This window comes from Carya illinoinensis, chromosome 5 (assembly GCF_018687715.1).
Source record: "Carya illinoinensis cultivar Pawnee chromosome 5, C.illinoinensisPawnee_v1, whole genome shotgun sequence".
Classification (NCBI taxonomy): Eukaryota; Viridiplantae; Streptophyta; class Magnoliopsida; order Fagales; family Juglandaceae; genus Carya; species Carya illinoinensis.
Window position 1 is genome coordinate 38,547,532 of NC_056756.1, and position 144,179 is coordinate 38,691,710.

General features: G+C 34.8%; 3 protein-coding genes across 10 annotated transcripts; 1 reads left to right on the forward strand and 2 right to left on the reverse strand.

Moving 5' to 3' along the window:
* Nucleotides 1-22,189: 22,189 nt before the first annotated feature.
* LOC122311308 lies at nucleotides 22,190-71,471 on the reverse strand. Of its 7 annotated transcripts, none has more exons than XM_043125824.1 (14): nucleotides 70,943-71,469; nucleotides 69,040-70,242; nucleotides 68,605-68,929; nucleotides 67,487-67,742; nucleotides 67,178-67,394; nucleotides 66,655-67,028; nucleotides 65,990-66,535; nucleotides 64,621-65,033; nucleotides 63,836-63,945; nucleotides 62,141-62,482; nucleotides 61,388-61,625; nucleotides 23,235-25,903; nucleotides 22,990-23,138; nucleotides 22,190-22,826 (listed from the first exon to the last, which is right to left on the reverse strand). In XM_043125824.1, exons 1-14 carry the CDS (start codon nucleotides 71,390-71,392, stop codon nucleotides 22,517-22,519), a joined length of 7,602 nt encoding a protein of 2,533 aa, XP_042981758.1. In that variant the 5' UTR covers nucleotides 71,393-71,469; the 3' UTR covers nucleotides 22,190-22,516. The 7 variants fall into 7 exon arrangements, with proteins under 7 accessions (XP_042981758.1, XP_042981759.1, XP_042981753.1 ...); XM_043125825.1 differs by lacking the exons at nucleotides 61,388-61,625; nucleotides 62,141-62,482; nucleotides 63,836-63,945; ... (6 more) ...; nucleotides 69,040-70,242; nucleotides 70,943-71,469 and adding exons at nucleotides 26,572-26,809; nucleotides 27,332-27,673; nucleotides 29,665-29,761; ... (6 more) ...; nucleotides 37,443-38,069; nucleotides 40,766-41,103; XM_043125819.1 differs by lacking the exons at nucleotides 61,388-61,625; nucleotides 62,141-62,482; nucleotides 63,836-63,945; ... (6 more) ...; nucleotides 69,040-70,242; nucleotides 70,943-71,469 and adding exons at nucleotides 26,572-26,809; nucleotides 27,332-27,673; nucleotides 28,573-29,761; ... (6 more) ...; nucleotides 37,443-38,069; nucleotides 40,766-41,103.
* An 8,270-nt stretch (nucleotides 71,472-79,741) lies between these two features.
* On the forward strand, nucleotides 79,742-80,455 carry LOC122310328. Its single transcript, XM_043124224.1, has one exon. The coding sequence runs from the start codon at nucleotides 79,742-79,744 to the stop codon at nucleotides 80,453-80,455; it is 714 nt and encodes a 237-aa protein (XP_042980158.1).
* A 16,514-nt stretch (nucleotides 80,456-96,969) lies between these two features.
* Nucleotides 96,970-107,215, reverse strand: LOC122311310. Of its 2 annotated transcripts, XM_043125830.1 has the most exons (9): nucleotides 106,845-107,215; nucleotides 106,330-106,703; nucleotides 105,665-106,210; nucleotides 103,593-104,781; nucleotides 101,999-102,340; nucleotides 101,246-101,483; nucleotides 97,855-100,583; nucleotides 97,610-97,758; nucleotides 96,970-97,452 (listed from the first exon to the last, which is right to left on the reverse strand). In XM_043125830.1, the coding sequence occupies exons 1-9, from the start codon at nucleotides 107,007-107,009 to the stop codon at nucleotides 97,143-97,145; spliced, it is 6,042 nt and encodes a 2,013-aa protein (XP_042981764.1). In that variant the 5' UTR covers nucleotides 107,010-107,215; the 3' UTR covers nucleotides 96,970-97,142. The 2 variants fall into 2 exon arrangements, with proteins under 2 accessions (XP_042981764.1, XP_042981765.1); XM_043125831.1 differs by lacking the exon at nucleotides 101,999-102,340.
* Nucleotides 107,216-144,179: the final 36,964 nt, after the last annotated feature.

Below are 144,179 nucleotides of genomic sequence, written 5' to 3' on the forward strand. Positions count from 1 at the left end.
TTTTAAAAAATATGCAAAAAAATACAGTATCATTAAAACACATTTCCCTAACCACTAAGTTATAAAAAATAAAAATAAATAAAAAAAAAGAAAAGAGAAAAAAAGAGAGAGGTGTCAAGAGTACCCATGTCATGACCCAACTCTCAGTAGATATATCATTTTTTCCTTCTACTTTTGCTTTGCAAAATTAATGTTGTCTACAATCTCTTCTATTATTACTCTTCAATCATTTTCAAACGTAGCGTTTTTAATTATTAGAAATTAATCATTTATTATTATATTAAAAGAGTTTGAAAATATAATAGAAAAAATGATAAATAGAATTTCTTTTAAATAATTGATCCTACCATTATAATATTGTGGAACCTGCTAAAATATTATATTTTATTTTAAATTTGATCATTCTATATATGTATATTGGTATAATTTAAAATCATGTGTAAATATAAATGGTGATAGCCAAATCTTGAATAAAAAATAAATGAGAAGTGTTGGATCCATAGGAAGATTTGACAAAAATAAACTCACAAACTGACGTGACTTAATATAATACACCAAAACTATTTTTTAGTGAAAAAGTTTTGATCTAATATATCACATCAAACCATATTAATTTATGAATTTACTTTTTCTGAAATTCTTTTGTAGATGAAGGGTTTTTCAAAATAGTACTGTTTTTTAATTAATATATAATGATATTACTAAGATTTCTATAATTATATATCCTAAATATTTCCCACAAGAATAATGCTATAGTATTTCAAGTTTTACACATATTTTGAAGTTGGGACAATAATTTTAAGAGATTCAAGCCTAAAATATTAAGAGCTTTAAAAAAAAGTTCAAATGTCTCTTCAAAGTTTGAACCATCCATCCCTGAAAATATTATTGAAAATATGTTTTATATATCTTATATAATTAAAATAAAAATCTTAGGTTTTTTCAAAAAGAATAAACTATTTAATATATACATTATCACTTCGAAAATGATATATTCCAAGTACAAGAATTGCTCATATCATAACTGTGCTTTTTTTCTTTTTTAAAGGGAAAAATTTAGTTGAAAGCACAACTGCCCACTAATATAATTTAATATGATTGGTTAAAAAGTAGATTTTATTAAAAATAGTATTAATTTAAATTTTAAATATAAAAAAAATTAATATTGATACATAAATTAATACGCGACTTTGTTTATACACGCGCAACAAAACTCTTTAAAGTCATGTTTCGTGGCTCTCCTTATTATACCATTATTTCAAATAACTGTATGTTTTTTACTTGATTCAAACCATTTTATTATTATTTAAAAAATATGATATACTCTAAGTATCCAATTGAGGTCTTAAGCTTACGTTTGATGCTTCTAGGGTAGGGGTTCTCACATTGTTTGAGGGACTTTAAGCCTAATTATCTCGTATAAAAATTCTACTTAGCAACTTTACACCATATACCCGTCGAGGAAAGAAAATAAAAAATTGGCCCGATTCAATAGTAATTTTCTTAAACAATTAAGATGGTAAATAATTACTATTACTCAATAAGCTGCTTGAAATCAATTCGGTTAAATTTAAGCTTGGCTCGATTCGTTTATTAATGAGTTGTTTGTGAACATTAAATTATAATCAATTATTAAAAAATTTGACTCATAAAAACTCATATAAATTCAAATAACTTCGTATTTTATTATCTTTGTAATATTATTTTAATATTCATAATGAGAATATTTAAGATATTTAAAGAGATTAAATGAAATTATGTTCATAATATTTAATATGTTACATGAATCCTTATGGATATAATCATTGATACATCATACATGTATACTTTTTTTTATAAGTCAATACATCAACGTGTATACTTTATAATGATATTAGCAAAAACTCAGTTTGTTTGTCAAAATTTGTAGACAAAGTTATAACATAAAATATAAACTATCTATTATATCTAAATAAAGCAGCTCGCAAAAATGTTCAACTCCTCGAACTCCACTTGTTTATTACAATGAAGATATTTATTTTATCTCATCTCAATATAATTTTCCTATAAATAAGAACTAATTATGTTTTGTATTCAATCACAATTGAAAATGGTAAAGATGCATCTCTCAATTGACCAACACATCACGTGCAATTTCCGCAAAGATAGGATATCTATATGAATTCTTCTTACATCAAGGCAAAATCTCGAACTCGTATGTCTTTTGTTCAATCCCATTCAACAAATACTTATCGAGCTTTGAACCAAACATCATACTATTTTTCTCCTTAAAGTATTTGTAACACTCTAGAGTTAGGAATGACATAATTTCTAGAAAATTGAAGGGTGCCGAAGTGTTACTACTGGCCTTGACTTTACAATTTTCTTTTCCACGAAGCGCCAAATACAAAATATAACAAATAAAATCATTATTTTATTAAAAATACTGAAAATGTAAAAGAGACTACGAGGAAACATTTATTAAAATTTCTTGCACTTGTACCATAAAAATCATTACTGAAAACAGTGTCTATGATCTAAGCATCTGTCACATCTCCCTAGGCTAAGTCTCATCCTACAGCTCCATCTTCATAAATATTCTTACCTTAGGTGGTTTAAAAAAATAAAACAAACTAAAAATGAGTTGAAAGAAGCTCATCATAATGTAAACATAATAAGCGTCAGGTTTTTTTATAAAATATTTCATACTGAGAATTTAAAATTATGGATGTTTATGTATATGATTATGACGTGCATGACTTTTCTTATCATAACTGATCTTGACTTATTTGAATTATTTGACTGATTTGAATTATTTGACTCATCTGAATTATTTGACTGGTCTGAATTATCTAATTGGCCAATACATTTAACCATATGTAAGGTTGTCTACTGGTCCCATATCCTATGACCACAAGGGAAACCATTGATTTAATCTTATAGTAATATACTATGATATACCATACTTGAGTCTGTGACTTGCACGTCAATTCTTATTGATTTGATTTGATCACGTCAATTTCTAATTAAACACATACTTTGTAATTAAAACTTGAAATAATAAAATAACCTATATTTACTAAAATTCTAGAATTCTTATAACCCTAAAATAATCTAACCGTTCGTAGGCCTGAATTCTCCCATACTACTTCAGTGCAAACCCATGGCCCATGTAAAATTGCATAGCCCATGATACAATATAACATACCAGCAACCCATAATTGAGAAAGATAGAGACAAAGATAAAGAACTAATATGAGAGAGTGGGAGAGAAAATGTGAGAGGTGGTCGACAGTACAACATGAATGAATGTGGGAGGTACTTTCGAACTATTTGTAGCGGTGCAAGGATTGTGGGAGCGTATGGTTTCCATTTAGCGTTGGGTGAAGGTAGTTGGGGATGACTACTTTGATGCTTGGTATAGGGTGGCAATGGTGTGGAGGGGCTTGCGGTTTCTATAGCGATGGGTCTTAGACTAGTTTTTCTCCAACCGAGGCTGGCGTGTGGTGAACCAGGCGAGGTACTGTAGCTTGGACAACGAAGGTTGATAGTTTGCTGCTATAAGAAGTGCAATGAGCTAGGTGTGCGCTTTGATGGAGACAACATCAACATTGGGCTTAACAGGAGGTTGGTCAACGACAACCCTAGGGATTGAAAATTTCTACCTGCATAAGAGGGGATTGTGCATGATTGTGTATGCTGTGGGTGAGGTCCCTTGGAGGTTGTGACGTACTAATGGTAAACAGAGGACTAAGGCTGCGTTTGGATGCAAAGCTGAGTTCTCTATGAATACTAGTAGTGAGTTAAGATGGTTGAGTGAGTTTTGTGTGATCCACTTAAGATGAGTTTAAAGTGTGTTTGGATGTTAAGATGAGTTTAGATATATTTATGGGAAGTTGTAAAATTATTGGGACCCACTACTCTTTACATCACATTTTTGTCCCCCCATGCGCCAAACCTGTAGAGGAGACTTTTGAAAAAAAAAAACGTTTTGTCCCTTACTACTGGGTACAAACCGATTTTTTCGAGAGAGAGAGGGAGGGAGGGAGGGAGGGAGAGAGAGAGAGAGAGAGAGAGAAGTTAACGACAAAAAAAAAAAAAAAAAAAACTACAGAGGAGATAAGCTTTTGTCAACTAGCCTAGTCACGTCCATCTGCAGGAAATGAACCCACCAAATTCATGTATAATGCAGCTCACTTGAGGTGTTTGGATGGTTGAACGAGTTCAAAAGTGGACTACATTAAGTGCAATTAAGGATCTAAACGGGGCCTAAAACTAAGACTCGAAGAAGAAGATGCACGTGTAGTGCATGAGGTTAAATATATATAAGATAGTCGAGTTTAAGAATTTTAATTTGAAAATGATGGTAGAATTGTAACCTGAGCGTGTTTGAAATTTAACAGGTTCATGGACTTGGAGTTCATAAATAAATCGAGCCTTGGTTCTCAGAGGTTTGGGTCCATTTACATAATTATTAACTGAGATTTAACCTAATTATTAAACCCAATAAAATTTCATAATCTACCATAATAATTTTTGAGTCATTTTTGGGTCTGTGGCCTATTCAGAATTATCTAAAAATTAAAATTAGGCTTTCCAATATGGCCCATCAAACATAATTTGAGTCCAATAAAGTTATCCATATATTAATCTTAAAAATTTGGATTGGGTCATTATAGTATTAGTCTAGAACTGAGTCAAATTCTTCAAAGTCCAGTTTGTCAGCAATAATATTTGACAAAGTACCATTGGAACTTGTTTGGGCCACAATGTTCTATTACTTAACCCATGAAACTTTATTCCTCAATCAAACGATTCAATATAAACCTCACTTTGTCCTCAATTATATCTCCACACTCAATCCCTTTGCAAATTTTCAACTAAAATTTCATGGACTTAATCTTGTCTCTTGGGTCAAGGACAAAATCTACAAAAATAAGCATGCTTATCCTATCAGTGCTCTCCCAATATTTCTCAAACTTAACATTCATATTAGATTTCATACTCATCAACTTAGTATCATCACTCTTACAGATTTTGTTAAAAGTTTGCTCAATCATACAAAGTTGCCAAAATAAAATAATATATTTGTGGTCACGTACAATGTTAGCCTCTTTGCACAATTTTTAAACATAGCAAGTCTCACAGGTGAAGATTTCACTGACCTTATTGCATTTCTAATACTGGTGAAATTCCCAACGTACCCCTGTAAAATCACGAAATTGTCTACCAATTTCCTTGAACAAATAAGTTAGATCTCAATTATCAAGATTATGAAATGAATTAAATACTTTAAAATAAATAATCAAACTTGCAAAACACAACAATTGGTTACGAAAGGAAACCCTTTAAATAACTCTTTAAAGGTAAAACCCTACGGGGCAGCCAAACCCAAGAAAGTCAATATTATTATTTGAAGAACGATTACAAGCAATAATCAATTACAAAATCTTTGCAATTCGACTCTCTTAGTTGCCTAGACAAATGACCCGTTTATCTTCTACCGCAGTTGCAGCCAGAACCTTTGGCGATCTTCAAATGTTGACTTCCCTTCTGGAACTCCAGAGCCTGAAATCCAATCGATGTTGCTTTATCCTCAAAGCACGATCACACTCAAGAAGATATGAAAAATCCCATGAAAATTCTCAAGTAAATTTTCTCTCATGAATGCTCAGAATATCCTCTCTAAAATTCGTGGCTCAAAGTTCTTGAAAAGATACAAAACCAAACCCCTTTAAATAGAAAGTCTGGAAAGAGTTCTAGTCACAGTAGGACTCTGCTGACAGTTAGCAACAGACGCAAAAATGTGTCCCGACGGACTGTTAACATTTCGTGATAACTTCTTCTGTTATAGACTAAACTCTGTTCAGATTTCTTCTGGATAAGTGCAAAACAATTAGAACTTGATTTTGACATCAGGGACTTATCTAAACAACTCCTAAAACTTCTAGATAGACTCAATATTGTTTAGATACAAATCAATAATTATTTTTACATTCATCCAACAATAATAATTAATATGATAAGATAAGCCTTATCATTTACTCATCTAATCCTAGCCAATTTTTGCCTTTACAATATCTCCCTTTGGCGGATTGATGACGAAACCAGTTTGATGATTGTCAATTCCCTGAAAATATGTCAATTATCAAATCACACAAAATATAGAAGATTATAAAGAGTTATGATTTAATAAAAACAGAGTTGTCAGTTATCCTTATCAAAACATATGCCAAATTGTATCTGCATTACAACCACACACAAAAAACTAAACTGGAAAACAGAAAAGTAACAAGATAAAGTTTTTTTTTTTTTTTTAGTTGTGTCACTGTACTCCCCCTTTGATGCTGCTGCTCCCCCTCAAACTTTTCCCCCCCTTTTTGTCAACAATCAGCCATGGAGATCTATATTTCATCGTCAAAATCAGCTACACTTGCCATAATGTGTTGCACATCCAAAGAAAGTTGAACCAGGCGATCATTTGCCTGCACACAATCAGAGCGTACTGCAGCCAATTGTTGCTCCAACTTGGACTGACTGGCCTCCCACTTAGCTGTGAAGCCATCAATCTTCTGAGATAGCAAAGAGATTTGCTCAAGAACTTGAGAGGTGGGGATGGAAGGTTCAGGTGGAGAAGATGCTGACTCAGTAGTGAGGGGGCGCTTCTTAGTGATGACAACTTTTGATTTAACCACAGTTAAGGCTGAAATAGGCCCTGGCAGCTTAATGGTAGGTTCATTTGCTCGAAGTGGAACTTTCGCAAGCATGGCCAATTTAGTGATTAGACTTCCAAATGGGAGATTTAATTCTTTTTCCACATGTGAATGATGAATAATATCAATGACATGCCGTTGAAAATCAATAGACACACTAGTAGCAAGAGCATACATAAAATAAGCTCTCTCTAGAGAAACTTCTGTGTGACGACTAATAGGCCAGAGATTGGTCAATACTATTTTGGCCAGGAGCTGATACTAAGGGAGCATATTGTGAAGAGGCAGTCTGTGCATTTTGGCAGTCCATTTGGGGCCAGTGGGACCAACAAACAGATTGCGCATCGCAGTCTTGGTTGGAGCGTCCATGCCCTTATATGGGTATAGAGGGGATTCCACCTCAGGAAGAGTAAATAGATTTCGGAGAATAGCAAGAGATACCTCAATTTGAATCCCTCGAACAATAGAGATGATGCTATGATCACCTAAATTGAAGTGAGCGATATTGGAATAAAATTCCCGGACAACCTCGACGCAAGGTGTAGGAAGGGCATGAGTGAGCTTCTCCCATCCTCTTTCAATGAATATACGGCGGATAATTTGGAAGTCATCCGTAGGGAAGTCATTTATGCTTACCTCCCGTTTACCCAAGACGGGTCTCTTGGAGAAGGTATTCCTATAGGCATTCTCGGCTTCAATGGACGTGAAGCGATCAGGAGGTGCTTTTGTGGGCATAGGCACAAATGGAGATGGAGATGGAGGAGGGGCTGAAGTGTCTCCTAACTGCATTGGTTCAAGTAAAGGGACATCCTCACTTGAGGAGTGCTCGGATGGTACAGGAGGTATGCCAAAAAGGTTTTAAAAACAGACCCCCCCCCTCCCCGGCCGCCGCGCACTTGCTGGACCAAAGAGTCCCATTAGAACTTCTATTCTTAGAAATAAAAGGACCCGATACATATATTCAACACACTGAGAATTTTATTTTTATTTATTTATTTATTTATTTTAATTAAAAAAAAAAGAACAAAAAAAAAAAGAGATCCGAAAAAAAAAACTCTATTTTTTTTTATGAAATGTTTTTTTTTAATATAAAAACAGTGAAAATAAAAACAAGATAACATGCCTATAAACACCCTAGTTTAATCAAGTCAGAATTTACAAAAAAAATTCAATAATCCTTAGCACACTCATGTTTGCAACAGTCCATTTTTAGATGTTCACTCCTCATAGAATCAGTAATGTCAAAGTTCATGTGAGTGTGTGAGTGGGTATACTTATACCATAGCATGTTATGAACTTCCTTTTTTTTTTTTTTTTTTTTTTTTTTTTTTTTTTTTTTTATAAATAAATGAGACCTTTGTTCAATGAAGGATTATATTTTATATATATATATATACATACATATATATTTGTTTTTTATAGATGCTCTCAAGAGTTTGTTTCTTGACCTTAAAAGTCAAACTTTATGTTAGGGCCTAGATACATGAGCATCTCCTCCAAACACTAGTTTGTACACCCCCTTTGTTCATGTTGGTTGCTCATCTTTTTCCATAATGATTAGAGCAACGATTTTTTCTGTAAGAACTCAAGGTGGTAGATCCGTGTAGGGTGTTTGTCTTTTTCTGCAATGAATAGACACCGACTTTTTCTATATGGATCACTCTTTGTGTTTGGCAAGAAGAGAGCTCTTTAAAGATGTACTAGGTTCAACTAGTATTAGTCAATTCAAGGTATGAACTCCCTCTTTGATGAGCATCTTAAAAAAAATATTAATTATAGGATGCTTACATATAGGTTCCTCACAGTGCATTATAAATTAACTTTGCCAAATTGACGTATAGGGTTAGTATACTTAAAGAGAACTGCACAAAGAAGAGCAGTACATAAGATCAGAAAATTTTTAAGGCAATTCCATACATGCTTAAACTGTAATGTATCAAACATGTACCTGAAAGAAAACACACAACCCAATTTTTTTTTAATATATATATATATATATTAAAAAAACTGAAACATTCATGCTTTAAAGGGAAAATAAAAACTGGAAGAAAATATCCTAAAACTAGTATGATAGAAAACCTCTCACTTGGGATCACATATACCAATGGCTTTTCTTAAAAACTCAAACCTAAGTCCATCTAAAGGTTTAGTAAACAAGTCAGCCAGTTGATGTTCAATAGACACATGTTCCAAGGATATTATTTTAGACTCAACCAAGTCTCTTATAAAATGATGTCTAATATCAATGTGCTTGGTTCGAGAATGCTGAACAGGATTTTTGGAAATACTTATGGCACTTGAATTATCACAATATATTGTCATAGTATCTTGAGAAAAACCATAATCATTAAGCATTTTTTTCATCCACAATAGCTGAGTGCAACAACTCCCTGCAGCTATGTATTCAGCTTCAGCAGTAGATAAGGAAATAGAATTTTGCTTTTTACTCATCCAAGCTACAAGATTTCCACCTATATAAAAACACCCACCCGTAGTACTCTTCCTATCATCAGCATTCCCAGCCCAATCAGCATCCGAATAGCCAACAAGTGTAAGATTAGTGTCTTTTGAGTACCATATCCCATAATCAATAGTTGTATTAAGGTATTTTATGATTCTTTTTACTGCAGTAAGATGGGATTCTTTAGGATTAGATTGAAATCTAGCACATACACCAACACTGAAAGCTATGTCAGGTCTACTTGCTGTAATATATAATAGACTTTCTATCATGCTTCTATAAAGAGTGGGATCAATATTTTTACCTATGGAGTCATTGCTGATTTTCACTGAAGTGCTCATGGGAGTGCGAGCATTGCTTTTTCCTTCCATTCCAAATTTTTTCACAAGATCTCTTGCATATTTAGATTGTGAAATAAATATTCATTCTTTACATTGTTTTACTTGAATACCCAAGAAAAAATTTAACTCACCAATCATACTCATCTCAAATTTAGATTTCATTTCATTTGCAAAGTTATAAGCAAGAGATTCAAGTGTTGCTCCAAAAACAATACCATCAACATATATTTGAGCAATTAAGAGTTGTTTACCTGATCTTTTTATGAATAAAGTCCTATCAGCCTGTCCTCTAACAAAGTCATGATCAAGTAAGTAGGCTGTTAACCTTTCATACCAAGCTCGAGGTGCTTGTTTTAGTCCATACAGCTCCTTCTTCAACCTGTAAACATATTCAAGGTAGAGATGATTAACAAATCCTTTTGGTTGTTCAACATATACATCTTCTTGTAACACTCCATTTAAGAAGGCACTCTTGACATCCATTTGATATAATTTGAAGTCTAGATGACAAGCAAGTGCCAATAGAATGCGGACAGATTCTAGCCGGGCCACAGGAGCAAATGTTTCATCAAAATCAATCCCTTCTACTTGTGTATAACCTTGTGCAACCAGCCTTGCTTTATTTCTCACAATAGTACCATGCTCATCGGATTTGTTCTTAAAGATCCACTTCGTCCCAATGATATTATAATTTTCTGGTCTAGGAACCAACTCCCATACATCATTTCTAGTGAATTGATGGAGTTCTTCATGCATGGCGTTGACCCAACTTTCATCATTTAGTGCTTCCTCGACTTTCTTGGGTTCAACCTATGAAAAATAACACACAAAAGAAACATGATTTAGTACTCTTCTTCTAAGCCTCATACCTTCATCTAGCTCACCGAGAATGTTTTCTTTAGGATGATTTTGAGTGATTCTTGAAGAAGGTTCTTTGATTTGTGGATTTTGTGATGTCTCCTCTATATGATCTTCCTCATTTTGCACTTGTGAGTCTTCTCCACTGGTCTACCCTAGTTCCTTCATATTTTCAAGCTCCTTCATGGTAGTTTCAACTTAAATGTCTTCCACAACTACGTTAATTGATTCTATAACAGATTGTGTACGTAAGTTGTAAACTCTATAAGCCTTACTATTGGAGGAATAGCCAAGAAACAATCCCTCATAACTTTTGCTTTCAAATTTATGATTGTTTTCTTTGTCTCTCAGAATATAACATTTGCTACTGAAAATTCTGAAATACTTTACCGTAGGCCTTTTATTTTTCTACAAACCGTAAGGTGTTTGATTGGTGCCTGGTCTTAGAACCACTCGATTCAAGATATGATTTGCTGTATTCACAGCTTCTCCCCAAAAATATAAAGCCATCTTCTTGTTGCTTAACATTGTTCGTGCCATTTCTTGAATTGCTCTATTTTTCCTTTCCACTACTCCATTTTGTTGTGGAGTGATAGGTGCAGAAAATTCTTGATGTATTCCCTGTTCATCACAAAAAGAAGTAAAATTAGTATTCTCAAATTCTCGACCATGATCACTGCGTATTCTAGAGATAGAAACTTCCTTCTTTATTTGTAGTTTCTTGAATAACTTTTTGGCAAGATCAAAAGCTTCAGATTTTTCTCTTAAGAGCATTATCCATGTGAATCTTGAAAAGTCATCTACAATCACCATGAGATACTACTTTCCTCCAAGACTCTCAGTTTGTGTTGAACCCATCAAATCCATATGCAATAGCTCAAGAGGTTGAGAGGTAAGAATATGAGAAATCTTCTTGTGTTGAGCTCTAGTTTGCTTTCCTTCTTGGCATGCTCCACATACTATTTTCTTCACCTTTATTACCTTGGGCAGTCCATCAATAATTTTTCTTTTTGAAATTTTTGCTAAATTTTTAAAATTAATATGCCCAAGGCGTTGATGCCATAATTTAGCTTCATCAAGTGTGACTCTATGACATTTCTCCGATAGTTTTGGAGAAATTCCATAACAATTGTCTGAGTTTCTAGTACCTTTTAAGACCCATTCTCCACCTTTATTATATAGGTTGCATTCATCTTTTGAAAACTGCACAGAAAAATTATTGTCACAAAACTGACTAATGCTGAGTAAATTAGCTTTCAAACCATTAACAAATAAAACATCATGCAACACAGGTAGTCCTGGTATTTCAATACTCTCTTTCCCTTCCATGACAGCCTTGCTCCCATCTCCAAAGGTCATGGTGCCTCCATGAGATGTTTCAACTTTCTTAAATAAGTTTTTGTCTCCAGACATGTGCCTCGAACAGCCGCTGTCCAGGTACCACAGACAATCTTTCATTGATCTAAGTGCTGTGTGAGCAACAAGACATACTGCATCTTCCTTTCTCACCCATTTTGTCTTGAGTTTTGACTTATGTTTTTGTTTATTTTGAAGGCAAATATCTGCTAGTTCCCCAAGCTTAAGATTTATGAAACTGATTTGTTGACTCATGTCATCAACTTGAGTCTGCAGGCTCTTCCCTTTTCTTTTTCCTTCAAATTTTTGCACTTGATTCATGTTAAAACAATGTGGTCTTATATGACCTACTACTCCACACTTATGACATGTAGGGACAAATTTACCATGCAGAGTTTTTGAATAAACTGGCTTAAGTTCAGCATGATTTTGAAAACTCTTACCTTGACTTCCTTTAACAAAAACAATACCTTTGGAGGTTGTGGCAGCGGATGATGAGACCAATTTTTCTTTCCCTTTAGAAGTCGTGTACCCTAGGCCAGTTCTGTCACTACTCATTTTTTGAAAACTCAACATTTCTTCTAATTTTTGTGTTGCTGTTTTTTCTTCAACCTTTTCCAATTATTTTTCTATTGCAATATTTTGATTTTTTAATCTGGCTATTTCACTCTCAAAAACTTTTAAAGCTTCAGATATATTGTTTTTCTCACTCTCCATATCAGTGAACTTCTTATACAATTTCTTGTTGAGTTTCTTTAATTTGATCACTTCTTCACACACATCATTGTAAGCCTCCTGTAAACTCAGTTCTTGATCAGCATCAACAATTGATACATTTGAATCACTGTAATCACAACTATTTTCAGATTTTGTCAGTGTAATTTCAGGAAAATCATTCACAATAGTAGAGAAAGCCATAAAAGATTTTTCATCATCAGAATATGAGTTGGAACTTTCAGAATCTGAAATATCGCTAAGTGTGACATTCAATGCTTTCCCTTTGTTTTTCTTGAAGTTTGGACACTCAATTCTTATATGACCATACCCAGAACATTCATGACACTGAACTTTATCCTTTTTCTCAGTTTTTTCTTTCTTCCAATTTTCATATTCATTTTTCTTAGCAAAAATATTTTTTCCTCGTTTTTGTTTACCATTCTCTTTATTAAACATGAACTTTCTGAATTTTCTAGCAAGTAAAGCAATCTCTTCATCATTTAGACTTTCTTCATCAGAAACATTTTTATAATTTTCTTCTATAGTCTTTAAAGCAATGGACTTACCTTTTCTTGTTTGAGGAAGTGAAGATTCATATGTTTGCAAAGAACCTACCAGTTCTTCTACCTTTATTGCATTCAGATCTTTACTTTCTTCAATTGCAGTAACTTTGGGTCGAAATCTTTCAGGTAAAGACCTTAGAATCTTCCTTACAACTCTTGAATCTTCTACCTTTTCTCTAAGATTAAACCTGGAATTCACAATATCATTCAGTTTAGGATAAAAGTTATTAAAACTTTCTTCTTCCAGCATTTTAATCTCTTCAAATTTAGAAGTTAACATTTGTAATTTTGAGTTCTTCACAATTTTTATTCCTTCATGTGTAACCTCCAGGATATCCCATGCCTCCTTAGCAATTTCATACATGGAGATTCTCTTAAATTCTTCTAGAGATACAGTCATGAATATAGCATTCAGCCCTTGCTATTCCAATTACAGTTGGTGATTTCTTCTTTCGTCCAATCATCAATATTTGTTTCTGGTCTGATCCATCCTCGTACAACCGAGTTCCACACTCGCTCATCCAATGATTTGAAAAAGGCTCGCATGCGTACTTTCCAATATGCATAATTTTCACCATTGAAGTGCGGTGGGGCAGTCAATGATGACATATTGCAGGGGCACGGATCACACTCGAAAGAGTGAACCACGCTCTGATGCCAATTGAAATTCCCAACGTATCCCTGTAAAACCACGAAATTGTCTACCAATTTCCTTGAACAAATAAGTTAGATCTCAATTATCAAGATTATAAAAGAATTAAATACTTTAAAATAAATAATCAAACTTGCAAGACACAACAATTGGTTACGAAGGGAAACCCTTTAAAGAACTCTTTAAAGGTAAAACCCTACGGGGCAGCCAAACCCAGGAAAGTCAATCTTATTATTTGAAGAACGATTACAAGCAATAATCAATTACAAAACCTTTGCAATTCGACTCTCTTACTTGCCTAGACAAACGACCCGTTTGTCTTCTACCGCAGTAGCAGCCAGAACCTCTGGCGATCTTCAAATGTTGACTTCCCTTCTGGAACTCCAGAGGCTAAAATCCAATCGATGTTGCTTTATCCTCAAAGCACGATCACACTCAAGAAGATATGAAAAATCCCATGAAAATTCTCAAGTGAATTTTCTCTCATGAATGCTCAGAATATCCTCTCTAAAATTCGTGGCTCAAAGTCCTTGAAAAGATACAAAACCGAATCCCTTTAAATAGAAAGTCTGGAAAGAGTTCTAGTCACAGTAGGACTTTGCTGACGGTTAGCAACAGACGCGAAAACGCGTCCCGACGAATTGCTAACATTTCGTGATAACTTCTTCTGTGATAGACTAAACTCTGCTCAGATTTCTTCTGGATAAGTGCAAAACAATCAGAACTCGATTTTGACATCAGGGACTTATCTAAACAACTCTTAAAACTTCTAGATAGACTCAGTATTGTTTAGATACAAATCAATAATTATTTTTACATTCATCCAACAATAATAAATAATATGATAAGATAAGCCTTATCATTTACTCATATAATCCTAGCCAATTTTTGCCTTTACAACTGGTTATTGCATCATATATATCTTTTAAACCATCACGTAGAATGAGGTTTAAAACATGTGCAACACACTGCATGTGCATAAACTTGCTCCTATAATGGTGAACTTCTTATCCTTTATGCCCTTCTCACATGATCAATAGTGACATCATTATAAGAGGCATTCTCCATAGTGATGGGAAAAAGTCGGTCAATCTCCTAATTAATCATATTGGACTGTAACATCCAAACAATTATCTCACCATTGTGATTAGGAATATGACAAAACCTAAGGATTTTTTTGTTCAACAATTTTGACCAATGAAGTGACATGTACCACACACATATAATACATATTTTTACACTTATATCCATATATTAGCGGTAAAATAAACTCTTTGACCTCTCAACCAAGCCTTCAAATTTTTCTTATCTTTATTATATTAATTTGTACAATCTTTTTCCAATGTGGTATGTGATGGCAAGGTGTATCTAGGCTCTAGATTAACCGTAAGTTCAACAATTATGCCTCATGTTCCACAATCCTAAATGAGAACTTACCCTTGAGCATAATCATTTTGAGCCTCTAAAAGGGGTGTTGGAACAATATGCTAATGTGTTCAATGAACCAAGAGCCTTCCTCCCTATAGGACATATGATCACTCCATTAACTTACTGTTAGAGCCAAACTATTTTCTGTAAGGCCCTACAGGTACCATTTTTCAGAAGCATGAGATTAAAAAGATTGTCAAGGAGCTCATGAATTCAAGGGTAATTCAGCTCTGCCAAAGCCTCTATTCCTCTCCAATATTATTGGTTCAAAAGGTAGATGAAAGGTGGATGATGTGTGTGGATTACATGGCTCTCAACCAAGTCATTATAAAGAATAAAGTTTCCATACCAATAGTTGAATAACCGCTAGATGAGTTGAGTGGATCAAAGTTATTTGATAAGTTGGATCTTAGTTTTGGTTCCCACTAGATCAAGGTTAGGCTTGATGATGTGCACAAGATGACCTTTCATACCCAAGAAGGCCATGATGGAATTTTAGTCATGCCCTAGGTTGACTAATGCCCCCATCCACATTTTAGAATTTGATGAATGAGGTTTTCAAGCCTTATTTGAGGTCTTTTTTTTTTTTTTTTTTTTTTTCTAATGATATACTAGTGTACAATAAGAGTGAGGAAGATCACCTTGAGCACTTAGAACTCACTCTAAGCCATTTGAGGAAGTATCAATTATTTGCTAAATGGTCCAAATCTCAATTTGGTCAATCTCAATTTGGTCGTCAGGAAATTGGTTATTCAAGCTTGTTAATTTTTGGACAAGAGGTTCGTGCCTATCCATAAAAAGCTATGATAGAGTGGCCTGAACCTAGGACCCTAAAAGTCCTAAGGGGATTCCTACTGGTTACTATAGAAACTTTATCAAAAACTATGGATATATGGCTACTAACTTCATTGCTCGATTAAGAAAGAATAGTTTCTAGTTGAATGATCAATGAAGCAGTTGAGAAAACCGTTCTAAAATTAAAGGAAACACTCACCCATCCACTAATATTGGCCCTCCCTTATTTTTCTAAACTATTTATTATTAAATGTGATGTATCAGGAAAAGGGATGGGAGTTGTCTTAATGCAGCAAGGTAGACCAATTCCTTCTTTAGTCAGGCACTTAAAGGCATGGCTCTTTTGTTATGAATTTATGAAAAAGAATTGTATGCATTGGTGATTGCAATTCATAAGTGGAGACTTACTTTTTGGGTCGATCATTTGTGGTTAAGATTAACCACCATAGCTTAAAGTACCGCATCGACCAGAAAATTGGGACTCCTATGCAGTAGAAGTGGTTGAGCGAGTTACTAGGCTATGATTTTATTGTTGAGTATAGAATGGGGCAAGAAAATAGAGTGGCAGATGCTTTATCATGTAAGTAAGAAGAATTTTCTTTGGCTTTACTATGAGTGCGTTCTATAGAATTGTTATAAAAAATAAAGCAAGGGTATGTCAAGGACCCAAGGCTACAAGGTTTAATGTCTAAATGCCTTCAGGGTCAGTTACCACCGTATTATTCCCTGCGAGAGGGACTACTGTTTTATAAGGGGAGGCTCTACATTGCAAGTTGTCTAGAATCCAAGGCTAAGCTCTTACAATTTTTATGTGGAAGCTCATGGGGGGTCATTCTAGATTTGATAAGATCATCCATAGAGTGAGGAAGAATTTTTATTGGCCTGAAATTAAATTAGATGTTAAGACCTTTATTAGAAATTGTGAGGTGTGCCAAGTTCAAAAACATATTACTCATTTCCAAGTGGACTATTACAGCCCCTCCAAATCCCCTCTCAACCATGGACCCACATTACCCTGGATTTTATAGAGCGTTGCTTAACTTTAATGGATTTAGTACCTTATGGGTAGTGGTGGATTGCTTAACAAAGTACAATCATTTCATTCCATGGGGCCACTCCTACTCAGCCAAGTCAGTGGCTCAGTTAGTTTTAAAACATGTATTTAAGCTACATGGATTACCACAACCCATGGTATTAGATACGGATAGCACTTTCACTAGTCTATTATAGAAGGAATTGTATAAAGGTCAAGGGGTTCAACTAGCCTTCAGTACCACGTAACACCCCCAGACTTATGGGCAGTCAAAGGCCGTGAACAAGTGCCTGGAATCTTATCTAAGGTGCTTTGTAGGGGATAGGCCTAAGGACTAGGTTAATTGGGTGTCCCTTGCGGAGTGATGGTGCAACATCACTTAGCATGCCTCGACAAAGCTTACTCCTTTTTAGGCTTTGTATGGGTACTCCTCACCTAAGATACTTTCCTACATGCTGGGCACTACCAATGTAGAGGAAGTTGAGACAAAACTGTAGTCTAGAGATCTCATTCTCCAACTCTTCTACCATAATTTGCATAGAGCTCAAGAGATGATGACTAAGTGTGCTAATTTGAGGGGAAAAAAATAAGAATTTCCACTGAGTAACTGGGTATACCTCAGACTCCAACCATATCACCAAAACCTCTATAGCACTGTGCCAGAATAAGAAACTAGCACCGTAGTTCTATGGTCCTTTTAAGATCGACAACTAAGTTGGAGAAGTGGCATACAAGTTGAGGTTACCAACCAAAGCTCAGATCCATCCCGTATTGCATATCTCCCAACTTAAGAAACTTTTGGGAGGAAACATCATGGCAACAATGGTGCCACCTCTGGTTAAGCCCCAAGGAGTTCTACAACCATAACTGAAGGAGATTTTGGACCAGTGAGTTTGCCCCCTCCATAATCATCTGATTGTCGAGTTGTTGGTTAGCTGCTAGGGACAAGATAGAGAGGATGTCACTTGGAAAAAATATTATAGGTTGAAGGCTTCCTTCCCACACCTTTTGGGCAAAGTTTTTTTAAAAGAATGGGACATTGTTATACACCAGAGCCACTTGTCGGTGGAGGCAACCATGGTGCCGACAGGGATGAGAGGTCTAAGAGGTCTAACAAAAAAGAAGAGAATGATTGATCGTGGGTTAGCTAAAAGGGTTTCTGAGTTTTACTTTTGGGCCTAAAGGCTATCATGTGTTTGGTTGTCTTTTGTTTAATTCCAAAGTTTATTACCTAAAGCCATTGTCTGGCACTTTAGTCCAATGTATGAGTTTGGCCCACAGTTACAAGAGCTTGTAAAGCTTATTAGAAGTATGTTTGTTATTTTAATTAGATACATAGAATGGTAGCTCTCTCTATGCTCTCAATAGAGTTTATTATAAGGGAAGAACATATAAATTTCACGTGTAGGAGAATCTCCTCTTTGTGCAGAATACAATACAATTCTCTCAATTTCTCTCTACATTCTTTTGGAGGTTACTCACCCTCAAAGTGAGCTAAAAAATTACTTCATTGGATCTAGCATCATGAACAAAGTTTTATTCTATTTATTTTTTATGTTTCCCAATTTCGTAGGGTCAAATAAAAAAGAGTATTCATTTATTGCTACGAAATATTATTGCTACAAATTGTAGACAAGGTTAGCTAATTAATTGATCTTGTTACACTTTGAACGGATCTTTCAGCAACTTGCAGTTGATATGTTCATCAAGATCAAAACATCATGACTGGATTATTTTCGATTGAAGCAATATGAAATAAGTATTAAGCGCAAACATTGTTACTAGACCTCATCCACATAGGTGGCTTGGTATTCTTGTTTTCAAATTTCAATTGGCTCCATTATTTTGAACTTGAGGGAGGATGTTAGTACATTATTCACCTGCCTTAGTAAGGTTAGCATATTACTTATTATTCTATGAAAATTATGGTAATATTCTATAAATATTATAGGTCAGAGTAGTTTATATTTATGTATTGATAGGGACGAGGCCAAATGAGGGGCAAGGGGGGCCATGGCCCCCTAAGGCTTTGACCTAAATATATATATATATATATATATATAATCTTGTCTAATTGGTATATCTCTTTTAAATTTTGTGATACTTTTGTTTTTATTCTTGTCTACAATTTTAAACATATCTTCATGCTTATTGCTCTACGTAAACTTGTCACCCCTCCACCCAATTATTTTCCTGCGAAGCCTTTTTGAAATCATTCATCCAGCTCTCTATCATTTGTCTACCCCTAATTTTCTCATCTTGTGAAAGAATTTCATCAAAATTTCCTACCACACACCAAGGTTAATTGTCAGAAGTTTTAGAAAGGGCATCAATACTCACATCTATTTTCTTTTATTGGTATTAGGAAGTCCATAAAAACCCGTAAGAGCCCACTTAGTGTTATTGTCATTCTCAGTGGTCAAAGTATTGATGTGTCTATAAGAAAATTTCAAAATCTCAACTTCAATTTCCAATTTCCATAACATTTCCAATCCCCCTCTTCTATGCCTCGGTTCAACCACAAATAGCCAGCAAAACCTAACCTATTTCTTAAACTTCTAAACTTTTTAGACATTAGCTTTGTCTCAATGAGAAAAACTAACTTGAGCTACTTTTACTTCATGAAAAGCAAAGGTCGATCATGAGCTGTCCAAGGGTTCTCAAACCCCTAACAATTCTAGTTTAAGGTGATCATGATAATTGGCGGGGTTGACTAGCAACCTCCACCATTACTAGACCCCTGCAAAGCATCTTTTCTTCCCATTTTCAAAAATCCCTCCAGAGAGGACTCAAAATCACTATCAGTTCATTAAACTTAATAGAACAAAATTAAGCATTTGGGAAGCATTCTCTAGCTCCCTTCTTCCAGCTCTCTATTGCCAAAGCCTTTCTTTCATCGTTGTTACCTGCTTGCCCACTTCCATCATGAATTGAGATTTCTATCTTACTCAAATTTCACAAGAGATAGGGCCTTTCAATAATACTAGGCCTAGGTCCAATTTTGTCACACGCATCATCTTGGACCATTACTCCACTACTATATTTTGTGGGCTGCCCCTCTCCACTTGATACCATTGTATCTCTTACTTCATTCAGTTGAGATTCTATTCTTAGGTCTTCCACCGATATCTTCTTCGTGATTCTAGTGGGAGAAAATAATACACTTTCGAAATCAACCACCACCCCAAACTGAACCTCAACAATCATTTCTTCCTTCTTAGCCTCCACATGCCCTTGATTCTTGCCCCTATTATGCTCTTTCCTAAATTCGTTTTTCTCGTCTGCACTGTCTTATAATAAAGACATCTTATCTAGCCTCTCTGACTAAGAATTCTGCTCGTTTCCTCTTGAAGATTTTTGCTCTGAGTCTCTTTCTAATACAAGCTCCTCTTATGTAAACTAAAGTATACTTGGAGCCATAATCCGAATTGGTTTTCAAAAGCATTGTTCTACTTCCTTTGATTTCCAATACTGCTACACCCCTACCTTCCACGGACCATCCAACTATACTTGAAACACATTTAGAGAAGTTTATGATATTTAAAAGGTACCCAAATTGTCTGTCCTTGCAATTTAACAGTTTTACCTCATGTTATGAATTTCCGCAAGTCAATTTCAATCTTAACAAGTAAATGATTACCCCATCCTCCTTGACATCCACTTCTTGTACTGATCCAATTGTCTCCCCAATTTGTTTACTAGTTTCTAGATTCATGCAAGCCAATGGGAGATTGTGCATTTGGATCCAAAATGTTTCAAAATCGAAATTTATTAGATGTCGTATAGTAAACCCATCAAACGGTTGTAGGATGAACAAATAATTATTGAACAGCCACGGCTTCCCTTCCAACAATATATGCTTATCGACTTTACTTTAAAAAATAATGACAAATAGGTTTGGGCATATTTTCTAGAATGAGAAAGACTTCCCAACTTTTTAAATTTTTGCCATTGTTGAGTGGACGATCTCCTTTCCAATAGGACATTTTGAGTAGAGCTTACCCACCAAACATCAATCTCTCTTTCTTGTCACATCTTCCAAGTTTCCCAAATCAAGGTCAATCGATGAAGTCTACTCATCAATTAACAATAATTGATCCCATACCTTAGCTAAATCCTCCATCATTTACTACCTCCAATCAACACTCTAACTAGGGGAATTTGTCCACTCTTACTGAAGCAATAAGCCGTCACTAAAAGGCTGGACCTCTTCCTTTCCTAAGCTAGACGGCAGTGAGGAGAATTGGTAATTACTAATTACGTTAAATATATATAATTTCATCTTCTATAAGTTTTTTACACACCTCTTGCACAGTTCTCCATTAATATTTTCATCAATCCTAGTCAATAAAAAACATGTGGCTCAATTTTTATATTAGTTTGTGTTTAGTTTTGCTGAATTTTGGGTTTGTGTAAGGTTGGATAGAATGCTTGTTGGTTGTCAATAGGGGTGATGCAGCCCATCCCCCAGATTCACCTACTAATATAGCGAATGAAGTTCCCCAAAATTATGTTGTACTCTCTATGGATGAGATAATGGTTATTTCTTTGCTTTACATTTTATATAGTGGATGTAACTAGTATTATTTTGTGAAAAGTGTTCTAGTATGTTAAAAACATAATACAAATAATTAAATCTAACTTTTCTCATCAGTTTAAGCTTCTAGGACAAGTAGTGATTTTACATGATATCAAAGCAGATGTCCTCACTTTGAACCTCAAAAAACAATGTCTAATCATTTTGTTAAATAGAGAAAAGAAAAATATTGGGAGTAGAATAACTGTTAGATAGCCTTTGTTTTTTTTTTCTTTTTTAAAGAAAAATAATTGAAAATATGTAATTTTAAACTTCTTTTGTGATTTTTTATAATAGTGTTGACGTGCTATAATAGATGTTCAAAGTTCCATTCTCGTATTTATTTGGGTCTTCTTTATATTATTGATTAATTTTAACTACTTCTCACATGTCAAGACATAATTCTTACTTGGCAAAAATAAAAATTCAATAATCCACAATTCTTGAAAAAATCATTATTAATAAATGTTTTGTTTTTGTTTCTTTGGAAGAACAGGTTGCAAGTATTTTAGTTCAACAATAAAATACACGACATCCCGAATTGCAGATTTTGGGTTCTTGCCATAAAATGGTTGTCTGCCTTCCAAAAAGCAGGACTGTAAACACTTGTGTGTTTGTGTGTGTATAAAGAAAAGACATACCAAAATATATATATATATATATATATATATATATATATATATATATATTGAACACAAATATTTTAGTATATAGTTGTCAATTAAAGTATTCCTCTCGAGGAGAAACTGTGAGTGGCTAGATTGCCTTTTCTTTATATCTTGGGAGGAGAAAATGTTACTTGTTAGTGATCTGACCTACAACATCACACACATCACAAATCATCTCTTAGAAGGTAAAGGACATTTGAGTAGAATGATTTCTATCTAGTTAACACCAAAACTAATAAGCAGTTAATTCCAGCCCTGAGTCTTACTTTACATTGAGATATGTATTAGGTGGCTCCTTCAATGACGTATAGCACATTAGAATTAATGTTTCTAAAAGCATAGTGTCATCACACCTTCCCAACTCATGTACAACTATTTATTTCTTCCGGCTTCCTTTACCCCTATTCTTCTTCTTAGACTTCTTGTTGCCCTTGTTTTGTGTTTCCTTTCTGCTTTGGTTGTAAGCTCCATACACCGCAACAACTTTTAAAGCATTTGACTTACCCTTATCAACATTGCTGCCTTCCTTAGCCTCACCATCACTATCCATCTCATTGTACCAATCCACTGATGTATTGTCAGTTTCTAATGTCCATCTCAGGAATGGTTCGACATGTTGTCTTCTTGACTGTAATCTCTTGGAAAGTTCGCCAATCATTGACATATTGTTCCCAGGTTGCAGTTCCCTAATAAGGTAATGTAGAAGGAAGGGGGAGGAGGGGGGGGAGGAAACACAAGTCAGCAAAGCATGGCATATCTAATTGAAGATTTCACCATAAGATCCAAGAAAAGGACCCATTTGAACAAAGCATAAGAAGGCAGGGAATGTCTAATTCAATATATGCTTACCTCGCATCCAATGCAATAGAAAGTAGATTCAGTTCCTCGAGCATGCCAGCTACTTCATTCAATAATTTTCCATGTTTGTGGTAAATATTCATCTGATGGCATTCACTCATAATAATACTTAAAAGGTGAATACATTCCCCCATGTTTACCTAATTTTTTCACAAGGAAAAAGAAAATTCAATATGGTGCTCATCGGCATATGCTTTCTACAAAAGTTTAAATACAATGTAAAATAAGTGTATCACCTTAATTGCTTGGTCATTTTCCAACATGCACCTTGGATCTCCACCAACCTCTAATGGCTTCAAAGCTTCGAAGAATCTATCCCAAAAGTAACTATAATTAATTGGTAGTTCAATTCCAATTATGTTATTCAAATCACCCTGACCTGCCAAGTTTGAAGGCGCAAGCTTATAACCCCCATGATCATAACTATTTGACGAAGAAACTTCACCACAAGCATTAGTTGCACCCACTTCAATAGCTCCAATTTGACCTCGAGAGGCTTCGATTGTCTGAAGACGCAGAACTCTCAACATTTCATCCCAAGATTGCTTTGCCGTCATATCAACAAAAATTGCATCTGGACATAAAAATTGCCAAAAATTCTTTCCCAAACTCACAATTACAAGAGAATTGTTGACCTTCTTAAATGCTTCAGCAAGCACATTTACATTCATATGTAAATGTTTTTGTCTTCTCCTAAGGACATCATAAAATTCGGATGGAAGTTGCTCAGTGATATAGCTCTTACCAAGCAATTCAAAAAGTGAATCCAAAAATCTCCCAGTGTTCAAATAAACCAAACATATTATAGCAACCAATCTCAACACCAGCAGCGAATAGTAATCCTGCACATATATAATATTAGACCTTCTGATCCATTCAAGTGTCTCCTTCTTATTAAAAAGAAGCTGCTGAACAAAATCGATAATTGACTCATAGATTCCTCCAAGAGAAGGTTGCACTTCAGAAACAAAAGTAGAATTTGGGTTGTTATCTACCTCTTTGTAGATAAACCATTCAACAAAAGAAGACTTCGAAGTGATGAAGTAACCATGGAAGGAGGATGCCAAGATCAATAGGCGCTCAACAAGATACAAGAAACAACCAGGAGATATGTAGTCATTTTCTTTCATCCAGTTGGCGTTATGGGTATCCTTCAAAACTTCAAAAAGCTTGAATAGAAGGGAACACTCTCTTAGAGATTTAAAGATATTGTCAGGCACCGTAGCGTGTGGAAATGAAATATCAACATTCCCACAAAGACTCTGAATGAATGTTTTCCAGGGTGAGTTCCCATCTATTCCATCAAACAATTTTAAAATCTTCTCATACAAATCATTGTTTAGCTTACCCAATCCAAAAATTATCATCACGACTCTTCCAATTTTCCCATAAGTTAGCTTACCCCTCGAGCTGATGTTTTCCAATATCGCTTGCTGTAGTAAATTCCTAGAAACTTCACTCCCTCTCAGAGAAAACATGTTCTCTGCCACTGATTTTTGCCAATCTAGAGGAAATACATAGCCAAAGAAGGATTCAGCAGAAAATTTGACAAATCTCTTTAATGTCTTATCATCTCGGTACCCGCAGTCCAAAAGAGACTTTGCAACCTCATATATATGAGTAAGTGATCTACTTTGGCAGAACATGGAGAGGTTATTCTGTAATGAGAGATTATATAGAGCTTCAAGATGCTTCAAAACTTGCAGACCAACAGAAAGTATTTCTAAAGACCAGTAACTTCCAACAGTCGAAGCTAAATGGCGAACATTAATAGAAACCAACTTTCCATTCTGATGAAGGAATTGATTATCCAAATCTCTTACCCAATCAGCACCAGGGTTGAGCAAAAGATATATTGCGTTAAGTTCACGGAACTGTCTCCACACTCCCATGTAATTCAAACAAAAATCTCCATATTGTTTATATTCATTAAAATCTTGGGTTTCAAGACTTCTGAGATACTTGAAAATGTTTACAACATGATCTTTCCAAAAATTCCAAAAGTAAACAAGTGTTTCTACAAAAATTTGATTTCTGGAGATCATCTTATTTGAATGCTTTATTCGATCAAAAACAAAATAATCCTCCCACATATACTTTGATGAGTTTGTCTGAAGATGAGCATCTATAATTTTTCGAGCAGATATTATTTCGCCACAAGCACTCTTATGTCTCTGAGAAGAATTCAAAGATTTTTTCATGACGGACATACTAGTCTTCTCATTTGATAAAACATCAGCCTCTGTACAAACACAAGCATAGAAGTTGTTGGACTCGTTCTTAGCAAACGACTTGGCTTTTGCCAAAAGCTCTTGCTTCTCTGTAAACTGCTTTAAAGGCCAGCCTTTACTTCCAACTGTCCACAATGAGCTGGACAACACAAAGAGGAGAATTAGCATGGATGCTTCTTTGAAATTACCGGCCTTCCCAAGGAGATCAGAAGCCTTTAGTATCTCCCCTCTTAACTTCGCAATGTTTGCAGCCTCTAAGAAGTTGCCCAATTCTTCTTCCAACAACAAAAGCTCATCAAAACAATCCAGACGATTCAAAAACTCGCGCATCAATTCTATGGAATGAAAACCTTTAACAAACCTCATCATAGATTTGTGATCTTTACGCTCATAATAATGATGAGCACAACCCTCTAGAAACTCTAGTTCAAGTTTTTCTATTTCTTTTCCTATTCTAACCACGCCAAAGTCCATAGTTGCTTCTTGTTTCCAATAGCAAATGTACTCCAAACCCTTGTCAAATAATTTTCCCTTGGAACAAACTTTTAAACATTCTGGGAAAAAATAGCCCCTAGCATAAACATCAGCTGCAAGTTCATAACATCCTGCAAGAGAAAAGCATTCCCCAGCCTTTTCTAGCTTTGACTCCCCACATTTTTCTAAATACAGCCTACCTGCAATAGTTGGATTTATGCCAAGTCAAAAACAAAAAGTCTCATTAAAACCAAACCACTCTCAAGTTTTTTTTTTTTTTTTTTGTGCTTAAGTTAATGTTTTAGCTTTCTTCGTGTATAGAAATTTATGGCAAAAAATTCAGAGATTAAATAAAAGGTCGCATGACAGTGTTTATGATACAAGTACTTATATCAATAATTCCATGAAGAACACAGTTATAATGGTAAAGATGAAAAAGTAAACAATAAAAAGGAATACTTGTGGAGCACATTTCGGCCTTTTATATTCTCATCCCTCAAATCTTTTAAAATGGTCACTACCCAATGTTGATTCCACCAAAGTGGGGTGGTCCTAAGAGTAGTTTGGATATGGTTCTACTTTCAGTGTTTTTTCTACAAAGGGCTGGCCCCTCTCCAAACTCAAATGTGCCTTGAAACTTGACAGTTTGAGACTTTACCATTCCACTAGACAATGACATCGCTCAGAATTATTTCTATAATTTCAAAAGCTTCCAATACCATAAAAGGTTCGAATTCAACTGTAAGATGGATTGAGGTTTTAAGATGCATTATCCATTGCAAAAAAATTTAACACCAAAACTAGAACCCAAACACCACAAGCACATGGTAGGTTATAGTTGATGACTTTCCTAGAATCTAATGCATACCTGCTCTTTCATACTCCCCCAACTCACAAAAACAACAGGCAGCAGAATCACCCTTGCCTATTGCTTCAAATATATCAGCAGCTTCCCTAAGTAGACCATTTGTTGCTTTAGGATTCAAATGCCGCATTCGGTCAGCTGTGGCTCTAAGGCCAACAGCCTTAGATCTTCTTTCCCAATAAGTATCTCCGGCTCTTCCAAAGCACATTGTTGCTATTTCATAGTTACAATCCTGATATAACTGTATAGATAAAAGAATTAGATATCCATAGAGGGGTAATTGTGTTTGCAAAAATGAAAAAAAAAAAAAACAAGATTTCAACAAATCCATCATGCCCTCATTCACAAGTACTAAAATTGCAAGATAAAAGTAATAATTTCCATAGCAGAATTCAATAACAATGACTGTATCATCTTTATCATTGCCAAGCTATTAATTTGGGTAAAAATTGAAGCCTATGATACCACCACAGATGAATATTCTGATCATTCCTTCACCACGATATTCTCCATGCAATAACCTAAGGTTTTGTAGTCTCAATCGGAGCAAAAGAACTTTTAATAATAGAGGGCCAAAAACAATGACCTAATATAAAGTACTGGTAGGAGTAATAGAGTTAGTTTGGGAAAAAATTTGTCTATAAAACTAAAAAAAATAAGAAAGCCTCATAGTTCCTTCACCATGATTTTTTCTATGAAATAACCTCAGGTATTTGAGTCACAATAGGAGCAAAATATATTTATAAAGAGTGGGAGTGACAACCTTCATGCCCCTTGACCTCCACTCGTCCGATCTACTAGCAACTTGCATTGCCTGAGCAAGTAAGTAGTTCAGTTGTTTGACTTGGACAAGACGCTTTTTCTTCCAATAGTCAAACATAGGTTTGCAGAACTCCTCTGTATTCTCACAAATCCACAATCTCTGCCTTGTTCGTGTGACAGCTACATAAAGTTGCTTTAGTTCTGAGCACAAGACATTGTGTTTAGTGGAAAAGGTGCTTGGCGAAGTTGAGTCCAGTAAATCATATTCCTTCATGTATTCATATATTATCCTCCATTTATTTTGCAAAGGTGATGAGCCAAAAAAGTTGTACAACAATACATCCTGCACAAGGACAACATAAGAATCACCCAAAACCAAGAAAATATGGCTCAATAAATTACTATTTAAGAAAATGGACTATAGCTAAATCATGTGATGCGACAATTTTTATTATGTAGACATAATACGCAGAAATATGAATTTTAAGATTTTGCACAAGACCTACAATAAAAATCCTATTAGACATAAAAGCTTGAAGCTTTGAGTTTTGCAAGAAAAAGATGTATATGTACTTGGCAGTTTGGTACTAATATCAGGCAATATGATAACAACATCGTGGGAACAACAATTTAACTTCAATAAGGATGTGGTGGAAATCCCTATTTTACATCCTCAAATGAAAAACCGACATGTCAACTTTCTACTAAATGATAAAAAAACACACATTCACACTAGATTGCACATATTAAAAATTAAAACAATTAAGAAATATTGAAAAAAAAAAACACACACACACATCCAACTGGGGGTGGCTGCCACACTTGAGCTATAGTCAGATTGATGGTGATTACTCTGTCTATCTCTTGGGGTGGCGGCTGCTACCTTGAGTATGACCGGGGCTGGTCTTAAAATTACTTAGGGTTTGAGATTTGGGGGCTTATGCTTTATATTTTAGTGTTTTACTTTATAATCGTGTGTGATGCATCCTTTTTAAAAATTTGTGCTTTCTCTATTGAGGCATCTTATAATTGGAGGGTGTAAAACTCACTTTTACACCACATCCTAACAAAAAGATGCCATCTAGGAACAATCCTATTGACATGGCGTGATGATGAACTTGAACATATTAATAAGGTTATTTCAAAGCAATGACTTTATTCATTGAGAATTCAACAATAAACTAGGCTAATCAACTCAATGTAAGCCAATAAATCAAATAAATAAACATGCACAATAACCACCTGAAACTCAAGGCCCTTACACTCCACAATAGTTAGAACAAGAGCTTGCTTCCCAACATATTTGGCAACTTCCTTCCGAGCAGAATCATCCCGCACCAATATTACCTGCTCTGCACCAAAGCCAACAATACTTGCTCCACTTTTTCTAAAAATAGTGATGATTGCATTTTCATTGCTCCCTGATTCAAGTAAAATGGGAGCTTCTCCATACACAAGACTATTCTCAGGCTCCAAAACATCAATTGATTGAGGAAAGAAACGATATAGAAGTTCAATAACACTGTGTGATAGTTTGAGAACCCCATCATGAGTACGGAAGTTTTGGCTCAAATGGAAAATTTTTGACATTATTCCTTTTTCTTCTCTTTTATTATGTCCATGGCTTTTTGATTCTAGAAGAAACTTCTTGTAGAATATAGATCGTATATCCTGGAACCTAAAATCAATTCCCTTTGCAATAGTTTGAGCCGTATCACCAGAGAAAACAAAACCTTCTTCAACATTTTTGCAGATATATTGGAATAACGCAATTTGGCTCAATGTAAGATCTTGAACCTCATCTATGTATACAAAATCAATTTTATCACCAGTGTAGCTTCCAATTCTCAAACGACGATGTAGATCTATCACAAGATCAGCCAGATCAAACTCACCCCTTTTCATCTTCATCTTTTCATAATTTTGAAAAAGCTCATATATTATTTCTCTCTCTTGCCTACTTAAACTGGAAACACGGCTATTTGATAGTAAAAGATAGTCGTCACGACTAAGCTTACCATCACCTTCCTCTACAGCTTGTGGGCCACCTTTTATATGAGAAATAATCTCTGTGAAAACTATGGAAAAGTCAAGCTTTGTAATTAGCTTGGCATTGAAATGAGGCCAGTATGATAAACTAAACCTCTCATAATTAACTTCCTTCAACTTTATAAAGGTCTCTAAGGCAACTGATCTACCACCAACTCGACCAGGATCAAGTTTTCTCACTTCATGGAATCTTTCAAAGTAGGAATTGCCCACAGTTCCATCAAGCATCATCAAAAATTTATGAAATGTTATCACAAGAGGATAGGACATGGTAGGAACACTAACAAAAGAATCTGGGATGTCCTTGAATTGAACTGCATCGTCAAAATCATCAATATCATTTGAACTGGTACCTTTAGAGTAATCACCATCGCGGACAGAGCTACCAAAAAAAAAAAACAAAGTCATAAAAGGCTCATGGTAAAATCCTTGAACAACTTTATTGCCAAAAACAAATAGTGCTTATTTACAGGATGTTTTAATACTTCTCACTATTTCTTAAAATCTAATTATCAAGATTGTGCCACTACATCGATTACTTCCCTTTTATTTATCAATTAAAAAAGTGTGAAGTGCAATATGTGGTAGCTTGAGGGTGTAATGAGTTGGTTTTCATAGTTTGGGGTGCAAAATGCAAAACCCACGATTGTTCGAGGCTGCTAAGATGTTAGACAAGATAATATATCCCCCCTTGATTTGTACTAACAAAATAAAAAACTTTCGAAACTTGTGTGCTAACCTAAGCCTAATCCCCAATTCCCACATATTCTAAAGCTAAAAATTATATGGAGAAACAATACAACATAGATTAAAAAAAAAAAAAAAGGAATAATAAGATGTTGTATAGTTACATCCAATATATATAATATTTTTTTATCAGTAAATTACATCCATTATACAAAGTTGTAGTAAATCAAGGAGTAAACAACTTAAGAAGTACATGAAATGTGGTACGAAAGTTTAGCTTGAATTTAACTTATGAACCACGTTTTAATATAAATTGGCCTCCCAAAAAACAAACTGGAAGGGGTCCGTGGTTTACTGAAATTTATATGCATCCAAACATAAGTTCCTTTTGAAATCTCTCAAAACCCCATCAAATTCAGTGAAAACTTAGTTTCATAGTTTCTAATAAAAATCAAGCCAAGAGATTAAAAAAAAAAACTTAACTTCCCCAAACTCAATGGAACTAGTGGCTAATGAATTCACGTGAGAGTGCTATGAAATAAACTATGCACCTTTTCAACTGAGAAACGTGTTGTGTGACCTGTAGTTTGACAGCATAACACAGTTTATGGCTCACTGTCACAAAAAGCTGGTGCAATATAATTCTCTTTGTTTCTGAAGTCTCCTCAACCTCATTTTCTGGCCTATGCACAAGGTTATCGCTCTTCACACCATAAAATAATTTTGTTGTCATTTGAAGCTTCTTTTCTTTCTCTAACAACTTTCTAGTCAAAACAGTGGTTTTCCCAGTACCTGACCTTCCAAGTATAAAAGCACTTCTAGGAAAAACAATTATCTCCTGCTCTTGGTCAGTTACTTCAAATAGAATATCCAATTCACCACTATCCTTGTTTGAACGCAAATGATCCACTACACCAAATGAGAAAGAGTAGAATTTCATCAGCATCAGACTCTCACTAACCTTTGCATTCTCAACATAATTTCCACCATCAGAAGTGCAACCAATTAAATCACTCTTATTTTCACTATTAGCAACATTCCTAATCCGTACAATATCAAAAGAGCTTGACCAACTCTTCGGAACTTCCAAATCCCTAAGCAAAAAATAACCAAAAAAAAGTTAAACCACTCCAAAAGTCAATATATAACGAAGTTATTCTTGCAAATTTAGCAATATCTTTAAAGATTTTCTAAAATGCAGAAGTGCATACATACCCCTCAAGACATTTCTCTTTACAGCGATTAAGAAAGTCATCTGTATATTTCCCAAACATGCTATCAAGCCGTTTGATTAATTTAGGAATTTCCCCTGCAGGTAATATATCCCAGACCTTCAAAACTTGATGGTACCCCATTTCCTTTGCTTTGTCACTCGATTCCTTTCTGATGTCATTTGCACAAACAATATAAAGATCTTCAACCTTAAATTGCTTTATGATCTGTGAAGAACTTCCACAAGCTGGATCTGAACTTCTCTTCTTGGGTCTCCAGCCCATGGAAAGTTTAAATAGACGTACTATAACTGAGTTTTTTCTCGTTACAGACTTCAATTTTTTAAATGATTTTAGAAAATTATCACTGAAAAGAACCTGTTGGAAATGGGAAAAGAAAGAATACATAAAAGTTAATAAGAAAAGCTACATAAACTAATCAAGAAAGAGTGTTAACACTGCCACTAGTGAACATTGAAAAAAGGAGTAGAGTTTGTAATGAAAGCATAACTATTGAATGTCAAATACCTTCCACCTAGCACTTCTGAAAAGTATGCCATCTCCTTTCAGCAAATCATCAAATTGTTCAAACTCTCTCTTCACATCTAAAAGTGCTTTGTGTAAATCCTTGTCTTCATCAGCATTAAAGAAACATTGACGTTTCTTAGCATCAAGGACTAAGTCTTTCCAGATAGAGTCACGATTACCAAGTGTACCTTCATTTCCCAAGATCCATAGACAGTGCCTGAAAGGCATTACGGGGAAACTGATATTTTCTACATACATATCAATATGGAAACAATAATAAACTTTCCAAAAGAGTTTACAATATCTTACCTTGCCCTGGTAAGAGCAACATTTGTTCTCTGATGATTCGATAAGAACCCAATTGATGCATACCTATTAGATCTCACAGTTGATATTATTATTATGTCCTCCTCCCCACCCTGGAACCCATCAACTGACTTCACATTCACTGTGAACCCATCAATATTAACATACTTCCTTCCAAGTTTGTCCTTAATTGCAGCTACTTGAGCAGCATAAGGAGATATTACACCAATATTGAGCTTCTGTCTTGAACCAACCCAAGCTTTTCTCAAAGAAAAATCCAAAAACAAAGAAAATAATATATCAAAAACAGAAATTAGTTATAGGTTGAAACCAGGACGTTTAAGTACCGGTTTATCTTAGGGAAGAAGTTCCATTATCAAGAGTTCTAGAAAGGAAGACCACATGGAAGGATAAAGATACAATGTGACAATTCTTAATTACAGAAACATGCATTTTACAGTATTTTTAATAATTTATCAAATATATGTTTTCTTCTTTTGGACTTAATTAAATTTTCCAGGACTCATAAGATAATCTCTAAAAAATTTCCTACTTCAGCATGTTGAAGTTTCCCATTCATTACAGTACAATAAAGGCTAAATCATTCAGTCACTTTGACAAACCTCATCAACTTCCACCTTATTATTTTATCTAAGGAATTAGAGATCAAACAAATCAACTTATACTGAAATCAAATTAATGACTTACATGTGCTGCATCTACAAATATAACCTTGCTATAGGATTAGACATCTTTCTCTATAAAAGATAAAGCCAAATGTGAAATTACCCCAAAAGCTGAATAGAAACTGATTAGACTAGATGTCAGAATCAAGTTTATGAAATGATTGATTATTTAAGAAGAAAAAGAACTAGTAAAGAGGGATACATGTCCATTAAATTAGATATAAGCAAAGCTTATGATAGGCTTGAATGGCATTATTTGGAGGCTGTAATGAAACACATGGGATTTGCTTCTAGATGGATCCATTTAGTCATGCTTTGTGTCAAAACAATCTCATTTTCTATTCTCATTAATGGTGAACCAGTTGGCCCTATTTATCCTTCTCGTGGGATCAGACAGGGAGATCCACTATCTCCATATCTTTTCTTATTGGGGACTGAAGGACTAATATCTCTTTTGACTGAAGCTAGCACAAGAAATCAGATTTCAGGCATTCGAGTGTGTGGAGGGGCTCCTGTGGTGAATCAGTTACTATTTGCAGATGATAGCATTCTTTTTTACAAGGCTACTCTTCAAGAGAACATGGAGTTACAAAGAATCCTTGAAACTTATCAGAATACTTCAGGCCAAAGAATCAACAGAGGAAAGACAACAATGGTTTTCAGTAACAATGTCCACTCAGAAGTTCAGCAACAAATCCTTTCTTTTTGGGGAGTTCAAGCCTACCAGAATTATGACAAATATTTAGGCCTACCATCAATGGTAGGAAGAGATAAAAGGAGGGTTTTTTCTAAAATTAAGCACAAAGTTTGGTCTAAGTTACATCAATGGAACGAAAAGCTCTTATCTTAAGGGGGCAAAGAAGTTCTAATAAAGGCAGTGGCTTTAGCTATCCCAACATATACTATGTCCTGCTTTAAGTTGCCCAACTCTCTTTGTTATGAAATAGAACAGATGATGGCTAAGTTTTGGTGGGAACAGAAAAAGGAAGATAAGAAGATACATTGGGTAAGTTGGAAGAGGTTGTGTGAGTCTAAAGGTAATGGGGGAATGGGGTTTAGAGATTTAAGGATTTTTAATGAGGCTTTACTTGCAAAACAAGGCTGAAGAATTATGCAAAATAAGGAGAGCCTACTTCACAAAATATTCAAGGCTAGATACTTCCCAAGTTTGAATTTTCAAAATGAAACTCTTGGACACAATCCATCCTTTGTGTGGAGAGGCATATGGTCAGTGAAAGACAAACTTCTACAAGGTTGCAGGTAGAGGGTTGGGAATGGAAGAATGATAAGGTCATGGGAAGACCATCGGGTGCCTGGATTCAAACGCTTACAATAGTCAGTAGTGGTATCAACAAAAGATGATCAAAGAGTAGAGGTTTTAATTGATCATAATTCAGGGTGGTGGGATGTACATAAAGGCAAAAGTCTGTTGGCTCCTGAACCTGCTGATGCAATTATGAAAATTATTCTCAGCTCAGAAAACCATGAGGACAAGTTAATATGGGACATGGAGAGGAATGGATGTTTTAGTGTTAAGAGTGCTTATAAATTGTTCAAAACTTTGGCTGCAACACCAACAGAGGGGGAAAGTTCCAGGAGTAGAGCAGATAAAAAGCTATGGAAGGCTATCTGGAGGATGAAAATTCCCCATAAGGTTAAGATTTTTGCGTGGAGGGCTTGCATTGAAGCCCTTCCAACCAGATGCAATCTGAAAATGAGAAAGATAGTTGAAGATGTCACCTGCCAATTGTGTTCTGCAGGTATTGAAAACACTGCACATGCTCTTAAACAATGTCAGATGCTTACTGAAATGTGGGATCAACAGTTTCCTCAAGCCAGGAATGCAGGAACACATGAGGACTTTAGAGAGATGGTTGCTTGAGTACAAAGTAATCACTGTCAATGCTGGTGTAGAAGAAATCAGTGGGTGTTTGAGGAAAAACATTTGGAAGCAGCAAAGGTAATCAATCATGCTCTTTGTTTGCTTAAGACTTATAAGGAAACTAAAGGCCTTAATCATAGTGGCATTCAGAGAGTGACCAAGTGGCAATTGCCTCCACAAGGGACGACAAAACTTAATGTGGATGGAGCAATGTTTCATGTTGATGTCACTGCTGGGGTTGATCTTATTCTAAGAGATTGGGAAGGAAAGGTGCTACTGGCTGTAAGTAAAAAGGAGGCAACAGTGATGGAGCCTTTAGAGATCAAATTATTGTTATACTCAGAGGATTGCAATTCTGTATCCCTCTTGGGTTGCAGGCTTTAAGCATTGAGACAGATTCTTTGATTTTAGCTCAAGAATTATCAAAACCTGAGCTGGCCAATTCTATGTTTGGGAATGTTGTGACAGATATTAAGCAGCTGCAAACTAGAATACCAGTTTGCTCGATTGTGCATGTCAATAGGGAAGCATATGAATCAGTACATAGATTAGAAAGGTTTGCAAGAACTGTTACTGATACAAGTGTTTGGTGGGAGTCTGCTCCCCCTAGTGTTGAACAAGTCCTATGGACTGATTTACTTTTGTAATTCTGATTGGTTATGAATGAAAGTGGTTTTCCTATAAAAAAAAAAAAAAAAAAAAAAAAAAAAGAAAAGAAAAAGAATCAAGAATATCTTGATATGGTCAAAAGAACACTAGACTTCAAATGTAGTTACCTTTGTATAAATTGCGCAATATTGTCTTGACAACAGCAACTTCAACCAGGTTTCTCCAACCATACCCAACATAACCTTGTTCTTCTCTTCCATCTACTATATTTATAAAAGAATATGTACCAAACATTGGTCCTGGAAGGTAGTGCTTTTCATAGCCTTTTCTTTTAACATTCGGGGCATCCAAGATCCGGTTGCTATAAAAATTCATATTTGGGAAAGAACTTATAGACGGATGCATTCGATACTGTATATTAAGAAGATGCTTCGAGTGACCCAGTGAGCTCATTCTCTCAAATAGACTCCTTCCAAAACCAGCTTCGCTAGAAATCTATAAGTAGATTTTAAAATGATATTAAGCAAGAGAAACAAAAAAGAGAAAAAAGGAAATTCAAATTCCAACAAAGGGAGCAGTAAGTAGGACAACCAAATAGGATTTACACACATTGCTGTTAACCATTGCTGGTAATTGAAGCTCATCCCCAACCAGAATAGCATGCCTTAAACCTCGAAGTTGAAGGGGTATGGCTGACTCACACTCCTTTAATTGTGCAGCTTCATCAATAACCAGAATGCTCAGTGGTGCTCTCATTGCCACCGAATGCAGTTTGTAAGAACTTGAAGCAGTGCATAAAAGTAAGGAAGCCTCTTGAAGACAAAAGTCCATTATTGATTCTTTGTTCATACCCATTGGAAGCTCAAGTTCATTAAATGAACCCTGAAGAGTTTTTAGAACAGAAAGGCATTCTCTTCTCCTTGCTTGCAACTGGAAGGGAATATCCATACGTGGCTGTGAAGTATCTCCAACTACTTCTAAACGAGAAAAAAGCTCCTCCAAAACTTCAGACTCCACACTACCTTGAAACAATAAGGCTTCAAAAGACTCAAGTAGGTCAATTAGAGAACTCATGTTTTGGAAATTGCTTTGAGTGTAACTTTTGGGTAAATGTGTACAGAAGACTTGAAAACACTTTTTGAGGGATGATGAAATAGAAACGAATCTTTTTCTCACAAAATCAAGAAATGACTCGTATGTTTTTTTGCTAGCATCAGTTTCCTCCCTGCTTTCCTCTTTGATCTCTTTTTCTTTGCTCTTTTCCAAGTGCATGTGATACTGAGAAACACAATCCTCGAGAAGATAAATCATTGAATCAAAACGACGCCTCCAACCAGTCCGATGTCCCAAGCACTTTTTAAGCCTTCGGACCCGACAATCTAAAAATATCTCTTTGATGTCTGAACCAAGTTTGAGTCGCTCCTTATTCCCAAACAAAAGAATATCTCCCAATGAGAAAAAAGAACCATCCGTTTCAAGCAATTCTTTCACCAACTCTATTACGCAGGAGGCCACTCCACTAAGTGCAACATTTGTGGGGGCACAGGTAAGAGTTCTATATCCCATTCTAAAAGAAGATAAGAGCAGAGTACTAATGATTTTTGTTTTCCCAGTACCGGGCGGGCCCCATATAAGTTCCACTTCCGTGTTGTGGCTGCAATGCATCTTACGAAGACATGCCAGAAATGTCTGGGTTTGGGGTTCATTCAGTTTAGAATTTATACTGGTCCCAAATTTCTCATGCCAGCTGCCATCAATCTCTGCAGAGCGGAGATCACAATCTTCCTCAATCTGTTTTGCAACATCAGAGAGGGAAAATAATCGAACCAAGAATCAATAGCAATTCTCAGTAAGACAAATAAATTCAGAAAACCAAAAGAATAACTTTTTCAATAGCTGATGAATATGAATATGTGATCAACTTAAAACTTTTGGAAAGTTGACTCAACCTTGAGTTTTTCTTCTTTATTATACTTCAAAAGTAAAACATTTTGTCTCAGATTATAAAAACAGTGCTGATCCATGCTGTACATTTATTACATCCACTTTCACTGAATGTCCACTTCATAATAATTGGAGATTTCCATGTTACGTCAGGATGTATGCCTAACTCAGAATTATTATAACTACAAAATTCATCACGAAATTACTTACCAAAGAATTAGTGCACAAAACTTTCTTGATAATCTGTAGATTTCCCCGCATGTGCAAGGCGTTCCATATTCTCTTGTTAGGGATTGTATTTATCAAGAAAATCACAAACCAAGTCTTATGGTTCCCAACGTCAACTTCAATGTCTTGCAATGCTTTGACTTCAAATCTGGTTGATGTGCTATCATCCTCATTCACATCATCATCCTCATCATCCTCATCATCCTCATTCACATCATCATCCTTATTCACAGCCTCTGGAATTTTGGTGACAGCTACAAAATGCCATTGCCTTCCTATTCTTTGTAAATCAGAAACATCCTCGGGTTTGGCATCTGCTAAAACAAATACATCTCCGGGCAATGTCTTGTAAGGCTCCTCGCCAGGAGCAGTGAATCTGTTTCTCCACTGATCAACCTTAACATCATACGATTTTCTTCCATCAACATCATACGATTTTCTTCCACCATATGCCTTAGATTCATGAAATTCAATTACTTCAGCAAAAGGGGCTCTTGAAATAATCTCCATACTCGAATGCAGTTGTGCACGAGTTTCTTCCAGTAAGGGGTAAACATATGACCCAAAATACTGGCCAACTGATTCAAAGGATTGCGGAATGTTTTCCACCTGTAATTATGAAACAAGAATTCAATTAAAATAGAGTGCCAAACAAACTTCTTGGAGGTCAAAAAACTCATCCGAATAAATTAATCCACTTGGAAAATGCAAATAGGAGAAGATAAAGTGAAACAGCGTGTATTTGTTGCAGATTCATCAAGATTGATTAAGCCATTATATAATAGAATATCTGAAAGCTTGAACAAATGTAGAACACATATTTATATGCAACTTTCACCTTGTTTGGAAGACATGACTAAACTCATTTAACAGAATCGTTTGTACAAGCTGAAGCTAAGGTTTGAGAGAAAAAATTATCAAAACGGAAGGATTTGATGAGAAAAAAAATTCTTTCTATCCCAACACAACGATGTCAAAAGTGTCTATTAATCAGTTTATTAAACAAGGCAAAATGACCAACAGCTTTGTATTTAGGATGCGCATTTGAAATCCAACATATGTTACTTCCAATCACGTATAAGGATAATTGTCTTTTCATTCAAAAAAAAAAAAAGAAGTTGAAATCGCCCACAGGTTAGCTACATCCCATAACTAAAATAATAATAATATCCAATTCGATTATATTTTCCAAGAAAATTCTGATTGATTATCAATATCGATCAACTACTTTGCCAACATAGGGTATTCGGCAGATATGTCGACTAAATCAATTCCTCTGCTCAAGTTCAACTATGGAGGAGACGCCCTTGGAGATTCCATGGTGTTCCGCTTGGCGGAATCCAAGCTGTTGAAGCTTGACTCAAACTCCTATTAAATTCATCTCCAAATTGACTTTCCCTGTATATGAGAACTAGAGTAAGAGAATTAACTAATTTGGTGTAGCTTATCCAACAAGGAATTGGAAATTACAGCATATAAATAAGTTTCTCTTTGAGAAAGATTATCTTTTATAATAGAGCATGGATTTAGGTGTAATGAGATTCTGGGTTTGGATGTTGCTCGATCTCATTTCTACTCCATCCTGCAACATTGAATTTCTTTCATATCGTACTCCAACAGTAGATGTAGGCTTCAAAGACAATCTAATTTGGGTAATTTTATGATTGTGATTGGTTCTTTTTCTATTAATCCTAAAATCTCTGTTGGTCGCATCAAACCAGCATCAAAGCTTCTTTGTAGCAACTGCAAGCTTGCAATTTGTTAACATATGGCTCGACTTCTCCCATCAGAAATTGGATGTAGGTTTCATAGGCAATCCACTGAATCCGCACCACCATTTATCACCGATCAACGTTTTTTGGCTGAACAGATTTTTTCCGGCAACGGAACAGTAGACGGCACTGAACTGCAGTTGGGAACCAGCTCAGAAGGTTCCGACGATGGTTTCTTTGGTGTCCCGCAGTGTTCGAAAAGTCTCGGTGCCTCTAGTGCCGTAGCCTTCTTCAACGCCGGGACCACAGCCTTCGCCGCCGTGGTGATGGGAGGCATTCCAGATAGTGCCGGCGTCGAAGTCTGTGCCACCACGAGATCTGATGGTCCACCCATATGCTCCGTAGGCACCATCGTGCAGATCTGCAGTGACTCTGTTGGTGCCGTATCCTTTACCGACGTCGGGGGTGTCACCGTCGTTGTAGCGGTGGTGGGAGACGACCCCAGAGACCGCCGGAGCACAAGTCGGTACCTTCCCCGACCCGACCCAAAGCCAATCCAATCAAATGGACTTGCTGTTGTTTCCCATCTCCTAATCAAATTTCTTCATATGTATTTGGTTGGATTTCTGCGCTTATACAACACAAATTGGACTTTCATTCTCCAAGCCGGAGAAAGCTAATAAATCTCCAGCGCTAGTCTTTCTTTCCATTTTACATAGCTTAAACCAGCAACTTGTAATTCCAACGTAACGAGAATGAAATATAATCAAGGATGAAGCTAGCAAGGATTTTCTCTAGTTTTTCTTTTCATGGGAGAAAAGATTCATATTCCCCTGTTTTGAAAGGGTTCTTTTATTTTTTTTTTCTTTTAAGACAGATTGCCTTTACATATATTATATGTGGGTATATGCAGTAACACACGTACATACGTGTATAAAGTTAGGAAAAATATAGTTGCAAGCACAATTGTGTATTAATATGTGCACTAATATGATGTGATTGGTTAAAAAGTAAATTTTATTTAAAACAGTGTTAATTTAAGTTTTAAGTATGAATAAATCAGTATTGATACACAGATTAGTGCGCGACTGTGTTTGTATGTAGCAAAACTCATAAAGTTATATGTATGCTTATGTAGATGAACATGTGCATCTTGTTTTCTTTTTTTAATGGAAATGGGAGTCTTGTTATGCTGAAGATTTTTCCGAGCAAACCGAAAATTTGTCTCATGACCAAAGTAACAAATGGTACTTACTTTTTTTATCTAAATTTTATTGGCACCATATATCCGAGAACAAAATTACGACTAATCCAAATTGCACAGCCCTCGACAAATTAGTGCAAAACCAGATATAACTCAACTGAAGGGTCAAACAATATATCACTAAATTGCATTAGCACACATTTCACGACTAGATCATGATCTATAAGTAAAGATAATGATAAATTTTATTTTTTTTTTCTACTTTTTTTTTTTGTTTTTCTTTTCGAAAGCATGAGATTCTTCATCCATAGTTCACTGAGTGTTAAATGCTAGAAATCATTCCAAAGCTGCCCTGAGATTATAATAACTAAACAGAAATGTGCGCAAACCTGGTACTTGTAAAGGTCTTCGTTTTCAATATCTTCAAGGGACCAAGAAAGCACAATATCGGTAAAGCGATGGCCAGCAGGAACTCTCTTCTCTGAACCGTCGCCCTTCGTCATTTTCACTATTCCTATTCCTTTTTCACACACATTTTCTTCTCATCTGCATGCAATATCAATGATGATATCAAAAAACCCGTTTCACTGTCAACTTTAAAATTCACAGAAGCAAGATGTTGGAGAGATAGGAAAGGGATTTCTTAGCCAGGAAGGAAAGAAACATGAAAGGAAAAGCAACTTGAGAATGTGAGTACAAGCAAACTAGTGGGTTATCTGGCCTTCAAAAAGCAAGAGAATCATCAAACGACGAATATGATTCATAGACCTTAGGAAGAGGAAAAAAAGTAAAGAAAAAACCTTTGGGCTTGCTTTGTCTTTTCCCGTACTGTTCTTTTTTCTCGGCAAATGAGAATCAAGAAGCCATGCATTCAAAAGGAGCCGAGGAATAAAGTTTTGAGTGGTGCAGTCATCGAAACGATTCGAAAGGGCAGATAGCAAAGCTTGGCAAAGCTTGTCAAGCATGTGACACTTTATTCTTATTTGATTATTCTGAGATAAAAAAGAAATAAAATATTAAAAGTTGAATAAAATATTATTATAATATAATTTTATTTTAAAATTTAAAAAATTTAATTTTTTTTTATATTTTATGTAAAAATTTAAAAAAATTATAATGATTATATAAGATAAAATAATTTGATTTTACCTAATCAAATCAACCCTTCTTAAATGAAAAAATAAATAAATAAAAATATTGATGGTTATGGATGACGTATACATGCTGTAAAAAAATAAAAAAATAATTAGAACACGAGAAATATACATCTTTTAACATATTATAATGAGATTGTTGCTTAACAAATTAAAAAAGGAAAACGCTACTCTTCTAGCTGGGTTACAGCTGGGATTTTTTATTTTATTATTATTTTTTCTTATTTAATGATTAAGTAACTGTTTTTTCAGTAATGTTATGAATTATTTCTTTTTAAAAAAATATAGAAAAGTGTTGAAAAATACGTGTAAAAAAAGCATAAAATCGACTAACGGAGCCCCCAGCGCCTACCAGTGACTGTAGAGCGATACTTAAAAAAATTACACTACTTAATATAACTATTAAAGAAATTAAACTGCTAATATTTTTTAATCCTTATAACACCCACTTGATTAATATAATGGATATTTAAAAAAATGGATTTAAAAATAAAAAAATAATAGTTACAGTCGTGATTATTTACGTGCAGTTCAATCATTTTGAAAAAAAAAAATAAATACAGAATTTATATAAAAAAATTAATTTTTAATAATAAATTTTATTATTTTTAAAATAACTACATGACACTTACAAATTCAACATTTATACATAATATTATTCTCGAAATAAATATTTTACAATCCTGATGCATAATTATGGAGTGTCGCATTAATGGTTTGCCGATCCGTTTCATTGACCGGAAACAGTACTGAATAGATGTACAATTTTTCCAAGTCAATGAAAGTCAATAGTTGTATTTGGGTAGTAGAATGATCTATTCAATATTTTATCATTACTTTTCACTAATATTTTTTACTATGATTTACAACTATTTAATATTTTATCATTATTTTTTAACTACTATTCACAAATATCTAAAATCACTTTACTACACAAACGTAACCTAAGTCACTTCAAAACTAAAATAAGAGAACATTAAAAAAAAATAGAGGTACCTAAACCACCCGGCCACCACTTATGGGTGGCTCGTTTTTAAGTGGTTTTTTAATTTTAATTTTTATGTTCTTTTTATAATTATTTCAATGTTTTATAATATTTTTGTGCTTTTTTAAAATAGGTTTTGAATTTTTAAAATTGATTACTTTTTTAATGAGATGGTTAATGTGGCACTTATGTATGAAGGCAATGTTTGGTTTCACATATGGTCTCATTTCATTTTATCTCATATTATCTCATCTCAAAATCTAAATATCATTTAAATACAAATATTTTTTAATTTCAAATTTTTAAATTTTTTATCTAATAATTACTTAATCATTATAACTTTCCTAAATTTCCAAACAAAATATAAAAAATAATTCAAAATTTTCAAATCCTCAAATAAAAATTATATTAAAAAATTATATTCTAACAATATTTTAGCTTTATAATATTTTTATTTAATTTTTTACTCTACTTTTTCAAAATTTCGTAAAATATCTTAATTTAAATTATTTTACTATTATTCACAAACTATCTTATTCCTATTCACAAATTTTTAACCACATCTTTACAACCAAATTAGCCAAAATGTCTATTATATTTGATTGACAATATTTGACATGTGACACATTTTGGAAACCCAAAAAATATGGACGTCGTTTAAAATATAAATACTAAATGATTTAATTAAAAAATTTAAAAGCTAAAAAATGAAATCCCTTTTCTTATTTTTTTTCTTTTTTATTTTTTGTAACCTACTTGAGTGGATTTCTTTCAAGAACAAGTTTGGAGAGTAAGATGAAAATAAAATTTTTTGAATAGTAATAAAATAGTTTGTGAATAGTTGTAAAATAGTTGAATTAATATTTTATGAAATTTTGAAAAAAGATAGAGAAAAATTTAAATAAAAAATATTATAAAATTAAAATATTATTATAATATAATTTTTTTAATATTATTTATGTTTGGAGATATGATAAAGTTGAATTATTTTTTATTTTTTTTGTTTGAAATTTTGAAAAATTGATAATGATTAGTTTAAAAGTAGTTATATTTAAATGATATTTGAGAATAAGATTAGATAAAATAAGATAGAGAAATTTGGGATGAAAACTTTTTCCAAACAAGCCTTATTCTTATTTTTATTTTTCTTTATATTCAAGAATTATGGATTGGATTTATATTTCAATGACCCAACATTAAGTTTCGAGATATCGACTAGTAAAGTAACGAATATTTTGACCAATCTTTGTCTTTACGCGTTATGCTTTTTAGCTATTGTGCCTGTTGTTGTACTACCTCTGACAGATAAAAGTTTATTCCTTGAGGGGCACTACAGCCACCAATGAAATGTCATACCTCGAAAAGATAAAAGTTTGGGCTTTGTTAGACGTAGTCGATAAATACAGTCGGTATGCAGTCGGCTGTACGGAATAAATAAAAAAAAATTATAAAAATATTTTTTTTTTCATGATTGTACAGAATGAATAAAAAAAAATTATAAAAATAATTTTTTTTTTCATATAGGTCTCATATTAATTTATTTTTTTCAAAGCGACTGCACGCCGACTGCATTTGTCGACTGCAAAAATCATTTCTCTAAAAGTTTATACCTTGAGTGATACCGTACCATAAGAGTATTTTTTATTTTATTTTATGTATTTTTTAATCATCATAAATATTTTAAAATAAAAAATAAAAAAATAATTAAAAAAATATTTCCTTACTCACTAAGTAAAAACAAAATGTTGAAACCCATTTCATGGCCCAACTCTAGGTAGATATAGCATTTTCCTTATACCTTTGCTTCGTGGAATTAATGTTGTCTACAATCTCTTTTCTTATTATTTTTCAATCATTTTCTAACGTATCATTTTTAATAATTAGAAATGATTTATTATATTTTATTTTTGAGTTAATCATTTATTATTATATTAAAAGGGTTTGAGAGGATAATAAAAAAACGATAAATAGAATATTCTTCAAAGAATTGATCCTGCTACTATAAATAGAATAAGTGAGAAGTCTAGATCCATAAAGAGATTTGACAAAAGTAAACTCACAAACTGACGTTACTTAATATGATATATCAAAACTATTTTATAGCGAAACATTTTAATCTAATATATCACATCAAACCATATTAATTTGTAAGTTTACTTTTTTTTTTAAATTCTTTTGTAGACGAATAATTTCTCAAAATAATATTGATTTTTAATTAATGTATAATGATATTACTAAGATTTTCTATAATTATATATCCTAAATATTTCCCACAAGAATAATGCTCTAGTATTTCGAGCTTTACACACATATTTTGAAGTTGGAACAACAATTTTAAGAAATTCAAGTCTAAAATATTAAGAGCTTTAAAAAATATTCAAATGCCTCTTCACAGTAATTTGAACCATCCATCCCTGAAAATATTATTAAAAATATGTTTTATATATCTTACATAATTAAAGTAAAAGTGTTAGGTCTTTTAAAAAAGAATAAACTAATTAATATATACATTATCACTTCCAAAATGGTATATATATTCCTAGTACGTACACGAATTGGTAATATCATAATTTTGCTTTTTTCTTTTTTTAAAGTCATGTAACGTGGCACTCCTTTTTTAAAGTCTCTTTATATTTGCTTTTTAGTCGTGCTAGCACGAGCTGGGATCTCACAGGATAAGTGGCCTTTTCTTCATCATTTTTTTATACATTTTTTATTATACTCTTAAACATTTATTTTTTTAAAAAAATTACAATATCATTAAAAAAAATGCTTCTTTAATCATTAATTTTAAAAAAAAGAAAAGAAAAGAAATCAATGACCATCCTCGAGATATTTTATCGGTGGCTTTAGCATTATTGTTTGCCTTTTTTTGGCAACAAATTAGTTAAGTTTCATTTGGCTCCATAATTATTTTAAAGTATTCTTGTATATTTTCTTTTCAAATATCACTCAAACATAAAATACTCTTTAATTTAAAATCTTCAACTTTTCCATCCAATTTTTATAACTTTCCAAACTCTTAAACAAAACTAAAAAAGACATACAACTTTTTTAAATTTTAAAAGAAAAATTATATTAAAAGAATTTATATTTCAATAATTTTTTTATTTTATAATATTTTTATTCAATTTTTTTTTCTCATGTCCCAAAACTCAATAGATCATCTTGATTCAAACATTTTTATTACTATTTATAAATATATTGAGATATTCTAAATATCCAATTGAGGCTTCAACCTAATGTTTCATGTTTCTAGGGAAGGGGTTCTCACGTTGTTTCGGGGGCCTTAAGCCTCATTACCTCGTATAAAAATTCTACTTAGCAGCCATATACCACATATTTGCTAGGGGAAAGAAATAAATACAAAATAAAATATAAAAGTAGGTGTATGTTGTAGGGTTGCTGAGTTAGAAAAACTCTACTTCATAATCAGAAGAGCAAAGATTTCAACAAATCAATAGAGACATCACATCTCAAAGTTACTGGCAAACCGTGCGTATTAAAATTGGCCTTATTCAATAGTAATTTACTTAGACAATTAAGATGGTAAATAAATTCTATTACTCAACAAGTTGCTTGAGATCAGTTCCGTTAAATTTAAGTTTGGTTCAATTTGTTTATTTATGAGTTGTTTGTGAACATTCAATTATAATCGATCATTAAAAAATATGACTTGTAAAAATTCATATAATTTCAAATAACTTTCTTTGTATTTTATTATCTTTGTAATATTATTTTTATATTTATAATCAGAATATTTAAGATATTTAAAGAGATTAAAAGGAATCATGTTCAAAATATTAAATATGTTACTTGAATCCTTACGGATATAATCATTAATACATATATAATTTATAATGATAATAGCAAAAACTCAGTCTGTTTGTCAAAATTAGTAGCCAAAGTTATAAAATAAAATATAAACTATCTATTATATTATTATATTTAAATGAAGCAGCTCACAAATATGTTCAAACTCACCTGAATGTTAAATAAGTTGTTCGTGTGATGACCCGCTTTTAAGTGTATTTTCGCTGAAATAATTGTTTTTATTTTAATTAATATATCAGATATTTTATTTTATTTTAATTGCGTTTTTAAAGTCGGTTTTTAATTTATTTTAATTTATTTGAGGTTGTGTTTTATTTCTTTTAGTTGTTTTTGTGGTTTTAATCTTTTTGGCGGTTTGTTTCTTTTCCCGGAGTGAGGACTGGACCTCATTTCTTTTCACATCTTTTTTTCTTTTTCTCTTTTTCCTTTTTTCTTTTCCCTTCTTTTCTTTTTTCTTCTTTTTCTTTTTTCTCTTTCTTTTCTCTCTCCTCTCTCCCGCTCGACCCGGATACCCCCCCCCCCGTGCTCTCTCTCTCTTCTCTCTCTCTCCCTACGCCGGCGTCACCTTCCCTAAGCCCTACCGCCGCCGTCCGGCCACCGTTCGGCCTCCCACCGGTCCCATTCTCTTCCTCTCCTTCCGGTCTACCTTCCCTCCAAAACCCACCCCCAACCGGCCGGCCGTTTGGCCGGAAAAAGCTTCCAAAGGGCGCACGGATTTTGCTCCGATCCGCCGCCGTCGCTCCACCTCCGGCCACCATTTCTTCACCACTTCATCACCGACTCCTTGCCGTCCTAACCCACCTATTTCCGGCCTCCAACGACCACCGGAACAGCTCCTACGAGCTTAGTTTCCGTTTTGGGTAATCCGGCCATTTCCGGCCATTCCGCCGCCACCCACGGCCGTCCGTCACTTCCAATAGCTTCACAACCACCTCTAGACCATTCCCTATCAATTTCGTGACCTAGTTTGTCCCCGTTCAAAAGTGGGTTTCTCGGACCCACGGCCACAGTGAATTTTCACTGTGACGTTGCTGTTTTTCCGCCGTTTGCAACGCCTCGTGTTTTCTAAAATTGCCGTATAGCGCTGTAAGTATTTTCCAAACCCTATTTTCAGATTTAAATATATATTGCTCATTCAATTTATTTATTATCTGTTGTTGGTTGTTGATTCCGGACTGAGTCCGAGGAGTTTCGGGGGTCGGATGGATGGAGGACGGAGTTGCTTGTTTATTTGATTTATGATTGTTGGATTATTTTATTGTGCATTGATTTGGCATTACATGGTGCATGCACGTGTGTGTGGGTTTATGAGAAAAGCCTGTGTTTTGGCGTGAGTGTGTTGCGGGTGCGTGGGTATCACGAGCCCAAGCCGGGATGGGTTATTATCTCGGTGGAGCTCCTCTGGTCACTCGGGAGCGGAATAAACTGAGTGATGTCCCCTGAGTTATCGAAAGCGATAATGGGGGCGGGACTAGGGGGTGCTTGGCTACGAACGCGCCGGGCGCGGAACCGGGCATCGGCCTACTCACCGACTCCGTGGCCCTTCGCTGGCGAGGGCTAGAGGATGCTTGGCTACGCACGCGCGGGGCGCGGAACTGGGCATCGCTCGTTGGGTGTCACATGCGTGGCGGTACTCTGCGGTGTGACACTGGAGCCAGGGTGTGCGGATGACCCCTAGGGGAGGTCATGGTGCATACGGTTAAAATTGGATAATGGTTTGAGATGTCAAATGTGTCTTTTGGCGTGCGTGGAAAACTTGTGTTTTACGGGTTTGTGCATTGGGCATGTTTCATGCATCTTGTTTGAGTTATATGTGTTTTTATCTGGTAGTGTTTGGGTTTTACTTACCTGCGGTACCATTCGTGGTCCCGTAGCTTTTGGTGCAGGAGATGAGGTTGAGGAGGAAGAGGCTGAGCCCGAGGATGCGGCTCCGCCGGGTTGCTGATGTTATCTTTTTATTTGTTTAAAACTGTATTTGTGATATATGTAATATTTTATCTATGTATGTTTTAAACAGCTTGTACTACGTTAAGAAAAATTCTGGTACTTAGTTATGACTTTCTTATCCGCTGCGTGCCTCTCTGTACACAATTGCTGCCTTGCACACACTCGGCACCCGTCGATGGGATGGTGACCCGGGGTGTCACCATCCGGACGTCTCAATTTCCCCGTGTTCGGGCGTGGGGATTTTGGGGGCGTCACAGGTGGTATCAGAGCGGTTTGGCTCTGGGTAAAACCACATGTCCCGTAGGTAGTACCAGAATGTTTTTAAAGGTTGTGTTTCAAAAATTATGTTAAGTAAAGTTGTTATTTGATTTGTTTTATTTGTTTATGTTTGTTTGCTTGTTTTATTTAGTTATGTTTTGGCATGCGGGTTTCTTTTGTTTCTCGCTGCGTGGTGCTGTTTTGTTTTGTTGGTTTTATGATGGTTTTTGTTTGTTTTCTTAAAGGAGGGTCAAGGGTGGTGTTGTGACAGAATTATGGGGAGACCAGGTAGACCAAGGAAAAATACTCAGGAACCGCAAGACAATACATCCAGGGATGACTCCATAGCCGAAGCAATTCGGCAGATGACGGAGTTCATGCAACAGAATATTAGGCCACAACAGGCAGGGCCTTGGCCACCACAAGGACCTTGGCCACCACAAGGGGGTCCTTGGCCACCATCAGGAGGGCCTTATCCACCATCAGGAGGGCCCTATCCACCGTCAGGAGAGCCTTGTCCGCCACAGGGAATGTATTGGCCACAACCAGGAGGTCCCTGGCCATATCAGGGAGGGCCTTGGATGTATCAAGGAGGGTCCAGTAGCACGGTGCAAGCTGGGTGCACCTATGAGCGCTTCTTGGCGCATAGGACTCCACACTTCAATGGGAATGAGGATCCACTTCAGGCTGGGAAATGGATCAAAGATTTGGAGAAGACTTTTGAGGTGAGTGGGTGCACTGAAGCACAACAGGTACTCTATGCCAGCTACCTCTTACAAGGTATCGCTTCTGATTGGTGGGATACCAGGAGGGTGATGTTGGAAGCTGAACTGGGATCTTTCGCTGCGGTGACCTGGCAGCGTTTCAAGAAGGAATTCAATGACCGCTTCTTTCCCGCATCGGTAAGGAAGCAAAAGGCAAGAGAATTCTCTAATCTGGTCCAAGGGGGCGCAACAGTGGAACAATACGCCCGGAGGTTCATAGAACTGGAGCGGTTTGCTCCTCATCTTGTTGCCACAGAGGAGCTGCGAGCTGAGCGTTTTCAGGAGGGACTACGCCCTGATATACGCCGTTTGGTGGTCAGCCATCGGATATCCACTTTTCAGGAGTTAGTGGATGTGGCCACCCTTATAGAGCGGGAAAATAATCTGTGTATGGGATCCCCTTCAGGGCAAAAGAGGCGGAGTTTTTCTGGTGAAGGAAGCAGCTCGGGTTCGCCTCAGAAGTTTGTTCAGCGGACTGGAACCCGATCTCAAGCATCCTCCAGTGTTCGCATGGGAGGACGTATGCCTGTTTGTGGGGTTTGTAATAGAGCTCATGAGGGCGAGTGTCGCACGAGTAGCGGACCCCAGTGTTATCGGTGCGGTCAAGTGGGACATATAGTTCGGGATTGCCCCGTCAGAGCTCAAGGAAGCCGTGGAGGTAGACACGGTGGAAGAACCAACCCGAGACAAGCAGTGCAAGCCCGGGTTTATGCTGTCACGCCCGGAGAGGTGGACGATGAGGCACCAGCGACCCATGATGCGGGAGTAATCACAGGTATGGATTAATTTAATCTTTTAAGTTGGATTTATTTTTGGTATATTTGGTTTCTTCGTTGTTTTTTTTTGGATTTCATGGGTTGTGTGTTTGGTTCAGGAAGAGTCCGGTTGTATGAGTTTTATGCTTGTACTTTGTTTGATTCTGGTGCTTCACGATCGTTTGTGTCTTCCACATTTGCTCGGGTGTGTAACTTGGTCACGGAACCGTTGCCGAAGGCTATGGTAGTGGCGCTGCCCGACGGCGAGATGGTGTGGTGTTCCAAGGTTGCTTTGGGATGCCCGTTAAATTTTGAGGGAAGATTTTTGGATGCTGATCTGGTGGTATTCAAGCTGTTGGGTTTTGATATCATCCTCGGGATGGATTGGCTATACCGATATTCTGCGACTATTAATTGCAGAAGTCGGACAATTAGCTTTCAGCTTCCGGATGGTGATTGTCTGGAATTTGCGGGGAGTAGATTAAAAGAAAAGCCGATGATTATATCGGCGATACAGGCAAGAAGAGAGATTGCATGGGGAGCGGATGCATTCTTGGTTCAGATGGTGTCCACGCCGTCTGAGAAGAAGTCCTTGGCAGATATTCCAGTTGTGGAAGAGTTTCCCGATGTGTTTGTGGATGACTTGCCCGGACTGCCCCCCGTGCGAGAGATGGAGTTTGTTATAGACTTGGAACCTGGAGCGGCTCCTGTGCATAAGGCTCCTTACCGCATGGCACCAGCTGAATTGAAAGAGTTGAAGACTCAGTTGCAAGAATTAGTAGAGAAGGGGTTTATTCAGCCTAGTACGTTGCCGTGGGGTGCTCCAGTTTTATTTGTTAAAAAGAAAGATGGAACCCTTCGTATGTGCATTGACTATAGGGAGTTGAACAAGGTGACCATCAAAAATAAATACCCTCTCCCGCGGATTGATGACTTGTTTGACCAACTTCAAGGAGCAACAGTTGAGGTCCAAGACGATACCTTTAGTTAAAGTGGCTTGGGGAGATCCGTTAGCTCAAGACTTCTCTTGGGAGCGAGCAGCGGACATGAGGGAGCAATATCCATATTTGTTTGAATGATGAAGGTATGTAATTTTAATCTTGGTCTCAGTTGGTTCATGTGCGTTTGTGTGGCTTGGTTTAAGTTGATGGTGATCTTGCAATTTCGAGGACGAAATTGTTTTTAAGGAGGGGAGGATGTGATGACCCGCTTTTAAGTGTATTTTCGCTGAAATAATTGTTTTTATTTTAATTAATATATCAGATATTTTATTTTATTTTAATTGCGTTTTTAAAGTCGGTTTTTAATTTATTTTAATTTATTTGAGGTTGTGTTTTATTTCTTTTAGTTGTTTTTGTGGTTTTAATCTTTTTGGCGGTTTGTTTCTTTTCCCGGAGTGAGGACTGGACCTCATTTCTTTTCACATCTTTTTTTCTTTTTCTCTTTTTCCTTTTTTCTTTTCCCTTCTTTTCTTTTTTCTTCTTTTTCTTTTTTCTCTTTCTTTTCTCTCTCCTCTCTCCCGCTCGACCCGGATACCCCCCCCCCCGTGCTCTCTCTCTCTTCTCTCTCTCTCCCTACGCCGGCGTCACCTTCCCTAAGCCCTACCGCCGCCGTCCGGCCACCGTTCGGCCTCCCACCGGTCCCATTCTCTTCCTCTCCTTCCGGTCTACCTTCCCTCCAAAACCCACCCCCAACCGGCCGGCCGTTTGGCCGGAAAAAGCTTCCAAAGGGCGCACGGATTTTGCTCCGATCCGCCGCCGTCGCTCCACCTCCGGCCACCATTTCTTCACCACTTCATCACCGACTCCTTGCCGTCCTAACCCACCTATTTCCGGCCTCCAACGACCACCGGAACAGCTCCTACGAGCTTAGTTTCCGTTTTGGGTAATCCGGCCATTTCCGGCCATTCCGCCGCCACCCACGGCCGTCCGTCACTTCCAATAGCTTCACAACCACCTCTAGACCATTCCCTATCAATTTCGTGACCTAGTTTGTCCCCGTTCAAAAGTGGGTTTCTCGGACCCACGGCCACAGTGAATTTTCACTGTGACGTTGCTGTTTTTCCGCCGTTTGCAACGCCTCGTGTTTTCTAAAATTGCCGTATAGCGCTGTAAGTATTTTCCAAACCCTATTTTCAGATTTAAATATATATTGCTCATTCAATTTATTTATTATCTGTTGTTGGTTGTTGATTCCGGACTGAGTCCGAGGAGTTTCGGGGGTCGGATGGATGGAGGACGGAGTTGCTTGTTTATTTGATTTATGATTGTTGGATTATTTTATTGTGCATTGATTTGGCATTACATGGTGCATGCACGTGTGTGTGGGTTTATGAGAAAAGCCTGTGTTTTGGCGTGAGTGTGTTGCGGGTGCGTGGGTATCACGAGCCCAAGCCGGGATGGGTTATTATCTCGGTGGAGCTCCTCTGGTCACTCGGGAGCGGAATAAACTGAGTGATGTCCCCTGAGTTATCGAAAGCGATAATGGGGGCGGGACTAGGGGGTGCTTGGCTACGAACGCGCCGGGCGCGGAACCGGGCATCGGCCTACTCACCGACTCCGTGGCCCTTCGCTGGCGAGGGCTAGAGGATGCTTGGCTACGCACGCGCGGGGCGCGGAACTGGGCATCGCTCGTTGGGTGTCACATGCGTGGCGGTACTCTGCGGTGTGACACTGGAGCCAGGGTGTGCGGATGACCCCTAGGGGAGGTCATGGTGCATACGGTTAAAATTGGATAATGGTTTGAGATGTCAAATGTGTCTTTTGGCGTGCGTGGAAAACTTGTGTTTTACGGGTTTGTGCATTGGGCATGTTTCATGCATCTTGTTTGAGTTATATGTGTTTTTATCTGGTAGTGTTTGGGTTTTACTTACCTGCGGTACCATTCGTGGTCCCGTAGCTTTTGGTGCAGGAGATGAGGTTGAGGAGGAAGAGGCTGAGCCCGAGGATGCGGCTCCGCCGGGTTGCTGATGTTATCTTTTTATTTGTTTAAAACTGTATTTGTGATATATGTAATATTTTATCTATGTATGTTTTAAACAGCTTGTACTACGTTAAGAAAAATTCTGGTACTTAGTTATGACTTTCTTATCCGCTGCGTGCCTCTCTGTACACAATTGCTGCCTTGCACACACTCGGCACCCGTCGATGGGATGGTGACCCGGGGTGTCACCATCCGGACGTCTCAATTTCCCCGTGTTCGGGCGTGGGGATTTTGGGGGCGTCACAGTTCGTGCACATAAAATCTAACTCGATGAAAAGTTCCAACTCAACTCATTCAAATGAAAATTAAACGAACAAAGGCTTAACCACCTACGATTCGCTCAAAAACAGAAACCAATGTTTTGTATTCAATCACAATTAAAAATAGCAAAGTTGCAGCCCTCAAATTCTCTCTTCTCCATATTTTTTTCTATTATATTAAATTTTCTATCTTAGCATCAAAGCTTTTGGTTAACGCTAAACTCGACCATATGGACTTATTCTTTTAAAACCTTTGAGCTAGCTTTGCTTCCCAATAAATTTTCATTACCAGTCAACCATGTGTTCATCTCAAATCCATGCATTTGAAGTATCTTTATTAGCTGTGAGCTTTTTATATTAGGATTGTTTGAAACTCTAAACCTATTTTTAGCCTTTGATTTTCATCCTATAGTTGACTAAAACCACATGTAGCCTATTGTTGACTCATGCTTTCCCCTATTGCTTACCCTTTGTTAAATTTGGCCCATTATCAACCCATTGTTGGCCATAGCTTGAGATTTAATGTTCCAACTGCCAATCACTTAATCACCAAGGCCACTTTTATAATTTCATTGGTAATTAATCAACAAATATGAATGTTAAACTCAAATTTCAATTTTAAGATTTCAAAGTTTTTCACCTTGAGTTTGAGGGAAATGTTGAAGATAATATCAAATTAAGAATTTGATTTGATTTCATAATTATCAAATTTACCGACTTGATTTTCATAATTATTAAATCAAGATACTTGATTAACATATAAAAACATTTATCTTTGATATCAATGCCTTCTACACACTCCTCCATATCCCGATTATTAATTGGTTTGTTTCCTAACCAATTTTGAGTGCATATTAAGGTTTGCTCAGTCTCTTGCACCAATGTGCTTCTATATGGGTCCAATATATGTCCATCAGCGCTAAATGTGGACTTGGATATAAGAGTAGAAATAGGGATGACCAACACATTATATGCAATCTTTGCAATGATAGGACTCTTCTTACATCAAGGCAAAACCTCGAACTTGTATGTCTTTTGTTCAATCCCATTTGACAAATACCTATCGAGTTTTGAACCAAACACTGTACTATTTTCCTCCTCAAAGTATTTGTAACACCCCGCTTCCCTAGAGTTAACAGGGTCATTTCTAGAAAATCAAAGAGAGCTAGAGTGCTACTACTGAGCTTGACTTTAAACTTTTCTTTCTCATGAAGTGCTAAATACAAAATATAATAAATAAAATCATTATATTATTAAAAATACTAAAAATATAAAAGAGACTATGATTCATTAAAATTTCTCAAACTTGTACAATAAAAATCATAAATCAAAATAGTATATATGATCTAAGCCTCTGTCACATCTCTCTGGGCCAAGTCCTATCATGCAACTCCACCTTCTTAAATATTCTTGCCTTAGGTGGTTCTAAAAAAATAAAACAAACTAAAAAGTAGTTGAAAACTTAGTAAGAAACTCATCATAATGTAAATATAATAAACGTCAAGTTTTTCATAAAATATTTTAAGTTGAGAATTTTAAATCCTGCTATTTATGTATATGCTTATGACGTGATGGACCAACACATTTAACCCTGTGTGTGAGGTTGTACACTAGTCCCACATCTTGTGACTATAAGGGGAACCACTGATATGATTTGATAGTAATATATTGTTATGGAGCATGCTTGAGTCTGTTGCTTGCACATCTACCCTAATTGCATTGGTACCATGCACCTAAATGATCATCTGATTAATCTTAATTTGTATCTTATATTTGTCTTGTGACAGCTTACTTGTCTTATGTAACGTGAGATGCATGATATACATAATACATAAATAAATATAAAATGTTGAATTAAACATGATCATTAATTATGATATATGACTTGCTTGCAAATATCATGATATGTGTGGTACATAAACATTGGCTTTCAAAAAAATTGGCTTTAACAATAATATATCTAACTAGATAACATGTGCTAATCCTAATTTTATGATCAAGTTATTTACCTCGTAGTGCTAATCTAATATTTCCAAGACATAAATGTTCACCTACAAAAATAGACTTGTAACTCACATCAATTTCTAATTAAGTACATACTTTGTAATTAAAACCTAAAATACTAAATTAACTAATATTTACTAAAACTCTAAAATTCGTATAACCCTATAATAATCTAACCTTTCATAGACTTGAATTCTCACAAATCGATGTTTTCCATTAAACCCATACTACATCAATGCAAACCCATAAAACTGCATAGCTCGTGATACAATACCAGCCCGTAACTGAGTGTATGTGTGTGTGTGTGTGTGTGCGAGAGAGAGAGAGAGAGAGAGAGAGGGAGAGAAAATGTGAGAGGTGTTATGAGAGGAAGATTTGACTTATCTTCAAATCTCACCTCGCATTGCGGGTCCTCTGCAAGCAATGGTACTCGTTGGCTTGCAGTCCAAAATGCCACCACGTAGAACTCTACTGTGCACTAGCCGACTACAACAATGAGAGGAAACCTTCCATGGAAGCTCAATTTGCTGCTGAAGCCACTCTTCAAAAGGATCATATAATCTTTGATGGAGAACAATATAAAAGTTTCAAGGATTTGTAAGTTTTGATCTATAAGAATTTTTCTTTTAAGTTGCTCAATGAATTGCCACCCTTTTGGCCCTTTGACAGGGGAAGAGAAAAAGAAATGGCCCTGAAATTCCTCCTCTTCTACCACTCATCGTGCTATACTTTTGCTCTTCCGTGATCGTGGCTCACAAGGATGAAGACCCAACAAACAAAATCTTGTGGGATTTCTTTGTCTCTCTCATTCCCACTATCTGCAAAAGGTATGTTCAAGTACCCCTAAAAATCAGTCTGTACATTAGAACCATTAGTAGCAGCTACTTTCAAAATTCCAGTGGTGGTGTTGATGGTGGGGTAGAGAAAAAAGATGTGATAACCTGTGTGAAGTAGAGAAGGTTAGGGCAGGAAACCAAGGTAAGAGTCGAGGTGAAGAAAAATGGGATCAAATGATAAGCGTCGATGTTCTAATCCAAGATTGTGGCTACTTGGAGTTAATTTAACTTTCTTGAGAGATGGGAGCCTCGAGCGAAAAAGCAATGCCATGCATCCCAATATTTCTTCTAAGGATTGGTTGGAGATTGATTTCGGTATTGCAGAAGGAGTTGAATTTATTGCCATATCATTTTTCAAGTCCGTCGAAGTGATTGAGCATCTTAAAAGCGATCTTGCAACATGGGATCACAATGGTTGCATTGTTATTATTACAAAGATAGAGAGTATTGACTCACTAAAGAACTTGGAAGAGATCCTTCACGCATCAGAGGGAGTTGTGGTAGCAAGAGGAGACCTGGGTGCTTTGAACGAGTCCCATCAACCCAACAAAAAATTCTTCAGCCATGCAAGCATTTAAATAGGCTTGTCACTGTTGCCTCCCAACTATTTGAATCTATGATTGAATACCCCAAACCCACCATTGCATAAGTGGCTGATGGTTTTGAAGATGCCAAACAACTATCACCCAGTGAGCTAAAAAGGTGACAAATAGAATTAAAAGACCTGATGGAGAATTTAAGAATGCCGGATGCACAATGGAAGCAAACTGTGATAGACGACCTAAATAATTCCTCTCTATTTTTGGAAGATTGGAATTTGCTCTAAAGAAGTTTCTAATACTTGCTGTTGAGCTAATTGATAATGCAAATAATTTGAAGAAACTTGGTGGTCGTGATGGGGTTATTCAAGAGTTTAATCACAATGACACCAATATAAGGAGACTTGCTACGTGGGGTCTTGGGAAAGCCAGTAAGAATAATGCGGTTGTTCAGAAGCAGGTCTGGAACTTGGGGCACTGGCAATGCTAATGAAGAGGGTAGAAGCTAGTTCGTCAGAAGAGTCCATCAAAGCATTATATGCTGGATATATGATGTCCCTGACATTTTGAGTAATTCAAGCATTGATATCAAAATGCACATGAAAGCTATCCTTCTTGTGGGTGATCAGAAAGAATATCACTTAGAAAATGTGGTTAAAGCTGAGTTTTCATTTTTCAGCTATCAATTTTTCTTGGAATCTGTAGTTTACTTAATGGCCTAGGATGATCTTGATCTAAATGAGGAGGCACTTGTTGCAACTAAGAATATTCGACAACTCAGGGTGGTTGAACCCCTAGTTTTAAAGGACTTTTGTGGTTCATGTGGGGCACTCGAGAGAATGAGTCTGCAACACCCAAACGTTAAGGGCAGAGGAAGAGATTGAGGAGTATGCCATGAGTCAACCATCGTAGCACCTAGAGAAGGCATTATCTATGCTAGGATAAGAAAAATCTTCATTTTTAACCCTGGAGGTGGGACAACCATGGGCAATGATACCGCACCTTGTGAAAAAGGTGCTTTTATGGGGGAGGGTTTGTCACTGTTCAAAGAACAAATCACTGGGCCTCAGCCGACTGGGTTTGAGTCATATGTTGTTGACCATGAGCCCATTTAAATTCATTAGTCTTTCTTTTTATTTCAGTCCAATATGTCATCTGGACTATAAGATAACAAGTTATGGGCCTAGACCTTTAGTTTTATTTCCTTTGTATGCTTTTAATTTTGTTAGCCTGGGCCCATATAGGGGCCATCTTGTTTATATACGAGCCAAGGGAACATTATGTTCATCATTCATAAACTAATAGAAACTTTTCTTTATGCCTTCTTCTTCTTCCTTTTGAATTTTTTGGAGGTTTTCTCACCCTTGAAGTGAGATATTTTGTTTTATTTATTATCTTTTATTTATTATCAATCTTTTAGGAGTGTTACAGCATGCAACATAACATGGGTTAGCTAAGAATAAAATAAAATAACATAAAAAAGAGATTCTTTTGGTAAGTTTTCAAAGAAAAAGCAGCATCTTTATTTTTTCTTGCTTTTCAAAGGAGATGCATGCTAGAACGAATGGACGAAGGGAATAAAATTATAAAATTCCTCTCTTTCTCTCCTTGCTCTGCACAAACCTCAAACCCTCCCTCTTCATTTCTCCTTTGCTCTTTTTGAACTCAAGTTCTCTCCCCTCTCTTCTCTTCGTCACCCCGCAGCAACTGCTACAACATGGAGATTAGTATCTATTATCATCGTCTTCTTTAAATACTTCATCTTTTTCGTTTGCACCCTCTGGTTCTTCTTGCTTTGCTTCACATCCCCTATTTTCTACTCAGCAGTTGTGAATTTTTTTGGTGTGGTTGTTGCAGTGACGGACCATTGCAACGAGCACCACTTGTTACTGCTAAAATTGAGAAATCGGACTGAACATGATCGAAATCGGTAAAACCAAAAGTATAAGTTTAGAAGGATAATCGGTCCTAGATCGGTTCTTAAAAATATAAAACCGGTATAACTGGTCCGAACCGGATCGGTTACACCCATAATCAAGCTGCAATTCTTACTCAGCAAAAATAAAAATTAAATAATCCACAATTCTTGGAAAAATCATTATTAATAAATGTTTTTTTTGGAAGAACGGGTTGCGAGTATTTTGGTTCAACAAGAAAATACACAATATCCCAAATTGCATATGTTGGGTTCTTGCGGTAAAATGGTGGTTTGCCCTCCAAAAAGCAGGACTGTAAACACTTGTGTGTGTAAGACAATGCATACAAAAAAAAAACAATTGAACACAAATATTTTAGTATATGGTTGTTGGTTAAAGTATTCCTCTTGGAGAAGAAACTGTGTGGCTGGGTTGCCTTTTCTATATGTCTTGGGAGGAGAAAATGTTAATTGTTAGTGATTTGACTTACAACATCACACACATCATAGATCATCTCTTTGAAGGTGAAGGACATTTGGGTATAATGATTTCTATTTAGTTTAACACCAAGACTAATAATCAGTTAATTTCAACCCTGAGTCTTACTTTGCATTGAGATATGTATTAGGTGGCTCTTTCAATGATGTATAGCACATTAGAATAACGTTTCTGAAAGCATAGTGTCATCACACCATCCCAACTCATGTACAACTATTTATTTCTTTCGGCTTCCTTTACTCCTATTCTTCTTCTTGGACTTGTTGCTGCCCTTGCCCTTGTTTTGTGTTTCCTTGCTACTTTGGCTATAGGCTCCAGACACCGCAGCAACTTCTGAAGCATATGACTTACCCTTATCAACACTATTGCCTTCCTTAGCCTCACTATTACTGTCCATCTCATTGTACCGGTTCACTGATGTATTGTCGATTTCTGATGTTTCTACCGGATGTATTGTGGTGAGTTGCAAGAAAAGCTTATTCAAGAAAGGTTCGACATGTTGTCTTCTTGACTGTAATCTCTTGGAAAGTTCGCCAATCGTTGACATATTGTTCCCAGGTTGCAGTTCCCTGATAAAGGTAATGTAGAAGAAGAAAGGGGAGGGGGGAGGGGAGCAAGTCAGCAAGGCATGGCATGTATAACTCAATAAAGCATTTGAGAATTTCGCCATAAGATCAAAGAAAACGATCCCTTTGAATAAAGCATAAGAAGGCAAGGCATGTCTAATTCATTATACGTTTACCTTGCATCCAATGAAACAGAAAGTAGATTCAGTTCCTCAAGCATGCCAGTTAAGTTTTCATTTACATGGTAAATATTCATCTGACAGCATTCACGCGCAAGAATACTACTTAAAATGCGAATACATTCCACCACGTTTGCCTAAATTTTTCATGAGGAAAAAGAAAATTCAGTATGGTGCTCATCGGCATATGCTTTCTACCAAAGTTTAAATACAATGTAAAAAAGCGTTACCTTCATTGCTTGGTCATTTTCCAACATGCACCTTGGATCTCCACCAATCTCCAGTGGCTTCAAAGTTTCGAATCTATCCCAAAAGTAACTATAATCAATTGGTAGCTTGAATCCAATTTGGTTATACAAATCACCCTCGTATGCCAAGTTTGAAGGTGCGAGCTTATAATCCCTGTGGTCATAACTGTCTGACGAAAGAACTTCACCACAAGCATTAGTTGCACCCACTTCAATATCTCCAATTTGACCAAGCTCATCAAAGCAACCCAGACGCTTCAAAAACTCACGCATCAATTCTATGGAATGAAAACCTTTAACAAACCTCATCATAGATCTGTGATCTTTAAGCTCATAATAATGAAGAGCACAACCCTCTAGAAACTCATGTTCCATTTTTTCTGTTACTTTTCCTCTTCTAATCACGCCAGAGCCGATAGTTGCATTTTGTTTCCAATACTGAATGTACTCCAAACCCTTGTCAAATAATTTTCCCTTTGAGCAAACTTTTAAACATTCTGGAAAAAAATAGCCCCTAGCATAAACATCAGCCGCAAGTTCATAACATCTCGCAAGTGAAAAGCATTCCCCAGCCTTTTCCAGCTCTGACTCCCCACATTTTTCTAAATAAAGCCTACCTGAAAGAGTAAGAATTTTGCCAAGTCAAAAATAAAAAATCTCATTAAAACCAAACTACTCTCAAGTAATTTTTAGTGCTCAAGTTAATGTTTCAAATTTCATCATGTGTAGAAATTTATGGCCAAAAATTCAAAAATTAAATAAAAAGAATTCCAACCTGTACATGACTGGGTTTATGATACAAGAACTTATATCAACAATTCCACGAAGAATACAGTTTTAATGGAAAAGATGACAAAGTAAACAGTAAAAAGAAATATTTGTAAAGCACATTTTGGCCTATAACATTCTCGTCCCTCAAATCTTTTAAAGTGGCCACTACCCAATGTTGATTCCACCAAAGTGGGGTGGTCCTTAGAGTAGTTTGGATACGGTTCTACTTTCAATATATTTTCACAAAGGGTTGGCCCCTCTTCGAACTCAAATGTGCATTGGCATTTGACAGTTTGAGACTTTACCATTCCACTAGACAATGACTTCACTCGGAATTATTTCTATAATGTCAAAAGCTTCCAATACCAGAAAAGGTTCTAATTCAACTGTAAGACATATTGAGATTTTAAGATGCATCATACATTGCAAAAATATTTAACACCAAAGCTAAAACCCAAACACCACAAGCACATTGTAGGTTATATTTGATGACTTTCATAAAATCCAATGTATACCTGCTCTTTCATACTCCCCCAACTCAAAAAAACAACGGGCAGCGAAATCACCCTTGCCTATTGCTTCAAATATATCAGCAGCTTCCCTGAGTATAACATTTGCTGCTTCAGGATTCGAATGCCGCATTTGATCAGCAGTGGCTCTAAGGCCAGCAGCCTTAGATCTTCTTTCCCAATATGTATCTCTGGCTCTTTCAAAGCACACCGTTGCTATTTCATAGTTACAATCATGATATAACTGTACATATAAAAGAATTAGATATGCATAGAGAGGTAATTGTATTTGTAGAAAGGAAAAAAAATAAGGTGTCAATAGATTCATCATGCCATCATTCACAAGTATTACAATTGCAAGATAAAAGTAATAATTTCCGTAGCAAAATTCAATAACAAGGACCCGTATCATCTTCATCATTGTCTAGCTATTAATTTGGGTAACAATTGAAGCCTATGATACTACCACAAATGAATATTCTTATCATTCCTTCACCATGATATTCTCCATGCAATAACCTAAGGTTTTCTAGTTACAATCGAAGTAGAAGAACTTTAAATAATAGAGGGCCAAAAACAATGACATAATATAAAATACTGGTAGGAGTAGTAGAGTTAGTTTGGGAAAACATTATGTCTATGAAACTATAAAAATAAACAATCTGATAGTTCCTTCACCATGATTTTTCCTATGAAATAACCTCAGGTTTTTGAGTCACAATAGAAGCAAAATCTAGTCATAAATAGTTGAGTGATAACCTTCATGCCCTTTGACCTCCACTCCTCTGAACTGCTAGCAACTTGCATTGCCTGAACAAGTGAGTCATCCAGTTGTCTGACTTGGACAAGACACTTTTTCTTCCAATAGTCAAACATAGGTTTGCAAAACTCTTCTGTATTCTCACAAATCCACAATCTCTGCCTTGTACGTGTGATAGCTACATAAAGTTGCTTTAGTTCTGAGCACAAGTCATTGTGTTTAGTGGAAAAGGTGCTACGTGAAGTTGAGTCGAACAAATCGTATTCCTTCATATATTCAGATATTACCCTCCATTTATTTTTCAAAGGTGATGAGCCAAAAAAGTTGTACAACAAAACATCCTGCGTAAGGAAAACATAAGAATCACCAAAAACTAGGAAAATATGGCTCAATAAATTACTATTTAAGAAAATGGGGACTGTGGCTTAAACATGTCATGCAACAATTTTTAATATGTAGACATAATGCACAAAAATATGCATTTTAAGATTTTGAACCTATTTAGATGTTGAGATGAACTAATCTTATCACATCTCTTCTTATCCAAATACCACTTAAATACAAATACTTTTTAATTCCAAATTTTCAATTTTTTTTATCTAATAATTACCTAATCATTACATCTTCCCCAAACTTTCAAACAAAACACAAAAACAAATTTAACTTTTTCAAATCTTAAAATAAAAATAATATTAGAAATTATATCCTAACAATATTTTAACTTCATAATAATGGTATTCAAATTTTTCTCTCTCATTTCTCAAAATTTCATAAAACATCTTAACTTAAACTATTTCACTATATTCACAGATTTTTTATCTCATTTCATCTCAACATCCAAACGAGGTCTCTATCTTGCACAAGACCTAAAATAAAAATCCCATCAGACATCGTGGGAACAACAATTTACTTCAATTAGGATATGTTGTTAATCCCTATTTTACACCCTCAAATGAAAACCCGACATCTCAACTTTCTATTGAATGATAAAAAAAACACACATTCACACTAGATTGTACATATTAAAAATTAAAATATTTAAGAAATATTGAGGAAAAAAACACATACGATGATCTCTGTCGCTAGACAGTGGCCACCACACTTGAGGCACATTCAAATTGATGGTGATTACTCCGACTGTCTCTTGGGGCGGCGGCGGCGGCTGCTACCCCAAGTATGACCAGGGTTGGTCTTAAATTTACTTAGGGTTAGAGATTTTAGGGCTTATGATTTATATTTGAGTTTTGCTACATACAAGCACAGTCGCGTACTAATCTGTGTACCAACACTGATTTATTCATACTTAAAATTTAAATTAACACTGTTTTCAATAAAATCTACTTTTTGACCAATCACATCACATTGGTGCACAGATTAGTGCACAATTGTGCTTGCAACTATACTTTTCCTTTATATTTTAGTGTTTTACTTTATAATCATGTGTGATGCATATTTTTTTAAAAAACTTGTGCTTTCTGTATTGAGGCATCTTATAATTGAAGGGTGTAAAACTCATTTTTATACCACTTCCTAACCAAAGATGAGATCTAGGAACAATCCTATGACATGGTGTGATGATGAACTTGAACATATTAAAAAGGTTAATTTTTTTCATTGAGAATTCAATAATAAACTAGGCTAATCAACTCAATGTAAACCAATAAATCAAATAAATAAACATGCACAATAATCACCTGAAACTCAAGACCCTTACACTCCACAATAGTTAGAACAAGAGCTTGCTTCCCAACATATTTGGAAACTTCCTTTTGAGCAAAATCGTCCCGTACCAATATTACCTGCTCTGCACCAAAGCCAACAATACTTGCTTCACTATTTCCATTATTTCCAAAAATAGTGATGATTGCATTTTCATTGCTCCCTGATTCAAGCAAAATCGGAGCTTCTCCATACACAAGACTATTCTCAGGCTCCAAAACATCAATCGATTGAGGAAAAAAATGATATAGAAGTTCAATAACACTATGTGATAGCTTGAGAACCCCATCATGAGTACGGAAGTTCTGGCTCAGATGGAAACTATCTGACATTATTCCCTTTTCTTCTCTTTTATTACGTCCACTGCTTTTTAATTCTAGTAGAAACTTCTTGTAAAATAGAGATCTTATATCCTGGAACCTAAAATCAATTCCCCTCGCAATAGTTTGTGCTGTATCACCAGAGAAAACAAAACCTTCTTCAACATTTTTGCAGATATATTTGAATAACGCAATTTGGCTCAATGTAAGATCCTGAACCTCATCTATGTATACAAAATCAATTTTATCACCAGCGTAGCTTCCAATTCTCAGACGACGATGTAGATCTATCACAAGATCAGCCAGATCAAACTCACCATTTTCCATCTTCATCTTTTCATAATTTTGAAAGAGCTCATAGATTATTTCTCTCTCTTGTCTACTTAAATTGGAAACACGGTTATTTGATAGTAAAAGATAGTCGTCACGACTGAGCTTACCATCACCTTCCTCTACAGCTTGTGGGCCACCTTTTATATGAGAAATAATCTCTGTGAAAACTCTGGAAGAGTCAAGCTTTGTAATTAGCTTGGCATTGAAATGGGGCCAGTATGATAAACTAAACCTCTCATAATTAACTTCCTTCAACTTTATAAAGGTCTCTAAGGCAACTGACCTACCACCAACTCGACCAGGATCAAGTTGTCTCACTTCATGGAATCTTTCAAAGTAGGAATTGTCCACAGTTCCATCAAGCATCATTAGAAATTTATGAAATGTTATCACAAGAGGATAGGACATTGTAGGAACACCAACAAAAGAATTTGGGATGTCCTTGAATTGAACTGCATCGTCAAAATCATCAATATCATTTGAACTGGTACCTTTAGAGCAATCACCATCACAAACAGAGCTACAAAAAAAAAAAAGAAAAAAAACAGGTCATAAAAGGCTCATAGTGAAATCCTCCAACAACTTTATTGCAAAAAACAAATTGTGCTTATCCACATGATGTTTTGTTGTAAAACAAGATGAATTTTTCAGCCAGACACTAAATATTGGGATAAATACACTTTGCATGCTCAAACTACCAAGATTTTCATACTGTTCCCCAATTACCAAAACTGACATATTGCACCCTCAAACTACAAAAACTTAATACTTCTCACTATTTCTTAAGATCTAATTATCAAGATTGTGCTACTTCATTGATTACTTCCCTGTTATCTATCAATTAAAAAATAGTATGAAGTGTCAATATTTGGTAGCTTGAGGGTGTAATGAGTTGGTTTTCATAGTTTGGGGTGCAAAATGCAAAACCCATGACAGTTCGAGGGTGCAAAGTCTATTTGTCCCCAAGATGTTAGAAGAGATAATATATCACCTTGATTTGTACAAACAAAATAAAAGACTTTCGATACTTTTGTGCTAACCGAAGCCTAATCCCCAATTTCCACATATTTGAAAGCTAAAAATTATATGGAGGAACACTACAACATAGATAAAAGAAAAAAGGGGCACGGGGGGGGGGGGGGGGATAATAGATGTTGTACTAAATCAAAGAATAAATCCAGCATAAATTTGGTACAAAAGTTTCGCTTGAATTTAACTTATGAGCCACGTTTCAACATAAATTGGCCTGCCAAAAAACAAACTGGAAGGGGTCCATGATTTATTGAGATTTATATGCATCCAAACACAAGTTCCTTTTGAAATTTCTCAAAATCGCAGCAAATATATTGAAAACTGAGTTTCATAGTTTCTAATAAAAATCAAGCTAAGAGATTCAAAAAACCTAAACTTCCCCAAACTCAACGGAACTAGTGGCTAATGAATTCACGTGAGAGTTCTATGAAATAAACTATGCACCTTTTCAACTGAGAAACGTGTTGTGTGACCTGTAGTTTGACAGCATAACACAATTTGTGGCTCACAGTCACAAAAAGCTGGTGCAATATGGTTCTCTTTGTTTCTGCCAAGGTCTCCTCAACCTCATTCTCTGGGCTATGCACAAGGTTATCGCTCTTCACACCATAAAATAATTCTGTTGCCATCTGGTGCACCTTTTCTTTCTCTAATAACTTCCTAGTCAAAACAGTGGTTTTCCCAGTACCTGACCGTCCAAGTATAAAAGCACTTCTAGGAAAAATGATTATCTCCTGCTCTTGGTCAGTTACTTCAAATGGAAGATCCAATTCACCACTATCCTTGTTTGAAAGCAACTGACCGACTACACCAGATGAGAAAGAGTAGAATTTCATCAGCATCAGACTCTCACTAACCTTTGCATTCTCAACATAACTTCTACCATCAGAAGTGCAACCAACTAAATCACTCTCATTTTCACCATTAGCAACATTCACAATCCGTATAATATCAAAAGAGCTTGACCAACTCTTCGGAACTTCCAAATCCCTAAGCAAAAATAACCATAAGAAGTTAAACCGCTCCCAAAGTCAATAAATAACAAAGTTATTCTTGCAAATTTAGCAATACCTTTAAAGATTTTTTAAAATGCAAAAGAGCATACATACCCCTCAAGACATTTCTCTTTGCAGCGATTGAGAAAGTCATCTGTATATTTTCCAAACATGCTATCAAGCCGTTTGATTAATTTTGGAATTTCCTCTGCAGGTAATATATCCCAGACCTTCAAAACTTGATCGTACATCAGTTCCTTTACTACATCACTCCATTCCTTTCTGATGTCGTTTGCACAAACAATATAAAGATCTTCAACCTTAAATTGCTTTATGATCTGTGAAGAACTTCCACAAACTGGATCTGAACTTCTCTTCTTGGGTCTCCAGCCCCGGGAAAGTTTAAGTAGAAGTTCTATAACTGAGTTTTTTCTCATTACAGACTTCAATTTTTTAAATGATTTCAGAAAATTATCACTGAAAAGAACCTGTTGGAAACGGGAAAAGAAAGAATATAGAAAATTTAATAAGAAAACTACATAACCCAATCAAGAAAGTGTGTTAGCACTGCCACTAGTGAGAATTGAAAAAAGGAGTATAGTTTGCAATGAAAGCATAACTATTGAATGTCAAATACCTTCCACCTAGCACTCCTGAAAAGTAAGCTATCTCCATTCAGTAAATCCTCAAATTGTTCAAACTCTCTCTTCACATCTAAAAGTGCTTTGTGTAAATCGTTGTCTTCATCAGCATTAAAGAAACATCGACGTTCCTTAGCATCAAGGACTAAGGCTTTCCAGATAGAGACACTATTACCAAGTGTACCTTCATTTCCCAAAATCCATAGACAGTGCCTGAAAGGCATTATGGGGAAACTGATATTTTCGCCATACATGTCAATATGAAAACAAAAGTAAATTTTCCAAAAGAGTTTACAATATCTTACCTCGCCCTGGTAAGAGCAACATTCGTTCTCTGAGGATTTGATAAGAACCCAATTGATCCATACCTATTACATCTCACAGTTGATATTATTATAATGTCCTCCTCCCCACCCTGGAACCCATCAACTGACTTCACCTTCACTGTGAACCCATCAATATTAACATACTTCCTTCCAAGTTTGTCTTGAATTGCAGCTACTTGAGCAGCATAAGGAGATATTACACCAATACTGAGCTTCTGTCTTGAACGAACCCAAGCTTTTCTCAAAGCAAAATCCAAAAACAAAGGAAAAAATATATATTAAAAACAAAAGTTAAGTATAGGTTAAAACCGGGATGTTTAAGTACCGGTTTATCTTAGGGAAGAAGTTCCATTATCAAGAGTTCTAGAAAGTAAGACCACATGGAAGGATAAAGATACAATGTGACAATTCTTAATTAAGGAAACATGCATTTTACAGTATTTTTAATAATTTATCAAATATATGTTTTCTTTTGGACTTAGGCCCCATTTGGAGAGTGAAAATGTTTCATCTCATCTCATTATTACAACTATCTCAAATTCCCACACAAAATATAATAAACGATTGAACTTTTTCAAATTCCAAAATAATAATAATATTAAAAAATAATATTCTAACAATATTTTATTCAACTTTCATCTCATCTCAACTCACCATCCAAACGGCACCTTAATTAAATTTTCCAAGACTCATAAGATAATCTCTAAAAAATTTCCTACTTTGGCATGTAGAAGTTTCCCATTCATTACAGTACTATAAAGGCTAAATCATTCAGTCACTTTAACAAACCTCATCAACTTCCACCTTTTTTTTTTACTTCTCAAAAAAAAAAAAAAAAAATTCCACCTTTTTATTTTATCTAAGGAATTAGAGATCAATCAACTCAACTTATACTGAAATCAAATTAATGACTGGAATGTGCTGCATCTACAAATATAACCTATAACCTTGCTATAGGATTAGACATCTTTCTCTATAAAAGCTAAAGCCAAATGTGAAATAACCCCAGAAGCTGAATAGAAACTGATTAGACTAAATGTTAGAATCAAGAATATCTTGATATGGTCAAAAGAACACTAGACTTCAAATGTAGTTACCTTTGTATAAATTGAGCAATATTTTCATGACAACAGCAACTTCGACCAGGTTTCTCCAACCATACCCAACATCACGTTCTTCTCTTCCATCTACTATATTTATAAAAGAATATGTACCAAACATTGGCCCTGGAAGGTAGTGCTTTTCATAGCCTTTTCTTTTAACATCTGGAGCATCTAAGATCCGGTTGCAATAAAAATTCATATTTGGGAAAAAACTTATAGACGGATGCATTCGATACTGTATATCAAGAAGATGCTTCGAGTGACCCAGTGAGCTCATTCTCTCAAATAGACTCCTCCCAAAACCAGCTTCGCTAGAAATCTATAAGTAGATTTTAAAATGATATTAAGCAAAAGAAAAAAAGAAGAAGAGGAAAGTCAAATTCCAACAAAGGGAGCAGTAAGTAAGACAACGAAATAGGATTTACACACTTTGCTTTCAACCATTGCTGGTAATTGGCACTCATCCCCAACCAGAATGGCATGCCTTAAACCTGGAAGTTGAAGGGGAATGGCTGATTCACACTCCTTTAATTGTGCAGCTTCATCAATAACCAGAATGCTCAGTGGTTTCATTACCACCGAATGCAGTTTGTAAGAACTTGAAGCAGTGCATAAAAGTAAGGAAGCCGCTCGAAGACAAAAATCCATTATTGATTCTTTGTTCATACCCATTGGAAGCTCAAGTTCATTAAATGAACCCTTAAGAGTTTTTAGAACAAAAAGGCATTCTCTTCTCCTTGCTTGCAACTGGAAGGGAATATCCATAAGTGGCTGTGCAGTATCTCCAACTACTTCTAAACGAGAAAAAAGCTCCTCCAGTACTTCAGACTCCACACCATCTTGAAATAATAAGTTTTCAAAAGACTCAAGTAGGCCAATTAGAGAAATCATGTTTTGGAAATTGCTTTGAGTGTAACTTTTGGGTAAATGTGTACAGAAGATCAGGAGGCAATTTTTGAGTGGTGATGAAATAGAATCGAATCTTTTTCTCACAAAATCAAGAAATGACTTGCACATTTCATTGCTAGCATCAGTTTCCTCCCCGTTTTCCTCTTTGATCTCTTTTTCTTTGCTCTTTTCTCTCTCTCTTATCGATTCATTTTCCAAGAGCATGTGATACTGAGAAACACAATCCTCAAGAAGATCAATCATTGAATCAAAACAATGCCTCCAACCAGTCAGATGTCCCAAGCACTCTGTAAGCCTTTGAACCCGATAATCTAAATATATCTCTTCAATGTCTGAACCAAGTTTGAGTCGCTCCTTATTCCCAAACAAAAGAATATCTCCCAATGAGCAAAATGAATCATCATTTTCAAGTGATTCTTTCACCAACTCTGTTATGCAGGAGGCCACTCCTGTAATTGCAACATTTGTTGGGGCACAGGTAAGAGTTCTATATCCCATTCTGAAAAACGATAAGAGCAGTGTACTGATGATTTTTGTTTTCCCTGTACCGGGCAGGCCCCGTATAAGTTCCACTTCCGTCTTGTGGCTGCAATGCATCTTACGAAGGCATGCCAGAAATGTCTGGGTTTGGGGTTCGTTCAGTTTAGAATTTATACTGGTCCCAAATTTCTCATGCCAGCTGCCATCACTCTCTGCAGAGCAGAGATCACAATCTTCCTCGATCTGTTTTGCAAAATCAGAGAGGGAAATTAATCAAACCAAGAATCAACAGCAATTCTCAGTATTACAAATAAATTCAGAAAACTTTTTTTTTTTATAAGTAAAACAAGAAATAAATTCAGAAAACTAAAAGAATAACTTTTACAATAGCTGATGAATAGGAAAAACGAGGAAATACTAGAATTCAGTAAGTGAGGCATTATAAATAATGATTAACATATTAAACTCACCATTTTCTTTCAGTTTAACTTTCAGGAAAACTCCACAATTAATATCGTATCAAACCCTGTGAGACCAAGTTCAAATTCCAACTCTCCTCTACCTTCCACTTAAAAACTCAAAGCATACTTTCCCAACATTAGGGGACAGAAATTGCAAAAAGTTGTGGTATGTATACAGGTTCTGAAAGACAAAAAAGTGGGAACTCTCATCTGCTTTATCAATACAGAATCCCATAGCTTTGTAATCAACTCAAAACTTTTGGAAAGTTGATTCAACCTCAAATTTTTCTTCTTTATAATACTTCATAAGTAAAACATTTTGTCTCAGATTATAAAAACAGTGCTGATCCATGCTGTACATTTATTACATCCACTTTCACTGAATGTCCACTTCATAATGATTGGAGATTTCCATGTTACGTCAGGATGTATGCCTAACTCAGAATTATTATAACTACAAAATTCATCACGAAATTACTTACCAAAGAATTAGTGCACAAAACTTTCTTGATAATCTGTAGATTTCCTCGCATGTGCAATGCGTTCCATATTCTCTTGTTAGGGGTTGTATTTGTTAAGAAAATCACAAACAAAGACTTATGGTTCCCAGGGTCAAGTTCAATGTCTTTCAATGCTTTGACTTTAAATCTGGTTGATGTGCTATCATCCTCATTCACATCCTCTGGAATTTTGGTGACAGCTACAAAAGCCCATTGCCTTCCTATTCTTTGTAAATCAGAAACATCCTCGGGTTTGGCATCTGCTAAAACAAATACATCTCCGGGCAATGTCTTGTAAGGCTCCTCGCCACGAACAGTGAATCTGTTTCTCCACTGATCAACCTCAACATCATACACTTTTGTTCCACCATATGCCTTAGATTCATGAAATACAATTACTTCAGCAAAAGGGGCTCTTGAAATAATCTCCATACTCGAATGCAGTTCTGCACGAGTTTCTTCCAGTAAGGGGTAAACATATGACTCAAAATACTGGTCAACTGATTCAAAGGATTGCGGAATGTTTTTCACCTGTAATTACAAAACAAGAATTCAATCAAAATAGAGTGCCAAACAAACTTCTTGGAAGTCAAAAAGCTCATCCGAATAAATTAATCCACTTGGAAAATGCAAATAGGAGAAGATAAAGTGAAACAGCCTGTATTTGTTGCAGATTCATCAAGATTGATTAAGCCATTATATAATAGAATGTCTGAAAGCTTGAACAAATGAAGCCCACATATTTATATGCAACTTTCACCTTGTTTGGAAGACATGACTACACTCATTTAACAGAATCGTTTGTACAAGCTGAAGCTAAGGTTTGAGAGAAAAAATTATCAAAACAGAAGGATTTGATGAGAAAAAAATTCCTTCTATCCCAATACAATGATGTTAAAAGAAGCCTCATATCAAATGTGTCTATTGACCTGTTTATTAAACAAGGCGAAATGACTAACAGCTTTGTATTTAGGATGCGCATTTGAAATCCAACATACGTTACTTCCAATCACGTGTATAAGGATAATTGTCTTTTCATTCAAAAAAATAAGTTGAAATCGCCCACAGGTTAGCTACATCCCATAACTAAAATAATAATAATATCAAATTCGATTATATTTTCCAAGAAAATTCTGATTGATTATCAATATCGATCAACTACTTTGCCAACATAGGGTATTCGGCAGATATGTCGACTAAATCAATTCCTCTGCTCAAGTTCAACTATGGAGGAGACGCCCTTGGAGATTCTATGGTGTTCCGCTTGGCAGAATCCAAGCTGTTGAAGCTTGACTCAAATTCCTATTTAAATTCATCTCCAAATTGACTTTCCTTGTATATGAGAACTAGAGTGAGAGAATTAACTAATTTGGTGTAGCTTATCCAACACGGAATAGGAATTTACAGCATATAAATAAGTTTCTCTTCGAGAAAGATTATCTTTTATGAGAGGGTATGGATTTAGGTGTATTGAGATTCTGGGTTTGGATGTTGCTTGATCTCATTTCTACTTCATCCTGCAACATTGAATTTCTTTAATATCGTACTCCAACAGTAGATGTAAGCTTCAAACACAATCGAATTTGTGTAGTTTTATGATTGTGATTGGCTCTTTTTCTATTAATCCTAAAATCTCTGTTGGTTGCAACAAACCAGCATCAAAGCTTCATTGTAGCAACTGCAAGGTTGCAATTTGTTGACATATGGCTTGACTTCTCCCATCAGAAATTGGATGTAGGTTTCAAAGCCAATCCAATTAAATGGACTTGCTGTTGTTTTCCATCTCCTAATCAAATTTCTTCACATGTATTTGGTAGGAAGAAAGTTGGTCAGTTGGAAGAAAGTTTGTCAACCATTGGATGGTGGTGGTTTGGGGATTAAAGATTTGAAGGTCTTTAATAACGCTTTACTTGGTAAATGGCTTTGGAGATATCATTTGGAGAGTGAAGCCCTATGGAAAAATGTGATAGATGTGAAGTATGGAAGTTTGTGGGGAGGTTGGTGTTCAAAAACCTCTAGTGGAGCATATGGGGTGAGTTTGTGGAAATTTATTAGAAAAGGATGGGGTATTTTCTCTAATAATTTTAGATTGAAGGTGGGAAATGGAAAAAGAATTCTCTTTTGGCATGATTTGTGGTGTGGGGATGCTGCTCTTAAGCTGGAATTTCCTGCCCTGTACAGAATTGCAAGGGATCAAAATGCTGCTGTTTATGATTCTTACTGCAGCAACAATAATAAGGTTGATTGGAATGTTATTTTCAAAAGGGATGTTAATGATTGGGAAGTGGATGAAGTTCAGGCTCTGTTGGTTAAACTTTACAGCATAAAGTTGGTGACTGAAAGGGAAGATAGTATGGCATGGTCTTCTGCTGGAAATGCTAAGTTTTCAGTTTCTTCCTACTATAGAGTTATGTCAAGGCAGGGTAGTTGTGTTTTCCCATGGAAAAGTATCTGGAAAGTGAAAGTTCCTCCCAAGTTTGCTTTTTTCTGTTGGGTGGCTTCTCTGGGCAATGTTTTGACAACTGATAATCTTAGAAGGAGAGGACTGTTTATTTCTGATTGGTGTGTTATGTGTAAAAAGGATGGAGAATCTGTAAATCATCTTTTCCTTCACTGTGAAGTGTCTAGATTCTTATGGGATGAGGTTCTGAGCTGGACAGGTTTGCATTGGGTGATGCCCAAAGATGTGGTGGATTTAATGGTAGGCTGGAAGGGTTTGAAGGGTCGTAAGAAGGCAGCATCTGTTTGGAAGATGATTCCTCCTTGTCTCATGTGGTGCTTATGGATCGAAAGAAATAGGAGATGTTTTGAAGATAAAGAACGTTCTTTGGAAGATCTTAGGGATTTTTTCTTGAGTACTTTGGGTTTTTCGGCGAAAGTTTATGTTATGGTGGATAATTTTCTGAATCTGTTTTAGTTTTCTGGGTTGTCTTCTTTTTGTTTTCTGGAAGTTGTAGGTTTATCCTTTGTATACCTCCTGTGTACTTGGGCTTATGCTTATTTCTTCAATAAAATTATTACTTATAAAAAAAAAAAAGGATTTCTGCTCTTATTCAACACAAATTACTTCCATTCTCCAAGCAGGAGAAAGCTAATAAATCCTTCGAGTTGATTTATATCATATCATTTCAAGAGAGAAAGTTGCACAAGGTTTAGAGCTAGCATCATTTTTTCCATTTATTTGCTCTCTTTTGTATCCTGTGGATTAAGTTTATTGAGAAGACTGTATAATTTTTCTCTTTTATGAAATATTCCCTAGGGTGTGATAATAATATTTTTGGTTCACTTGGGCTTAAGTTTGGAGTGTTCTCAACTATGTTTTGGAATCCATTTATTGAACTCCTCATGACAGTCTTTGCTAGTCAGTACGCACTTTCAAGTCAAACCACTTAAATCTCAATGCCATGACGTTAGATTATTTTCTTCTGTACTGAAATTTTAAAAAAAAAAAAAATATCAGTGTTATGAGGAATCTATACAATAGCTTGTTACCAAATAATATTATAGGCAACACAATTTTGATTAAAAGATGGTAATCCCATTTTACACAGCTTAAACCAGCAACTTGTAATTCCAACGTAATGAGGATGAAATATAATCATGGATGAGCTAGCAAGGTTTTTCTTTAGTTTTTCTTTCCTTTTTCTTCGTAAGGGAGAAAAGATTCATACATCCCCTGTTTTGAAAGGGTCTTTTATTTTTTCTTTTAAGACAGATTGCCTTTATATATCCTATATATGTGGGTATATGCAGTAACACACATGCATATATACATGTATAAAGTTATGTGTATGCTTATGTAGATGAACACGTGCATCTTGTTATGCTCAAGTTTTTTCCCAATCTGTTCCTTAGAAAATCTAATATTAGTCTTATGACCAAAGTAACAAATAGCACTTAATTTTTTTTTTATCAGAATCTTATTGGCACTAGGTATACGAGAACAAAGTCCCGACTAATCAAAGTTGCACGGCCCTCTCTGCAAATTATTGCAAAACCAGATATAACTCAACTGAAGGGTCAAACAATATATCAATAAACTGCCTTAGCACACATTTCACGACTAGATCATGATCTACAAGTAAACAGATAGTAATAATTTTTATTTTTATTTTCTACTTCTTTTTTTTTTTTACTTTTCGAAAGCATGAGATTCTTCATCCATACTTCACTGAGTGTTAAAATGCTAGAAATCATTCCAAAGCTGCCCTGAGATTATAGTAACTAAACAGAAATGTGCGAGGAGAATGATGGAATAAAGCAAACCTGGTACTTGTAACGGTCTTCGTTTTCAATATCTTCAAGGGACCAAGAAAGCACAATATCGGTGAAGCCATGGTCAGCAGGAACTCTCTTCTCTGAACCGTCGCCTTTCGTCATTTTCACTATTCCTATTCCTTTTTCACACACATTTTCTTCTCATCTGCATGCAATATCAATGATGATATCAAAAAACCCGTTGCACTGTCAACTTTAAAATTCACAAAAGCAAGAGGTTGGAGAGATAGGAAAGGGATTTCTTAGAGCATTCACATTGGTATATGGATATGCATATGCAAAATTAACTCTTTTGCATATCCACTTTGGCATTTCAACAAAACTCCCACATTGGCTTATGCATATTTAAAGCAAAATAATAATAAAATATTATTATTTTAATATATATTTTTTTTTGCCTAATATTAATTTTTTTACCTTGCAATTTCCATGTACTGGTTTGTACATGCAATCAGTACCCAGTACATAGATAATATCCATTAAAACCGAACCTGTCAATGAAATAATATAGACTATGTGCTGCATCCATACCACCCTTTCATGCATCCAAATTTCCAGCATTCTATATATAATAATTTCTGACTAATATCAACTTCAGATTACATTTAACTAATATCAACTTCAGAATTTACATGTGACTAATTCTATGTATCAAAATCAACTTAATACAAGTTGCAAAAAGTTGATTTTTATACAAATTCAGCAACCAACAAATTCAGCATATATGTTCAGCAACCAGAAAATAACTGCACGCCCAGCACCCTCCAGCAGCCTCAACAGCTCCAGCACCCTTCAGCAGCTCCAGCACTCTTCAGCAGCAACAAAAACAGCCTTGCCATTGGGTCCTCCAGCAGCTCCAGCACCAACAAGCAGCAAGCAATACAACAATATCCCACCCACAACAAAATTCATCCAACAAAATGTTCCCACCCACCACCAACCACCAACAAAACAATCTCCCCATAAAGAGAGGACAAAATGTTACTAAAACAGCACATATTAAGCAAAACAGGGCCAACATGTTTAAAAAAGACTGTTAAACTCATACCCAGTACATGTTTTGAGGTAAAGCAAGGCCAACAAGCAGTACAAAATTCAGATTATGTAGTTTTTAAGATGATGTACAGATTTATCTAAATGCAGTTTTTATGAATTTAATGATGATGTGCAGATTTATCTATATGCAATTAAAAATCATCCATTTTTCTTGTAATAACACTGTTAAAAATCTAAAATCTGGATGCAACAAGATCAAAACTATATATAAAAATCTAATCATTCAATATACATTGTTAACATGGATTGCTTCCACCAACTGGCCTCGAACATGTACTCTAAACAAATGTTTTTGAAAGTAATTATATATATATATATATATAAATATTATACTCTATGTGAGGGGGGGAGGATAAACTTCTCTATTTACTGGACCTTTTTTTCAGTACATGGATCTGTTCCTCACTCGAGTAGATGGCCTAAGACGAAGACTCTTATTTACTACTGAAGTAGAGGATGTATTAAATTATTCATTAATAAGGGAAACCTTTCAGGTATTATTATATATTTTGCTCATCAATTTTTTTCACACCTGATTTGGTAAAATTTGAATATTGGGAGTTCTAGTTGCCTTGATGACTGTGTTGGCATCTGTTGGTCTGCTGAGTGAGGGTGGGCATGATGCAGTAGGATGGTGTTAGAGTTCGAATCTTTGTTATTTGATGGTCACTACCGAGAAAAAAGACTTAAAATATGTTGTGAAGTGCTTTTATCAATGTTGTAATCGATTTGTACTCAATCACTGAAGCAATCATCTGATTATTTATACCAGACAATAATATCACGAGAAAATGCTATTTATGAGTGTTTTATAAGTACTATAAATTTTATCATTAGAAAATGCAAAGGGCATAGACTGAGTATGCAAGACTTGTATAAGAAGAATTTGAATTTGACTTGACCTATTAATTGTTGTTATTTTCTTTACTCGAACAGGAAGAATATGTTTTCATTTTTTTTTTTATAAGTAGGAAGAATATGTTTTCATTAGACACAACCCTGGGTAATTAAGCATAAAGTTACTAATTACTGAAATCAACCGGCTATATCCTATATATTCATTTATATGAATTTGAAGAAGTTTATCCTCCCCCCCCCCCCCCTCACTTTTCCAGTTAAGAGTGCCATATCTAACTGTTCTCATACTAAGTTGCAAATTATGATGTGAAAGGTGCTCAAGGACAAATGACACTTCCAAATATTAACTAATTTAAACTGAATGGTAAGATCATAATTAGCCTCTGTTTTCAGCGGTATTCAACCCTCACCTAACATCTTCATGCTTCAATGAACAACCACTCTAATATCAATGGACATTTCAAACCAAATAAATGGAAAACTCTCCTAAACACAATCGGAGAGCAGATCCCAATTTGGTTTTCCTTATAGGAATTTTGGGGTTCCACTAAAGGAAATAGCCATGATCCATTAAAGTTAATTGCTATGATCGAATTAAAACAGCAACCAAATCCATTAAACTCAGATAATAGAACCCAAGAACAGAAAATCGAAACCAAGAAACCCATAATATCACACAATCAGAAACCCTAATCTAAACCAAGAACAAAATCAAATGAAGAAATGGCAACAGAAAAACAGAAAAACAGAAAAACACATGCACGATCTAAAACCCTAACCGAAACTGTGAAGAGAAAGGGAGAAATCATACCTGAAATAGCAGAAAATTAAGGAAACCAGCAACCTCCAGTGATTCCCAGCAACAGTCGCAGGCTCCGTCGATGACCGTCGTGAGAGAGGTGCACGGATCCAAGCTTCTTCCGATGGGGTTGTTTGGGTCGAGAGAGGGATGGGGATTCGGAAAGGAGAAACCGAGGGAGAGAGAGTGTGGAAATAATCCCGTTTGCCGGGGGGGGGGGGGGGTCGGGGAGAGAGAGTGTGAGAGGAGAGAGAAATAAACATTAAAATAAAACTTGGAGAGTAAACAGTGGCTATAGAAAATTGTAATGTTACTGTTTATAATTAGCTAAAATTTTAGAGATAGAGAATTTAATGTAGACTGATTTATGTTAATATTATGCAAAATTGATTTTGCATATATAGATGCATAGTACAATGTGAATGCTCTTAGCTAAGGAAAGAAACATGAAAGGAAAAGCAAGTTGAGAATGTGAGTACAAGCACACTGGTGGGTTATCTGGCCTTCAAAAAGCAAGAGAATCATCAAACGACGAATATGATTCATAGACCTTAGGAAGAGGAAAAAAAGTAAAGAAAAAACCTTTGGGCTTGCTTTGTCTTTTCCCGTACTGTTCTTTTTCTCGGCAAATGAGAATCAAGAAGCCATGCATTCAAAAGGAGCCGAGGAATAAAGTTTTGAGTGGCGCAGTTATCGAAAGGGCAGATAGGCTTGTTAGAAAAATGCTACATGTACCGAGAGTTGGGTCCGACATAGGTACCGACAATTTTTTATTTTTATTTTTATTTAATGATTAAAAAAATATTTTTTTAATGATATTGTTATTTATTTTATTTTATTTTTTAAATTTAAGATGATTAAAAAAATACAGGAAGAAAAAGAAAAAAAATAAAATACACTTGTTGGAATACTTTTTCGGTGAGTGTAGTGCCGATCTAAGCTTGATGTGTCATTTTAATCGTCTTGAATGATATTTTATTTTTTTAACCCAAAACAGAATAAGAATTGATGGACAATACCACATTATGATAATGAGATAAAAATAACTAAAAATGCGATGTATAAAATTTTTCTAAACCCAAAATAAAAGTAGGCATATAATCATATATTTGTAATATAATTTTAATGTAACTTAAATACAAAAAATTTACCTATGAACTTAACTTCTTATGATATAAATAAAATATAAAAAAAATATAAAAATGGCTTTAAAATCTTGTAATAATTCTAAAACATCTTAGCTCTAGAAAGAAATCATTGACAGATAGCCAGCTGATGACTTTTTAATTTGTTAACTTTTAGTTTAATAAAGGGGAATTAATTGATTGATAGCAAGTAGTTTATAATAAGATTGTTGCTTAAACAGCATTCCACTAAGCAAAGGTAGAACAGAAGATAAGGTTGTTTGGGGGCCATTCAAGAAAGGGCTTTTTTTTGTGAGAAGTACCTATTATTTGCAGAGGCATAAAATAAGAAGGAGCAGAGGGGAGTCTTCTTTGGAAAAACAGGTTGATCATGGTTGGAAGAAGATATGGGAGCTCGAAGTGCCAAATATGGTGAAGGTATTCTTGTGGAAGGCAGCTAATGACTTACTAGTTACAAAGAAAAACCTGTACCAAAAAAAGATAGTGAAAGATCCCAACTGTCCTATATGCCATAGTGAAGAGGAGTCTGTGATGCATGTACTATGGGAATGCAAAGCAGCAAATGATGTCTGGACAAACAGATTGAGTGAACTGCAGAAATGACAAAGGACTGAAGGGAACTTTATGGTTTTATGGGAAAAATTGATGGAAGGGCTTGATAGAGAAAAGCTAGAAGTTGTAGCCATACAGATGAGGAAGGTTTGGCTAAGAAGAAATATTTTCGTGTTTGAAAACAGACTCTCATGCCCAAACAAACTGCTCTTATCAACTGCAGAGGTACTGGAGGAGTTTAAGCAGGCTAACAGATGGAAAAATGCAGGGATTCAACCAAGGACTAGGCCAGTTCATAATGCAGTCTGGATTAGGCCTACAGAAGACTTTGTAAAGGTGAATTGGGATGCCTCCTTTGATATCAAGAGGGGGAATATGAGAATGGGGGTGATAATGAGAGATGTTAATGGAGAGGCTTTGCTTGCAGCATGTGACAGAAAGTTCAATGTACAATCAGCAGAAGTGGCAGAATGCTATGCTCTTTGGAAGGCTCTGAAGGGGTGCAGCGATTTGAATGTGCAGAAGGTGATTTTTGAAGGAGATGCTAAAGGAGTCATAACAGCTGTGCAGAGTGAAGAAGACAATCTGTCTGTCATAGGTCCCTTAGTTGATGACATTAGGGATGTTCTAAGTAATAGGAAAGGGTGGAGTTTACAATTTGCTTATAGAGAAAGGAACAAAGTTGCACATAATTTGGTAAAATTTGCTTTAATTTTAGAAGAGGAAAAAATTTGGATAGAGGAGATACCAGATTGCATTATTCATAGTCTGGATATGGAAAGGAGATGTAAGAATTTGAATTCATAAATGAAATTGAGGTTCTTTGTTTCAAAAAAAAAAAAAAAAAAGATTGTTGCTTAAACAAATAAAAAAAAAAATACACTACTTAATATAACTATAAAAAAAATTAAATTATTAATATTTTTTAATACTTATAACATCTACTTGAATAATATAATGGATATTTAAAAAATAAACTTAAAAAGAAAAAATAATAATAATTACATTCGTAATTATATAAAAGTCGTATAATTATTTAAAAAAATCATAAAAATAAAATTTATATAAATAAAAATTTAATTTTGTAATAATAAATTTTAATTCTTTTTTAAAATAGGCTTTAGGTACAATTAATAAGGGATGGGGCTACTGTGCCGCCAGCTTTTATTGGGCATGCCGTTGAGTTAATTTTTTTTTAATGTTTTAATATATTTACATATTTTTAAAAAATAAAAAAAATATTAATATATTTAAAATTATTTTTTTTATTATTATGTAAAAAAAAATTATCAAACAGTACACTTGAACGGTACCATCCATGGAGCGTAGTAGCATTATGCGAAAAGTAAAAGGAGTGCCCCATTAATGGTTTCCTGTCGGTTTCATTGACTAGAAACAGTGAATAGATGTAAATTTTTCCAAGCAATGAAAGTCTATATAGCTGTACATTTTTTATAGTAAACATAAAAAATAAAATAAAAAATAAAAATAGATGTACACTGGCTAGCATTTTCCTATCGTTATAGATAGGGCTGAGCACCGATTTAATCGGAGTCGGAATTGGCATCCTCCGACTCCGACTCCGACTTTGTCGGAGGCCGAATCCGACCTCCGACTCCGACTCCGCTTACATCCCACTCCGCTCCGACTCCGACTCCGACATGTCGGAGCGGAGTCGGAGTTGGGCTTTTTGTTGGGCTTTTTTATTGGGCTTTTTTTTAGACTTTTTTCTTTGACCCAATTAACATTCAATTTTACAATTTGCAACTCAAATCGGATTTGGGCTTCTATATCAATTTTTTAAAAAAATATAATTTGAGATTTCTAATTTATCTAACCAAAGTAATTACATTAAATCCCCATTAAAATACCAGCAACGCCTGCATCAAAGAAAACGAAAGTAACATTCCACAATAAAGTCATACAATTACACTTAAAACGCGACCATTGTGATATCAAGCACGATCATCGCCAAAACAAGCTGTTTTTCTAACTATAATCTCAGAATATACACTCACTGCCCTCCTAATCGTCCTGCCAACTCCAACCACAAATGGAGATTATAGTTAGATTTTTTTACTAATTATTAATTAATCCTTTATCTTGATTTTTTTAGCCGAAAGGAATCCAAAGCATGTATTAGCCGGCCTCACGATAGCAAATAAAAGAGAGTGAAATCAAAAATCAACAACCAAGCAACAGCCAACAAATCAACAATCAACAACCAAACCCATAGCATTTAAAAGAGAAATAAAAAATAAATCAACCAATATCCATGAATAAAACCCATATCCATGAATAAAATACTAGAGAGAGAGAGAGAGAGAGAGAGAGAGGAGAGATACCGGAGATACCGTCGGAGGCTGGAGCTGCACGGTTTCGTGGTGGTTGAGGGCGTCGAAGGCTGGGAGGGAGTCTGCAGCTGCTGGGAGCTTGGGCGCCGTTTCAATTTTCTGCTTCTGGACTTCAGGACTTGGGAGAGAAGAGTATAAACCCTAAGTAAGTTACTTAACTTACTTTATTTCCGTATGGGGGGACTCGGGGAGCGGGCTTTTGGTATTTTTTGGCCCCTTTTGGGTTTTTTTTTTTTTTTTTTTTTAAAAACTCTAAAAACCGGTATTCTTAACTTCTTAATACTTTAGTCTTCAGACCTTTTGGTCTTTTCGGCCCCTTTTGTTTTTTTTTTTTTTTTTTTTTTTTTTAACTCTAAATCAAATAATAATTTTGATTTAATACTATATATATTAACTAATATAACTATACTATTATATATAATATAACTATATATATATATATTATATAAGTATAGTTAATTAGTAAGTTAATATATAACTATATATATTATAGTATATAAGTATAACTATATATATTATAGTATATATATTATATATAGTATATATAGTAACTTATATAGTAACTTATATAGTAACTTATATATAATTAGTAATGTAAATTAACTATATAATAAGTTAATATATAACTATATATATTATAGTATATAAGTATAACTATATATATTATAGTATATATATTATATATAGTATATATAGTAACTTATATAGTAACTTATATATAATTAGTAATGTAAATTAACTATATAATAAGTTAATATATAACTATATATATTATAGTATATAAGTATAACTATATATATTATAGTATATATATTATATATAGTATATATAGTAACTTATATAGTAACTTATATAGTAACTTATATATAATTAGTAATGTAAATTAACTATATAAGGTATAGTTATATATTATATGTAAATATATATGATTAATGTATAAAAAATAAATAGTATAGTAACTATATATTATATAAGCCCTTAATATATATAGTAATAGTATATATATAATCTATAATTATATATAATATAACTATATATTATATATTAACTTATAGTAAACTAGTAATGTAAATTATAAAATATAAAATAAGCTATAGTAACTTATATAGTAACTATATAGTCTACATTAACTTATATTAAATTAGTAATATAAAATATAAAATAAGCTATAGTAACTTATATAGTAACTTATAGTAAATTAGTAATGTCAATTAACTATATAAGGTATAGTTATATAAAACATATAAATATATATGAGTAATGCATAAAAAATACATAGTATAGTAACTATATACTATATAAGCCCTTAATATATATAGTATATATATAACTATATATTATATATAATATAACTATATATTATATATAATATAACTATATATTATATATTGACTTATAGTAAACTAGTAATGTAAAATATAAAATAAGCTATAGTAACTTATATAGTAACTTATAGTAACTTATATAGTAACTTATATAGTAACTTATAGTTAACTTATACCAAAATTAAAAATACATAACCAATAACTTATAGAGTTATAGTAAATTAGTAATGTAAATTAACTATATAAGGTATAGTAATTAGTAACTTATAGTGTAACTAATAACTATATTAACTTATAGTAACTTATAGTAAATTAGTAATATAAATTAACTTATACTAACTATATTAACTTATATTATTCATTATAATGTTTATACATTATTATTTATTAGATGTTAATATATTGATAACACATATTTTTATAAAATATGCACAATATCGGAGTCGGAGTCGAAGTAGCATTCGGAGTCGAATTCGGATTGGAAGTCGGAGTCGGAGTCGGATTGGAAGTCGGAGTCGGAGTCGGATTGGAAGTCGGAGTCGGAGTCGGATTGCAAGTCGGAGTCGGAGTCGGAGTCGGAGTCGGATGATTTATCGGAGTCGGAGTCGGTGGATCGGAGTCGGAGTCGGATCGGAGCGGAGTCGGTACAGCTCCACCTCCGACTCCGACTTCCAGGGGGGAAAAACTCCGACTCCGACTCCGACTTGTCGGAGTCGGAGCGGAGCCAGAGCGGAGTCGGAGCCGGAGTCGGATTTTCGGATTTCTGCTCAGCCCTAGTTATAGACATGAAAAATGTTCTTTAGCTTTCGAGATCCATTCCCATCGCATGTCTCCCCTCCCTCCCAGACATGGATTGTTTTCAACCCAATCACCCAATATAAAAATACACTAAAATTATTATAATATAATATTACAACAAATAGAAATAAATATTATATTAAGAGTAAAACCTCTCTTACCTGTGCTCGTTTTGAACTTGTATACTTCCTTCTGTTTTCTTAACAATTCTTAGACAAAGGACACTTCTACATCCATCGAATATATGGTTTGAGGACGGATCTTAATAAGATCATTTGGTTTTTTTTAATTATTTTTATATTTTTTTCATTCATTTTTTTATATTCTTACATATTATTTAAAAAAATCACAAAATCATTTAAAAATATTTCTTTAAACATTAAGTAAAAAAAAAAAAAAATTGTCGAAACAAGTTGCATTATTCATTAAACAAAATTTGATTTTGTTTCTCAATCTTGCACAAGAAACCTCTCTAGAAATGACTTTTTTAAAATGCGAAATTAAGCAATGGAAAATAAAATAAATATATAAATAAATAATAAAAAATAACCAAAAAAAAAAAGGAAAACGCTTCGGACTCTGAGCTCCCCATTAGTCACGCACGTCCCACTCGGCATTGTCATTATTACAACGAGCCTATTACTAGCGTAATGTGCGTATCGTTATTTATGCTGAATTTTATAATTTTAAATAGTTTATTATACATAATTACTTTCACAATTATTAAAAAAGTGTATATCAAGTATTATATAAAATGGAGCATGCATATATAAAAAGAGTTCACTTTATCATTAAATATTTTATAGTCAATTTACAGTATTAAAAATATAATGTATATACATACATATGATTATTCAATTTAAAACAATGTAAAATAGATTATATTAGTATATATGATATGTTAGGGGGTATTTTCGTCAAGACTTAAAACTCATAATAATGCCCAAGGCTCATTACTTCACCAGGCCCCATGAGTCACATGAATGCTGATTCGAGCCCAGAAAAGTCCCCCTTGGTAGCTAGGGGCAGATCCTAAACCCGTGTAAATCGAGCGGGCTCCAGACACTTGCGAGTCGAGGGTAATCATCAACATTGAAATGAGACATTGTAGAATGACGCGAGAAACTATGATCGGGGAAAAGGGAAAACCGACATCAAGCGACTCTGCCAGAGAATCACGTCCCATTAAATGACTGACACTAAGAAAACTACACCGCGTTAAATGCAGTATGGAGGTGGAGACTTCGGGGAGGAGGTGTCCATCTGCCTCAAAACACAGGGCATGACCCACTTGACTTGAAAGACCAAATATAAAAGTCACCCAGAAATGCAAGGTAAAAAGATGAATTCAAATCAATTATCAATTATACATAAATGTTGTCTTTTTCTTTAAAGCACTTTGAGCTCTACTCTATACTAATTTTGGCATCGGAGGTTCCCCAGATCACCGCAGGGCCACCCTTCTCTTGCCTCAGGATCCGACACGAGTGAAGGATCAAACCAACTGAGCGACCTGGCCCAAAAGTGTACGAAACACGACGTTAATGTGCTACATAGAAAATATATGCTCCACCTTACCAATTTCACAACACTTCTTAGTTTTTAAAGAAAAGTCGGGAGGAAGTCTAAATAAAAAAAATTTCTAAGCAACTAGAAATTTAAAGACCCAATTTCTAGAAATGAAACTCTGAATAAAATCGAAAGAACTGAAAATCAGTATGAAAGGAAAATCATTAAAAATAAGAACGAAATAGAGGAAGCATTTACCTAATCGTGGTCAAAACCAGCATCCATGACTGCGTGGAAATGGTATTGCCTCTCGCCGTATAAAACTCCCAACATTCAAAGCAAGACAAATATACATGTAAGCAAGAGATTATGATGATATGATCTGCCGCAAGGGTCGCTTTATGTCTGCTTATTTTTCAACCATAAACAAAGCGATGGCCAATTAACAGTAATAGCAAACAATTTTTCACGCCTAGAAAATCTACACATTCGCATGACTGGAAAGATGATAATAAATATCATTCATTGATGAATGAAGTCAAGCGTTTAATCAAGTTCTTCGCCTTTTCACTGTTGGGATCAAAGATATGAAAGACATGATCTTCTCCTTGGGTTTCCACCCTCTCCATCCGCTTTTCACCAAGTTTTCATTGTAAAGCTTTCCCCTATCCCTCAGGTTAGTATGTCTGAATTACTTGCAAAACAAATAAAAAAAACCAAATGCCCGCGAAAAGGGAGAAAAAAAAAAACTTAAAAGTCTTTATGCACCAAATGTCAGCCACAAACCTCGTTTCCAAGTTTCAAAATGTTCTCGGCCAGCGTTTGCGGGTCCCCAGTGCCCACTGCCTCGAAGAACACATCATTTCCAGAATTCTGCAGTACAAAACCCGAATTTGGCATTGCATATAATAATAATAATTTTTTAAATTTTTTATATAAAATATAATAAATAATTTAATTTTTTTCAAATTTTAAAATAAAATTAATATTAAAATATTAAATTTTAATAATATTTTATTTTACTTTTAACAAAAACATCTAATCTCATTTTATCTAAATTGTGTAACAAAACGAAACTTAATAAAATAAAAATTATTTGTCGAAAAGTTTATTTGGAATTTTAATTTGAAAAATGTTAAATTTATAATTTTATATGATATGTTATACCTATTTTATAATAAAAATAATTTTATAATTTAACTATCATATTAAATTATGTTAATTTTTAGGTTTATTTTTATAAGATCTATTTGTAACTAAAATATTTATATTTATTTATTAAAATATCTCTTCTTTAAGATATAATTGTATAAAAAATTATAAAATAATAAGGTGTGTCTATCATTTTTCTAAAAGAAATGAGCTGCATAACAGGTAAAGATCAAATACTTCAGTTGAGAAGTAATTGATTTTAAAAAAACATAAAAGGTTTGAAAATACTTCTAAAAACTTATTCTAAGAAGTCCCAAATAATTTAAAAGATGAATGAAAACTAACAAACAATACAAAAGAATATATAAAGAAAGAGGTTGCATTTGGGTAGTGAAATAATCTATTCAATATTTATTATTATTTTTCACTTTTTTTTTTTAGAAATAATATAGCAATTATATTAATGTAGAAATGCAAAGACTAAGAAAAATCTGTCAACATTACATAGACTGTTCTAGCTGAACAGTCGACATAATTTGCATTGGACCATCTTCAATCCAGATTTGCTCATTCTCATGAACTAATGCTAACTTTGCTAACTGATAAGGAGCATTGTTGGCCTTTCTATGAACAAAAATAACTTGCCATTGAGGTCAAGTCAAAAGCATACTTTTTATCTATTTTTTATTACTATTCATTACTATTTTATATTTTATTATTACTTTTTTATTATTATTCACAGATCATATAAGATCACCTCACAATCCAATGTAGCCTAAGTCACTAAGTATGTCATCTGAGTTTGTCTCTTCATTTTGACCGTTCATATATTTAATTTTTTTCTTTATTTAATGATTAAAAAAATAACTTTTAATGTATTGGTATTTTTTTTTATTTTTTTAAAAATGTTTAAATATGTTAAAAATCTAATAAAAAAAGAAGAAGAATAATTTGTGCTAGCAAGCACAAAACTAGGCGGCACGTTATTGCTACTCTTATTATAATAATAATAATAATAATAATAAAAGAAAAAGAAAAGAGAAGAGGTAGCTAAACCACCAGCCACCACTTATGGGTGGCTCGTTTTAAGTGGTTTTTTAATTTTAATTTTTATGTTCTTTTTATAATTATTTCTATCTTTTATAATGTTTTTGTGCTATTTTAAAATAGGTTTTGAATTGTTAAAATTGATTATTTTTTTAATGAGATAGTTAACATGGTACTTTTGTACTATCGCCCTATTTGGTTTTAAAGAAGGTCTTAAATCATTTTATCACATTGCATTTCATGTTATCTAATTTTAAAAATCAAATATCATTTAAATATAAACACTTTTTAATTTCAAAATTTTAACTTTTTTTTATCTAATCATTACCTAATCATTACAAATTTTCTCAACTCCAAACAAATCATAAAAAATAATTCAATTTTTTTTAAATCTTGAAATAAAAATTATATTCTAAAAATATTTTTTAATTTTATAATATTTTTATTCAATTTCTCATCTTATTTTTCTAAAATTTCATAAAATATCTTAACTCAAACTATTTTATTATTATTCATAAATTATTTTAATACCATTCAAAATTTTTTAACTATATTGTGAAAACTATATAAGCCTAAATGTCTATTATAATTGATTAACATGTGACACATTTTGGAGCAGAAAATATGCACGTCATTCAAGATATAACAACTGAATGATTTAATTAAAAAATTTAAAAGAAATCCCTTTTTCTTTTTCTTTTGGTAACCTACTTGAGTGGGTTTCTTTTATAAAAAAACATCTACTCATTATTTATTTTTTTTATTATTCTCTTATCATGTTATTACGTGATATTAAATGATAAGTTCATAAGTTAAATATAATAAATAGTCTTCTATTATCTAATACTACATTATGAAATTATAAGAGAATGATGAGTAATATTATTCTTCTTTTATTCTTGTTTTTATTTTCCTTTATTTTCAAGAATTATGGATTGGATTTATATTTCAATGACCAAAGTTTATATATACCTTGAGTGGCATTATACCATAAATGTATTTCTCTTTTTTTTTTTTTTTTAATTTCTTTATTTCTTTTTTTTTTTCATGTATTTTTTTAATCATCATAAATATTTTTAAAAAAATAAAAAATTACAATATCATTAAAACACATTTCCCTAATCACTAAGTTTAAAAATAAAATAAAAAAACAAACAAACAAAAAGAAGTGGCATCAAGACCCATGTCACGACCCAACTCTCAGTAGATATTTCTTTTTTCTTATACATTTGCTTTGCAAAATTAATGTTGTCTACAATCTCTTTTATTATTACTCTTTAATCATTTTCAAACGTAGCGTTTTTAATTATTAGAAATTAGATATCATATTTTATTTGTGAGTTAATCATGTATTATTATATTAAAAGAGTTTGAAAATATAATAGAAAAAAAATGATAAATAAAACTTCTTTTAAAGAATTGATTCTGCCATTGTAATATTGTGGAACCTGCTAAAATATTATTTTTTATTTTAAATTTGATCATTCTATTTATGTATATTGGTATAATTTAAAATCATGCGTAAATATAAATGGTGATAGCCAAATCTTGAATAAAAAATAAATTAGAAGTATTGGTTCAACAAAGAGATTTAATAAAAGTAAACTTATAAACTGACGTAACTTAATATGATACATCAAAACTATTTTATAGTAAAAATGTTTTGATCTAATCATATATTATATCAAACTATATCAATTTGTGAATTTACTTTTTTTAAAATTCTTTTGAAGACGAAGGATTTCTCAAAATAATATTAATTTTTAATTAATGTATAATGATATTACTAAGATTTTCTAAAATTATATATCCTAAATATTTCCCACAAGAATAATGATATAGTATTTCAAGTTTTACACATATTTTTGAAGTTGGAACAATAATTTTAAGAGATTCAAGTCTAAAATATTAAGAGCTTTAAAAAAAAATTCAAATGTCTCTTCAAAGTTTGAACCATCCATCCCTAAAAATATTATTAAAAATATGTTTTATATATCTTATATAATTAAAGTAAAAATTTTAGGTTTTTTCAAAAAGAATAAACTAATTAATATATACATTATCACTCCGAAAATGGTATATTCCAAGTACACGAATTGCTCATATCATGACTGTGTTTTTTTTGGGCTTTGCTACACGCAGTCGGGAAACGCAGTCGGCGTGCAGTCGGCTGTACGGAATGAATAAAAAAAAATTATAAAAAAATTATTTTATATTTAGGGGGACCTGCATGAATTATAAAAAGCTATAAAAATAATTTTTTTTCATGTAGGTCTTGTATTAATTTTTTTTACAGCCGACTGCACGCCGACTGCATTTTCCGACTGTACAAATCCTTTCTGGTTTTTTTTTTTTTTGTTTTAAAGTCATGTTACGTGATTCTCCTTATTATATCATTATTTCAAATGATTGTACGCTTTTGACTTTTTCCCACGTGGACCTCCTCCATACATTTTTTTATTATAACCTTAAACATTTAAAAAAAATATATAATCTCATTAAAAAAATAATTCATTAATCATTAAGTAAAAAGAACAAGAAATTAGTGACCATCCCGGGGACATTTTATCGGTGGCTTTTGCATTATTGTTTGTTTTTTGGCAAATGATTAAGTTTCATTAGGCAACATTACTATTTTCAAATATTTTTAGATATTTTCTTCTTAAATATCACTTAAATACAAAATATTTTTTAATTTAAAATCTTCAACTTTTTCATCAAATTATTGTAACTTTTCTAAATTCTTCAATAAAACACAATATATATACAACTTTCTCAAATTTCAAAATAAAAATAATATTAAAAAGTTTATATTTTAATAATTTTTTAACTTTATAATATTTTTATTTAATTGTTTTTTCTCATTTTCTAAAAACTCAATAAATCATCTTGATTCAAACCATTTATTATTATTTAAAAATATATTGATATATTCTAAGTATCCAATTAAGGCCTCAAGCTTACGTTTCATGCTTCTAAGGTGGGGGTTCTCACATTGTTTGGGAGGCCTTAAGCCTATTTTATCTTGTGTAAAAATTCTACTTAGTAACTTTACACCACATACCTATCGAGGAAAAAAAAAATAGATATGTAATTTATGGTTGCTGCATAGAAAAATTCTACCTCGTAATCAGAAGAGTATATATTTCAACAAATTAATAGAGAAGTCACATCTCAAAATTACTGGCAAAGTGTGCTCATTAAAATTGGCCCTATTCAATAGTAATTTACTTAGACAATAGATGGTAAATAAGGAAAATGATAGCATTACTACTCTATTACTATTTATTTATTACTTTTTTTTATTTGATTTTTTTATAATTTTTTATTTTACTTAATGATTAAAAAAGTGGATAGTAGTAAAGTTATATTTTTTTAATGATAAAAGATGTTAAAAAATCCTTAAAAGAAAATGAAAAAAAAAAAAACTTGAAATACACATAAGTAGTAGATGGATAGTAACACTATCACTACCCGGTAAATAAATACTATTACTCAATAAGATGCTTGAAATCGGTTTGGTTAAATTAAGTTTGGCTCAATTCATTTATTAATGAGTTGTTTGTGAACATTAAATTATAATCAATTATTAAAAAATATGACTCGTAAAAACTCATATAAATTCAATAACTTCGTATTTTATTATCTTTGTAATATTATTTTTATATTCATAATGAGAATATTTAAGATATTTAAAGAGATTAAATGAAATTATGTTCATAATATTAAATATGTTACATGAATCCTTATGGATATAATCATTGATACATGTATACTTTTTTTTATAAGTCGATACATGCATACTTTATAATGATATTAGCAAAAACTCGGGTTGTTTGTAAAAATTTGTAGACAAAGTTATAAAATAAAATATAAACTATCTATTATATCTAAATGAAGCAGCTCACAAAAATGTTCAACTCACTCGAACTCGACTTGTTTATACCTCTACAAAGGATCCTTAGAATTTGTTCAACTAACTGATAATATAATGTTGGTTAGGCTATGAGAATGTATCATGGACGAGTTGGGATTCTTCTTTTATGGTGGGATATGAAGTGATAGAAAATGCAATATATTATAAAAAAAAATATGGAGAAGAGAAAAAGGAAGGGGAGAGAATTTGAATGTTGAAAATAATATCAAATCAAGAATTTGATTGAAGTATTGTCCTGATTTGATTTCGTAATTAGGATAAATCAAAAGATTTGATTTTTATTACGATGAAGATATTTACTTTATTTCATCTCAATATAATTTTCCTATAAATAGGAACCAATTATGTTTTGTATTCAATCACAATTGAGAATAGCTAAGATGCAGCTCTCAATTGACCAATACATCATGTGCAATCTCCACAAGGATATGATATCTATATGAATTCTTCTTACATCAAGGCAAAATCTCGAACTTGTATGTCTTTTGTTCAATCCCATTCAACAAATACTTATCGAGTTTTGAACCAAACATCGTACTATTTTTCTCCACAAAAGTATTTGTAACATTCTAGAGTTAGGAATGACATCATTTCTAGAAAATTTAAGGGTGCCGAAGTGTTACTACTGACCTTGACTTTAAAATTTTCTTTTTCACGAAGCACCAAATACAAAATATAATAAATAAAATCATTCTTTTATTAAAAATACTGAAAATGTAAAAGAGACTACAAGGAAACATTTATTAAAATTTATCAAACTTGTACCATAAAAATCATAACTGAAAACAGTATCTATGATCTAAGCATCTATCACATCTACCTGGGCTAAGTCTCATCCTACAGTTCCATATTCATAAATATTTTTACCTTAGGTGGTTTAAAAAAATAAAACAAACTAAAAATGAGTTGAAAACTCAATAAGAAACTCATCATAATTTAAACATAATAAGCGTCAAGTTTTTTATAAAATATTTCTTGGTGAGAATTTAAAATTATGGCTGTTTATATATGCTTATGACGTGCATGACCTTTCTTATCATAACTGATCTTGACTTATCTGAATTATTTGACTGATTGAAATTAACTGACTCATCTGAATTATTTGACTGGTCTGAATTATCTGATTGGCCAATACATTTAACCATATGCAAGGTTGTGTACCAGTCCCACATCCTATGACCACAAGGGAAACCACTGATCTAATCTGATAGTAATATACTGTGATGGACCACGCTTGAATCTATGACTTGCACATCTACCCTGACTGCATTGGTATCATGCATTTAAATGGCCATCTAGTTAATCTTAATTTGTATCTTGTATTTGTCTTGTGGAAGTTTACATATCTTATATAATTTGTATGAAATACAAAATATATAAATAAATATAAAATGCAAAATTAAACATGATCATGAATTATGATGTATGACTTGCTTATAAATATCATGGCATATGTGATATATAAACATTAGCTTCCAAAGAACTAATTTTAATAATAATATATCTAACTAGCTAACATGTGCTAATCCTAATTTTATGATAAAGTTATTTACCTCGTAGTGCTAATCCAATATTTCTAGCACATAAATCATCAACTATAAAAATAGACACATAATTCACGTCAATTTCTAATTAAACACATACTCTGTAATTAAAATCTGAAATACTAAAATAACCTATATTTACTAAAATTCTAGAATTCTTATAACCCTAAAACAATCTAACCGTTCGTAGGTTTGAATTCTCCCAAATCGATATCCTCCATTAAACCCATACTACTTTAGTGCAAACCCATGGCCCATGTAAAATTGCATATCCCATGATACAATATAACATACCTGCCCATAATTGAGAAAGATAGAGACAGAGACAAAGAACCAATAAGAGAGAGTGGGAGAGAAAATGTGAGAGGTGGTCGATAGTATAACATGAATGAATGTGGGAGGTACTTTCGAACTATTTGCAATGGTGCAAGGATTGTGGGAGCCTACGGTTTCCGTTTGGCATTGGGTGAACTTAGTTGAGGATGACTACTTTGATGCTTGGTACAGGGTGGCAGGGTGTGGAGGGGCTTGCGGTTTCTATAGCGGTGGGTCTTAGACTAGTTCTCATCCAACCGAGGCTGGCGTGTGGTGAACCAGGCAAGGTGCTGCAGCTTGGACAACGAAGGTTGATAGTTTGGAAACATTAAGAGTCCACTTAGTGCTATTGTCATCCTCAGTGGTCAAAGCATTGATGTGTCTATAAGAAAAATTTAAAATCTCAACTTCCATTTCCAACTTCCATAAAATTGCCAATCCCCTCTTCTATGCCTCTGTTCAACCACAAAATAGCCAGCAAAACCTAACCTATTTCTTAAACTTCCAAACTTTTTAGACATTAGCTTTGTCTCAAAGAGAAAAACTAACTTGAGCTGCTTTTCCTTCACGAGAAGCAAAGGTCTTGAACTGTCCAATCAAACCTTTGACAGTTCTAGCTTAAGGGGATCATGATAATTGGCGAGATTGACTAGCAACCTCCACCATCACTAGACCCCTGTAAAGCATCTCTTCTTCCATTTTTCAAAAATCCCTCCAGAGAGGACTCAAAATCACTATTAGTTCATTTAAACTTAGTAGAAACAAAATTAAGCATTTGGGAAGTGTTCTCTGGCTCCCCTCTTCCAGCTCTCTATTGCCAAAGCCTTTCTTTCATCATTGTTACCAACATGCCCATTGTCACCATGAATTGGGATTTCTATCTTACTCAAATTTGACGAGATAGGGCCTTTCAATAATACTAGGCCTAGGTCCAATTTTGTCACACGCAAGGTCTTGGCCCATTACCCCACTACTATATTTTGTGGGCTGCCCGTCTCCACTTGATACTATTGTTTCTCCTACTTCACTTAGTTGAGATTCTATTCTTATCTCCTCCACCGATATCTTCTTCGTGATTTTAGTGGGAGAAAATAATGCACTTTCGAAATCAGCCATCACCCCAAATTGCACCTCAACAATCATTTCTTCCTTCTCAGCCTTCACATGCCCTTGATTCTCGCCCTTTTATGCTCTTTCCTAAATTCGTTTTGCTCATTCACACTGTCTTGTGAGAAAGACATCTTATCTAGCCTCTCTAATTGAGAATTCTACTCTTTTCCCCTTAAAGATTCTTACTCTGAGTCCCTTTCCGATACAAGCTCCTCTTATGTAAACTGAAGTATACTCAGAGCCATGATCCAAATTGGTTTTTAAAAGCATTGTTCTACTTCATTTGATTTCCAATATTGCTACACCCCTGCCTTCCACAGACTATCCAACTACACTTGAAACACATTTAGAGAAGTTTTTGATATTTCAAAGGTACCCAAATTGTCTATCTTTGCAATTTATAGTTTTACCTTGTGTTATGAATTTCCTCAAGTCAATTTCAATCTTAACACGTAAATGATTACCCCATCCTCCTTGACATCCACTTCTTGTGCTAATCCAATTGTCTCCCCAATTTGTTTACTATTTTCTAGATTCATGCAAGCCAATGGGAGATTGTGCATTTAGATCCAAAATGTTTCAAAATCGAAATTTATTAGATGTCGTTAAGTAAACCAATCAAACGGTTGTAGAATGAACAGATAATTATTGAACAAGCACAACTTCCCTCCTAACAGTATATGCTTATCGACTTTACTTTAAAATTCATGACAAACAGGTTTGGGCATATTTTCTAGAATGAGAAAGACTTCCCAACTTTCTAAATTTTTGCCATTGTTGAGTGGACGATCTCCTTTCCAATGGGACATTTTGAGCAGAGCTTACCCACCAAACATCAATCTCCATTTCTTGTCACCTCTTCCAAGTTTCCCGAATCAAGGTCAATCGATGAAGTCTACTCATAAGTTAACAATAATTGATCCCATATATTAGCTAAATCCTCCATCATTTAGTACCTCCAATCAACACTCTAACTAGGGGAATTTATCCAATCTTACTAAAGCAATAAGTCGCTAAAAGGCTGGACCTCTTCCTTTCCTAAGCTAGACGACAGAGAAGAGAATCAGTAATTACTAATTAAGTTAAATATATATAATTTCATCTTCTATAAGTTTTTTACACATCTCTTGCTTAGTTCTCCATTAATATTTTCATCAATCCTAGCCAATAAAAAACATGTGGCTCAATTTTTATTTTATTTTGTGTTTAGTTTTGCTGAATTTTGGGTTTGTGTAAGGTTGGACAAAATGCTTGCTGGTTGTCAATAGGGATGATGCAGCCCAAGGCGCCAGATTCACCTACTAATATGGCGAATGAAGTTTTCCAATATTATGTTGTATTCTCTATGGATGAGATAATGGTTATTTCTTTACTTTATATTTTATATAGTGGATGTAGCCAATATTATTTTGTGAAAAGTGTTCTAGTATGTTAAAAACATAATACAAATAATTAAATCTAACTTTTCTCATAAGTTTAAGCTTCTAGGATAAGTAGTGATTTTACATGATATTAAAGCAGATGTCCTCACTTTGAACCTCAAAAAACAACGCCTATCATTTTGTTAAATAAAGAAAAGAAAAATACTGAGTAGAATAATTGTTAGATCCTCCAACCTTTTTTTTTTCTTTTTTAAAGAAAAATAATTGAAAATATGTAATTTTAAACTTCTTTTATGATTTTTTATAATAGTGTTGACGTGCTATAATAGATGTTCAAAGTTATTTATTTGGGTCTTCTTTATATTATTGATTAATTTTAACTACTTCTCATATGTCAAGCCACAATTCTTACTTGGCAAAAATAAAAATTCAATATTCCACAATTCTTGAAAAAATATTATTAATAAATGTTTTGTTTTTGTTTTTTTGGAAGAACAGGTTGCGAGTATTTTTGTTCAACAATAAAACACACGACATCCTGAATTGTAGATGTTGAGTTTTTGTAGTAAAATGGTGGTCTACCCTCCAAAAAGCAGGACTATAAACACTTGTGTGTTTGTGTGTGTATAAAGACAAGACATACCAAAATATATACATATATATATTGAACACAAATATTTTAGCATATAGTTGTCAGTTAAAGTATTCCTCTCAGAGGAGAAACTGTGAGTGGCTAGATTGCCTTTTCTTTATATCTTGAGAGGAGAAAATGTTACTTGTTAGTGATTTGATCTACAACATTACACACATCACAAATAATCTCCTAGAAGGTAAAGGACATTTGAGTAGAATGATTTCTATCTAGTTAACACCAAAACTAATAAGCAGTTAATTCCAGCCTTGAGTCTTACTTTACATTGAGATATGTATTAGATGGCTCTTTCAATGATGTAAAGCACATTAGAATTAATATTTCTAAAAGCATAGTGTCATCACACCTTCCCAACTCATGTACAACTATTTATTTCTTCTGGCTTCCTTTACCCCTATTCTTCTTCTTAGACTTGTTATTACCCTTGTTTTGTGTTTCCTTGCTGCTTTGGTTGTAGGCTCCAGACACTGCAGCAACTTTTGAAGCATTTGACTTACCCTTATCAACACTACTACCTTCCTTAGCCTCACCATCACTATCCATCTCATTGTACCAATCCACTAATGTATTGTCGATTTTTGATGTCCATCTCAGGAATGGTTCGACATGTTGTCTTCTTGTCTGTAATCTCTTGGAAAGTTCACCAATCATTGACATATTGTTCTCAAGTTGCAGTTCTCTGATAAGGTAATATAGAAGAAAGGGGGAGGGGGGGACACAAGTCAGCAAGGCATGGCATGTCTAACTCTTCAAGATTTCACCATAAGATCAAAGAAAATGACCCCTTTGAGCAAAGCATAAGAAGGCAGGACATGTCTAATTTAATATATGCTTACCTCGCATCCAATGCAACATAAAGTAGATTCAGTTCCTCGAGCATGCCAGCTACTTCCTTCAATAAGTTTTCATGTTTGTAGTAAATATTCATTTGATGGCATTCCCTCATAATAATACTTAACAGGTGAATACATTTCCCCAGGTTTACCTAGATTTTTCACAAGGAAAAAGAAAATTTAGTATGGTGCTCATAGGCATATGCTTTCTACCAAAGTTTAAATACAATGTAAAATGAGTGCATTACCTTCATTGCTTGGTCATTTTCCAACATGCACCTTGGATTTCCACCAACCTCTAATGGTTTCAAAGCTTCGAAGAATCTATCCCAAATGCACCTTGATTTTCCACCAACCTCCAATGGTTTCAAAGCTTCGAAGAATCTATCCCAAAAGTAACTATAATTAATGGGAAGTTCAATTCCAATTATGTTGTTCAAATCACCTTGACTTGCCAAGTTTGAAGGCACAAGCTTATAACCCCCGTGGTCATAACTGTCTGATGAAAGAACTTCACCACAAGCATTAGTTGCACCCACTTCAATAGCTCCAATTTGACCTCGAGAGGCTTCGACTGTCTGAAGACGCATAACTCTCAACATGTCCTCCCAAGACTGCTTTGCCGTCATATCAACAAAAATGGCGTCTGGACATAAAAATTGCGAACAATCCTTTCCCAAACTCACAATTACAAGAGGATTGTGGACCTTCTTAAATGCTTCAGCAAGCACATTTACATCCATATGTAAATGTTTCCGTCTTCTCTTAAGGACATCATAAAATTCAAATGGAAGTTGCTCAGTGATATAGCTCCTACCAAGCAATTCAGAAAGTGAATCCAAAAAACTCCCTGAGTTTAAATAAACCAAACATATTATTGCAACCAATCTCAATACCAGCAGTGAATAGTAATCCTTCGCATATATAATATTAGACATTCTGATCCATTCAAGTGTATCATTCTTATTACAAAGAAGCTGTCGAACAAAATTAATAATTGACTCATAGATTCTTCCTAGGAAAGGTTGCACTCCAGAAATAAAAGTGGAATTTGGGATGTTATCTACCTCTTCATAGATAAACCATTCAACAAAAGAAGACATCGAAGTGATGAAGTAACCATGTAAAGAGGATGCCAAGATCAAGAGGCGCTCAACAAGATACAAGAAACAACCAGGAGATATGTAGTCATTTTCTTTCATCCAGTTGGCATCAAAGGTATCCTTCAAAGCTTCATAGAGCCTGAATAGAAGGGACCACTCTCTTGGAGATTTGTTGATATTGTCAGGCACAATAGCTTGTGGAAATGTAATATCAACATTCCCACAAAGATTCTGAATGAATGTTTTCCACTGTGGGTTCCCATTTATACCGCCAAATAATTTTAAAATCTTCTCATACAAATCATTGTTTAGCTTACCCAATCCAAGAATTATCATCACAACTCTTCCAATTTTCCCATAAGTTAACCTACCCCTCGAGCTGATGTTTTCCAATATCGCTTGCTGTAGTAAATTCTTAGAAACTTCACTCCCTCTCAAAGAAAACATGTTATCTGCCAATGATTTTCGCCAATCTAGAGGAAATACATAGCCAAAGAAGGATTCAACAGAAAATTTCACAAATCTCTTTAATGCCTCATCATCTTGGTACCCACAGTCCAAAAGAGACTTTGCAACCTCATATATATGAGTAAGTGATCTACTTTGGCAGAACATGGAGAGATTATTCTGTAATGAGAGATTATATAGAGCTTTAAGATGCTTCAAAACCTGTAGGCCAACAGAAAGTATTTCTAAAGACCAATAACTTCTAGCAATCAAAGCTAAATGGCGAACATTAATAGAAACCAACTTTCCATTCAAATGAAGGAATCGATTATCCATATCTCTCACCCAATCAGCACCAGGGTTGAGCAAAAGATATATTGTGTTAAGTTCACAGAACTGTCTCCACACTCCCATATAATTCAAACAGAAATCTCCATAGTGTTTATATTCATTAAAATCTTGGGTTTCAAGACTTCTGAGATACTTGAAAATGTTCACAACATGATCTTTCCAAAAATTCCAAAAGTAAACAAGTGTTTCTATAGAAATCTGATTTTCAGAGATCATCTGATCTGAATGCTTTATTGGATCAAAAACAAAATAATCCTCCCACATATACTTTGACGAGTTTGTATGAAGATGAGCATCTATAATTTTTCGGGCAGATATTATTTCACCACAAGCACTCTTATGTGTTTGAGAAGAATTCAAATAATTTTTCATGACGGACACACTAGTCTTCTCGTTTGATAAAACATCAGCCTCTGTACAAATACAAGCATAGAAGTTGTTGGACTCATTCTTAGCAAATGACTTTGCTTTTGCCAAAAGCTCTTGCTTCTCTGTAAACTGCTTTAAAGGCCAGCCTTTACTTCCAACTGTCCATAATGAGTTGGACAACACAAAGAGGATAATTAGCATGGATGCTTCTTTGAAATTACCGGCCTTCCCAAGGAGATCAGAAGCCTTTAGTATATCCCCTCTTAGCTTCGCAATGTTTGCAGCCTCTAAGAAGTTGCCTAATTCTTCTTCCAACAACAAAAGCTCATCAAAACAACCCAGACGCTTCAAAAACTTGCGCATCAATTCTATGGAATGAAAACCTTTAACAAACCTCATCATGGATATGTGATCTTTATGCTCATAATAATGATGAGCACAACTCTCTAGAAACTCTAATTCAAGTTTTTCTATTACTTTTCCTCTTCTAATCACGCCAAAGTCCATAGTTGCATCTTGTTTCCAATACCGAATGTACTCCAAACCCTTGTCAAATAATTTTCCCTTGGAGCAAACTTTTAAACATTCTAGGAAAAAATAACCCCTAGCATAAACATCAGCCGCTTGTTCATAACATCCCGCAAGAGAAAAGCATTCTCCAGCCTTTTCCAGCTTTGACTCCCCACATTTTTCTAAATACAACCTGCCTGCAATAGTTGGATTTTTTTCCAAGTCAAAAACAAAAACTCTCATTAAAACCAAACCACTTTCAAGTATTTTTTTGGTGCTTAAGTTAATGTTTCAGCTTTCTTCATGTATAAAAATTTATGGTCAAAAATTCAGAGATTAAATAAGAGGTCACATCACAGTATTTGTGATATAAGTACTTATATCAATAATTCCATAAAGAACACATAATGGAAAAGATGACAAAGTAAACAGTAAAAAGGAATACTCGTGGAGCATATTCTACCTCTTATATTCTCATCCCTCAAAATTTTTAAGATGTCACTACCCAATATTGATTCTACCAAAGTGGGGTGTTCCTAAGAGTAGTTAGAATATGGTTCTACTTTCAGTGTTTTTTCCACAAAGGGCTAGCCCCACTCCAAACTCAAATGTGCCCTGGCAATTGATAGTTTGAGACTCTACCATTCCACTAGGCAATGACTTCGCTCATAATTATTTCTATAATTTCAAAAGCTTCCAATACCAGAAAAGGTTCGAATTTCAACTGTAAGACAGATTGAGGTTTTAAGATGCATTATACATTGCAAAAAAAAAAAAATTTAACATCAAAACTAGAACCCAAACACCACAAGCACATGGTAGGTTATATTTGATGACTTTCTTAGAATCTAATGCATACCTGCTCTTTCATAGTCTCCCAACTCAAAAAAACAACGGGCAGCAGAATCACCCTTGCCTATTGCTTCAAATATATTGGCAGCCTCTCTAAGTATACCATTTGCTGCTTTAGGATTCAAATGTCGCATTCGGTCAGCCGTGGCTCTAAGGCTAGCAGCCTTTGATCTTCTTTCCCAATAAGTATCTCCAGCTCTTTCAAAGCACATTGTTGCTATTTCATAGTTACAATCATGATATAACTGTACAGATATAAGAATTAGATATCCATAGAGGGGTAACTATGTTTGCAAAAAAGAAAAAAAAAAAAAGGTGTCAACAGATCCATCATACCCTCATTCACAAGTACTACAATTGCAAAATAAAAGTAATAATTTTCATAGCAGAATTCAATAACAATGATTGTATCATCTTCATCATTGCTGAGCTATTAATTTGGGTAAAAATTGAAGCTTATTATACCACCACAAACGAATATTCTGATCATTCCTTCACCATGATATTCTCCATGCAATAACCTAAGGTTTTGCAATCTCAATCGGAGTAGAAGAACTTTTAATAATAGAGGGCAAAAAACAATGACGTAATATAAAGTATTAGTAGGAGTAATAGAGTTAGTTTGGGAAAAAATTTGTCTATGAAACTATAAAAATAAAAAATCTCATAGTTCCTTCACCATGATTTTTCCTATGAAATAACCTCAAGTTTTTGAGTCACAATAGGAGCAAAATATATTCATAAAGAGTGGAGTGACAACCTTCATGCCCCTTGACCTCCACTCCTCTGAACTGCTAGCAACTTGCATTGCCTGAGCAAGTAAGTAGTCCAGTTGTTTGACTTGGACAAGACGCTTTTTCTTCCAATAGTCAAACATAGGTTTGCAGAACTCCTCTGTATTCTCACAAATCCACAATCTTTGCCTTGTTCGTGTGACAGCTACATAAAGTTGCTTTAGTTCTGAGCACATGACATTGTGTTTAGTGGAAAAGGAGCTTGGTGAAGTTGAGTCGAGTAAATTGTATATCTTCATATATTCATATATTACCCTCCATTTATTTTTCAAAGGTGATGAGCCAAAAAAGTTGTACAACAATACATCCTGCACAAGGACAATGTAAGAATCTCCAAAAACCAGGAAAATATAGCTCAATAAATTACTGTTTAAGAAAATCGACCATAGCTTAATCATGTGATGCAACAATTTTTATTATGTAGACATATTGAAAAGAAATATGCATTTTAAGATTTTCCCTGTTTAGATGTTGAGATGGACCCATCTCATCTCATCTCACCTCATCAAAATACCACTAAAGTATAAATATTTTTCAATTTCAAATCTTTAACATTTTCATCTAATCATTACCTAATTATTACAACTTTCCCAAACTTTCAAACAAAACATAAAATCAAATTCATATTTTTCAAATCCCAAAACAAAAATAATATTAAAAAATTTATATTCTAACAATATTTGTATTCAATTTTTTCTCTCTCATTTTCTAAATTCTCATCAAGCATCTTAATTCAAATTATTTCACTACTATTCACAGATTTTTCATCTCATTGCATCTCATCTTAACATCCAAATGAGGTCTTTGTCTCTACACAAGACCTACAATAAAAATCCTATCAGACATAAAGCTCGAAGCTTTGAGTTTTTTAAGAAAAAGATGTATATGTACTTGGCAGTTTGGTACTAACATCAGGCAATATGATAACATCATCGTGGGAACAACAATTTAGCTTCAATTAGGATGTGGTGTAAATCCCTATTTTACATCCTCAAATGAAAAACTGACATGTCAACTTTCTACTAAATGATAAAAAACACACATTCACACTAGATTGCACATATTAAAAATTAAAACAATTAAGAAATATTGAAAAAAAAAATACACACACACATATCCAGCAGGGGGTGGCCACCACACTTGAGCTACAGTCAGATTGATAGTGATTACTCTGTCTGTCTCTTGGGGTGGCGGCTGCTACCCCGAGTATGGCTGGGGCTGGTCTTAAAATTAATTATGGTTTCAGATTTTAGGGCTTATGCTTTATATTTTAGTGCTTTACTTTATAATCGTGTGTGATGCATCCTTTTTAAAAACATGTGCTTTCTCTATTGAGGCATCTTATAATTGGAGGGTGTAAAACTCATTTTTACACCACTTCCTAATTAAAGATGCGATCTAGGAACAATCCTATTAACATGGCTTGATGATGAACTTGAACATATTAAAAAGGTTATTTCAAAGCAATGGCTTTTATTCATTGAGAATTCAACAATAAACTAGGCTAATCAACTCAATGTAAACCAATAAATCAAATAAATAAACATGCACAATAACCACCTGAAACTCAAGGCCCTTACACTCCACAATAGTTAGAACAAGAGCTTGCTTCCCAACATATTTGGCAACTTCCTTCCGCATAGAATCATCCCGTACCAATATTACCTGCTCTGCACCAAAGCCAACAATACGTGCTCCACTTTTTCCAAAAATAGTGATGATTGCATTTTCATTGCTCCCTGATTCAAGTAAAATCGGAGCTTCTCCATACACAAAACTATTCTCAGGCTCCAAAACATCAATCGATTGAGGAAAGAAATGATATAGAAGTTCAATAACACTGTGTGCTAGTTGGAGAACCCCATCATGAGTACGGAAGTTCTGGCTCAGATGAAAAATTTTTGAGATTATACCTTTTTCTTCTCTTTTATTATGTCCATCGCTTTTTGATTCCATAAGAAACTTCTTGTAGAATAGAGATCGTATATCCTGGAACCTAAAATCAATTCCCCTTGCAATAGTTTGTGCCGTATCACCAGAGAAAACAAAACCTTCTTCAACATTTTTGCAGATATATTTGAATAACGCAATTTGGCTCAATGTAAGATCCTGAACCTCATCTATGTATACAAAATCAAATTTATCACCAGTGTAGCTTCCAATTCTCAAACGACGATGTAGATCTATCACAAGATCAGCCAGATCAAATTCATCCCTTTTCATCTTCATCTTTTCATAATTTTGAAAGAGCTCATATATTATTTCTCTCTCCTCTCTACTTAAACTGGAAACACGGCTATTTGATAGTAAAAGATAGTCGTCGCGACTGAGCTTACCATCACCTTCCTCTACAGTTTGTGGGCCACCTTTTATATGAGAAATAATCTCTGTGAAAACTCTGGAAGAGTCAAGCATTGTACTTCGGCTGGCACTAAAATGGGGCCAGTATGATAAACTAAACCTCTCATAATTAACTTCCTTCAACTTTATAAAGGTCTCCAAAGCAATTGATCTTCCACCAACTTGACCACGATCAAGTTTTCTCACTTCATGGAATCTTTCAAAGTAGGAGTTGCCCATAGTTCCATCAAGCATCATCAAAAATTTATGAAATGTTATCACAAGAGGATAGGACATGGTAGGAACACCAACAAAAGAATCTGGGATGTCCTCGAATTGAACTACATCATCAAAATCATCAATATCCCTTGAACTGGTACCTTTAGAGCAATCACCATCATAGACAGAGCTACAAAAGAAAAAAGGTCATAAAAGGCTCATAGTGAAATCCCCGAACAACTTTCTCACCAAAAACAAGTAGTGCAGCTTATTCACATGATGTTTTGTTGTAAGACAAGATGAATTTTTTAACCAGAAACTAAATATTGGGATCAATACACTTTGCATGCTCAAACCACCAAGATTTTTACACTCTTCCCCAAATTACCAACACTGACATATTGCACACTCAAACTACAAAACCTTAATACTTCTCAATATTTCTTAAGATCTAATTATCAAGATTGTGCCACTTCACCGATTACTTCCCTTTGGTAGCTTAAGGGTGTAATGAGTTGGTTTTCATAGTTTGAGATGCAAAATGCAAGACCCATGATAGTTTGAGGGTGCAAAGTCTATTTGTCCCCAAGATGTTAGAAGAGATAATATATCCCCCTTGATTTGTACTGACAAAATAAAAAACTTTCGAAACTTTTGTGCTAACCTAAGCCTAATCCCCAATTCCCACAGATTTGAAAGCTAAAATTATAAGGAGAAACACTACAACATATATATATAAAAGGAATACTAAGATGTTGTATAGTTACATCCAATATATATAATTTTTTTTATCAGTATACAAAGTTATACTAAATCAAGAAGTAAACAACTTAAGAAGTGCATGAAATTTGGTATGAAAGTTTAGCTTGAATTAACTTATGAACCACGTTTTAATATAAATTGGCCTGCCAAAAAACAAACTGGAAGGGGTCCATGGTTTACAGTGAAAACTAAGTTTCATAGTTTCTAATAAAAATCAAGCCAAGAGATTCGAAAAAACTAAACTTCCCCAAACTCAATGGAGCTAGAGGCTCAAAAATTCATGTGAGAGTACTATCAAATAAATTATGCACCTTTTCAACTGAGAAACGTGCTGTGTGACCTGTAGTTTGACAGCATAACACAGTTTAGGGCTCACTGTCACAAAAAGCTGGTGCAATATAACTCTCTTTGTTTCCGCCAAGGTCTCCTCAACCTTATTCTCTGGGCTATGCACAAGGTTATTGCTATTCACACCATAAAATAACTTTGTTGCCATCTGGAGAACCTTTTCTTTCTCTAACAACTTTCTAGTCAAAACAGTGGTTTTCCCAGTACCTGACCGTGCAAGTATAAAAGCACTTCTAGGAAAAACGATTATCTCCTGCTCTTGGTCAGTTACTTCAAATAGAAGATCCAATTCACCACTATCCTTGTTTGAAAGCAACTGACCCACTACACCAAATGAGAAAGAGTAGCATTTCATCAGCATCAAACTCTCACTAACCTTTGCATTCTCAAGATAATGTCCACCATCAGACGCACAACCAACTAAATCACTCTCATTTTCACTGTTAGCAACATTCCTAAACCGTACAATATCAAAAGAGGCTGACCAACTCTCCGGAACTTCCAAATCCCTAAGCAAAAATAAATAGAAAAAGTTAAACCGCTTCAAAAGTCAATATATAACAAAGTTATTCTTTTAAATTTAGCAATATCTTTATAGATTTTTTAAAATGCAAAAGAGCATACATACCCCTCAAGACGTTTCTTTTTGCAACGATTAAGAAAGTCATCTGTATATTTCCCAAACATGCTGTCAAGCCGTTCGATAAATTTTTGAACTTCCCCTGCAGGTAATATATCCCAGACCTTCAAAACTTGATAGTACCTCAGTTCCTTTACCACGTCACTCCATTCCTTTCCGATGTCGTTCGCACAAACAATATAAAGATCTTCAACCTTAAATTGCTTTATGATCTTTGACGAACTTCCACACACCGGATCTGAACTTCTCTTCTTGGGTCTCCAGCCCTGGGAAAGTTTAAATAGACGTTCTATAACAGATTTTTTTCTCGTTACAGACTTCAAATTTTTAAATGATTTCAGAAAATTATCACTGAAAAGAACCTGTTGGAAACGGGAAAGAAAGAATACAGAAAATTTAATAAGCATAAACCAATCAAGAGAGTGTTAACACTGCCACTAGTGAGAATTGAAAAAAGGAGTAGATAGTTTGTAATGAAAGAATAACTATTGAATGCCAAATACCTTCCACCTAGCACTTCTGAAACGTATGCTGTCTCCATTCAGCAAATCATCAAATTGTTCAAACTCTCTCTTCACATCTACAGGTGCTTTGTGTAAGTCCTTGTCTTCATCAGCATTCAAGAAAAACTGACGTTTCTTAGCATCTGAACCGTCTCCCTTCGTCATTTTCACTATTCTTATTCTTTTTTCACACACATTTTCTTCTCATCTGCATGCAATATCAATGATGATATCAAAAAACCCGTTTCACAGTCAACTTTAAAACTCACAAAAGCAAGATGTTGGAGAGAAAGGAAAGAGATTTCTTGGCCAGGAAGGAAAGAAACATGAAAGGAGAAGCAAGTTGGGAATGTGAGTAAAACGACACACTAGCGGTTATCTGGCCTTTAAAAAGCAAGAGATTCATCAAACGACGAACATGCTTCATAAACCTTATCAAAAGGAAAAAAGTAAAGAAAAAACCTTTGGGCATCCTTTGTCTTTTCCCGTACGTTTCTTTTTTCTCGGCAAATGAGAATCAAGAAGCATGCATTCAAAAGGAGCCGAGGAATAAAGTTTTGAGGGGTGCAGTTATCGAAACGATTCGAAAGGGTAGATAGCAAAGCATTTTTTTTTTTTTTTTTTTTCCTTTAAACAAAAGACATTTCATTAATCAAGTAGTGACAGCTTTCAGCGAATACAATATGATACATACAACTGGCTATAGAGCCAACATCCAAGCACTCGGTTGTGAGAGACACAGCCTCCCTAGCAATAGTATGTACCACCCATTTACTTCCCCTTTGACATGCCTTATCTTGTAATAGCAATTGTCAAGTGCCCCTCGAATTACAGAAATCAAACATCTGAATGGGCCATCATTTTTCTTCTGGTTTAAGGAAGCTTCAACAACTTTCAGATAGTCTCCTTAAGAAAGGACAGCTGATGCTGTAGATTGAGCTCCTTGCATAGTTGCTTCCAATAGGCCCCTAGCTTCAGCAATAGAAGGTTCCACACAATAAGTAGTTAAAGGTTTCATCATACTGACTAAAACATGGTCTTCATCATCCCTAATAACAACACTAATACCAATCTTTTGGCTATCGGCAATTGATGATAGCAAAGCTTGTTAAGCTTAACGTGGCACTTTAATCATCTTGAATGATATTTTATTTTTTTAACCAATATATATATATATATATATAGAGAGAGAGAGAGAGAGAGAGAGAGAGAGAGAGAGAGAGAGAGAGAGAGAGAGAGAGAGAGAGAGAGATTGATCGGCAATACTACATCATGATAGTGAGGTAAAAATAAAATAAAAACGTGATATATAGAATTTTTCTAAGTCCAAAGTACGTAGAAGCTACAGTGGGTGTAGAGCTACACTTAATTTTAAATATACTACTTAATATAACTATTAAAGAAATTAAACTATTAATAATAGTTTAAAGAAGAAATAAATTTTCATTCTTATAACACCCACTTGAATAATATAATGGATATTTAAAAAATGGACTTAAAAATAAGAAAAATGATAGTTGTAATTGTGATTGTGCAAGCTGCGTCACTCGATTATTTTTTTAAAAATCAAATAAATATGAAATTCACATAAAAAATTAATTTTTTTTAATAATAGGCCCTACTCGTTTTAAAATAACTACACGATATTAACACATTCAACGACTGTCCATGACACAAGGAGATGCATAATAAAAGAGTAAAAATTCTATGTACAATTATTTTTATGTATTTTTTTACGTACTCCACTGATGTGATTGATTATGTATTAAAAAATAATTGATTTAACTAATCATATCAATAGAGTGTACAAAAATATGAAAAAATAACTATATATAACATTACTCAAGAAGTGCTAATGATTTGCCGATTTGTTTCAGACTGGAAACTGTGAATAGATGTATTAAAAATAAAATAAAAATAGATGTACAATAGGATCTTTAGCTTTTGGTGCAATGCTAAGCTGCCGTCTAATAATGATAGTTGAATTAGTATAATTTTGTATTTTTATTTTCAATCCTGCTAGGGACAATCGGGAGTTGCAGTCACGAGGGAGTCGTCCAGTAAAATATGCCACATCAGCCAAATTTTTATAAATTAAAATAAAAACAAAAATAAAAAAAATGCAAAGAGCTCTTCTTCTTTGTGCTCTCTTGTGGGTCTTTGTTATTAACAGGGGAAGAAAATATATGATGTTTTCTCTTCTTGTATATTGCAAAAGTGGCAGTGATTGGAGTTGGCATGGCCGACTTACTCGCCTCTCGCGAGCTTAAAGAGAAGGCTACCAGGTTGTCGATCTTCGAGAAAAGCAATAGGCTCAGTGGCACCTGGGTCTATGACCCACGTGTAGAAACCGACCCATTGGGTCTTGACCTGTCCTGCTCAGGGAGTTTTCGACACCAACACCCAATGGCATGCAACGATCAGGATGATCACCGACACCAACTGAACTTGTTCCCTTTACACTCAGAAAAGCCTCATTGAAGACAAAGACATACACGACGAGAATGTTGCCTGCCTCTTCGACTCCGAGCCAGGTGCCAGCCTTAATAGGCTCCTAGTGGGAGCTTTGTGCTGGGAGGAGGACTGCCTGTTTGCCCCGCCGTCGCTAACGTATGCCAAAAGCGAATAGGATAACGAGCAATTAGGTGATGTTGTCGGTGGCAAATCCGACAACAGTAGTACTGGTGCAAGCTCGAAGCTGGTTCATGGATTTCTTAGATTACCCATTTCTGGAAAAACAGGGTGGGGACCTAAGTGAGTTTCTGGGGACCCTCCGAGTCATTGGGAGGTGCTACGGTACTTGGAAGAGTTCGCCCTAGATTTCTTGTTGGTTGAGTAGATATGATTCGAGCGCAAAGTGGTCCGGGTTGAACGAGTTCATGGAGTGAGTCATGAGCACGAAGACGAGAGAGGGAAGAATGAAAGAAATCGAAATGTAAAATGCAAAGGAAGAAAGAAAGAAATTGAAGTGTAAAATGCAAACGTAAATTTGAATTGAAACGAAACCTTTTCATTCTTGCCACGTTGGCATCAACTGCACGGCGACTCCCCCCATTTGCAAAAAGCATTTTCTTTTTATTTTTATGTTTTTATTTTTAAAAATTTTTAATATATTTAAATATTTTTTTTAAAAACATATATCAATATATTAAAATTCACTTCTTTAATTGTTTAATAACTTTTTTTTATGAGGGGTCATTTAGAACGGCAACGTTAGGGCAACATAGTAGATTTAGTCTTAGCTTTTGAGATCCATTCCATCACATATCTCTCCTCCCTCCCAGATATGGGTTGTTTTTAACCAAATCACCCAAGTAAAAATACAACTAAAATTTTTATAATATAAAAAATACAAATAAAACTATTATAATATAATATTACAAAAAATAGAAATAAATACATATTAAGAGAAAAACCTCTCTTGCCTGTGCTCGTTTTGAATTTGTATACCCCTTCTTTTTCCTTAACAATTTTTAGGCAAAGAGATATACACTCTCTGGTAGCCTAAGGATGGATCCAAATAAGATCAGTTTTTTATTTATTTTTTTATTTTTCCACTCATTTTTATATTCTTATATATTATTAAAAAAATTCATAATATTATTAAAAAATATCTTTTTTCATTAAGTAAAAACAAAATTTCTGAACAAGTAGCATTTATTCATTAGACATTTTGGTTTTGTTCTCTGGAAATGGTATTTTTATTGTTTTTATTAAAAGATGTGAAATTAAGTAATGGATAATAAAATAATATATATATATATATATATATATATATAATTTTTTTAAAAAAGTAAAGGCAAACGCTTTGGATTCTGAGCTCCCATCGGTCACGGATGTCCCACTCGGCATTGCCATTATTGCAATATTTCAGCAAGACTCTGATTGTGGAGAAAGATGAATCATTTTGACAATCTATTCTATTTTATTTAGAAAAATAAAAATTTACTTGCCTAAAAGTTTATTTAGAATTTTAATTTGAGAAATTTATAAAAAAATATGGCGTCTATCATTTTTCTAAAAGAAATGGGCTGCATAACAAGCAAACATCAAGTACGCCAAAAAGAAAAGAAATAACGATCAAGTACTTCACTTGAGAAGTAATTGATTTTAAGAAAACATAAAAAGTATACAAATAATCCTAAAAACTTATTTTAAGAAGTACCAAATAATTTAAAAGATGAATGAAAACTAACAAACAGTACGTAAGAATCTATAAAGAATAGGCTATATTTGGGCTGTGGAATGATCTATTCAATATTTTATCATTACTTTTTATATACTTTTTACTATTTTTTATTATTATTTAATATTTTATTATAAGTTTTTCATCATTTTTTTATTACTGTAAACAGATTCTCTGAGATCATCTCACAATCTAATAATCTAAATCATTTCAAAACTAAAATAAGAGTACATAAAAAGAAAAAAAAAAATAGAGATAGCTAAAACACCCGGCCACCACTTATGGGTGGCTCGTTTTTAAGTGGTTTTTTAGTTTTAATTTTTATGTTGTTTTTATAATTATTTCTAATTTTTATAACGTTTTTGTGCCTCTTTAAAATATGTTCTGAATTTTAAAAATTGATTAAATTTTTTAATGAGATGGTTAATGTGGCATTTATGTACTAAGGCTTTGTTTGGTTTACAGATGGTCTCGATCCATCTTATTACATCTCATCTCATGTTATTATTCTATTTTAAAATTCAAATATCATTCAAATATAAACATTTTTTAATTTCAAATTTTTAACTTTTTTATCTAATCAATTACCTAATTATTACAAATTTTTTAAACTTTAAAAAAAATGTATAAAAAATAAAATCAACTTTTTCAAAATTTAAAACAAAAATTATATCATAACAATATTTTAACTTTATAATATTTTTGTTTAATTTTCACTCTACTTTTTTAAAATTTTATAAAATATCTTAATTCAAACTATTTTACTATTATTTGTAAAATATCTTAATACTATTCACATATTTTTAATCACATCAGTAAAACCAAATGTTTAAATGTTTACTATAATTGAATGACGTGTGACATATTTTGAAAATCCAAAAAATATGCACGTCATTCAAAATTTAAATACTCAATGATTTAATTAAAAATTTTAAACTTGAAAAGTTAATACCCAAAGAATGAAATTCCTTTTTCTTTTTGGGTTAAATTTTTTCGATAACCTACTTGAGTGGATTTCTTTTATCAAAAAAATTTATTTATCATCTATTTTTTTATTATTTTCTTATCATCTCATGAAGTGATATTAGATGATAGATTCATAAATAAAATATAATAAATAGTTTTCAATTATTTAATACTATATAATAAAATGAAAAGATGGTGATGAGTAGTATTACTCTTCTTTTATTCTTGTTTTTATTTTCCTTGATTTTCAAACTTTATGGATTTGATTTATATTTCAATGACCCAACATTAAGTTCTGCAATATCAACTAGTGATGTAACGAATATTTTGACCAATCTTTGTCTCAACGAGTTATGTTCTTTAGCTGTTATGCTTGTTGTTGTACTATCTCTGACAGATAAAAGTTTATACATTGAGTGGCGCTGCAGCCATCGATGAAATGTCCTACTTCGGACAGATAAAAGTTTATATCTTGAGTGGCAAGATACCATAAGTGTATTTTTGTTTTTTATTTCTTTTTTTTTTCATATTTTTTTTAATCGTCATAAATATTTTTAAAAAAATCACAATATCATTAAAAAAATATTTATTTAATCACTAAGTAAAAAAGAATAGGTGTCCAAACCCATGTCGCAACCCAACTCTCTGTAGATATAATATTTCCCTAATAACTTTGCTTTGCGAAATTAATATAGTCTACAATCTCTTTTATTATTATTCTTCAATCATTTCCAAACACTTCAATCATTTACAAACATAGTGTTTTTAATTATTAAAAATTATTTATTATATTTTATTTGTGAGGTAATAATTTATTATTATATTAAAGGAGTTTGAAAGGATAATAGAAAAAAATATGATAAATAAAATTTCTTTTAAAGAATTGAACTTGCCACTATAATATTGTGGAACCTGCTAAAATATTGTTTTTTATTTTAAATTATATCATTCTATTAATATATATTGGTATAAATGATGATAGCCAAATCTTGAATAAAAAATATATGAGAAGTGCTAGATCCATAAAGAGATTTGATAAAAATAAATTTACAAACTGATGTGGTTTAATATAATATATCAGAACTATTTTATAGTAAAAAAATTTTAATTTAATGTATCATATCAAATCATATTAATTTACAAGTTTAATTTTCTTAAGATTCTTTTGTAGATTAAAGATTTCTCAAAATAATATTGATTTTTAATTAATGTATAATGATATTATTAAGATTTTTTATAATTATATATCCTAAATATTTCCCACAAGAATAATGATATAGTATTTCGAGTTTTACACATATTTTTGAAGTTGGAACAATAATTTTAAGATATTCAAGTCTAAAATATTAAGAGCTTTAAAAAAAAAAAAATTCAAATGTCTCTTCAAAGCTTGAACCATCCATCCCTGAAAATATTATTAAAAATAGGTTTTATATATCTTATATAGTTAAAGTAAAAATCTTAGGTTTTTTCAAAAAGAATAAACTAATTAATATATACATTATCACTCCGAAAATGATATATCCCAAGTACACGTATTGCTCATATCATAACTGCGCTTTTTTCTTTTTTAAAGTAATGTTACGTACGTGGCTCTTCTTATTATACCATGCTTATTTCAAATAACTGTACGCTGTTTACTTTTTCCCACGTGGACCTCCTTCAAAAGCGCCAAAGATTTTTTTCCCTTTTACATGAGTTATTTTATTAAGAAAATAAATAAATAAACTTTTTGCCACTCTCTCTTTATATTTGTTTTTGACTCGTGCTAGCTAAAAGAGGTAACAGGATAAATGGCCTTTTTCTCGTATTTTCTTTTCAGACATTTTTTATTATACTCTTAAACATTAAAAAAAATCATAATATCATTAAAAAATAATTACTTAATCATTAGATAAAAAGAACTATTGTTAGCTTCAGCATTGTTGTTTGTTTTTTGGCTAAGGATTAAGTTTCGTTTGACAAAACTACCATTCTCAAGTATTTTTAAATATTTTCTTCCCAAATTTCACTTAAATATAAAATACTTTTTAATTTAAAATCTTCAACTTTTTCATCAAATTATTATAAATTTTTCAAACTCTTTAACAAAACACAAATATATATATACAATTTTTTCAAATTTCAAAACAAAAATGATATTAAAAAAATTATATTTCAATAATTTTTTAACTTTATATTATTTTTATACAATTTTTTTCTCCTATTTTTCAAAACTCAATAAATCATCTTGATTCAAACCATTTAATTATTATTTAAAAATATATTGAGATATTGTTAGTATCCAATTGAGGCCTCAAGCTTAGTTTCATGCTTCTAGGGTAGAGGCTCTCACTACATATAAAAATTCTACTTAGCAGCCCTACATCACATACCTATAGAGGGAAAAAAATAAAAAATAAAAGCAGATGTGTGGTGCAGGGTTGTTGAATAGAAAAACTCTACCTCATAATTAGAAGATTAAAGATTTTAACAAATCAATAGAGACATCAAATCTCAAAATTACTAGCAAAGCATGTGTATTAAAATTGTATTCAGTAGTAATTTACTTAGATAATTAAGATGGTAAATAAATACTATTACTCGACAAGTTGCTTGAAATCGGTTTGATTAAAATTAAGTTTGGCTCAATTCGTTTATTAATGAGTTGTTTGTGAACATTAAATTATAATCGATTATTAAAAAATATGACTCATAAAAACTCATATAAATTCAAATAACTTCTTATTTTATTATCTTTGTAATATTATTTTTATATTTATAATGAGAATATTTAAGATATTTAGCCAGATTAAATGAAATTATGTTCATAATATTAAATATGTTACATGAATCCTTATGGATATAATCATTGATACATGTATACTTTTTTTTTATTAGTCGGTATATTATATTATAAGAAAATACGGAGAAGAGAGAAATGAAGGGGAGAGAATTCAAATATTGAAAATAATATCAAATTAAGAATTTGATTGAATTATTATCCTGATTTGATTTCATAATTAAGATAAATCAAGAGATTTGATTGTTATTACGATGAAGATATTTACTTTATCTCATCTCAATATAATTTTCCTATAAATAGTAATCAATGTTTTATATTCAATCACAATTGAAAATGGTAAAGATGTAGCTCTCAAATTCTCTCTTCTCCATATTCTTTTCTATTATATTATATTTTCCATCTTGGCATCAAAGCTTTTGGTTAATGCTAGGTTCGACCATATGGACTAATTCTTTTAAAACCTTTCAGCTAGCTTTGCATCCCACAAAATTTTCATTACCATTCAATCATGTGTCCGTCTCAAACCCATGCATTTGGAGTATCTTTATTAGATATGAGCTTTTTATATTAGGTTTTGGTCTATTGTGAGTATTGTTTGAAACTCCAAACCTATTTTTAGCTTTTGATTTTCATCTTATAGTTGACCAAAACTATATGTAGCCAATTGTTGACTCATTTTTTCCCTATTGTTAGCCCTTTATTGACTTTGGTCCATTATCAACCCATTGTTGGCTATAGCTCGAGATTTAATGTTCCAACTTACGGTCGCTTAATCACCAACGCCACTTTCGTCATCTCATTGGTGATCAATCAACAAATATGAACGTTATACTCAAATTTCAATTTCAAGATTTCAAAGTTTTTCATTTTGAGTTTGAGGGGAATGTTGAAGATACTATCAAATTAAGAATTTGATTTGATTTCATAATTATCAAATTTATCGACTTTATTTTCATAATTATTAAATCAAGATATTTGATTAACATATAAAAATATTTACCTTTGATATCAATGCCTTCTACATACTCCCCCACCTCCCAATTATTAATTCGTTTGTTTTCTAACCAATTTTGATTGCAAATTAAGGCTTGCTCAGTCCCTGGCGCCAATGAGCTTCTATATGGGTCCAATATACGTCTATCAGTGTTAAATGTGGACTTGGATACAACAGTGAAAATAGGGATGACCAACACATCATATGCAATCTCCGCAATGATAGGATATCTATATGAATTCTTCTTACATCAAGGCAAAATCTTGAACTCGTATGTCTTTTGTTCAATCACTTTCGACAAATACCTATCGAGCTCTGAACCAAACACCGTATTATTTTCCCCCTCAAAGCATTTGTAACACCCTGCTTCTCTACAATTAAGAACGGCGTCATTTCTAGAAAATCTAAGGGTGCCTAAATGTTATTACTGACCTTGACTTTAAAGTTTTCCTTTACCACGAAGTGCCAAATACAAAATATAATAAATAAAATAATTCTTTTATTAAAAATACTAAAAATGTAAAAGAGACTATAAGGAATCATTTATTAAAATTTCTCAAACTTGTACCATAAAAATCATAATTGAAAACAGTGTATATGATCTAAGCATCTGTCATGTCTTGTAACAACCCGCTCATTTTTTTCTCAAATGCTCACGAGTTTTGTTCTACGTGCCGAACCTTGATGGTATGTTTTAAAGATACTAAGTGATTTCTAAAACAAGTCCAGTGTTTTAAAGCCCTTGTATATTTTAAATGTTCTGAAAATATTTATATGGAGTACTTTCAGTATTATTGATCCAAACATGATTTTAAATAAGACAATTATAATATTTTTGGGAGCTCCCAAAAATATTATAATTGGAGAAAATCATTTTATCTAAATGATTTTAGTTATTTAAGAATATTATGAGATTTAAATTATGTTAAAAGCTCTAATTAATTAGATGGTTTTATTCTTTTAAAAGTAATTAGCAAAACTCCATAATTTAATTAATGATGAAAGATTATATTTTATAAGCTAAAATTTAGTTTAAATTATATTCTATTTTAATTCATCTCAGTGTTTTTAAGTTATTACAGTGCTTTAATCCTCACTGTTAAATCAGAGTGAAGACCACTAGATGAAGGGTTGGGATTAAAACCCCATGACCCTTCCATTTTCCCTCAATTTTCCACTTTCCCTCTCTCTCCACCCTCCCCCTCTCACCTAATTCCCTTCCTCAGCCCAACCTAGCCACCATTGGCCACCCAGCGACCGCCGGCAAGTAGCTTCCCCCTTCATTGGCAACCACCCAACCTCCAAACCCAGCCTCCATGCCATCTCTCTCTCTCTCTCTCTCTCTCTCTCTCTCTCTCTCTCTCTCACATACACACACACAAGAAACCCATGGGTTTCTCCACCCAGCGTTGCAGTGGCATAGCCCCATGCCACCGCACCACCACCAGTAGCCTTCTCCCTCATTAGCGACCTCCCCTAGCCACCCTCATACCTAGCCAAGCCCCTACCTCCCTGCACACTCTTTCACTGGTCCTCCATGACCCATGGCCCAAATCCGTCACCACGGCACCACCCAACGTCTCCTCGAGCCACCACCAACTCCACCACACCTCCCTTAGCCCTTCTATGCTCAGCCATGGCCTCCCCCAACTCCCTCTCCATTTCCCTATCTTAAGACCTACGGCCCAAGATCCTCCACGAGCCATCGTGCCTCCATCATGTGCCACCTTGGCACCACCACAAGGCCACCACCCTAGGACCATTACCCAACTCTTCATATGCTCAGTTTTGCACCTCTAGCCACCTCCATTAGCCCAAACAACAACTATACATGGCTACTCACCACCGTACACGGTGTTAGCCGCCACCCACGAACTACCCACTGTGTCGGCCACCCTCCATAGTCGTGTACTATGCGTGACATAAAGGGAAGTGTGGATTGAAAGGAGTACATGTGATGTGTATTCTGTGTAAGGTAGTCGTGATGCACCATGTGGCGTGTTGCGAAGGTTCGGATGGTTACGTAGCTAAGGAGTGTAGAGCGCAATGTGAAGTGTCGGGATATGTGGAACAATGTCCCGAAATAGTTGTGATGTGACCCTATCATAGTGACGGGTGTCACAGTATAGTTGGGAATGAGTCTTGTTGTGTCAAGTGTTGGGACGAACTATGTGGTTGGATGGGTAGCATGAAGAGTCATGCTAGCCAGGTTTGAGTAGAAGTTGGTATTGGAGTATGGAGCTTGTTTACACAAACAGGCGTTCAATGGATTATATATATTGATTTTAGGTGATAAAAAAGGAGTAAAGTACATGTATAATCTGGTTAGACACATGTGTCGGACATAATTTACCATATTTAATAGGTAGTCTGTCCTAAGCATGGGTACACGATGTTAAGCCTCAGAGTTGGCTTAAAGTTGTGTGGCATGCATGCATGGGAATGAGAATAAAGTGTGGGCTGGGATGTAAGGAGGAAGTGACGTATGTATGGACTAGGATTGGGATGCATGACTTGGTCGATTAAGTTATGCATTGGGATGTGGTTGATAGGAAGAGTAAGATGAAGGTCTTAGTGTCTTAACTCTAAGGTGAATCATGGAGGTTTACTTTGCCACGTTTGGGTACCGAGAGTACCTGAGGTACTCTCAAAATATTCCATTACTATTAATTACTTTATTATTACTTTTCACATACTTTTTACTACTATTCATTACTTTTTACTACTATTCAATATTCTATTATTACTTTTCACTACTATTCACTACATACCTCAATATACCTCAACACGCAAACCTAGCCTGGATAAAACCTCAAAGTAGAAAGCTGAGTTTGGAAAAAGTGACCTTGAGTTTGTCCTAGAAAGAGAAAACATGATAAGAAAGACATAGAAGACGGGATAGAAGAAGAGTGTGTCTAAGTGAAGTGTAGTCTATGTTCCTAGTTTAGTTGCTTATGCACTAGATGGAGAATGACGTTGAGGTTGTGTATGCATATAAGTTGCCATTTGACAGGTACATGAATGGACTACATGAAATGAGTATAGCATGGAGTCTAAGTAAATATTATGTTCTTACGCTTCTAGAATTTTCTAAAAAGATACAAAAAAGAAAATGAAATGTTTTTCCTTTATGATGTTTTACGAGATGACATGAATGACATTTTACGAAAGTATGCTAAGTATAACGTTTAAAAGTATATGTATGTAATGGCCCTTCTTGGCAACCCTTTTGTATGCATATGATGGATGACTATATGTAGTAAGTATTGAATGTATTTTCATGAAAGGAAATTTTGAGACTTATGCTTTATGCTTTAAGCGATGCTTTAAATGACGCGAAGAAATTGTTTTAAATGTCCTTATGAATTGATGCTTTAAGGATGCCATGAATTGATGTTTTAAATGATGCCTTGAAAGATGATGTTTAAGCTCATGCTTTTAAACGATGTTTATGAAACGAATGGACTGAAAAAAAATGAAGAAAAAGAAAAGGAGTTGTAGGGATGGTAGTAAGTCTCACCTGTGATTCTTGCCTATAGTGACTGAATGAATTAAAGTTTTAATGTATGTAAATACGTAATGGCCATATGAATGAATGAATGGGTACCAAAAGAATGGGTAGATTGTAATGCCGGGAAAGTAATACTGGTGGTGCACCTAGTGCTGCTCCCTGACTGAAAGGGATTCCCAACCCGTTGCCACATGCGGAGTCTAGGTCCAAAGGAAGACCGCTAACCCTCACACACGAGGTGTAACAGTGTGTACCGGCCAAAAGAAAGTGATAAGAAAATGTATGTGTGCTTAGACTCTTTAAGAAATAAAGGCACGAGGTGTTGAAAAATGTTTTAAATGAACGTATGTTTTACGTATAGTATGGAGTAATGAATGCATGATTGAAAACCAATGTTGGTATATTTTGACTATATGAAGTAATGCTTATGAGTATTCAACTCAGTTTAGTTTTTATGTATGCCCTCCTTTTCTGTTGTAACTCTTTTTAATTTAATAAGCACATTTTATTTTAAATATGGAGTCTTTTGTATTCTTGGTAGGAATGAAGAAAGTTTTAAAACGAACAGTAATTCCTGTCTCTTTTTTAAAATCATTTTCTAAAAGTTTCACCACATGGACGGGTATTACACGTCTCCCTAGGCCCAGTCCCATTCTACGGCTTCATCTTCATAAATATTCTTACCTTAGGTGGTTTAAAAAAAATAAAACAAACTAAAAATGAGTTGAAAACTTAGCAAGAAACTCATCATAACGTAAACATAGTTTTTGATTAAAAATTTCATGTTGAGAATTTAAAATTATGATTGTTTATGCATATGCTTATGACGTGCATGACTTTTCTTATCATAACTAATCTTGACTTACCTGAATTATTTGACTAATTTGAATTATCTGACTCATCTGAATTATTTGACTGGTCTAAATTATCTGACTGGCCAACACATTTAACCCTGTGAGAGGTTGCATACCGGTCCCACATCTTGTGGCCACAAGGGAAACTACTGATCTGATCTGATAGTAATATATTGTGATGGACCCCTCTTGAGTCTGTGATTTGCACATCTATCCTGACTAGATTGGTACCATGCATCTAAATGACCAGATGGTTAATCTTAATTTGTATCTTATATTTGTCTTGTGAAAGCATACTTGTCTTATATAATGTGCATGATATACATAATACATAAATAAATATAAAATGCAGAATTAAACATGATCATGAAATATGATGTACGACTTGCTTATAAATATCATAACATGTGTGGTACATAAACATTAGCTTCCAAAGAACTGACTTTAATAATAATATATCTAACTGGTTAATATGTGCTAATTCTAATTTTATGATCAAGTTATTTCCCTTGTAGTGCTAATTCAATATTTCTGACACATAAATCATCACCTATAAAAATAGACACACAATTCACGTCAATTTCTAATTAAACACATACTTTGTAATTAAAACCTTAAATACTATAATAACTTATATTTACTAAAATTCTAGAATTCTTATAACCCTAAAATATTCTAACTGTTCGTAGGCTCGGATTCACCCATATCAATATTCTCCATTAAACCCATACTACATCAGTGCAAACCCATGGCCTATGTAAAATTGCATAGCCCTTGATACAATATAACATACTAGCCTATAATTGAGAAAGATAGAGATAGAGCCAGAGAACTAATGAGAGAGAGTGGGAGAGAAAACATGAGAGGTGGTCGATAATACAACATGAATGAATGTGGGAGGTACTTTCGAACTATTTGCAGCAGTGTAAGGGTTGTGGGAGACTACGGTTTCCATTTGGAGTTGGGTGAAGGTGGTTGGGGATGACTGCTTCGATGCTTGGCACAGGGTGGCAGTGGTGTGGAGGGGCTTGCGGTTTCTATGATAGTGGGTCTTAGACTAGTTCTCCTCCAACCGAGGTTGACGTGTGGTGAACCAGGTGAGGTGCTATAGCTTGGACAACGAAGGCTAATAGTTTGTTGTTATAAGGAGTGCGATGAGCTAGGTTTGGGCTTTGGTAGAGACGGTAGTAACATTAGGCTCAATAGGAGGTGGGTCAACAACGACCCTAGGGACTGGAATTTTCTACATGCACAAGAGGGGATTGTGCATGATTGTGTATGTTGTGGGTGAGGTCCCTTAGAGGTTGCGGCGTACTGAAGGTAAACAGAGGACTAAAATTAGGACTCGAAGAATAAGATTCACATGTAGTGCATGGGGCTAAATATATATAAGATAGTCGAGTTTAAGAATTTTAATTTGAAAATGATTGTAGAATTGTAACCTGAGCATGTTTGAAACTGAACAGGTTCATGGGCTTGGGATTCATAAATAAATAGAGCCTTAGTTCTTAGGGTTTTGGGTCCATTCACATAATTATTAACTGAGCTTTAACCTAATTATTAAACCCAATAAAATTTCATAATCTACCATAATAATTTTTTGGTCCGCGGCCTATTCAAAATTATCTAAAAATTGAAATCGGGCTTTCCAATATGGCCCATCAAACATAATTTGGGCCCAATAAAATTATCCTTATATTAGCCTTAAAAATATTGGACTAGGTCATTATAGTATTGGTCTATAACTGAGTCAAATTCTTCAAAGTCCAGTTTGTCAACAATAATATTTGACGAAGTACCATTGGGACTTCTTTAGGCCACAATGTTCCATTACTTAACCCATGAAACTTGTGGTATTCCTCAATCAAACGATTCTATATAAACCTCACTTTGTCCTTAGTTCTATCTCCACACTCAATCCCTTTGCACATTTTCAACTAAAATTTTATGGACTTAATCTTGTCTCTATGGTCAAGGACAAAATCGGCATAAATAAGCATGTTTATCCTGTCGATGCTCTCCCAATATTTCTCAAACTTAACATTCATATTGGATTTCATACTCATCAACTTAGTATCATCACTCTTACAGATTTTGTTCAGAGTGTGCTCAATCGTACAAAGTTTCCAAATAAAATAATATATTTGTAGTCATGTACAATGAACCAAACATTTTCAAGGTGCCAACATAAAAAACATTAAGAAACTTGATAAATATTCAAGCACTTTGCCAACCCTCAAACTTGGGCGTCAAAAGCAGTGAATCCTCCATATTCATAAGCACAAAATCTTATTCATACTTTTAAGCAACACCTAGCATTATGTATGTTGAGTTTCATCTAGTCGGAACATTTAGATACACTAGTTTTCAACACTCAATATTAGCCTCTTTGCATAATTTTTAAACATAGCAAGTCTTGTGGGTAAAGATTTCACCGACTTTATTGCATTTCTAATACTGGTTATTGCATCATATATATCTTTTAAACCATCCCATAGAGTGAGGTTTAAAACATGTGCAGCACACTGCATGTGCATAAACTCGCTCCTCTAATGGTGAACTTCTTATCTTTTATGGCCATTCTTACATAATCAATAGCGACATCATTATAACAGGCATTATCTACACTGATGGTAAAAAGTCGGTCAATCTCCAAATTAATCATATTGGACTCTAACATCCAAGCAATCATCTCACCATTGTGATTAGGAATATGGCAATACCTAATGATTTTTTTGTTCAACAATTTCGACCAATGAAGTGAAATGCAACACATATAATTCATGTTTTACACCGATACCCATATATTATATGTAAAACAAACTCTTTGACCTCTCAGTGAAGCCTTCAATTTTTCTTATCTTCATTATATTAATTTATACAATTTTTTTCCAATGTGGTTTGTGATGGCAAGGTGTATCTAGGCTCTAGATTAACCACAAGTTCAGCAAATGCCTCATGTTCCACAATCCTAAATGAGAACTTAACCTTGAGCAGAATCATTTTGAGCCTCTAAAAGGGGTGTTGGAACAATATGCTAATGTGTTAAATGAACTGAGAGTCTTTCTCCCTATAGGACATATGATGACTCCATTAACTTGCCGTTATGGCCAAACTATTGTCTGTAAGGCCATACATGTACCATTTTTTCAAAAGCATGAGACTGAAAATATTGTCAAGGAGCTCATGAACTCAGGGGTAATTAAGCTCAGCCAAAGCCTCTATTCCTTTCCAATGTTATTGGTTAAAAAGGTAGATGGAACGTGGATGATGTGTGCAGATTTTGGGGCTCTCAACTAGGTCATTATAAAGAATAAATTTTCCATACTAGTAGTGGAATAAGTGCTAGATGAGTTGAGTGGATCAAAGATATTTTCTAAGTTGGACCTCAGTTCTGGTTACCACCAGATCAAGGTTAGGCCTGATGATGTGCACAAGATGGCCTTTCATACCCATGACGGCCATTATGAAATTTTAGTCATGCCCTTTAGGTTGACTAATATACAGTATTTGATGAAAGAGGTTTTCAAACCTTATTTGATGATGTTTTTTTATTTTTTTTTATTTTTTCTAATGATATACTAGTGTACAGTAAGTGTGATGAAGATCACATTGAGCACTTAGAACTCACTCTAAGCCTCTTGAGGAAGCATCAATTATTTGCTAAATGGTCCAAATCTCGACTTGGTTGTCAAGAAATTGGTTATTCAAGCTTGTTGATTTTTGGCCAAGAGGTTCGAGCGGATCCAGAAAAAGCTAAGATAGAGTGGCCTCAACCTAGGACCCTAAAAGCCCTAAGGGGATTCCTAGGTCTCACTTTACTATAGAAAATTTATCAGAAACTATTGATATGTGGCTACTAATTTCACTGCTTTGTTAAGAAGGAATAGTTTCCAATGGAATGATCAATGAAGTAGTTGAGACAACCGTTCTAAAATTAAATGACACACTCACCCATCCACTAGTATTGGCCCTCCCTGATTTTTCTAAACTATTTTTTATTAAATGTGATGCATTAGGAAAGGGGATGAGAGTTGTCTTAATGAGTGCAGCAAGGCAGACCAATTTCCTTCTTCCATTAGGCACTTAAAGGCAAAGCTCTTTTGTTATGAACTTATGAAAAAGAATTATATGCACTGGTGATTGCAATTCATAACTAGAGACCTTACTTTTTGGGTCGATCATTTGTGGTTAAGATTAACCACCATAGCTTAAAGTACCTCATCGGCCAGAAAATTGGGACTCCTCTACAGTATACGTGGTTGAGCAAGTTGCTAGGTTAAGATTTTATTGTCGAGTATAGAAAGGGGAAAGAAAATAGAGTGGCAAATGCTTTCGTTTTCCATCTTCTAATCAAATTTCTTCATATGTATTTGATTGGATTTTTGCTCTTATACAACACAAATTGGACTTCCATTCTCCAAGCAGGAGAAAGCTAATAAATCCTCCAAGTTGATTTATATCATTACATTTCAAGAGAGAAAGTTGCACAAGATTTAGAGCTGCATCATTTTTTCCATTTATTTGCTCTCTTTTGTATCATGTGGATTAAGTTTATCGTGAAGACTATAATTTTTCTCCTTTAAGAAATATTCCCTAGTGCGTGATAATAATATTTTTGGTTCACTGGGGCTTAAATTTGGAGTGTTCTCAACCATGGCCTTTTTTGGATAGTGACATGAGATGAGATGGTTTTAGAATATTATTTTTTAATATTATTATTGTTTTGGAATTTGAAAAAGTTGAATTGTTTATTATATTTTGTGTGAAAATTTAAGAAAGTAATAATGATTATATGATATGAGATGAGGCATTCTCTGATTCTTTTGGAATCCATTTATTGAACTCCTCATGACAGTCTTTGCTAGTCAATACACACTTTCATGTCAAATCACTTAAATCTCGATACCATGAGATTAGATTATTTTCTTCTGTATTTTATTGAAATTAAAAAATAAAAAAAATCTGTGTGACAAATAATCTATACAATATCTTGTTCCCAAAATAATATTATAGGCAACACAACTTTTCCTTCTAAGTTCATATCTTATTTAATTGTCCTTTTTTTTTGGGGGGTGATGGTGTTGCAATAAATAATAGAAGCGCTACAAAAATCTCCAGTGCTAGTCTTTCTTTCCAAATAAATGTTTTTAAAGAGATAATTAAAAGATGGTAATCCCATTTTACACAGCTTAAACCAGCAACTTGTAATCCCAACGTAACGAGGATGAAATATAATCAAGGATGAAGATTCATATATGTGACGCCCCTAAATCCCACGTACGGATACGTGAAAATCGAGATGTCGGGACGATGACAACACTGGTCACCACCCTATCGCCAAGTGCTAAGTGTGTGTACATGCAACAAGTGTGCAATAAAAATACGCAGCGGATAATAAAAGTCTTATAACTAAGTACCAGAATTTTTGTTTAATACAAACCCGATTAAAACATACATAATAAAATATTACAAGCCTCAAACATCGTTTCAAAACCAAACTACAAGGCATGACACTCCAAATCAAAAACTCTGGCGGAGCCGCCTCCTCGGGCTCAACCTCCTCCTCCTTCTCGATATCTGCATCAAAATCTTCGGTACCAAAATGGTGCCACAGGTAAGTAAAGATCCAAACTCCACAAGATAAAAACATATTAAACTCAAACAATATGTATGAAAGAATGCCAAATGCACATAACCCATAAATCCACATTTTTCCATGCACGCCAAAATCCCATTTTGGCCCAAAACATATCCTTTACATGAAACCTCGCTATTATCCCCGATAATGGCCCAAAAACCAAACCATCGGAGCACTGTAGGCGGGAATCGCAGGCGGGACTCTACCACCATCCCTGCTCACCACCGTCCCTACGCGTGCATCGTAGGCGGGAATCACAGGCGGGATTCTATCACCGTCCCTGCTTACCACCATCCCTACACGTGCCTCTGACTCAAACCAGTCAATCCACTCGTTCACATATACCAAAAACATTTCTCGCTTGAAAGCTCAATTTTCAAGTTCCAACACATGTACATACATGCAATGCACACCTCGAGACACAATTCATCCAACAAATAACAATATCAACAATAACCAAACACTCCGTCGTCAAATCCATCCGACCCCCGACTCCTCGGATTCAGTCCGGAATTTACCAACCAGTCAATGAATTTATTGAAAAAGCAATAATATATTTAAATCTAAAATAGAGTTTGAAAAATACTTACAGCGTTATAAGGTATTTTTTAAAGGATCACGACGTTGCAAACGGCGGAGAAATAGTAATGTAACAGTGTATTTTACATTGTGACCGTGGGTTGTAAAATACCCACTTTCAAACGGGAACAAACCAAGACTTGGAATTGATAGAGAATGGCTTAGAGATGTTTATGAAACTAATGGAAGTGAGTTTTGGCCGTGGGTGGTGATGGAAATGGCGATGGAAGCGGAAAAAGGGCAAATCGGAGTTGAGCTCGTGGGAGCTGCTTTGGCAACGGATCGGGGCCGGAAATGGGTGGTTTAGGACGGCAAGAGGTAGGTGAGGAAGTGGTGAAAAGATGGTGGTCGGAGGTGGAGCGACGGCGGCGGAAATGGTCAAAAACCGTGCAGCTTAGATGGGCTCTCGGCGGCAAACGGTGGCTCGGATGGAGGTGAGACTTGGTGGGGAGCTGCGCCGGCCGGAGAGGGAACTTTCTGGGTGGGTGGTGTCGGCCACGTCGCCGACGAGCGGCGGTGCTGGGCGGCACAAGCAACCGGCGACAGAGAGAAAGAAAGAAGGTGCAGCTCGCGCGGGAGGAAGAGGAAAAAGAAGAAGAAGAAAGGAAAGAAAGAAGAAAAGAAGGAAAAGAAAGAAGAAAAGAAGGAAAAGAAAAAGAAAAAAAGGAAAAGGGGAAAAGAAAAAAAAAAGAAAAGATGGAGAAAAGAAATGAGGTCAAATCCTCACCTCCGGAGTCCAAAAACTGATCCGACGAAAACAAATATAAAAACTATAAAACAACTAAAATAAATTAAACACCACATCAAACTAAAATAACCAATTAAAATACAATAAATTAAAATAAAAGAACTAATATATTAATTAAATTAAAATACTTCTTTAGTGAAAATACACGTAAAAACAGGATGTCACATCCTCCCTCCTTAAAAAGAAATTTTGTCCTCGAAATTTGTGAGGTCAAACATCAGTGCCAAAATAAGATACAAGATACAACTCCGAACATATTTGAGAGATACATATCATCAAAAACTCCCAACAAATTCCAATAGTTATTATCTTCACGCCATAAATTACTAATATCAACTATGTCTCTGCTTTACCTTCCGAACTTTCATCCTATTCCAACTTTGGTAACCTAATAGCCACTTCCAAAGTTAACCATCAATAAACAAAATTTATACGACCAAATGATTAATCTCCCATTAAAACTTCGAATCACTACTAATTCCTCAAAATCAATACAAAATTTGAATTTCTAAGTATCTCCAAAAATCATGCTTTCGCACGCACTCTGATAACTTGCCAAAATACATAAATGTTATATCCTCATAAATTAACATCATCAAGAACAAGCTCAATCCACACCTAATCACAAGAAAACCTTTACCACATTTTCATAGAAAATAATATACCTCCAGAAACCACAAATCTCCACTCATTCCTTAGTTGGCCATCGCTGCCCTAATGAAAAATCAACATTCCGCAAAAATGCATCCATTGATTGATGACAGAAATCAATACTAATCAACCTCCAGGCCCCAAATTGAAAGCACATAACATCATCCCAAAATACACCTGTCTCTTCTAAAGATAAGGAACATATCCAAAAGGCCCAAGTCCTTCCCGGCCAACCAAGGAGAGCGCCTATAACTTCTATCCGATATCCCACACTTCAAGCTCATTGCCTATTTTGAATAACATCTAATCTTGCAATAACTAACTCACTATAAACTACCATTAACTTCACCTAGAAATAAACGAAACGCTCTTGGTAATTCACTCACCTACTTGTACTCTCAAAAACTCTAGTTTTAGCACAACTAATTCCTTCAATAGCACTTCACAAATAAATCTCAAGACAGACCATACTGTTTAAATCTTCAATCCATCAAAAACTATTGAACAACACTCATGGATCCTAATGCTTTATTACTTCATACATATGATTAAGCTACCCACCGTTGATGCATAAGTTTCAACTTCCAAGATTTTATCATACACCACACATGGTGACCTAACAATCTCCTTTCAAGTTAAATAACAATATCCCTAATTCTCCCAACTGGATACTTGATCTCCACAGAAAAGTATAGCCTCACAAATTTAAATTCCTATGACTTCAAGTCGCAATTAATTCTCAAGATAAACACAACAGTTGTTACAAACCATCATCCCAATGGGTAACCCGTTTCGACTGCACATTCCGTTCAACTTACCAAACAACTCAAAGCCAAAATCTCTCGAATTTAATATTATCACACAGATTCCTCTTCAACTCCTACCAAACCAAAAATAAATGAGACTAGGACCAGCACTCTCCAAAATCCATACACACTTACCATTACTACTCATCGATCTCATGCACTCTTAGCCAACACCAAAATCATTCAAACGTACAAGTGATCCATTACCACATTTCCATCATCTGGACTTATATCCTCAACTCAACAAGAATCATTCTTGAATCTACTCAACTTATATCCTTAAATCAGCAACTAGCCATTGCTTAAAGTTTGGTACCGAGAATGACCTTAAACCTGCTAAGAATCCATTCCCAAAAGTCTACGGATCATATAGCCTCAAATTCAATCGTATTCAATACCAACACGAAATCTACTATTTCCAACACCCTGATGGACCTATATCTTTCGAATCGATAAAATCATTTCCTAAAATCTGCTACTACAATCTCGAGTTAACAATAATTATTTTTTAAACTAGCTCGATATCTTCAATCCTCAAAGAAATACACGAACTAGATCATTACCTCCAATCCTCAAAGAAATCTACTCTAGAAAAATTTTCATATCAATAACTCAACTCTAATCAACCCCATTTTAATGGTTACAAACTAATCACTCACTAGAGTAGATCAAGCTACAGCACTAAGTATGTAAAACTAAGAACTCAATTCTTATTATAAATCAGTCCTTCAACTCTGCAATTCTAAAACCTTAAATCAAATAAGAATCATCTTCCAGAACTTCTAAGATCAATGAACTTACATCCCATAATAGAAAAATCGACTCCCAAATCTTTCAAATTCTGAAACATTAACAGATAATAAATCATTTTCTGAAATTCTCAAGATTGATGGCTTTAATCCAAAACATTCACCTTAAAAGCTTGTAAAATCTAAAGCCCCAATTGCCACCAAATTACTCATCCGAATCAACGAAATCTAAAACTTGAAATTTAATTATTTCCCCCAAAGCTTGTCGAACCTAACACCTTAATTACTATAAACTTATTTTCCTAAAATCTATAAGGCCCCAAACCTTAAATAAAATTCCCTTAAACATATCCTTAAAGTTCGTTGAACCTACACTCTCCTATACTATAGCCTCGTTACATAAATTCTATAAAACCTTGACCTCAATCATCTTAAGCGACTTAAAGCTAATTCCTCTCCTCATTGCTACGTGAGTTCCCACCTTACAAAGATTGCCTAAACCATGACATTCCCTTCATACCTCAACATCATACAAGCAAACCACATCGCTAAAAAAAATTCAAGCCTACTACACTAAATGTTCATGCCTAATAATAGTATCCTCGATTATACCGCCTTCCTGCCATAGCATAACCCTTAATCCCAATTTCAACTCCGAATAAAACAAGTCAAAATAAATAAAACAAATAAAACAACATACTTCCAATTCCAATAAGATCAAACCAAACCAAACCAAAACAAATGGAATTAAATCAAATAAAATCGAATCAAGTTAAATAAAAACAATTCAAATTAAATAAACAAGATAATATCAACTCAAGCTTTTAAAACTTTCTGGTACTCCACCTATGGGACATGTGGTTTTACCCAGAGCCGAACCGCTCTGATACCACCTGTGACGCCCCCAAATCTCACGTATGGATACGTGGAAATTGAGATGTCGGGACGATGACAACACGGGTCACCACCCTATCGCCAAGTGCCAAGTGTGTGTACATGCAACAAGTGTGCAATAAAAACACGCAGCGGATAATAAAAGTCTTATAACTAAGTACCAGAATTTTTGTTTAATACAAACCCGATTAAAACATACATAATAAAATATTACAAGCCTCAAACATCGTTTCAAAACCAAACTACAAAGCATGACACTCCAAATCAAAAACTCTGGCGGAGCCGCCTCCTCGGGCTCAGCCTCCTCCTCCTCCTCGACATCTGCATCAAAATCTACGGTATCAAAATGGTGCCACAGGTAAGTAAAGATCCAAACTCCACAAGATAAAAACATATTAAACTCAAACAATATATATGAAAGAATGCCAAATGCACATAACCCATAAATCCACATTTTTCCACGCATGCCAGAATCCCATTTTGGCCCAAAACATATTCTTTACACGAAACCTTGCCATTATCCCCGATAATGGCCCAAAAACCAAACCATCAGAGCACTGTAGGTGGGAATCGCAGGTGGGACTCTACCACCATCCCTGCTCACCATCGTCCCTATGCGTGCACCGTAGGCGGCAATCACAGGCGGGATTCTACCACCATCCCTGCTCACCAACGTCCCTACACGTGCACCGTAGGCGGGAATCACAGGCGGGATTCTACCACCGTCCCTGCTTACCACCATCCCTACACGTGCCTCTGACTCAAACCAGTCAATCAAATCGTTCACATATACCAAAAACATTTCTCGCTTGAAAGCCCAGTTTTCAAGTTCCAACACATGTACATACATGCAATGCACACCTCAAGACCTCTACTCACAACTATTCACACTTTTTGCCCTTTTCTCCTCTGCTAGGGTTTTGCGTTCTGCTTCACGTAAGGCTGCATGGCAGCCGCTAAAAATGTAGGTCGACGCTTCGTGGATCTCGTCTCGGCGGTGCCCCAGCCGCTTCCTGAGTTATCTGTGGCTCACCGTCTGCCGAAGAGTAAGGATGGGGAATTGTTTTCAGTTTTCTAAGGAGGAAATCTCACGTTCGGCAGAACCGTTTAGGTTCTCTATTGTTTTGAAGTTCTTGAGGCAGCGTCCCTCCTTGGATGCGATTCGGTCGTTCATTCGAAGTCGCTGGAGTCTAGATGGTTCTCCGGTGGTATCTACTATGAGGCGTCCAAGAAATGTTTTATTCGTATGTCTTCGGAGGAAGATTTCTTGAAGGCTTTGTCACGGGAGGCTTGCGATATTGATGGCATTCCTTACCGAGTATTCCACTGGACACCAGAATTTAAGGAAGATGAAGAACCTTCCATTGTTCTTGTCTGGATTGTCTTACCAGGTTTGCCCCCTAACTTTTTTCATAAATCTTTTCTGAAAATATTCACAGCTCCGATTGGTAGATTCATTAGAAGAGATAACCCAACTCGGTGTGTAACTCGAACCGATGGAGCCTGACTCGGTTTCGAATGTGCTTCCAAGTGTAGAAGTGTCAAGTTGTATCAAGGATAAGTCCAGGATCGTATTCCACAGGGACAATGGGTTATCAAAGCGTATAAAAGATTTGTGAGTAACAAGTGAATCGAGTATGAGAGATGAAAATAAAATTAAAACGCAATGCAAAAAGATAATCGAAATTGAAATTAGAGTTTCTAAAAAAAACAAATTAACGAACACTTGGGTTGGGTTTGGGACTCTCTTTATTTTGGATTCTAAATAATTTTCTCGATTAACAACCCAATCAAGGCATTGATAATCGGAAGATAAAAAGGTTAAGCTCAAGTTTTGCAATATTTTCCTAAGGGATTTTCTATTTTACTAGCCGAACACACATTAACAAACAAACGAGAGAAGCCTTGATAATTTTCAAGCTTTTGATGTGCCTTACGTCAACAACAAAACAAGAGCAAGAGCTTCAATCTATTTTCAATTTAAATCCAACTAGTAACTTAGTGAAATCAATATTATCAACAAAATATTGCATCGATCTAAAATCCAAAACAAATCACGTCCCATTCCGCAACCCAAGCTTAAGAAATTAGCTACGCATAATATTTCTAACAATAAAAAGCAATCTAAATAAACTCATATTAAAAATTAAAGAAATTACTAACATAGAATAAATCTTAGAATGCAAAATAGATGATCTATACTAAAAAAAACAGTAATTCAAACGATCAAAGCTCAAAGAAATAAAACAAATCAAAACTAACTAAATGAATAAAACTTAAGAAGATTAAAATGAAACTTAACGCTGCCCAAAGAAAATGAAAGGAAGAAGAAAAAAAACTCCAACGAAGCTACTCCTCCTGCCTAACGAAAACAACCCCTGCTGCCCGAACGAAAATGAAAAGGAGAAGCCGGCCCCCAGCATCCAGCCGCCCTCTCTTGACTAAACGAAAAAAAGTAAGCCAAGCCAATAGCTGACCATCTCCCCACCGAAACCTGTCTCCTCTAAAACGAAAAAGAAATAATAAAATAATAACTCCCTACCCTGTTGCCTCTGAAAACGAAAAAAGGAAAAATAAAATAAGCCTAGCACTAAAGGACAAACGAGAAAAAAAAGAAAATAAAGTGAAAGATGCCCCTCCATCTGCGTTGATTTCCTCTCTTCGGCGTGCTCCAGCCGTGGCTCCTGTTCTGCTGTCTTGGTGTAGTAGCTGCTGCACATGTGTGATTTATTGCATGGAATGACCTGCATGTGTGCATTCACACTTGAATGATATCTTTGCTGTGTATTGCCCAAACTATCCCTGTTATGAGAGGAATAAAAATGAAATATTTATTTTCATGTGAAACAATTGCATTATAAATCTTTTTAAGCACCAAAATACTAGAATTTATCAATTGACTCAAGTAATGTGATCTATTGCATAATTAAGTACTTAAATCATTTTTTATTAAACAATTTGTTCGCTTAAGTAACTTAATCATGCAATTTTAGCGCTTCATCAGAGGCCGTATCTGTGTAGAGATGGATGTAGCTAAGGCTCCTTTATCACACTTCTGGATTGGGACCCCTGGGATGGTGACTAGCCGTAAGCAAGAAATTATTTATGAAACTCTGACAGCGTTCTGTTCTACTTGTAAAATTCAAGGGCATAATGTGCGGACCTGCCATGCTGGGAAAAAGAAGTCTGAGAATCAAGTTTGGGTTCAGCAACAAAATCCTGTTATGGAGGAATCGAAAGATATTTCTAACCCTTCTGTTAACGTCTTGACAATAGATGCAGAGACGTTGGCACCTACAGAAAATTGTGTTACAGGGGAACCGTCTTCGTCGATTCGGATTGATGAGATAGATGTCAAAAAAGATAAAGGAGAGGATCCGTTACCTGAGAACGCTACAGAGAATGGTCTGAATTTGGATTCTCTAGTTATGGAGGATGTATCTATGGGAATTCCTATAAGCTTAAGGGGGGCTGACGTGGTCAATAACAATTCGGGTGATGGTGTTGCCCTTATTAATGAAAACTTCATAGAGCAGAGGCATGATGTACACACTCAGGAGGATGTTTTTTAGGTGGAAGAAGGTTCGAGGTCTGATCCTGAACTAGAATTACATGTTGATATTTTTCCACAGGACAAGGAATACCATACGGAAACAGAGGGTGATGTTGTGAAGAGGAAGTATACTAAATGACATTTTGAGAAAGTTAGAAGCTCCTCTCGGGTCCTCACTCGAGCCACTAAGTTCTCTCTATGATCAGTCCTATTTTGGTTTGGAATATACGAGGGATTGGTACGTCAAAAAGTCTTTTAAATCAGCTTCTGGTCAAGTATAAGCCAAAGATGGTAGTCTTGATGGAACCGTTTTAGAAATTTGATAAAGCTCCAAGATACATGCGGGCCTTTCGTTTTGATAATGTTATCTCTAATGAAGAGTCTGGTGGGAAAATTTGGATTTTCTGGATGAATGGTATGGATGTTCAAGTTACCCATATGAGTTCGCAGTTTATCTCTTTACGTATAGCGGAGGGTCCCTTCCATTTTCTGGGCTGTTTTATTTACGCCAAATGCAATATGATGGATAGATGGAATTTATGGGAAGAGCTACGCTCGTCTAGTACTGGTGCAGAGCCTTGTTTGTTCGCTGGTGACTTTAATATTATTCGTTCTGAGTTGGAACGGCAGGGAGGTAGGCCACGGCCTCGTCTTGCCATGGACGAGTTTAATAGTTGGATTCATCTGGGTGGCTTGATCGACATGAAATCATAGGGATGTAAGTTTTCTTGGTGTAATGGTCAACGAGGTTTTTCCAGAAGTTGGGCTAAATTGGACCGGGTGCTTATTGATCCTAACCTTCTTACTAAATGTTCCAACGCGATTTGCTCGTATCTGCCGAGGACCACTTCCGATCACTGTCCTATGTTCATAGAGTTTTGTAAGGATCCTTTTTCCTATGGCCCCTCTCCATTTTGGTTCCAGCAAATGTGGGTGGAGCATCCTGACTTTATGGATTTTGTTCAGAATGTTTGGTTTGCTCCTGCTGTTGGTACGGGTCTGTTAAATCTTGCTAATAAACTTAAGAAGCTTAAAGTGGCTCTTCTGGAATGGAACAAGACAGTTTTTGGGAGGACTAATGTTCAGATTGATGCCCTTGAAAAGAAAGTTGAGGAACTAGAGTGTAGTCTTCAAAGGGATTGGAATGAAGATGTCGAAAGAGAGCTTGTTTCTTCCACTGTTGAGTTGTCCTCATGGAGGTGTAGAGAAGATACTAAATTGGCTCAAATGGCTAAGCTAAAGTGGAAAATGGAAGGAGACCGAAACACTAAATTTTTCCATGTATGTTTAGCTAGTAAAAGGAATAAGAGAATTCAAGAGATGAGAACTTTGAATGGGGTAGAGTATTCTTCTTCGGAAGACATTCATCAAGGTGCCGTTAATTATTTTTCTGGTTTTCTTCAAAATACCAATCAGTCAAGAGAGCTTCCGGATTTATCTTACTTAATCTCTCCGGTTATTGATAAAGCGGATAGTACCCGTATCTATCGCATTCCTTCTCTGGATGAAGTTCATGAGGTGCTTTCTTCTATTCCTATAAATAGTTCACCAAGGTCGGATGGTTTTGGTGCGGGTTTCTTTAAAAGCTGCTGGGAGGTGGTGAAGATGGACGTCTTGTCTGCTATTTCAGATTTTTTTATCTCTAAATCTCTTCCGAGGTTTTATACGGCTTCTTTTATTGTGCTCATTCCGAAGATGGATGCGCCTTCAGGGTTTGACAAATTTAGGCCTATCAGTCTTTGTTCGGTTTTCTGTAAAATTTGCTCCAAAATTATTGTTAATCGTCTTACTGGTCTTCTCCCCAAGATGATTTCTCTTGAGCAAGACGCTTTTATTCCTGGGCGTAGTATTTTTGAAAATATCAGTCTTACTCAGGAAATGGTCCATTCTTTTAACAAGCAGTCTCATGGTGGTAATATCATGCTCAAAGTTGATATGGCCAAAGCGTATGATCGAGTGGATTGGAATTTTTTGTTGGAGGTGCTTCGTTGTTTTGGTTTCCCTCCATCTTTCTGTGATTTAATTCATGCTTGTATTTCTAATATTTGGTATTTTGTGATGCTTAATGGTACGACGAAAGGTTTCTTTCAAGGGGGTCGTGGTCTTCGTCAGGGGGATCCTCTCTCTCCTTATCTTTTTATTATTCTTCAAGAGGTCCTTTCGAGACTCTTGAAACACAGTGTGGCAGAAAAAAAGATTGGTCAATTTTCTCAAGCTCGAGGTACTCCCCAGATTTCTCATCTTATGTATGCTGATGACATTGTGATTTTTTTGAATGGCAGCAAGAATTCTATTAGGGAGCTATTACGGGTTTTTGAGAAGTATGAAAATTGGTCAGGTCAGATGATCAATAAAGATAAAACTTCCATGTTCTTTTCTCGAAAAATCTCTTCGGCCCGTAAGAGAGCTCTCAAGCGGATGACAGGGTTTTCAGAAGGATCTTTTCCCTTTAAGTATTTAGGGGTTCCTATTGTTTTGGGGCATCTCAAGCAAGGGCATTTGGAGGAGATGGTGAATAAAGTCTGGAAAAAAATTAGCGAGTGGAAAATGAAGATTCTCTCCTCGGGTGGTCGTCTGATTCTCCTTAGACATGTTCTTTCTAGTATGGCTTTACATTTGTTTGCTGTTTTGCAGGTTCCCCAATCTATCATCAAAGTCCTTAATCGTCCGATGAGCACTTTCTTTTGGGGCGAGGTGAATGGGAAAGGTAAAAAAAAAAGGGTGGCTTGGACCAATATCTGTAAGCCAGTTGAGGAAGATGGTCTGGGGCTGCGCAATTTGGATGATATGCAAAAGGCCTTGCACATGTAGTTTGCTTGGAATTTAATTCAAGGTAAATCTTTATGGGCTAGATTTTTTAAGGAAAAATATGTGGGATCTTCCCCGTGGTCCCTTCTTGACACTAAAAAAGGTACAAGGTTCTGAAAAATGATCGTTAAAAGTATTCCCAGTATACTCAATAATTCCAAGTGGTGTATTAGGGATGGGAACATTTTATTTTGGTATGATAAATGGAGGGAAGATGGTCCTTTAATTGATGATTTCCATATTGTGGGAAACCCGCTGCTTCAAATTAAGGATTGTAAAATGTCGAATAGCTGGGATGTGGATTTGTTGACTACCTTAGTGGGTCAGAATAATGTGGATAACATAATTGAGGCTTTGGCTCGTTGTAAGGGGGGCTCGAATGTGTTGATCTGGACGAAGCATGAGAGTGGTAATTTCAATTCTAAATCGGCTTGGGATTGTATTCGAGTTCGAGGGTCTAGCATGGAATGGCATTCTTGGATGTGGCATAAATCCCTTCCCCTTAAAATCTCTATTGCTATGTGGAAAGCTTGGAATATGGCTTTGAGTGTTGACGATCATCTTCGACGGATTGGTATTCCTATAGCTTCTCGTTGTGATTGCTGTGATGAAGGTAGTTATGAAGATCAAAACCATGTCTTGTTTGAAGGGGTTTTTGCTACAAAGATTTGGCATTATTGTGGTACTATTTTTGGTCTTCCTATTGGTCGCTCTTGGATGGAGACAGTGACAGCCTGGTTTCGATGTGCTTCTTCTTCTTCTCAAGTGGGGCGTTTGGTTGGTTTTCTCCCTTCTATCATTACTTGGCAACTCTAGCAAAGAAGATGTACGGCCCGTATGGAGGGGCGTTTTTAGCCTTTCAATTAGGTTTGGCATGCTATTAAATTCTGGATGATTTCTGTGTGTCAAGACATGAATAAGGTTAATATTTGTTCCCGGTATGATCTGGATATCTTGCAGGCTTTATAGATCCCGGCTTTGGCCCTAGTTAGAGCTCATTTTCAGCTTGTGTCTTGGAAAAAACCTGCTCAAGGGTGGTTCAAGTTGAATACAGATGGCAGTAGCCTTGGTAATCCAGGTTCTTCAGGGGTGGGTGGGATTATTAGAAATGATCGCAGTCATTTGGTTCATGCTTTTTCTTCTCATATTGATTTTGGTTCTAATAATAGAGCCGAGTTGTTAGCTCTTTTGCAAGGTCTCAAAGCTTGTAAACATTTGGGTATACACTTGGTAGAAATTGAATTAGATTCTCAAGTGGTTATCTCGTGGTGGAATAGGAGGAGATGTGGTGTCTGGTATTTGGAAGATTTCTGGGAAGATATTCTTGATATTACTGACTCTATGGTTTGCGTGTTTCGGCATGTTTATAGAGGGCAATAAAGTTGCTGACTGGTTGGCTAAAAGAGGTGCAACTGGTCACCATTCGGTTTGGAATGTTATTGGGGATATGCCTAGGATTCCTAGAGGATTAATTCGTTTGGATAAATTGGGATTACCTTCTTTGTGTTGAAGTCATCGGATGTCGTGCTGGTTTGGTAAGGTTTTTTCCTTTTTGTTTTATTTTTTCTCCTGTGCTAATGTCCTTTTTGCATGTGTCTCTTCTATTCAGCTTTTTGGTTTGTTCCTTGTTGTCGTGTTTTTTCTAGTTAGAGGCTTCTAGGTTTTTTTTGACACCTGGTTTTGGGTCTTTTTTTATTATTTTGTAATCCCAGGTGTCGGTCTGTAACTACGGTTTTCCTCCGCCATAAGTGAGGGTTTCTTAATAAAATTGGGACGGGGTCACTAATGGACAGGTGATCTTCGACTCTTCTTAAAAAAAAAAAAAATGCACACCTCAAGACACAATTCATCCAACAAATAACAATATCAACAATAACCAAACACTCCGTCATCAAATCCATCCGAACCCCGACTCCTCGGACTTAGTCCGGAATTTACCAACTAGTCAATAAATTTATTGAAAAAGCAATAATATATTTAAATCTAAAATAGAGTTTGAAAAATACTTACAGCGCTATAAAATATTTTTTGAAGGATCACGACGTTACAAACGGCGGAGAAATAGCAACGTAACAGTGTATTTTACACTGTGGTCGTGGGTTGTAAAATACCCACTTTTGAACGGGAACAAACCAAGACTTGGAATTGATAGGGAATGGCCTAGAGATGTTTATGAAGCTAATGGAAGTGAGTTTTGGCCGTGGGTGGCGATGGAAGCGGAAAAAGGGCAAATCGGAGTTGAGCTCGTGGGAGCTGCTTCGGCAACGGATCGGGGTCGGAAATGGGTGGTTTAGGACGGCAAGAGGTAAGTGAGGAAGTGGTGAAAAGATGGTGGCCGGAGGTGGAGCGACGGCGGCGGAAATGGCCAAAAACCGTGCAGCTTAGATGGGCTCTCGGCGGCAAACGATGGCTCGGATGGAGGTGAGATTTGGTGGGGAGGTGCGCCGGCCGGAGGGGGAACTTTTTGGGTGGGTGGTTTCAGCCACGTCACCGGCGAGCTGCGGTGCTGGGAGGCACAAGCAACCTGCGACAGAGAGAAAGAAAGAAGGTGTAGCTCGCACGGGAGGAAGAGGAAAAAGAAGAAGAAGAAAGGAAAGGAAGAAGAAAAGAAGGAAAAGAAAAAGAAAAAAAGAAAAAGGGAAAAAGAAAAAGAAAAAGAAAAAAGAAAAGATGGAGAAAAGAAATGAGGTCCAATCCTCACCTCCGGAGTCCAAAAACTGATCCGACAAAAACAAATATAAAAGCTATAAAACAACTAAAATAAATTAAACACTATATCAAACTAAAATAAAACCAATTAAAATACAATAAATTAAAATAAAAGAACTAATATATTAATTAAATTAAAATACTCTTTCAGTAAAAATACACGTAAAAACGGGATGTCACAATATATCCCCCGTTTTGAAAGGGTTCTTTTATATTTTTATTTTAAGACAGATTGCCTTTATATATATCCTATATATGTGGGTATATGTAGTAACACACATGTATATATATACATGTATACATGTATGAAGTTATCTTACAGTTTACAAAGCAAAAACTAAAATGCAAGCAAGAAGGACCCAAGGACAACAGCCATAGCATGCCTGAAACACACTGCAACACTCAAGAAATACATGCAGTTGATAAAGAGACATGCTGCAGTACACAAAAAGAAGAAGATGGCAGTAGCAGATAAGAAAAGAAAGGAGATGGCACAGAAAAGCAGAACATTAGCTAAGAAAGTCTATGGCTACACACAAAGAAGGATGAGGGGCATGATGCATAAAGTTGCTTTATACCATGCTGTCAAATAAAGTTCTAAACTGATGGTTGTAATTGTGTAGATAATCAAAAAAGTTAGTTTTAATAGCTTTTTTACTTTTTCTGCTTCTTTGTAATGTATATATATGTGACCTTTGTATAAATAGAACAATCAATGAGAATCAGTTCTCTTCAATCTCTGTCAATCTCCATTTTGTTTCTTTCCACTCATTTTCACTGCCTGTTCTTAATAGCTTCTTACATATTTATTTCCTCTCATTATATCTTGTGTTCTTAATAGTTTCTAACATGGTATCAGAGCAGGACTAATTTCATGCAATACCTACTCGATTTCTGATCATCTTTCATTAAAGTTATGACCTCCTTATCCTTTTCTTCTTCTTCTCCTACAGAAGATCCAAAGAGCCCATTTTTCTTGCATCACAATGACAATGCAAATACTATCATTGTCTCACCACCCATAATTGGCTCTAACTACATTTCTTGGAGCAGATTTTTCCTTCTCTCAATTTCAATCAAGAACAAGTCAGGTTTCTTGGATGGCAACATCTCCACTCCTGACCTTGTAGATCCCTCTTATGTATCTTGGTTAAGATGCAACAACATTCTGCTTGCTTGGATTTTAAATTATGTTTCCAAGGACATAGCCTCTAATGTGTTTTTCATGACCTCAGCTAAATAGGTATGGGATAAACTCAAAGAACGTTTGGCACAGCCTGATGAAGCTAGGATATATCACCTTCAACACAAACTTAGTGGCATAGTTCAAGGACATCTTTCTGTGAGTGACTATTTCACCCAACTTAATGTCATTTGGGAAGAACTACATAGCTATAGACCACTCCCTTGTTGCTCTTGTGGTTTATGTACATGTGATGCTTTAAAGAATATTGGGGAAGTTCAGCAAAGGGACTATGTTTTCAAATTTTTAATGGGCTTAAATGATAGCTATGATGCTGTTAGAGGGCAAATCATCTTGTTGAGTCCCTTGCCTTCTCTAGATAAGACCTTTTCACTTATCTTACAAGAAGAGAGGCAAAGGCAAGCAAGAAACATAGCTGTTCCTGCCACAGAACCATCTGCCTTGCTTGCTTATCAAAATTTCTCGAAGAAAAAGAAGAAAACAGATTTGGTTTGTGGTCATTGTGGGAAGATAGGACACACAAAGGAGAAATGCTACAAACTAATAGGGTTTCCACCCACTTTCAAATTTACCAAATCTAAATTTGGAAATGGTTTTGGAAACCTACTGCTGCTTACTCTGCAAACTAAGTTGCTCTTGATGGTTCTGTTATGGATTAAATTGTTACTACAGGCCATGCATCTCCTGCACCAAGTACTTCCCAACTAAAACTCTCTCAAGCACAAGCTCAACACCTTGTGGCTCTTGTCAATGCTCAATTCCCTCAGCTAACCTCAGGACGCAATAAACCACTCCTGCCATCTCTTGTGCATCCCTCACCAATTATCTCAGAACCTACTCCTACAACAACATCTCACTCCAATCTAGCAAGTAATCATCACTATTTTTCCAGTTCTAGCATCTCTCATAACCCCTCTCTTTTCAATGTCACGAGTCATGATAAATTCACTGCTCTTTCACAAGATCAGCATGACACCTTTCATAACACCATGGATCATGGACACAGGAGCCACTGATCATATGGTGTGCTCCACCTCATTCTTTACTAATTCTTCCTGCTGCATTCAATCCTTTGTACAACTTCCAAATAGTACAAAAGCTCAAGTCACACACATAGGCACTGTTAAACTTTTAGATTCTCTCATTCTTACTGATGTCCTATGTGTTCCCTCATTTGCTGTCAATCTCATCTCAGTCAGTAAACTCACTCAAAGATCAGACACTTGTTTATTTTTCTTAAATAATCTTTGTTTCATTCAGGTCCTCTCTTCACGGATGATGATTGAACTTGCTAAAGTCCATGCTGGTCTCTATTACCTACTGTCTTCACCACCAACTAGCACCAACATACCATCTTCAAGCCCATCTAGTCTAACTCAAGTCAATCAAGTTGTTGTACATCAAGATTTTGACCTATGGGACTGCAGATTAGGACATTTATCCTCTCAAAGAATGAAATAAATTCATTCTAATGTACCTAATGTAAAGTCCAAGGATAAATCTCATTGTGCAGTTTGTCATTTGGCTAAACAGAAACAACGTTCATTCCCTTCAAGTGTTTCAAGTAGTTCATTTCCTTTTGATTTAATCCATTGTGATATATGGGATCCTTACTCCCATGCTTCTCTACAAGGATTTCATTATTTCTTAACCATTGTTGATGATTATTCTAGAGTAACTTGGGTTTTCCTAATGAGATTGAAATCAGACATAAGATCCCTCTTGCAATCTTTCTTCCATCTCATACAAACCCAATTCAACAAAAACATTAAGCAAATCAGAATTGACAATGGACTTGAATTTTCTATGACTGATTTTTACAAAAGACATGGCATCATTCATCAAACATCATGTGTGTATACTCTGCAACAAAATGGTGTTGTTGAGAGAAAACATCAACATCTCTTAAATGTTGCGATATCCCTTCTCTTTCAAGCATCATTGCCAATCCAATTTTGGGGAGATGCTATCTTAACTGCAACTTATATCATTAACAGAATTTCCACCCCTCTCCTCTCCAATAAATCCCCATATGAGATGCTTTTCTCATCACCACCTTCTTACTCTCATCTTAGGGTCTTTGGCTGTCTGTCTTATGCTAGCACTCTCAAACACAACAGAACCAAATTTGAACATAGAGCTAAACCTTGCATTTTCTTATGATACCCTGCTAATGTCAAAGGTTATAAACTGTATGACATTGAATCTCACTCTACCTTCATCTCTCAAAATGTTATTTTTCATGAATCCATTTTCCCCTTCAAATCCGGTTCTCCTTCAGACAATGACTCGTCATCCTTCCCAAATAACCTGGTCCTTCCTCCTGCACCACCAGATAACATCTTCTCCTTCTCTCAAACTTCTCAAACTCTTACTCAAACTATCACTCCATCACAATCTGAAGAACCTTCTTCACCAGCTGACCCCTCCACCCTTCCCTCACCTACTGCTCCCACACTTCCTTCGCCTACCCCATCACCTCAGCCTGACCCTATCACTCTTTGAAGGTCCACTAGAAATATTAACCAACCTGCTTATCTTCATCAATATCATTGCCAAATTGCAACATCTCAGCCCTCCTCTTCCTCCTCCACAATCCATCCTCTCCATGACTACATCACTTACAAAAATCTCTCTCCCTCTCACCAATCATTTTCTATTTCCCTTTCCTTACTTCTTGAACCTCAGTCCTATCATGAAGCTGTCAGATTTAAGCATTGGCAAGATGCCATGAAAGATGAACTCCATGCTTTAGAAGCAAACAACACCTGGATTGTCACCACCTTACCCCCCAACAAAATTGCAATTGGTTGTAAATATGTTTATAAGACCAAACTCAAATCAGATGGAACTTTTGAAAGGCACAAACCCAGACTTGTAGCAAAAGGCTACACTAAAAAAGAAGGCTTTGACTTTGAAGAGACCTTTAGTCTAGTTTCCAAGCTCACCACAGTTCGAGTTTTCCTTGCCATAGCAGCCATTAAAAACTGGTCCCTCACTCAAATGGATATTCCCAATGCCTTCATGGAGACCTTGATGAGGAGATTTACATGCAATTACCTCCAGGCTATCACATCAAGAGTGAGCAGATTGAGGGGGAGAAACTGGTATGCAAATTGAATAAGTCCCTCTATGGACTTAAGCAAGCATCTAGGTGACTCACTCAAAAATGAGTAGCACTAATGCTATCCCAAGTGCAGGAGGATGTCGTGTAATAATTAGGAATAAATTCTTAGATCGTCTCCTCAGGGAAAGTTGCTTAAATTTAAACTCGTTGAAAAAATTGTGAAAAACTTCACAAAGAGAAAATAAAATGATGGTATGTGCAATGGATGGAAAAAGGTACTAGTCATGGACTAGATTCATGTCTTTTGATTTTGATTTTCGTATTGGAATATAAAGGACTAATAAATTAAACTCAGAAATTAATAAAACCAAATTAAGAATTAAACTAAATTAGAAAGTAATTGACAAAACATGAATTGAAAATTGAAAATGCCCAAAACCAAGATTCTAGAATTCATCTTTGTAATTAAATTATGGATTCTCAAAATAACACATAACAGTTGTAATCACTATTAAATGAAAACTTAAATAAGTAAGAAAAATAAATAACATGAAATAAGTAAACAGAAACTCAAAAGTATTCTATAAACTTTAAACTGAAGTTAAATAAAATAGGGAATGAAAAGTCTAA

Bases quoted from the DNA above. Each gene is read 5' to 3' on its own strand.
- LOC122311308 (XM_043125819.1), bottom strand. From the start codon at position 40,879: ATGACGAAGGGCGACGGTTCAGAGAAGAGAGTTCCTGCTGGCCATCGC. The intron at 32,371-35,455 runs GTAACTACATTT...CTTTGAGAAAAG, and splicing joins ATTGCGCAATTTATACAAAG to CTTGGGTTGGTTCAAGACAG. The intron at 29,762-30,617 runs GTGCATAGTTTA...TTTTTTTGGTAG, and splicing joins CACGTTTCTCAGTTGAAAAG to CTCTGTCCGCGATGGTGATT.
- LOC122310328 (XM_043124224.1), top strand. From the start codon at position 79,742: ATGGAAGGGCTTGATAGAGAAAAGCTAGAAGTTGTAGCCATACAGATG.
- LOC122311310 (XM_043125830.1), bottom strand. From the start codon at position 107,009: ATGACGAAGGGAGACGGTTCAGATGCTAAGAAACGTCAGTTTTTCTTG. The intron at 106,704-106,844 runs GTATTTGGCATT...CGTTTCCAACAG, and splicing joins TCAGAAGTGCTAGGTGGAAG to GTTCTTTTCAGTGATAATTT. The intron at 100,584-101,245 runs GTATGCATTAGA...CAACTATTGCAG, and splicing joins GGGAGACTATGAAAGAGCAG to GCAGGTTGTATTTAGAAAAA.